This window comes from Balaenoptera acutorostrata, chromosome 10 (assembly GCF_949987535.1).
Source record: "Balaenoptera acutorostrata chromosome 10, mBalAcu1.1, whole genome shotgun sequence".
NCBI lineage: Eukaryota > Metazoa > Chordata > Mammalia > Artiodactyla > Balaenopteridae > Balaenoptera > Balaenoptera acutorostrata.
This window is the reverse complement of record NC_080073.1, coordinates 80,627,915-80,772,093: the sequence shown is the minus strand read 5'-3', so window position 1 is coordinate 80,772,093 and position 144,179 is coordinate 80,627,915. Positions and strand designations below refer to the sequence as shown.

General features: G+C 41.8%; 2 protein-coding genes and 1 pseudogene across 5 annotated transcripts; all 3 read right to left on the bottom strand.

The window, feature by feature from the left end:
- Positions 1-7,190: 7,190 nt before the first annotated feature.
- TFAP2B (transcription factor AP-2 beta) lies at positions 7,191-36,176 on the bottom strand. Of its 4 annotated transcripts, XM_007193863.2 has the most exons (9): positions 36,063-36,176; positions 31,221-31,679; positions 26,412-26,472; positions 18,686-18,905; positions 17,009-17,127; positions 14,733-14,874; positions 11,613-11,872; positions 10,485-10,547; positions 7,191-9,260 (listed from the first exon to the last, which is right to left on the bottom strand). In XM_007193863.2, exons 1-8 carry the CDS (start codon positions 36,141-36,143, stop codon positions 10,486-10,488), a joined length of 1,404 nt encoding a protein of 467 aa, XP_007193925.2. In that variant the 5' UTR covers positions 36,144-36,176; the 3' UTR covers positions 7,191-9,260; position 10,485. The 4 variants fall into 4 exon arrangements, with proteins under 4 accessions (XP_007193925.2, XP_007193927.2, XP_007193926.2 ...); XM_007193865.2 differs by lacking the exon at positions 36,063-36,176 and adding an exon at positions 32,906-33,194 and having other exon boundaries at positions 7,191-10,547; XM_007193864.2 differs by lacking the exon at positions 7,191-9,260 and having other exon boundaries at positions 10,472-11,872.
- Positions 36,177-63,509: 27,333 nt separating this feature from the next.
- LOC103000805 (60S ribosomal protein L10a-like) lies at positions 63,510-64,162 on the bottom strand (annotated as a pseudogene).
- Positions 64,163-75,271: 11,109 nt separating this feature from the next.
- On the bottom strand, positions 75,272-130,753 carry TFAP2D (transcription factor AP-2 delta). Its single transcript, XM_007193862.2, has 8 exons — positions 130,715-130,753; positions 129,250-129,747; positions 125,737-125,797; positions 115,628-115,793; positions 115,332-115,450; positions 99,282-99,423; positions 91,965-92,078; positions 75,272-75,491 (listed from the first exon to the last, which is right to left on the bottom strand). The coding sequence occupies exons 1-8, from the start codon at positions 130,751-130,753 to the stop codon at positions 75,272-75,274; spliced, it is 1,359 nt and encodes a 452-aa protein (XP_007193924.1).
- Positions 130,754-144,179: the final 13,426 nt, after the last annotated feature.

Below are 144,179 nucleotides of genomic sequence, written 5' to 3'. Positions count from 1 at the left end.
ATGACCTCCATTGCCTGTGTAAACAAAAAAAAAAAAAAGGTGCTTCTGGGGGAACATAAACTTTCCCTTCACGTCTATATATTTCATAGGCCCTTCTCTCATATTAATGAGATTTTAGATATTACCTATAGGATCTCTAAAACCCTTGCTATATGTATTTTTGTGGCCAGGTACTTATAAAGCCAAAGACTTGTCAAGGAACCAATTGGACAGAAAGGGAACTTAACGTGCATTTGATCAGCATCATGAATTATCTTATTAAACCAACCCAGGGTATGAATGACGGCAGGTCCAAAGGAGAATTAAAATCACCCACATCTTCCCCAAAGCTGAGAAGGGCCACAAAGGACCTAACTGATTATGAGGTTAGAAATTATGTTTTCAAGCTCCCATCTGGAGGCATGTTTGTTTCTTACCGTGTGAGTTTGCTCCTGAGTTCTTCAATGGTCTGTTCTGAAAGGGTGAGACTGACTGAAACAAATGCCTCTGTCTTCAGGACTTAAAAAAAAATCATTGAAAACAATGTAGGGATATAAATGTCTGTGCCCACAGCCAAGATAAAAAATGCAAAGTCTGGGCCACCTTGCCTTTAATTTTCTAACTGCTGTTTTGTAAGGCTGTGTCATGCTTCTCAGTTCAAACACGCTTTGGCTCTTTATTATTCATGGACCTTTTTCCCAGTCAGTGGTGTTGAATAATAAAACAGCCCAGGATCAAATGGGCCAATTCTCCACGCCTGACACCAACTGCTACTGTTCGCTGGGCTCTGCCAAGCGTTGCCTCTGATAATGAGTGGGATTTGGTTAAACAGTAAATTAATGAATAATGAAATATCCAGGTTGATCAGTTAGAGAGCACGCTTGCTTTGCCCTGGGCTAAACGCTTGGGGCAGAAATTACTCTCAAAAGGCACTTGCCTGGCTGCTGGTCTGGATAACTATTTTACAGCCTATTGCTTGACAGAATGCTGGGGAGGGGGGAACCAGTGGGGGAGAGGAAAGGAAGAAGGACAGAGTTATTAACAGCAAAAAAAAAAAAAGAGAGAGAGAGAGAGAGGAAGAATAACCTAGTTATCACCTTGTAGGTTTCTAAACTGCATGTGTGTGAGAACAAAGTCACAAATATGATCTGGAGAAGTCTGAGTTCTAAAATTCCCAACACATGTTTAACATCAAGGAGGAATGATGAATGAAAACAGTCTTCTGTGTGTGCCTGTGCACATATGAGATTAAACGTAGAACGACTGCACTGCAGACGCATGTTCCTGTGTACGCGTTCGAGTGAGGACATGCGGAGAAGCCATCCAGTGTCTAGTTGACAGGAAAACAATACCCTCATGTTAAGGCTTCATCCTCTGATTCTCAGACATACCCCCTTGTATGAGTTTTAGAATATTAAAAATAGGACTTTTCCAAAAACCTCCATTAGGAAAAATGTTTCACTGCAACTGAGATTCTATATCTGTGTGTGTATGTGCATGTGTGTGTAGTTTGTCACTTTTCAACTTTAACTTCACGCAAGAGTCTTAAATTGTTATGTAAGTTTATGAATGTATTAGTAATAGGTTTGCTCATTCAAGATCAGATACATGTTCTTTACAGGAAACAAGCTTTGAATCATCAAAAACCCACAGCAGAGTGCCACAGGGACGCCACATACTGAGAAAAACGTGTTATTTCACTCGATATTTGTTTTGGAAATGAATTTCTCTAATTGGTTATCTCTGGAATATCTTATTCTTTCAGAACTTGAGCCCCTTTCAAATGGCCTCAAGATGGGTGGACTTTGAAGTTTTACACAGTGGAAGCTGAAATACTTTTCAATAAATTAACATGTGGTGGGTGTTTGTGTTTTGTCAAGTTGTTTGGGTTTGGTTTGGTTTTAGTTTGTTCTTAGGTGCAAGAGAGAGAAGGGCTTTCACAAAAGTAGGGGGAAAGTGAGGATGTATTCAGGAACCTCATTAACTGTCCTCACAGCTGGAAGTAAACTCAGAACAGTGCCGGGGAGAGGTGGACATTATCTTCTTCTTCTGGTGCAGAGGTGACAAATGATAGGACTGTAAGAAAAAACTGCCCACAGCCTCATCGAGAAAAGAGCAATATGAATTACCTAGAGCTTCAGTGTACACGATTACCACACTCAACTCCTCAGGGCCTACAAAGCAGCAAGGCCTATGGCTGCTACTCCCCTAGTTTCATACTGCAGAGCAGTATCATAAACAAAGTTTTTACCTCTCCACACCAGCATCCAAACCCCTCCCCCAAGAAAAAATAAAATGCTCTAATTGTCTTTATTACTTTCAGGCACTAGTCACCAAACACAGATGTTCACTATTGAGAATTAAAGGAAGGGTAAAGGTCACAGGGACCCAGATCAGCTTGATCCTTCTTTGGACTATTTGACCCCATTGTCTAGAATGGCCCTTATCTTTGAAGAAGAAAAGAATATTTATATTGCACATAAAAGTGAATGAAATCATTCAGTGGGCCCATTTTGTTGGTAGGGCTCAGGCCTGTGCCGTACGCACCCCTTCCCTAACCCTAACCCTAACCCTAACCCTAACCCCTTCTTAAAAACAGCAAAAGGGAAAGTGCGTGAAACAACCCATAAAACGAGTCAACTGTGTTTCTGCCTCAAATCTTGGTAGTTTCCTATCTTTAGGAATCTCTGGCCAAAAGAATTCTCTTGAATGCAAGAGCCCTAAAACCTAAAAAACAAAAAACAAACAAACAACAAAAAAACCTTTCCTGGGTTCCTTAACACATGGGACTCCCCTGGAAAAGAAAATTCACACTGGCAAATGTTCTGTTGTGGATGTTTTTGTAGTCCTGCTATTAGGGAATTCCCATACTTTGTGTGTGCGTGTGTGTGTGTGTGTGTGTGAGAGAGAGAGAGAGAGAGAGAGAGAGAGAGAGAGAGAGAGAGAGAGACAGAGAGAGAGACAGAGAGAGAGACAGAGAGAGAGAGAGAAAGCCCTAACTACAACCCCCTAGAAAGGTCTCATACCTTGTTTCTGGTAGAATCATTTATCAATGAGGATAACATATACACAAAACTCAACCTGGTCCAAGATTGATACTTTGATCTCAAAGTTAGCACTAGCACCTTTTTTGGGGGGCGGGGGCGGCGGGGGTTGTTGGTTAATGGAGCACTAAGATTTGGTTTGGTTTGACACTTGTTTTCTCTGCATTGACTGCCATTTTCCCAGCCATTTTGTATAACCCCTCCCCGCCCCTTCCCAAACCTACAAGGGTGGACAGTTTCCCAGTAAAACCCACTGCTGTGTAGAAACTATCTAAAATCCTGTTTCCTTGGAAACTCGGATGATGGTTGCACTCACTTTGCCCACTTGAACAGCCACCGGCCCTTCCAGGTCATCAGGTGTTTCCAAGCGGCCCGGCCTCTACTTGCACATCCGGACGCCAGGTTCTAGCGTTCAGGACCTGATGGTTCACGCAGGGAGCGCTAGAACTCATTGGGTTCACTTGATCCGATCCTCCACCTCAGCCTACTTAGTGTTCGATTTGGGTCCGAGTTTCCCCAAAGACTTGCAAGCGTTCCTTCCACGCCTCTGTACCCCAGTGCTCATGTGCCAGCTTCTTTTCTCCAGTCACTTGATAAATGTCTGTACAAGAAGGAACATTTGACTGTTCCAGAGGTCAGATTCTGACCTCCCCAGCATATTCTACGCAAACACGCCCTGGATGGGCCCTCCTCCCAGTAAAACGCGTGGGTTAATGACATCTGACAGCCACATCCTTGAAACGTTTGCTAATACGTCCGCGAACAGGTACGTCCCGGATGTTAACTGGTGGTCCAGACACAGATGAATGCCAGGGCTGCCCTCCGAGCGGCCTGGGCAGGTCACGGTTTGCTAAGTCCATTGGCTATTATGCTGCTTTTTAAAAATTTTAAAGAGCATTTTTATGCTGAGGCCTCTCCCGGCAGCATGCGTGACCCCTTATTTGAGTCTGGACGCCTCTCGCCTGAGTCAGCTCCAGAAGGCTGCAGCCCGTCCGAGAAAACAGAAAAAGCGAAAAGCAGCAGAGTGGTTAGGAACAAATAGGTTCCGAACAAGTGAGCCAAAAATCGCCGCTTGACCTTGTTAGTTTGACACCAGCGGCAGCGTAGAACGTGTTGAACTTGTGTGACAAAAATGCTCCCTCAATCTCAGCATAAACAGTTTGAAAAAAAAAAGAAAAAGAAAAAGGTTGCCCACACGGCACCGGTTTGCAAACTTGACCTCAAAGGCGCGCAACGAGAGGCCGGACGCCCGGACCGCGCCCTGGGTAGTCGCTGGGCCCGGAGTTACGCCCCGGGGCGCCGCGGCGCGTGCGTGCGTGCGCGTGCGTAGGCGTCTGCGCGTGCGCGCTCGTTGACTCTCGGCCCAGCCACCCGGAGAGCGTGCCTAGTCGCGGGCAGGGGCGCTGCGTGCGTGCGCTCCGCGCGGGCAGGGGCGGCTCACGCGCGATACGTACGCACGCAGACTGGGCCCGGGGTGTGAATGGCTCAGCGCTGGTGCCCAGTCTCCGCGTTGCTGTCCGCGGCTGCGTCCTGGAAACGTGAGAAAAGGCGGTGGGAGTGCTCCAACCTGTGACCTGGGGTAGGGACCCGTGCCAAGAAAGTGGACCCGGGGAGACGTTTGACTGACCTCGCCCTCAGGAAGCGCTGGGATTATTTATGAGGCCTGATTTAAAAGTAGTGGCTGCCAGGGAAGTGAAAAAGGAGCTCACCCCAAGCTATGAGAGAAGATATAGTTGTAAGAATGCTGTTTATGACGGTATAAATCAATGTGGAGCTTGTGATGGGAAATAACGGAGAGCATGAGTTTGGGATAGACACAAGGAAACAAAGTCAAGAAGGAAAATTGAGTTTTCGCCCTCCGTGTTCTGCCCCCGCGCAGTTCCTCCTTTCCAAGGCGCCCACGATTCCTGCGGGGAAGCTGCGGAGGGGTGAGCCCACCCCGTGGCGGCTCGGGTCGGCTCGGGTCTTCCCCAAGTTGAAACGAAGCTTGTTAGAGGGCGAGGGAATACATGTAAATAAACAACTCAGAAGATTTATGGGAAGGAGTTCAACTTTATAGGACTGTATTTATAGAGCCATTGCTGGCTCACTTATAAATAGATTAATGGGAAGCTAAAATTAATGGACTTGTGAGCTGCACGTTTAATTTCTGAGGCTTCGACATGACAGACATCCGACTTCGAAGTCCACGCATGGAAGGCAGCCTGCGTCGGGAGTCATGAGCGCCCCCAAGAAGACACACGTCCCATCGGGCCAGTATATCTCTGGTGGCTCTAAGCTCTGGCTGCCCGGGGTCCCTGGGAAAGGACCCCATGGGACTGTTTTTGCAAATGAAGAGAAAGAATGTGGCCTCATAAAAAAAAATCGGCTCTTCTTCCTCCTAGCATTATTTTTAATCGGCCCATAAGCCGCTAATGCGGGCGGGCGAGCAGGCGGGCTTCTTGGCCACTGGAAGCCGCGCACCTGGGCTGGCTGCCTCCAGGTCACCTCCTCCAAGGTCACCCAGCGTCCCCGCGCTGGGCCTGTGGTCAGGGTCCACGGCCTAGCGGTTCCAGCTGCCGTTCTTTCCTTACTCCTTCTGCAGCCTGGTTAAGACAGTAACAAAAGGGCCGGCGAGAAGCTGTAACTAGCAGCCCAGGGCCATTTTGTTAGGCAAGGCTCTCTCTGGCTTCCTATCTTTCCTTCCCTCTCCTCAAGTTCTTTCCTCACATTCAGGCCCCTCAGGACCTTGAGTTTGGGGTAGTAAAGGTGACTGTCTCAGATCCTTGTCAAATAGTGGTGGAAAGAGGAGGTGGTGTGGAATTTACCTATGGAATAATAGATGGAAGGTCTGTTTCTCCAGAGCTGGTGTTAACCCTTCAGTAGGAAAACTTGCCATAGGATATGGAAATTTGTATAAATTTGTATACCTTTGTATAATCCTTTGTATAATCCTAGTGGTAACCAACCCCTCACTCTCCAAAAAGCAAATGAAAAGGAAACTCAATGTAAAACATTTGAGCCAGAGACAAAGGCATATACCTATTTTCTTTCTAGATAAATGGATTGCACGCCCTCTTAATCACACTTCCCTTGTTTTTTTTCTTCCTTCTACTTCCCTTCCCTTTTTGATTCACTCATTTATAATTCTAGCCATGATACCCCCCCCTTTTTTTAATTAATAGGGAAGCCAAGAAGTGGAAAATCTCACATAAAGCAGATTCCATTGTCCTTTCTGTCTTTCCCTATAGGGAAGTCCAACTGGGAATGAGTCACCTGAAAAACAGAAAATTGATATGGGAGGCATATTATTAATTAACTGAGTGCCAACTATATGCTAAGCACTCTCCTAAGCCAGGGTTATTGAGATTTAACTTTGCCAGTTATCCTTAAATGTATATACATGTTTCTGTTCCTGCTTTTTATAATTAAACTAGACAATGTTTGAAAGGACCTTAGGAGGCCCACATTTTACAGATAAAGACTTTGAGGTCCAAAGAGAAACAGTGACTCGTGCAAACTGTTTAACAGCTTGGACGGATTTACTTTCCTAGCCTCAGGGAAGACACCCAAGCCTTGGGATGAAATACAGATTGAGAAGATGTTTGATCACTGCAGCCCATTAGGGCTGGGCTGCAGCCCATTAACCCAAATGAGAAAAGCTCTGGCTTCCCTGGGCATCCTCTGAGCTTAAGGTAGGAAACCTCCTAAGACAGCCTCTTTCCTCCTCTGCTCAAGGGAGCTTTTCCTCATTCGTTTACGGAAGGCCTTGCACTGCTGGTGAGGTCAGGGTTGGGTTCAGTCCTGAAATGAGCCAGTTAACTCCCCCAGATCCCAAGGTATGGGGGTGCAGGAGCCCATACCTGGCCCTGTGGGCTTCTCTCCTGCACCATCTCCATCAAAGACATCATGGCAGAAGGCCATCCCACTAGCAACATGAAGGGAGCATCATCTTTGACTTGGACCCAGAGGCCCTTCGTTCCTGGGACACGGAGTCTTTTAATAACCTGGGAAGTAAGTAATTTGACAACCTCATTTTTTTAAAGGGCAATATAAACCAAGAGATGCAGTAAACATGAGCTTTTATTGCAAATCCAGTTAGAAATAGGAGAGAAGAATGTCAATTTGGAATTTTAAAAAATCAAAAACACCTTCTAGTGAAAACAAAAGTGTCCATTTTTCTAGGAAGCAAAATTTATTGTATTTATTGTAAGGAAAACACTGCCTGTGTTTCAATGATTGGGGGGGACAAAAAAATTCTTGGCAATAATTTTTTTCTGTCTGTAGAATTAAACAATATCTATACTCAAGAAACTGAAGATGAAAACACAACAAAAACACAACAATCTTTTTATTTATGTAAATCAGGTCAACACTGGACAATAAACCAATTTCTACCCATTACCATAACAGCTTGTCTATAAAGAACAGAAAAATTCAGATAGGATTCTACCTAGGGTCAAGCGGTTTGTTTTTTTTTTAACCACCCATTCACAGAGGTATAGATTCACAGATAAATAATCCCAAACTACCTGCTCGCCATATTTACACATTCCCATTAAATTAAGCATAAATAAATATATACAAACTTAACATGGATACCCTCCAGAGCTCTTCTCGTGAAGAGTCAATAGATTGATATTTCTCGATTGTGTGTCAAAAACAATGTTAGTGAATTAGAGACGAACTCAACAGAGGAGTCGATTTTGGCATTTCAAGAAGAATAGTGTTCATTCTACTTTTTAAAAGAAAACAAAACGAATTTTTTTTTTTAACCTGATCATTTAACATACATCGGCACAGGAGGGGAAACACTGTTTGGGCTCTTGAGGCAACATCAGATGGTTTAAGGTTATTTCCTTTCCACAGAATGTATTACGCATACAGGATATCAGATGTGAGGACAAACTCCCTATAAACACTCTAAGTAGGAACGAGTTGCCCTTTTAAGTAAGGCTTTGTACCGGAGGAACAGTGTGTAGATAAGTTTGGGGTATTTCAGGTTTTCCATTCGACCGAAGTTTTCATAGGATATAAAATAGTTGCTTGAGAGAAAGTGGTTTCCTTGGCCAAAGAAAATAAAACAGCCAGGTCTTTGAAAGGTTCTTCAGTTCTTTATGTAGGGGTGGAGAAAGCTAAGGATGTGGTGCCGGAGAGAAGGAAAAAAAAAAAAAAAAAAGCAAGCTAACTAGGGGAGAATCCTCGCCCAGAACAGCCCTTTTTTTCTCTCTCTTTTGCTTCCAGGAGAGCCACAATATGTGTAAGAGGAGGCAGGACTGGACACAGAATGGTCAGGAGACCTTTAGAACCTCCAAAGGAACTTGCAAAGTGGAAAGTGTGAGGGGCAACGCTGCCACGTCCTGACTCTTGCTTTCTACCTATAGCTCTTTTGGTTTGGGACCGGGCACTTAGGAGGGGGCACGCGGCTTGGATACAGTGTCTTAAGAGTGAGGGGGGTGGGGGTGGGGGAGAGCTGCAACTCACCTGTTTAGTTTGAAAACAAGACTCAAAGGGGCTTGCTTTAAACGTTTCCCTTGACTTAAAAGGCAAACTCTTGAGTTAATCCCACTGTTTATTGATTTATGGGCCCAAGGAAACCAAATCTTTTAATAACTCAATTATCAGATAAACGTAGCAGGCCTGGCTAATGAAAGCAAGGGGGCGGGGGTCGTACAGGAAAGGAGAAGTGAGGGAGGGAGAGGGGGCAGTGGGTTCTCTCCACGTTGCGTGGAGGCGGGGTGCGGGGGAGAGGTGCTAAGCGCTCTGCTCAGCCCGGGCGCCAAGAGAACGCACGGAGGAGGGCGAAGGGCGACGAAGGAGCCTGCGTAGCCCAGTAAGACAATTCCTACCCCATCACCCGCCTTTGGGAGCCTGAGGGTGGAGAGATTGCGTACCGGCAAAGGCGGGGGAAGCTTCCGATCCCCTGGACATTTAAAGGCCACTCGCCCTCGGGAAGCTGGCGCCCGGGGCGGCCGCTGGCAGCAAGGGGCTCGGGCAGCGCTGAGACCCCTCCCGCCTGCAGCCCGCGGGGCGCCGCCCCATTACCTACTGGAGCACCGGGCTTTCTCGGTCGCCTTAGCCCTTAGGGTGAGACCGAGAGCGGGAAGGGCCCGCGCGGCCCGCGGCCCCTCCAGCGGCTGATTCTATGTCCTCAACACGACTGGGCGCGAGTGGCCCCCACGCTCTCGGGACCTGCACAGTAAGAGCAAGGCGCGTCCATCGCGTCTCTCGCACGTCACACGCGTGGGGCGCGTTGCCCTGCAAGGAAAGGAGACGATGGTTTTCAGTGCGGTTTCTCCCGGCCTTTGGCAATCAGAATACGTCTAATGCAAGCGGCCAGGCCCTCGGACAAAGGCGCAGGCTTCTGAGCTGGGAAGAAATGGAGTGTCTACACGCTCCCTGAGGTCTAGTTCCCGGCCTTTGCACTCCTATCAACTCATCTATGGCTGAGCCCTGCACACCCAGAGGCCCCCAAAGAAACTGACGTGGATGGGCTGGGGTCTGACATCAGCCGTTGCTTGGGCCCTCCTGGTGGCCTGAAACCAGCTCCCTAACTACCCCCCCCCATAAAAATGTCAGTGCAAAACTCAGCAGGTTCCTAAATCCGACCCTCTAACCTCCCTCCTCCCCAGGCCAAGGCCCATGGGGCGGCAGACCTGAGAGTCCCCGTGGGTCCTAACTGTAAATCCTGCAGAACAAACCTCTGGATCTTTATCTTCAAGGGATGCTGCAAAGGTCCTAATGCCTACTTTGTTTAAAGAGATGCGTTCACGCACACTCTATTTAGAGACCTAGGTCATCCACTCCTTCGCCCTTGGGGATTTCCCACTGCTTTGGGGACGGTGAGAACAATGGGTTTCAGATCTTATTTCAAGATAATGCTCAGGTGAAGCCCAAGAAAGGAGCAGGGCTGCCAGAAGTGAGAGATATTAAATGTATGAAACTTTATCCACTGGGAATAGTCCCAGTGTATCCAGACAGTAACATTCAAAGCTGAAATACATCTCCTTTCACTTTGCATTATTTTACCATTATTGCCCAAAACAAGTGCACGTCTGGGAGGGGGAAAAAACGCCTCATTCATAAAGCATCTTGTAAGAAAGCAATTGTTGCTGAAACACGGGAGCTTGCACTACCCCCCTCCCCACGACCACTCGACCACTAGCAAAGCTGCTGCTTTCCCCACAATCACCAAAGAGCCCAAGGAAATGGAATCCGTTTTAAAGGCAAGGCAATAATGTTAAAATATTGGGCTCCAAGAACACTTACTCCTCTCCCCTAAAATTCATTTAGCAGCTCCCCACTTCCCCGGAATTCTGTGTTGAGGTATCTGTTAGCAACTAGACTCAAAGCTGCTTCAATCTCTTATTGGCCACTTTCTAAATTATTCCCTTTGAGCTTCTTTAAAGAAGTGCACCTGCAGAATTCTGACACACAGGCTTTGATTAAAAAGGGATCGGAATTTTTTTTTTTTCTCTGTACCTTATAGATTGTGTAGGAAGCCCAAGTCCTCTTTGAAGAAGCTCATAAACCATGCGGGCAAAGCTTTGGAAAACAGAAGAGAATGAAATGGTACATACCCCTCCGAAGGAATTACATACTAATCAACGTATTCATATTGTGTTTGGGTTTTACTATTGTTCTTAAAATTGGTAGATGACACAAATATGATAACAAATGCAAGATGCTCTGTAGGCAGATGCTGGCAAGGCTGGGAACTAGTAACGTTTCGGAAAAGAACTGATGAGTCTGAATCAACTTATTGGTCCGGATTTTCCTCGGCCGCGGGAGCCTCTCCTCGGCCAGCCGGCCCGAGAGCTGCAGCCACCGCCTGCGTCCCCGAGGGCCTCCCGCCCCGCCCGCCCTCGCCCTCCCTAATTAAGCAAAGGGCCCGGGAGTTGGGCCCCCTTGAGTTAAGGACACAGGGCGGGGCGGGGGCGGGGTCACCGAGGGGACCGCAACAGTGCACCAGAGGGCTAACCACACGCCTTTTCATCCCGGAAGATTCCCGTGACAGCCGGAGGGAGGGAGGGCAACGTAGAAAAAGGGTGGCTGGGAGAGGGGCGAGGTGAGGTGGAAGGGCGGGGACTGCCAGAGAGTTTCCTAAAAATATATTAAAAATTTAAAAAGTTCGTGCGTCTCAGTCAACCAGCTCTCAAAGCACTGACACCGACAAGGTTTCTCCGATTTTCTTCCAATAAGTTAGAGTTTTCTCACGTTTAGTCTTATGTTTATTTTCCAAAGGGAAAAAAAATCATGGTTTTCTTTTTATTATCAGTATTACTAAGCTCGAAAGAACCGAAGTGGAAAATCCGGACGGTTGTCTCCAAGTGTATCTTGAAATAGACACTGAGAACCGATACTGTTGCTCCGTGGTACGCCTCAAGTTTTTTTTGTTTTTGTTTTTTAAGTTATTTAGCTTTGTTTTTTTTAAAACTTTGATTGTATGTGTATTCTACCTAATATAATTCTTCCAAAGCCAATCCAATATTTTTAAAGCTAAAATTAAATTTTTTTCTGTTTTCCTTTTGTATTTAAAACATTTTTCCTTTTTTTTTTTTTTAATTTTTCATTTCCTGTGTTTCTCCTCCTTGTCGCCAGTTTTACTACCTGGGCCTTCCCCAGACGTGTGCCTGTTAGTGGTGGTGTTGTTCAAGAACATCTTGTCCATGCCTTTGAGCGCCTCGGTGAGATAGTTCTGCAGGGCCGTGAGCGCGGCGCAAATGGCCGGGGCGCCGAAGCCGTGCGTGATGAGGCTGAAGTGCGTGAGGCAGCTCTGGATCCCCGGCTCCAGGATGGGGCTGGGCCGGCTGTTTCCGATCGGCGTCCGGTCCTGAGCCAACAGATCCGTAAATTCTTTACAAAGTTGCCTGCAAAGGGGCGGGAGAGGAACAACAACAATAAGAAAGCAAAACAACAACAACAAAAAACACCCTCAGTGTCGTTGTCATTGACATTCTAAAGGAGACGCTCACAGGAGCCCAGAGGCGCCCGGTCACCGGAGAGCCGGAGAGCGAGGCTAATGTGGGCGATTCCGCTCTGTTTCCTTTCCCAGCGTTCTCCCTTCTAGAGCAGCTGGGACTGGAAGGAAAGCGGGGGTGGGGACTTTAGGCACCCCTTCCATCCCAAAGCCTGGCCTTTTTTCCACCACCACCCCCCCGCCCGTCTTTCCCCCTTCATTCCAGGACTGCATAAACCCCGCTTTGGGAAATGTGCTAGGCTTTAGCGTTTGATTTGCAATCTTCAGTAATTTTTAGCTCTTACCTGACAGTTCTTCTAAAAGCCCTTTCCCCCTCCTCTCCCCTGCCTCACCAACCTCTTGGTGATCAGACTCAAAAAGCCGGGAAAGAGTTAGGGCCCTGGGCCACAAGCCTGTCCCTGGCACAGAAGCAGATTGCTGGAGCCTTGCATGGCCCAGGGCAAGCAACTGTTTATTCCAGGAGAGAATGCTGATTCCATTCAAAGCAAAAAGCTGTTTACCTGCAGTATTTGAGAAGGGAAGTATTCCCACCACCACCCCCCCCTTTTTCCCTTTCTTTTAAAGTGTAGGCTACCGAAGATCTTTGTACAACAATATTGTTGTCCATATAAAAGGATTCCCACATTGTTTAAATAAAACCTAAAGGTAGATGGTTAAGACTCCAGGGAGGGTAGATTTCTATTGTTGAAGGTTTTTATTTCAAGGCACTGACAATTTAGAGGAATCTCCCAGCCTTAGAAATCCTGCGTGCCTAACTATGGACTAAACTTATTTGAGAAATGTTTAATATAGGAGGTGGACAAAAGGATTTTAGCCCTGAAGGTCCAATGGCTTGGTTCACCTTATGGTCAGAGGTATGGCATCCCAAAGGTCATAGCCTTTCACAGGCTGGCAGACTTCTCACCAGGGTGGTGAGAAAAGAAAAACTACAGAATGCCCATCACAGGCCTCCCTGGGATAGTCTGACACTTGGTGACACCTGGCCTGGCCCACAGGTGAATAGGGCAGATACCTGGAGGCCTATGTCAGTGACCCTGGGGTACCTTTTCCCAGGGGATTACTCCCAGGAGGAGAAATGGCCAAATTAGATGGAGAATACCTCCTCCCCAACCTGCAGCAGCCAGAAAAGGTGTTTGGCTTTAAGGCTGATGGGTAGAGGACACTACCAGGCATCCTCTCACTACTCGTTATGCTGTTCAAAATGCATACATACATTCTTCCAACCAGGAAGAAACGGGTAACAGTTCTGACCTAAATAGGGCAGTTCTTAAGTCAGAGATACCTCAGGATCATCTGTGGGGTTCAAATACACACATCCAGGCCTCCACCCTCACTGATTCCCACTCAGGGAGCCTGGGGCTAGGTCCACAAATAATTATCTTGAAAATGCTCCCAGCTGATTCTGATACTCCCCCCAGGTTAAGAAGTGCTGGCCTAAGAGAAGCCACAAGCACTCCTTAGGGAAACCACAGAGTTGTTTGTGGAATCCTGTCATCTAATTTATCCACTTTAGTTTTATTTTTTCCCCAAAGTACCTTTACTCTTTTATAAAGCACCAACAGTTCCCCTGCCACTAGCCACCAGGGTAAGGGGTAGGAGGGCAATTTACTGATAAAGATCTATTATATTGCTAGTTGGTACATCAGAGGAAAGCCTTCTAAAAAGACGGTGGGTGCCAGGTTTTGATCGTTGGAAGAGATGGTTAAAGGCTTTCCTGAAGTTTGTACTCATTACCAAAGTGCCAAAAAAGGAAATGCTGAACTGAGGAGAACAAATGCTTAGAGTCAAACATTTTAAATCTTCAAAGCCCAAACTAGGGTCTGTAAGCAATTAAAGTTCTGGGACATTAATATTTTTTGACCCTGCGGAAAGGGGCAATCAAATTCCAATCACGTCTCAAAAACATCTGGACAAATTTGAGCAAATGATTTTTCAGCCTTCCATATATTTCTTTAAATTACGCTGTCAACGGAACAAACCGCGTCCTCCAGCACTAAATAAATGAGCGCCGCTGTTTGGGCCGCGCCTGCTAGAGAAACGTGCGGGCGCACGCAGCACCGCCCACTTCAGGCCTGAGCAGGCCATAAAACACCAGCAATATGACATCGAAGCCAAAGACAGGAGTAAATCAAATAAATAGAAAACCCACTGTAAAAGTTCAAATGAGCTCTAGACCTAAATTTAGCCAGAGATTTACTATTTTCCCCTCTGGAGTTGTAGTAAATTTTACGTCTGCGGAAGATGCCAAACAGCAACGTTGGAAAGAGAGTAATTAGAGCTGCGGGTAGAGATGGGTGCACGTGGGTGACATATAGACACCCTGAGCGAGCACGCGTGGCTGTGTGGATAGGACAGGGAGATGTGGACCCCACGGAGAAATATGCATCCAGGGATGCAGGAGAGAACTGGAACAGGGACCCAACCGGAAAAGGTCTGCCTGCCATCCCCGGGGTTGGGGATGTGAATTGTAAAAAGCCTGGATTCGGATTAATAAAGCCATCCCTCTCAGAAACTAGGAAATAGAGAAAACACACAAATACGAAGCCCATAATCAACGCTGAGGGGTGGGGTGCGGAGGGGGGCGGAGCTGGGAGGGTTCCCTAGCCAGCGATCCACGGGCTTCCCACCACTGAGCTGCTTCCCTGCCCCACGGAGGAAGTCTGCGCTGCCGCTCCCACCGCCTCCTCCCAAGCGAGGCGGCTCCGCAGGTTGGGAGTCTGGGATGAGGACCACGAGTCCAGGACACTCACTTGGTGGCCAGCAGCATATTCTTCCGGGAGTGCAGGTCACTGGGGTCCGTGTGCTGCCGGTTCAAATACTCAGAAACAGCTTTGGCGGGAAACTCCGTTTCACAAATGTACCCAAAATCCCGAGCTAAGTGAACAGCCTCTCCTGAAAACACAACCGTAGAGGAAATAATCAGCACCCAGTCCCTGAGCATCCCAAGGGCAGGAGGCGTTCCCTGGTCAATTCTGTTATTATTTACAAAAGAGGCCAACTGTTAAGGGTTAATAGCAAAGATGAGACAGATGCCCAAACTAAACATGGTTCTCAGACCGTAATTAACGTTGATGGAACAAACTTTGTTCCTGCCGCTCTTTCCAGCCTCTCCCTGATCATCCTTCCAGCCAAGTCCTAGCTAGACATCCCCTGAATAGCTTCAGGTCCCCCACACCCCATGCTTTGTCTTAAGGGAAAGGTGGGCAGACATTCAGGAGCTACCTTACAATTGCACCTAGATAGACAGTGAGCTGGATAGTCAAGCCAGATTCCCCCTTTCTTTTTTAAAGCATCTGTTACACCTGCTTTAAATAAAATTTAAAAGTCTTCCTATCTTTTGTATCTTCCTATAATAACTAATATATACAAATATAGATCCCTGTGTGTCTATGTCCACATACATTAAAGAATATGTAAATCGTATATGGATCCGTTTCTAACCAGCAATGAAATATTTATTCTCCTTGTCAGTTTCCTGCCAGTTAGGTTTCAGGTTTCTCCTCTTCAGAGGTTCCTGCCATCATTCTCTTACTTAAGGACTTTCTACTGCACAAAGGTGACACAGCAGCTATAGAAAACCCGGACAGCTGAAAGATTCCTTAACTTATGTGGAAGCCCCTTTCGAATCAAGCATTATTGGCCTTTAAAGCACAGCCTTCGGGGTTCAAGGGAAGATCCCGACATGAAAAAGAGATATGTTGAATTATCCCATAGCTACATTATTTTTAAGGAGCATGACTTACTTTTAATCATCATTAGCATAGTAACCAAAGACTTCAGGTACACTGCTTACAACAAGTCATAACGCTGAAAACTGCCAAATGAATATTGGCATTTCAGTGCGTTTTCCAGTTTCCTTCCTTTTCCACCTAAATCCCTGTCTTGGGCTGAAATTACTTTGACTGCTTTTCCAAATGAAGATTGTGATATTAGCAATACCTTAAAGGGCAAAAAGTAAAACCCCCAGGCTAAGAGTCAACCACTAATAAGTGTGGTCTAGAAATTTAGTGACCGCTGTCCCTGGGGGTAAGTTTGGGCCAGGCAACTTTGCCTTAAAGATAGCAAAGTGCAATGCCTGTAAATGTGATGACTTTATGGTTGCTGCCTAAATATTCGAAGATCCCCTCCTCTAAAAACTAACTCCCCACAGGAGTGTCATAATATCACATCCATAAAAATAGAAGAAAAAAACAAGACCTACATGTTAGACTCTAGAGAAAATTCTACAACTTCCTCCATTAGGTCCATCTGGCTCTATTTCCTATCCCTTCCACATCCCACAGATTCAAATGCAGATCATCTTGCTCTAGACTGTGAAGAAGATCCTGTTTATTACATACCATAAGTATCATCCGCAATCCCAAAATGATGAGCAAATTAGAGTGTGCTTGTTATAAGTATGGGCCTTTAAATTCACAGCTGAAGATCATATACGACTCCCCTCCATGTTTCCTCACTCCCCACCCCATATTTTTCCTAGGTCAGTGGTCTTATAAAGCTATATTTCAATAATAGTAAGTCCCAGGTAATCAGCAGGAGATAGGGGCCCTGAGAGTGACACGAGTTTTAAAATAACCATTAGAGGTCATGAATGCAATAATAGTTTCATAAATCGACAATGTGTTTTCTACTACTGACGATTCAGAGGTAAAATCTGGGAAGGAGAAGGGGTATAGAATGCATTGCTTCTTACAGAGTTACTCTTGCAGGAGTTCATACAGTGGGTGTTTCAGGCACCATGTTCTGCACCTGGCGGCAGAGACGACCCCTGCACTGTCTTGGAGACTAGACCTGAGCACTCTCCAGAGCTCAGGGACCCTTGCATGGTCCCTTGGCCTCTGGACAATTGCCGCTCCCTCTAAGTAAAAGGACCTTTGAACTTCTCTCAAGCAATCGCTTGACATCCAACTCAAAAGGGCACAACAATTGCAATGATTTCCAGTTAATCATAAAACATGTAAAATGTCAGCCTTCAGCCGACAGTTAAGCTCCACCACTTTGTGAAATGGCCAAACGTCTTGCTTACCTTCCACCAGGGAGGTGAGTAACGTGACATTTGCTGCCTTGCGCCTGCCCGCGGGTAAATTCAAACCGATTTTTTCTAGCCTTTCTCGCAAAGATCTCCCCCCATTTTTCGATTTGGCTCTGAAATTGCAAGAATTAACATTCTGATTAACCTCAGAGTGTTCCTGAAACAAAGTTTAGACTTAGCAAGCTAAAGCCCAGTGGAGCTTGAAGAGGTTTTAACTTGAGGTTAGCACATATTTTTTTTCTTCCTTTTGGTTATTTGCTGATAGTTTGCTGAGGTTTGCTTAATTTCTGCAATACAGAGCATTAAAAAAAAATTGAGTCGTTTACTTTTTTTATCTGGTGAGGAAAAAAAAAAAAGATACCAGATGGGAATAATTAGGGTGTAGGTTGTGGGTCCAGAGAAGGTAAAAGTTGCACATTCACAAGCCCAGCTCTTTCTTTGTCATGGAGCCAGTGAGGTGAGCAGAAGCCGGGCAAGTACAACCTTGCCAAAAAAAGGGAAAGAACTCTGTGGTTCAGAAAGGAGAAGGCTTGGCCTGAAACAGATGGGCTTCGAGAGGAAGAGGTCAAGAGTTGCTATAATATGGAATTGGGTTAAAAGGGGAAGGAAGACTGAAACATGAAACTAATGACGATGGTAATCATAATAACACTAAAACTAGCATTAGAGGGAGTTTAGTTATGTGATAAGCACTTCATATTGATTATCTCAATCTCATAGTAAGTTTCATACACCCACCATCAATGCCCAGGGGTGACTGAAAGCAACTTCCACATTGTGGGGCTCAAAGGACTCAGTTGAAAACTGAACTACAAAGTAGACCAGAGCAAAAGGACTCAAAGTGAGAAAAGTCTGTGGGTCACACCCTTAGGGCTTCCCAACGATCCTCCTTTTATGTGCTAAGGTCTGAGCAAAACTACAAGAAAAAAAACAGTTACTCTGACCTCTCTTGCTGTACTGTTCACCCAGCCACTTTTAGGAAAGAAAGGGACTTTCAACCCCCAAGATAGGCTAACTTGAAAAATTCATCTCATGCAATGTCACCTTCATATCAGGGACACTAACCAAAGGGTTCAGGCGTTAGCAGGGACTTTTGGGGAGGCTTTGAATCTTAAGATAAAAGCCACCTCCTTCCCCAGTTTCCACAAGGAGTCTATAAGATTGTCTTTCTCCAATATCGGGGAGCATATGAATGGTCCCAAGGAATAACTGTCAATATTTCTAAAGTGGTGTCATTGTTATTAGTGGTGGTGGTACTGAAGAAAGGAAGCCACACAAGTCTAGAACAAAGCTTTTCAAACTGCGGGGCACAATGCAATAGTGGGACAGGACCAACTTAGTCGGCCGCCAAGTGCACTTGCAAACAAAGTAGAGATCAGAGTACATTGCAGGTACGAAAGGGGTTGCTCCATGAAACTCCTGTTTTAGGTAAGTTTAGGTCGTGGGTCCCATTCAAGGTAGAGAATGCCCCCGAAGGGTCCTGGGGATGGGGAGAGGGGCTCCAGGTGCCGGGCAGTGAAAGTGGAAGGTTCCCAGGCCCGCAAGATGAGCGGAAGGGCGAGGCGGCGCGTGCGGGGTCCCGCGGAGCACTTGGCGGCCGCTGCACGCACTTAGGGATCCGGTTGCTAGGCAACCGCGCAGTATAAAAAGTGGTTGATACGGGGGGGTTACCTTCTGAGGACGCCGCCGAGGAGAGACGCATTGAGGCATTCGGGGGGCGACAGCCGTCTCTGAACTTCCCCCACAGTTACTTTGTATTTTGAAGTTGAACTGAGCAGAGACAAACGGCCGGGGACCGAGCAAAACACCTCACCGGTGTTGACAGACATGCCTCCCAGGAAGCCATCCTTATTCATCATCAGAGAAGTCACAGATTTGGGAGGAACCGGAACTAGAGAGGGAGAAAAAAAAAATGCCATAAAGGTGACCGGGTTTCGATCCTGGTGACCGGCCGATAGAATGTGTCGCTGCGTGCGCAGGGGCGAGGCCACAGGGCAGGCGCCAAGCGGAAAGCTGCAGGAGGAAGTGTTTGTTCCCGTGGTTCTGCGGTGCGTTCAGAGCACTGTGTACAAACAAATGCAAAAGCCATCACTCCTCTGGAAACTTACCCCATGCGTGTGGACATGTGAGAGTCGCTTGCCACTGTCCCGCTCACTACACAAATCAAGAAAAACAAGCAACCCAGGAGTTTGGATTGTGCTGTGAAACCTGGCAAATTCGATTCCATCACGTGCTGGCTGTGTGACCTTAAACATCTCACTAAACTTCTCTGAATCTTAGTGTCCTCATCTGTCTCCTGATAATCACATTTGGTGCTGAAGCCTGAAGGTGATCATCCCTATCAATGATATAAAATAGTAATACCAATGGTCTTTATGGGAACCCTTCCCTCCTCTCCTATTGGACACAAATCTATGGTCATCACTGGCGAGGATCAGGAGGGTGGGCACCATCTGTCACCCTGCCCAAGAACAGCCAAGTAATAATACTATTAAACGGGGGAGTTGGGCCCAAAAGAGCTGCTCATTTCTCTACAGTGGATCCCATTCTTTCCAACATCCTAACAACAGATTCATTTAGAAAGGAACCCAAATGCTCCTCTCCAGTGAAAGCAATTCTGCGGTGACATGAATTTTGTTTACAAATTAATGTAAAGCACCGGCTGGTGATTGTTTGGAGCAGTTATGATTTACAACAGGTGCCCTGATCAATCAACCAATCACTCTAATTCATGTGAGCAGCGGTCTTGCCTTGCCCCAGTTGTTTCATTTCGGCAAGTAATTGATAACAAACCGCACTCAAGGTATGTTTTATGCGGAAGTTAATAAGAGCTGACAGCTGGTTGCCACTGCTACCCAGGCGCATTCAGTCTCTTCAGCCTGTATTTCTGTTTAATTGTGTTTCAGTGTCATCTGCACCTCAGGAAGAGGCTGCGCTTGATAGAACCAGAGGCTGGGAATGAGCTGGGAATGAGTAACAGTGAAAGGTCAGCCTCCCAGTTCCCTGGCAGTCTCGCTCCCTTGGACTTGTACACTGCTGATGCCCATTTTTCTTCTGCAGGCTCTAGAAGCCACTGGCCAGGCAACGTCCCCTCCTGGTTTGCCCTACACCTCAGCTACTTCCATTGGGATCTGAAGCCCCTCAAGCACTATTTGGTGATCACCAGTCCAGGGGATTTATGCAATGTTTCTGGCATGAAAAAGGATGCTACCATTCCCCCTCTTTAATAAAGACTCTGTCTCATTCTATAATTCTAGTAAGAGAAAGATATGCTCTTTCTACCATCTGGAGCCTAGAACCCCACACACAAAATAAGTTATATAACCTTCCTTGTCTAGAACAGACTAACCGCCCTGAGGGTTCTTGAAACAGCTTACTCTCTCTACCACAGATCCTAGCACTCAGACCTCCATGATTATTTAGAGACTCCTAAAAGCCAGGTAGGTCCCAGATCTTTGATTTACTATGAATTGCATTTGGTCCTTTTCAAACACCTGTAGAAAGGGCTTTCTGAGGAAAGTGGATGGGAAGACTGAAGCATTCCCTTTTTCTACTTCTTAGTAGACATTTTGGGATTTCTGGATCTGTCTACAGAGTCTGTCTCAGGGCAGATGAATGATGTTAGGTAACAGAGTGAATTTTCTGCCCTGTCACGGCGGTGGTGGGGAGTTACAGAGGGGGCTTTCTTCTTTCTGATTCTCCTCATCATAGTCTCATCAGCGAAGTGCTTCTCATTTGAGAGTGAACCAATGCAAATTTGAAGTGTATTAATTAAATTTGAGTAAAATATGGATTTAAGTGACTTACTTAAAAAAACAGTGATTGGGGTGGGAACACCCTGTCATTTAATTATCTTGCACAATATCCACATCTACTTTAATATGTCTTTTTTTCACTGCAGTCCTGATTTCTATATTTAAGATTCATATTCAAGCACTATAAGCAAATAATATATAATCATGGTAACCCTGGAAAAACTTTTCCCCAAAATATAGACGGCCCTTTGTAGTTTTAACATGGTATGAACTACAGAAATAAAATATATAAAAATTCTCATCTTTGCTATTCAGCAACATTTTAAAATTTAAATACTATTTAGAAAGAATATTTTAACGGCTTGCCCTACACCTTAGCACTAAGCTGAAAATAGTAAGTTCAGTTCCTGTTTCCCAGACTGGATCACTGAGTATCTCCTGAGAACTGGAATTTTACCCGCTTTTCACAGTCCCAGGCACCAAATCTCTTGAAAAGCTAGGTCTATAGAGACATTTTATAACCTGCCCTCTCATTTCACTATTGTTAATTGCCTGATTTACCAGACAAGAGCAATTTCCTTTGGGGAATGTATATCGCTCCCTCCCAAGGGCTGTACCTTTTTGCATATACATTATCACCTAAATATCACCCACCCAGTCAGCTCCCCTCAGCACTCTGCTGTCTAGGGGGAGGGAGAAGAGGAGGGTGGCCTCGTTTTTTCCCCTCAAAGACCAAGACTATTTGAGCAGAGGTGCTTCAGGTTATATTTCTATTTTCTAATTTAAGTATCAATCTTGTTTGCACCCTCTACTCTCCCATCTTCAGGTTCTAAACCTCTCTCCCACCCGGGCCTTCCTTTTGGTCCCCTAGACTAGACTCTACATATTTCTTGTCCCTACACTTTTCTAAGTCCGTCCTACTGTTAGCATCTACCTTCCCCACCACTCTCACACATGCCTTCCTCAGCTGATTAACCCCATATTTTATTCTCTTTGTCTTTTCCCTTCTGCTTTCCTCCAGCTTATCAATAAACCCAGGGAGCAACAGGGCCCGGTTGATTTGTTAGTAATTATGAGTGCACTCCTCCTGCCCACGGAACCCAGAGATGACTAAGATAGGTTTAAAGCGACAGCAGGAAATGGTAAGGAAATGGAGCATAGCAAAACTCAGCGTGAAGCTTTCAGTTCTTTACATGTTTACAATTTTCTGTGCATACATTAAAACTGGGAGGTTTTTTTTCCCCCCCCTCTTCAGTTCTCAGTTGGATAGCATGGTCAACTTCTGGACGTAACACCTCCCAAATTTGCTCCCCTCTCTTTAAACTTGCATTATATGGGAGGAGAAGAAAAAAAGCTTTAAAACCCGATCAATATTTCATTACAAGAACTGGAGTTTTATTTAAGAGAGAGGAAGGAAAACTGGAGAAAATCTTATTCATTAGTGGACTCTATAGAGCCAAAGGGTTAATAAGTTAGCTCTTCATCTTTACTCTTTAAACTTAAGTATGAAATCACAGCTTTGAGATCTTTGTGTTTGACTGGAGGCAGGTCCTCTGTGGGTCTGACCTGCTGGGGGGAGAGAAGGAAGAAATGAACCCATCTAACAGATGGAAGCATAAGTCCCTCTGTAATGTACCTAGACTTAAATATGGAAACTACACCAGGAAGCCACAAGAGGTAGAGCATTGCTTGAAGTAATTATTTCTCACCAGCAGATCACCGCTTTCCTCATACTTGCATTGTTTCTCATCTACCTGCAGGCTAAATGTTATTCCACATGTATATAAGAGCATGTGTATAAATGTGAGCACCGAAATCCTGGAAAGAAAAATAAAAGGATTCCCACAAAGAAAGCTGGAACATAAAAAAAATTACAAACGTCCAGTGTTGGCATCCTTTACGGGCAAAGCCTAAGAGGCTGGAAACTGAGTTAGGTCCCATCACTTACTCCGTGTGTGGGACCTTGAGAAAATCATTTGTCTTCTCTCTGTCTCAGTTTCCACACTGGGGGATGGGGATGGGAGTTGGAGAAGAGTGTCTAACCTTTCCAGCTTTGAAATTCTATGAACTCTGATTACTCCCTGGGTGGCTGGAAACATAGCTGAGAGTCTCTAGTTGAATAAATACCAATTGGGATCCAAGTCAGCTCTGGAAATGTGAACCTCTCCATTTGAGAGGAAACTCATACCCTTCTCAAAGGCTCCGACAGATTCTGGGTGCTTTTACCTCCTAGGTCAGAAGGAGGAATCCCAACAGAACCCCTTGTAATTGAAATTGGCAATTTCCGTATCTCCCCCCACCCAGAGAAAATCCACACCAATCAAAGTGTTTATGTGGGGAAGGGGCCAGAACTAACGGGCAAAAAGTGGGAGAGAACCGGAGGTTGAACTGAAACTAACCAAACAGGATATCCCTAAGACCAAGGAAAATGCCCCACAGTCACAACATTTGGACCTTGGACTCCAGCCACTCTGGCCTTTCCAAGAAATCCCAGCATCTTTTCTGCTATCTAAGGTGTCAAGCCGATTGCATGCTGGCCTCTAATTGCACCAAAAACTTTTTCTGAAAGCCTAGGTGAGCCTTCTTTAGGTTAGGCTGTAGGATGGTGGCAGTGATCATTTACGTGAGCTGGGCACCACCCTGCCCCCTCCCAGCCCAGATTCCTAATCTTAATGGAACTGAGAGTTAAGAATGATTTTTTAATGTCTCGTTGGATTTTTAGACTGTTAATGTACCGCATCCTTCTCATTATTACTTTATTGATTGCTCATTGACCAGCCCCCTTCAAATCGTATTAACCACCCTCTGCCGGTTTAGATTAGGAGAGTTTAAAAAGCACCTATCATTACTCCCCCCACTCCTGCCATGGAGTTGAGACTCGCTGGCTTAATGGGAGCTCTAATGGGGCAGCTAAGAGGAGAGGGGGCCCCGTCCCTGCCGATTGCATTAATAGCTCAAAGGGGGCCAATACAGAAAATTAGCCGTAAACGAGCTCTGGAGATCTTCAAATGAAAGAGCCATTTATCACGCTGGCTACCTTCACTCCACTCGTTTGCTCTCTCTACTGGGAACAACTCATTTCCTCTTAACTAAATTACTTCAGAAATGTCAGCTAAGCCCAGATAGCAAATATAACAAGAGAGCTCACCTACAATCTATGGGGTGATATCAACACGGGTGAAAATTGGACTGGTTAAATTTTAGGAGGGAGACCTTCCATAATTAGAGAGAGACACACACACACACAGAGACATATATCCTTTATGTCTAAGTCTTCCGCCTTCAATACATCACACAGAAGCAGAGACACGTAAACCTGGGCCAGTTGCTGCCTTTTTTATTAATAAGGTAGAATTTTTTAAATCTCTCTAAAAGCCCATTAGAAAACAAATAAAGCAACGTAGTCCCTTGCCAGTTGTTGAAATTTAGAATATTTAGTTCAGGAAATGTTCTCACCTCCTCTTTTATGAAATTAATCTCTGGGAGTCATCCCTCATGAAGGTGGTGGAGGGGCAAAGACGGGAGACCAGAGGGCAGGGAAGGAGCTAATGAACCCATAACCTTATTTTAAGTGGTTCACAGTGATCTAGAAAAGTAAATCAACCACTTATTCCTCTTTTGCCCATGGCTCTCTAAAGATAAAAATATATTAGGATATTTTCATCATGTAATAAAGCAAATACCCGAAATAGTAAATAATGGAATTGACCTCACACTTTATATTCATACCACACTCCCTAAATCAGTAAAATGACTGGGGTGCCACTTAGATGCTTTAAGCTGCACATTTTAAAAAAGATTCTGGGGGCCATAAAAAGTACTCCGCGTTTCCAGAACAGAACCAGTGACATTAGTCAACATTCTCCTCTTCTTATTCCTGGAGATACCCATATACATACATATTCACATTACACTGACAAACATATACAAGCCCTGAAACCAAAGCATCCCACATCTAAGAATATTTTCAGCTCCATTTTGTTAGGTAAGCTAAGTTCCACATATTTTTATTGGCCTGGCTATTAAGAACATTTCTGATTGGTCATCAGTTGGGCATGCCCTACAGCCAGCCCCAACGCTGTTTCCAGGATACAGAACCCTGAGCTAAGGGGTTCTAGCTCTCCATGAAAAGGGACGGAAACTAAAACAGAAAAGAAACCACGAAAGCCAATGAAGAAGCGCCTCTCCTCCTCCCCATACCCACCTCCCATCAACCAGCAATTAACCAGAAGAGAAGACCCAGGAGGAAATGGTGAAAGTGAGCTGTCAGCGCAGTTGCAAGTCAAAGCACGAGCCTGAGTGTCCCAGCAAACCCAAACCCTGGCATTAAAAACCGAAACGATACTATCTAAGGAAGAGCAGGAGAGATGTTTGGAGCAACACTTAAAATAGTTTTGCCCCCAACCCTACTAGTCTTCTTGGGGATATTACGTTCCAAGGCCAAATGGCATCATTTCAGGTACAGCTTCTGCCTCCCACCTCCCACCTCTCAAAGCAACTTTTTCTGCTTTTGTGAGAGAAGAAAATTGAAAACTCCTCACCCTGTTTGGAATCCTTCCTTCACAACCCTCCTATTCTACCGGTTTGACTCTGCATTACTTTCTGAAGCATCTTTTTCTCTTTTAATTGTTTTTGTGAATGTCATCTGGCTCAAATGAATCAGAAGTGACTGCAGCTAGGGATTGTTGACACCAAACAGAAGGACAGGCCTTCTCCAGCATCGATAAGAAAGGGTTACAGTAGTTAAAATTGTAGCTCCAAATACCAGTTCTTGTGATAATTAAAGATTGCACTGTTTACACATTCAAACTCCTAAATTTGTGGCATGTGAGTGACATTCGGGCCTTTCGGCAGCCATCCTAATCGCCAGGCATTCTCTCAGTGACTGTCAGAGAAGAGGGGGGAAAAATTAAGCAGCTGCAATACGCCCGAAATGAGTTATTGTAATTACATTTAATTAGTTTAATTAGTTAATTATTTTGCTTACAGCTGTACAAGAGACTGCAAACATTTGTTAATATCACATGCCCTTTAACAGTATGGGGTGATTCCACAGTCACACTAAATCATGAATGCATATGTAGGAAGACTGAGAAATGTGCAGAGCCCGGCTCAGCTTCTCAGGAAGAGCATATTTAGCAACACATTTAGCACAATTTAAAAAAAATCAGAAGAAACAACTCATAAAACACAGAGAACTGGGAACAAAATTACCACCCCAAAAATCAAATACAAAGGCCAAGAGAGAAGGAGCTACCCCAATGGCATAGGGTCTAGCTCAACAAACTCCAGTTATCAATGAAATAATTATAGCATATTTTTGAAAGCAGTGTTTCCCAGCCAGTTCCATACATGATGGTAGTTCAATTATTTACAATGTATCTAGAATTGCTAGCGAAGGTACCATGAGAAAAATGGCAATAGTTTCTATTCCTCTGTCTCTCTCATCCGGGTTTCTCCCTGCGGTCCCCCACCCCCATTCCTTCTTCCCAACAGGCATTTTCATCCAGATAGCCACTGTCCTATGATTGTGAACAAACATTTGTGTCTTATAAAATAATGAAATCCTTCAAAGTGAAAACATCATAAAGACATGAACGCAGAGGAAACTTTGCTTACTTTGCGGGGGGAAGAATCCATACCTTTTTTTATGACAGACTGGTCCAATAGATTCATGCCGCTGTTATTGGCATCTTCAACTGACTGTGAATATAAAAACATCACTATTCAAATCGACTGGATATTAAAGAATCACACTCATAAATCATGTCATTCCAAACTGGAGTTGCTGTTATTTCCATTTATATTAATTCACAAAGGGAGGTTTTATTATTATCATTATTACCTCCAAATAGACACAGAAATGAAATTCACCCAAATTATAAATCCTTCCAATGGAAGAAGAGGAAAAAGGAAACTGTGAGAGACATCTGGGATGCAGGATTGGTTTAGTTATTACATTAAACATAGATATTACATAGACACAAACTTTTATATTATCTGCTCTTATGAGTTGTGAAAATCTGGCAGCACTGAAAGATTTTCACCAATATTAGTCAGAGCAATTTCTGTTTTCTATGCTATCCCAGTGCATCTTAACCCCAGAGTCATTTTACAAATACATAATAGTTTACATTATAGGATTTTAATTAAAGTCTGAGCAATTTGGAATGGAATGCGAACAGCAACACATAGGAACACGTCTGCAGGCTGTCAGGACCGCACACCCACTGCAGCTCACACACATCCATCCCTGTGCTGGGTGAGCTTCCTGCTGCAGGACAATCGCTTGGGGGGACCTGCACAATTTGCTCCCCCTCCCAACCCTGCCACCTCTGCTACCCAGCAAGAAGCATACCTGTTAGGAAGGCAGTAACTACAGATGCACCAACACACACACACACACACACACACACACACACACACACAGAGGATCTCCCAGTCAGCACCTGGGTAATGGCAAAGAACATTCACCTTCCTTGCCATTTTCATCCCAGAGAAGGAAAGTTTCAACCCTAGATGTTGGCTGCATTTCAGAGGGGAAATAGCTGTTAGAATGATATTCTTACTGTCAGGATGCACCAGAACAGGGTTCTAGCCGTGCATCCCAGGGCATCCAAAGGCAGTGGATTCCCTCCCCCCTACTCCCCAGAGAAAATCAATGCTAGGCCTTTCTGCCATGTACAGCTGCTTTCCTTGATCCTTAGACACCTACGTTTGGACTAATCTGTCACCCACTCTACAGAGGAGTAAAAAGCAAAGGGCTTGTAAGGGGGGTTGTGTTTAGACAGCACCTCCCACCCACTCAAGCTGCATCCCCAGACAGGGCGTGTGTTCCTCACAAGGAAGAGACTGTCTACCCCAAACAAGCGGCACATTAGAAACGAGATGATCTAATCATGGAGGGGTCATGTTCATTTGTTTCTTTTCGTTTTTCATAGCCACTCTTCTGTTCTCAGAAAGATGGGGAAAATTGTTATTCTCCGTAAGGACCATTTTCCATGTCGCAACATGCCATCTCCAACTTAAGAAATAGTACAAAGCTTAAAGAAAAAAGAAAAATGCTTCATGTAACTTGTTCGGAGCTCCCAGGAGACCCCACCATGCACACGGGCGCGCACACACAAGATTCACGCCTTTTGTGCTCACGTGTCTACAGTGGCGACGTGTCCACGCAGAACAGAAATATTCGCCTGTGTCTGTGGGCGGGCAGACCCGCGATCTCACAGGCCCCGGACCGTGAGCGCCCACACCTCACCCTCACGTCGGTACGTAAATATGTATATACGCCTCATCAGCGACGTGGGGTAGTTGTGGTAGTTAATGAGAAGGCTCTTGTCTGATTTTCTATCTAATTACGGACGCCTGCTGGGTTTTTGTACAGGATATTCACGCAGCATGCTGGCGCTTAATCGTCACAGGGAGGGTCGTAAAGATTTAATTAGGACTGCATGCGGAAGCTCAGAAAAACGACTCAGACTCGTAATTACTCGACTTCTTTAGTTAAAAGTGATACCAGGGGTTGCTTTAAGACACTAGGGTGTGTTTGAGAGTGTGTGTGTGTGTGTGTGTAGGGGCTTTGACTTAACATCCTTATATGTTTACACTCTTAGGTGGTAAAGGTTAGAGAGCAAAGATCGGAAGAAGGAAAGAGGTGTTCACAGCAACTAAACAAGCTCCAAAATACTAGGTGTCACCTCACGCTCTCTTTCTTTCTGATGCTGTTTTTCTGAGTTTTAAACACTGCCCCCCCTCCCCGCGTGCACGCTCACACACACACACACACACACACACACAATGGGTAGAATGTAGCATACCCAGAACCCAAACAGCGATTTGCTGGTTTAATAGCCCCTGTGAGTAAATTGAAATAGAAATTGACAGGGTTTTATAGTTTCATTTAAAAAATTATTAGAAGCATTTGGTTAATTAGTTCTCCTCATTTGCTTCTCTCACGGTCGGGGCGGTGGCCCCGCGTGTGTGTCTGGGTCACACAACATCTCCCCCCAGCCCTAGGCCAGGTGAGGACCGCTGGGTGTGAGGGCCCCCGGCCTGGCAGCGCCCTGGGATCTGCCTGATCCGCGGCTGGATTGCGTAGGGGGATCCGGCACACACACCAGGCCCTTGAGATGGAACGAGTGACTGGGGTCCAGGCTGAGGCACCCCTGGTCCCTTTTACAGACAGGTGGGGCGCAGCCCACCCATCCCGTAGCTGCAGGAAACGCGAAACGCTGAAACCGCCGTCAGCTCCTGCAACTTTAGCGCGCGTCCCCCACCGAGTTCCAGATCCCTAAGTCAGAAGTGGGTCCTCCGGGACTGGACGGAGGAGGCAGAGCCTCTGGATTCGAGGGTCTGGTCCTAGGTCCATCTCTTCCCCTGTCTTTCTTTGTCACCTGCCCCGTGTCACGTCAACCACACCCCGGCCTCAGGACGCCTGTCATCGCGACGGAGACAGAGATCGCCCCAGCCTCTGTCGTTCCCCTCCTGGGACAGACGCGGAGTGTATCCCCCGCGACCCCTTGCAGTGAGGGTCGACCCGAGAAAGTCCCGCGGGCCTCCCCACCTCGCCAGGCGACATGCTGGGATGCATCCGGGGAGGAACGGGGAGAGGTGGGGTGGGCGGGGAGCAGCGAGGGCCCTGGGCCTGCGCCGTCTCTGCTCTGGGCTCGGTCCACCTTCCCGGGTCTGAGCTCCGGCCACAACTCGGACAAGGGTGCTCTCCCAAATGCACACCGACCTGGCCCTGTTTCTCTCTGGCCCCTTGCATTTGACCAAACACTCCAAACCTCTCACGATTCTCTCTTTCAAAAAACTAAAAACTAAAACCAGAGAAATCTGTTCCCTCTTTGGGCGCAGTCCCTGGGTTCGGTCGCCTAAACCACTAGGCCTGCCGAGCGTGGTGACACAGCCAGTGCAGCATCGCCAACAGCAGTGCTGATGAGTTGATCCACTTTCATTATCTAGCACTTTGAACCGTACCCAGAAAGGTTAATTTAAAAACTTTTCCCCCCAGACACATATTACCCCAACGCATTAAAAAAAAAAAAAGATTAAATATTTCCTTTCTCATATGATATTCTGAAATGAGCATTATCTTCAGACAAGGGACAGTTAAGGTCAACTAAATCAACAAAACTACCATTCTTATGACTATGGGTAAATCCAGCCACAACTCAGGTGATTCTGTCATTTTTGGAAATATTAAATAACTGAATTTCCATTAAAGCAGTAAACCATCATAGACTACACACAGACAGCATTTAATTCTGTCCCCACATTTTAACTGTTCAAAATACATTTTCTTCAGCAAGGTAAAGAGGAAGGACTCATGCACCCTTTCCCTTTCCCATATTGTTTTCCTTTCCTTCAGAGGTATGTCCATAATGATGCATGATATATACAACCATGCCAATGAGACCGAAGGATCCATTGAATACCTTTCAACCATATTTATCTTTTCTGGAGACTATTTAAATTAGGGAGGAAAAGGAGACCTGCTCAGAATCACCCAGAGAGTTTTTATAAACCATTTCTTTGATGTTTCTTTGTTTAGTTTAACCAAGTATTCTCCACCAAATCAGGCTCCATTGTGTAGGTTGCAGACGGGATAGTGAGTGGGTGGGGGAGTGTTTGGAGCCTTTTAAGAAACAAACATATGATGCCTTTTCAGCTGGGGTAGTGACACCAGGGAGAGGGTATTAGTGCAAAGGAGGACTGGAGAGGGATGTGGAGAACATTGCTCAACAGTCGTTTAATGGTCCAAAGGGGGAAAAGAATCTCCAAAATCATATGTGTCCTCATGAATTCCCAAACAGAATTATGACTTTCTGGGTCTCTCCCCACAAATCTTCCATTTCTCAGATGATGACCCTGGAACTCAATTATCTTGGAAAAGGGTTCAACAGCTTATGGGACATTCAAAGTAAGACCTGGCTTGGACAAAATAGCACATGTTTTTCTTCCAATGTGCGTTGTCATGCTTAACAAAATCTTTGCAAATCCAGCAAGAACCGCTATAGAGGTCCCTGCACCTCCATGCTGTAGCTTCGGGCAGTCAGGACTCCACCTGCCATGTCAGGGGGCCCAGGCCCACTACTGGGCATGCAGAGCGGGTGGGTTGGGGAGGGCACCCAGCTTGCTCGCACGAAGCGCAAGAGAACAGGAAGGAGTCGCATAGCTAAGGCAAGACAAAAACATCTAGCCTTGATTCTGATGATCCTAAACTAGCAAAACACATATATTTTTCACCTTCATTCTTTCATTTCTAGTGCTTCTAGCTTTCATCATCGGACCTCCAGAAATCGCCACTAGAGAGCCATACACGTATACACACAGTTACATACGTGTGGTGTACGTCCCCCAAAGGAGACACAGCTGTCCCTCCCCGCCTTTCCTCCCTCCCGGGGGGCATTTGTTATTCGTTTACTGTTTGTTTGTTTGTGTGCCATTACCTGGACGTCTTCCATCCCGGGGTGGCCGAGACCGTGCAGCGAGAGGCTGTCACCCATGCCCGCGTCCAGGCCGTGGTGCGCTGAGTGCAGGAGCACGTCCGGCCGGCGGACCGAGTGGTAGTCCCTCCGGGGGTCGAGGCCCGAGAGCTGGGGCAGGGCGGCCCGAGGCTGGGGCAGGAGAGAGCCGGCTTCTGAACCCACTTCTTGCCGCTGTCGTTGCCCCCAGGGGTGCTGCTGGGGCTGGTGCAGGGGGTTCAGGGAGTAGGGGTCGTTGACGTGGGAGTAGGGGTCCTGGCTCTGGTGGTAGGGGAGCGGCTGGTAGGGGGGCGGGAAGTAGGGCGGCTGGAAATCTGACGATGGCGTGTGGGACAGCGGCGGGGCGCTGGAGTAAGGTCCTTGGGACACCGAGCCCAGCTGGGAGAGCCGTGAGCTGTGACTCGGGACGCCATCGTGCCGGTCCTGGGAGCGGAGAGGAGAAAGAGAGAGAGAGAGAAGGGGAGGAAAAAATACAAGCGACAAATGGAGAAGCCCGCCTTCGGCATCTTCTTCTTCCCGGGATAGGGGACGCAAGAGTCTGAAACTGAGACTCCCAAGCTGACTCAGAGGGTACATGATTTCAGCAATTCCAAATGCGAGGCTTTGTGGGGGAAAGGGGGAGAATTACCCACTTAACCAACATCTAAGCCTTCTGTTGGGGTGCAAAGCCGGCAAAAGGGGTGAGGGTAAAGTAACTGTGTATGGGGGGGGGGGGGAGGAGATTCTCAATTCCCTAATGAAAAATACAGGAGTCTGACATGGGGTATTTGCTCTTCTGGGTGTTTTACACTATTTTTTCCTAACTCTTCCAGAGGTCCAAAGCATGACAAATAAAACTTCATACTATTGGTTGTGCTGCTCCTCCTGATAACCCAGTCGGCTGACCAAGAGCTCCCCACACGACTTGGTCATTCCAGGAGACCCAGCAATCTGCCTGATCTGAGTTTCCAGTCCCCCCTCCCTCCCCAAGAGGAATTAAATAATTTATGTAGTGTTTGATTGAAATGGATCTCATTCAAAATCATATCCTGAGTCCCTGTTAAAGTTGAACTGTGGTTCGCAGGAGTTTTTCTAAGGCTGCTTTTCTAAATATATCTATTGCTGTCCTACTCCAGGGAGTGAAGATGAAGGACCTGGGGTTGGGAGGGGGAAAAAAAAAAAACGAACAAAAAAAGGCCCAGACAACTTAGCACTGGTCCTAAGTGGAGTGCTAAACTCAGTGAAAGGGGAGGGGGGAGGTGTGTGTGTGTGTGTGTGTGTGCGCGCGCGCGCGCGTGTGTGTGTGTGTGCGCGTGTGTGTGTGTGTGTGTGTATGTGAGTTTCTCCCTCTCCTCTGTGGAAATGCCATGGTAAAGTCCCCATGGTTCTTTTTGGAGAAATAGTCACCTAAATTTCCAAACTGCAATGGCAAATAAAAAGTTTTCCTGTTCGGCCTCCCCCCCTCCCCAGTTGACTCATGGAGCTCAGACGAACACACAATGCAGAGAAGCAGCTGCAGCCTCGTCCAATTATGGTGCTAAATTACCAAGCCAAAGGCGCTCGAAGGAAGACAGAGACGAGAGAGTGAGACGCACACACAAGAGACAGAGACAGAGAGACAGTGAGAGGAGGGAGCATGCAATTCTGGTACAACGTGAATCCAAACTCACCATGGATGAATAGGTGTGGACTAACATCTGGAAAAAAAAGCCTGGTTACTGCTCAAAATCAAACAATGATTAAAAAAAAAAATCAAGGAGTCCAGCAGAGAAACGAGCTGGACACAGGAGCCGAGCTTGAGGTGTTTCCAGGACAAGCCATCAAAAAAAAAATTTTTTTTTACCCCCCCCCAAACGAGATTGGCGTCGCCTGTCACACACGCAGAGCTGTTCATCGGTCTCTTGCTGTTTTTTTGGCTTTTTTTCTTCTGCGGTTCTTCGGGGCTCCAGAAGCAGTCCTCTTCCGCCCGAAGCTGGGCTCAGACTGCTCGGGCGCCCCTTCCTCCCGCCGCTTGCCTACACCGCCTCATAATAATTGATATTCATGACTATTAATATTACACGAGTACTTTAAAGGGAGAATGGAGGACAAATGGAGCGTGAAGCAGCAGCGGGCGCAGAGCTCCCTACTATTGTAAATGACGTTCATTCAGTGGAGAATTACTAGATGTAATCAGACGAGGGGGCTGGCGAAGGCAGACAGGGGAAAAAGTTTAGCAGGAAAGAGGCAGAACTTCAATTAACTGAGCCGGGGACGCGCGTAAAGCAGCCCCTGCTCCCTTGGACCAGGCGGTGAGGGAGAGAGCATCGCTGGGGGCTTGTGCAGAACGTAGGTGTCCTGGTTCCTGGAGAGGGACTTTCCTAATGGGAAGAATGGATCGCCCTAGGTGCTTCGTGTGCAGATTAAAAAACAAAATAAAAAGGCGTTGCCTCCTCCTTTGGAGGGGAGAGCAAAGCAAACCGGTGGGCCCGGTTGTTTACAGTGATGTTTGCAGACTTTCACGCATACTGGAGATTATGCTTATTTATTAAAGGATAGAGGCGAGATGGGGGCTTTCCATCCCTCGTGCAGCCTTTCCCTCTTCAGTGCTCCTGCAGTCTGTGATTTTTTTTACTTCAATTAAAAATATATGCAATCAATCTTCAAGTACACTAAACTTATCCTTTCCAGGCAAAGCCAGGGGCAACAGAAAACCTTTTTGGATGTTTCAGGAACCCGTTCAACTGGCCTAACTGCCATTTCTGTTAAAGTTCAACCTTTCTCCCGACTTAAATAGGCTCCTTCCACCGGGCTGCGGGTTCTCCTATATTTTTTGAGCAGAAAAATTAGGCAGATAGGAATACCTGCAGTATTCTCTCTCTCTCTCTGTCTCTGTCTCTGTCTCTGTCTCTGTCTCTCTCTCGGTCTCTTCTCTCTCCCTCCCACTTTATTCTCCCCTCTTTCCCTCTTCCACTCCACCCCTCCCTCTTCCTCCCTCCCTCCCTCCCTGCTTTCTTCTCTCCCTCCCTCCTTTCCCATTTAGCCAGTCTACCTTCCAGACTCTTAGAATGAGTTTTATCCTGCTTACTTTTCGGAACCCAGTGAAGTCCCTCTCTGTATACCCTGAGCTACTTACACCGTGGCCCCTTCCCCGCCCGTACCAAGCCCACTTCGGGCGCTCACATTCTTTAGGACAGTTCTAGCTCCTTCGACTAGACCATTATCCCGCCTGTTAAAGAAGGAAGAGGAGGCCGAACAGAAACAAACCCCACCAGGCGGAGGCGCGGCTCTTGGTTACAGTCAATACACAACCACAAAGAGGAAAGGAAAGCCCCAATCATCATTCCGCAGAAAGACGAATCTCCTCTCTCCATCTCATCTCTCTCTCTCTCACACACACACACACACTCACACACACACGCACACGCACCCCAAAATCAGGATTCGGGGCTGGGCAGAGCTGGGAGGCTTCTGGCGCGGGCGCCGGGCACTGCTTGCGAAACTCAACCGGGCAGCGGCGGGGCGCGCGCGGGCTCCTCGGAGCCGCAGCCTGGGTCGCGGGGCTGGGCCGGCGGCGTCAGGAGGGGCCCATTCCTAGCGTCCGCAAGGCGGCTCCCCGCCCGGCTTTCAGGAGTCGTCCCGGAGCCGGCGGGATGGCGTGTCCCCCGCGGGGTGGGGATCCTCTTTGCGTCCCATCGCGACCGCTTCGTCCGACCGAGCGCTTCCCGCGCCGATCGCCCGAGACTTGGCTTCTCGTCCTCCCTCCCCTCTCCGACTTCCCCTCCTTCCGACCTCCAGCCACTGCCCGCTCGCCAGCTTCTACCTTCTCGGTCCCTTACTCCTCTGCCCCTTTCTCTTCGCCTTCCGCCAAGTTTTTCTTTCCCGCTTCCCTCCCTCGACGTCTCCTCGGAGTCTTCGCTTCCCCGCTTCCCCTCACGCCTAATTCGGGGACTCCCAGGCTGGTGAGCTCGGAGCGAAGTTCCGCGGTCCTGGGCCGCCGTCCCCTCTCCGCCCGGCAGCCCGGCCCGCGCGCAGCCCCGCCGCCCCGCCGCTCCGTCGGCGCCCGAGACCCGAGCGCACGGCCGGCGCGCCCCGCCCGTGGGGAGGCAGGCTCCCGCCCGGCTGCGCACAGCATCTCCACCCGAGTCTCCCTGGCCTCAGCGGTGAAGAACGGTGCGCACTCAACCCGGGCAGAAATTTTCGTTAAAAATGCCAAGACATGGGGTGGTTTGGACGCCCCGACTCTCAAAGAAGCAAAACACGAGAAAAAAAAGAAAATTAAAAAATTGTCTGCTATGGCTCCTTGGCTTGTGCTCTCTCTACATCCATCTATCCATCTGTCCGTCTATCCGTCGACCTCCCTCCTTCTATGTTTTCGTCCTCTACTGGGATCCGTTGGTTATCGATTTCAAAAATGTTATTGAAAATAAAAATTAAAAGCTCGAATCTGTTACGAAATAGGCTTGAAAACCTAATTCTCTCCCACACTCAAAACGAGGAGTGTCTCTGCCTTTATCAGTCTCTATTTTCTCTGCCCACATTCACTAGCACCACTGTTCCCCATCAGATCCTAAAGGGGGGGAGGGCGACGAAGAGAGAAAGAGAAATAAAATAACAACAAAAAAGAGAAATCTCCTAAGTTAAAGTAGTCAGATTTCCACCTTAAAGTCCTTTTTCAGAATAGCGAAGTTTCCCCAAGCCAGCTTTTCCAAAAGTTGGAGAAAGCTGAGAAAACCGACCGGAAATCTACGAGCAAATAGCTTAAAAATATAGATGAGTTGGGGGTGTCAAGAAGCTCAAATTCTCTATCTGCAAAGCTCTAAGATGTAACCGGGGGTGTCGGCTCACCTCATAGATATCTTCGTACTTGACATTCTCCACGAGCTTCCAGAGCATGATGGCAGCCTTGTCTCTAGGAGGTGAGTGCATTCATGTGAGGAGCAGATGTCTGGCTTCTCAGGACTCCGCTGTCTGTAATGATCCATCTATAATTGGAAATGGGGGATACACACCAAATCCGACGCTCCTCTCCCATCGCAACTTATATCTGTTGTCTCAAACAATAGGCTGGAGAAGTAAGCCTCAGCTGAGAGAAAAACATTATTACACACACAGGAGTTAGATGCAACCCACAGACATATATATTATAAAAATCATAAACACGTATTTATACCCAGACACCCACATTTAGTTATATAAGCACCCCTGGGTCACACAGAGCCTACAGACTCTAAACGTGCCTTTAAAGGAGAGTCGGTCAGTGTGATTAATATAAATATAGACATTTTAAAACCTCTATATTGAAAATGATGAATCATTGTAGCCACTGACTAAAGTCTTTACAGTTCATAAGGAGAAACCAGGGTGCCAACAGTCCCCCATTTTCTATGTAGATTTTTAAAGGGGGACCATTACTGAGATTTTTAAACACAAAAGCTCCTCTTCTTGTTTGTTCAGCAGGAGGGTTTTGAAAGCTGGATTTGGGGATTTTAAGGGTGATCTCTCTGTGTTGATGGCTACACAACTTTTTTTTTTTTTTTCACCGTACCTTAGTCACTGTAGAACAAAAAAGCTGGCTCACCACAGTGACCATTTCTCATATTTTCTGGTCATTCTGCCCAACAAATTTGAAACCTTAAATACTATATGAACCACCTCAGTCTGTACTGCCTATCGTTTAAGGGTTGTTTGTCTGTATTTTCAATGGATTCCATGTGCCGTTCTTTTCTTGGCTGAAGTCTCCATTTTATGAAGGTTTTTTTCTTTTCTTTCTTTTTTCAGATGTAGGGAACAACATACATGCACAATCACATAATGTTAATTTCAAGCCTTCTTTGCAGAGGCGTGGGACATTTTATATCTGCATCTGCTGTCTATAACTTTTAAGTGGTTTTAATCATGGAGAGTCAAGAAATGGTCACCTGAACCTCTGGAAGGTTTAAGCAGAATGTTTTTCAAGGAGGTATTGAAAAATACTTTAGGGTGTGGGGATTTTGTTTGTTTTGAATGTATTTTTTCTTGGTAAGGTGATTTGTATAGCTTTTATTCCCCCCCAAGAAAAGGAAAACATAAACATCAACAAGAACAAAGTTAACCTAACTTCGAAAATGGGCACCCTTTAAGGCACAGGGTTCCCGAATTTCATCACCAAGTGAATACTCACCTCACTGGCCCCTTTTCCCACCCCCACCCCTTTTATTCTACTTCCTTCCAGGGTGCAGAAGGATTCCCACAGCCAGAAGGGAAGTCCAGTGAAGGATCTCTGCCCCTGGGGCAGAAAATAAATGACAGGAGGGAATGAGGAGGGACCAGGGCAATTTGGGGTGGAAGTTATTAAACCTGATAAGAGTGAATCTGCAAAGGGCGATTGTCTGCAAATCTCAGGACTGCTGAGCGCTGCTGTGAGCTCCGAAGAGAGGGCTCCGGCCAACCACGGTGGATATCGATTCGATAAAAACCAGAGAGATGCTTCATATCGTGCAGAATGAAAAATTCTGCAGATTTTTAATTTAATTTTTTCAAAGATAAGTCAAATGAAAGGAACTCGAAGAAGGTGCTTCAGAGGGAACTTCAGAAATAAACCCTTTCTTCATTTCCTGTTTAATTTTTATGCTTTGCTTTTCCCTCCCTCCCTCCCCCTCCTTCCTTTTTCCTCCATCCTGTTTTCCTTCCTCCCTCCCTCCCTCCCTGACTCCCTCCCTTCCTTCCTTTTTCCTTCCTTTCTCCTTTCCTCTACGTTAAACATTAACAGCTTAAAGTATACAAAATCTGTACAGATTTTCCACTAGGAGCTTGAGCGAAGATTTCCTTCTTTGCCCCCAGAGCTAGTTTGGGCATGGGGAGGCATTCTTCCTAATTTTGTTGTGTGGTGGGATTTGAAACGGCTTTTACCCTCCCTTTCCAGAACTAAAATCAGTCCCAGATCAAGATTTTGCAAGATAAATATTATAGACTTGCAAATTCAGATTCTCTAGACAGAAATTTATTAATGGGAATAACTGTCTTTTCCTTTTCAAACCAATAACTCCTTTATCTTTTTTACCTAAAGATCATTCCAACCCAAATAAAAAGCACTTGGAAAAAATCTTAATTTTTTTTCTCTGAATGCTTTTAACACCTTTTAAATCTCTTTTTGGTATATCATTTCTTAGTCTATAATAAATAAACTCTAAAACTTGAAACTAAAAAAAAGTCTCAAAGGGATACTTTTATATTAAAAAACTACTTTAAAATATATATGTTTTTAGTGTAACTATTTATATAGCCATATATACATATATATAATTTCAAATTTTGCATATGTAATTTTATTTTATGGTAAAATAGATATTTTTAAAATTAGAAACGTCTGGAAATATTTGGTTAACATTTATGTAAACTCTTCAGAAAAACTGAAATCTGGTTTATTAAGAATGAAGCATAAATTTAAAAATATACACACATATAAAGAGATACCCAAAGAAATACATAAATACAATTAAAAGCTGAGTCAATTTTTCAACGTGGGCCTTATTCAAAAAATCCTAGAAATTGCAAGGGAAATTTTTCTTAGGGAACCGTCCATAAGTCATTGAACGGGCAACAGCGCCCTCTGTCGGGATTTTGTGTAAGCAAATCCTGCACGGCCGCTCGATTTTTTTTTTTTTTTCTCCAGCAATTTCTTCCGGTTCTTGAAAACCTTTTATTGCTTAAGAGTATTTTAAAAGCTCAATTTTTAATCATATCTACTAATTTTAGACATGATTGTTTGAGCATCTATAAAGTTCAAATGCCTCAAAAAATGTACAAATAAAATCTCATTCTCTACTAAGAAAAATTTCCTAACTTGAACCAGCTTCTCTCGCTCTTAACTTTGTTGCATTTAGCTTTAACCTTCCAATCAACGTGAGGTAAGGAAAGATTTCCGCAAGGACTCAATAAATGCAAAACAAAATAAAGGCAAAGGCAAAAAACCCTCTGGTTTTGAAGGGAAGATAAACGAGCAAAATATGTATTTTCATCATCATTTCATTTTCCATTTCGTCTTGCCCTATGCCCATTTTTTGGTTTTGTTTTTGTTTTCTCAGGGGTGGCACACGCTTGCCTAAGTAGAAGCGCACTGGAGACATCCCAGGTAGTTATATTCGTATTTTCCCCTCTCACTTATACTTATTTCCGTTTATAATAGCAGCGAGGCGAGTTAGCAATACCCCCCTTTTCTCAGCCTCGGATAGAGGGACTATTTTCCGATAAATGTAGGAGCCACTAATGGAGGTGAATGCACCTAGCGTGGAGCCCTCTGCTGGTGGTTTTCCGAGTAAGTGTCTAACTTTTTTTTTTTTTTTTTTCACCGAAAAATATCATTATATTAAATCGAGGTCAGCTGTTAGCACTCTCATGTCTCACTTCTTTCTTCTAAAAATCTAATTAAGAATTGTCTAAAGCTCTCAGACTTCCTTCCTTCCTCCCCCTATTCCTCACCTTGGCACCTGTGATTTAAGGCTTCATAAGCTCTCTCCCTCTGCGGCTGCCTGATGGACTGCCTTTTCTTTGACACAACACACGGTCCGCCTGGGTTTCCCTTTTCCATCTTCCCAAGACACACACATAATAAAATGGTAAACCAAGACTTAGGATTATTGGGACAAGTCAGGACCCCGACCCCTCTCATTATGGGCGGTCGTGTAAGCTATTTAACAGCCAGGGTACTGAGCTATACGATGGGAATGTATGTGAGAATTCGTTACAACAACACAGTATGAAAGGAATCTATTCCATACTGTCACTTTGTAAAACAATTTAATTTCCCCTCATCAACTCAAGACACCAAGCTGGGTGTCAAGAAAGTGAAGGCTTCCATCAGCTAGGGACGTGCATAATTTCCTGCTTAGAAAGTGCCGGTGGGAACCCCAGCCTAGATCTCCCGACTATGTACAGACGCAGCAGTTTGCCCACAGCGCTGTGATGCTGTCTTTCTTTCTTCTTTCCTTCCTCCCTCTCTCCCTCCCTTCCTTATTTCCTTCCTGCTTCCCTTCCCTCCTTCCTTCCTTCCTTCCGAAATGAAGGAGACAGTATTTTTGGACAATTACTTTTTTCCAGAGTTATTTTTGTCCTGGATTCATAAACAGGCAAAGGAAGAGAGACGAGGGAGCACTGACTTGTGACATACCAAGATACTACCTCCACCTCTTACTTCTCAAGAAGCATGATCGTCCACCAAGTCGATTAATAAGACATGACAGGCGCACGTTTCATTGTGGTAGTCTAACTCTAGTTTTCTACCATGTTTCTATCTGGAAGCTTTCTCATGATCATATTTTGGGGGAATCTTGATTATGTATTTTTAACATCAGTTTGGAAAAATTACTGTTGAATGTGTGAAACTACAGTTCGAACCCCTGCCCTTAGATTTATAGGGCTTTGCTACCACATAGGTGTCAGCGACCTGGGTATGAGAGAACAAAATAGGAGGGACTAATGTTTGCATAAGGGGGTTTTTAAAAAATTAAACGGGGGTAGAAAGATCTCCAGAACGACTCTTCGTGATTTCACAGATTGAGGCAAACATTGAAAAGGAAATAGCATTTCTTACTTTAACCACGATATTTAATCAAGGGCACAATTGTGAATTTTTAAAGTGGTGTTTAAATTGAAATCCCTTGTGAGAATGAAAAGCAGTGTGACTATGGAAACTTCTACTTGGTCTTGGACTTTGAGGAGGAGCAATAATTTTATTGCATATTTTAGATGTTCTGAAGTCCTCAGGCTTTTCTGTTTACTTGTGGGGCTGTGAAGTTGCCAAAGGGACAGATTTCAAATTTCTTTCTCCTGGAGATAAAGAGGTTAAGGAATGGAAGATGTGGGCGGGGCCGGGGGTGTGTGGTAATGGGCTTGGAGTAAATGGTGCAAACAGTCAGAGAACAATGGTTTCCAATACCAATGGATACTTCACACGCACAATGTGAGAGGTGCTCATCTTCCCTGGCGTGACCAAGGCAGGAGGACAGGTATTTCCATCATTGTGGATATTTTCCATATTATTGATTTAAGAAGGGGCAATCTCAAAGGGTGAGAACACTAAACAATTTGGTTTCAAAATGCAACCAATAGACCAATACACATCTGAGAGGAAAAATTTGCAAATAAAGGCATGGAAAGATGTAGAGCAGAAATCTAACCTTTAAAGCATGAATAAACACATAATGATGCATAACATCAGAGCTGAAATGTCTCTTAAGCACAAGGAACATTTAGGAGAAATTAGCATTACATTGGAACTACTTCCTAAAACTCACATTCATGCATTTTGAGAAAAATAGAGAATGATATGTATTCTATGACTCTCTTTATTTCTTTAACATAAGAAGATTCTTTCACTTACCAGCTATGTTATCTTGGGCAAGTCCTTTGACCTTTCCATGTCTCAGTTTTCTCATCTATAAAATGAGGTGAATTTACTGGATGATATCTAAGTTTTTTGTTTTTCTTAGGAACAGAATTAATGAGATTTAAAAGCAGCAAATAGTAATGAATGAAAAGTTTAAAATGAAAGTATTTCTTTCTGAACATGTTGCAGCAAAATCTCAGCTCTCTGGGACCCTCTAAGGTAGAGTTTAAGAGAACTGACCCTGATCTTTTGATAAATACTAGTCACACGCACCCACACACACATTTTTAGGAATATCATCTTAGAAGAAAACAAAGAAAGGATAAGAATACAGCTTGAGCAGCTCATGCAGCCCAATATCAAAAAATCAAACAACCCAATCCAAAAATAGGCGGAAGACCTAAATAGACATTTCTCCAAAGAAGATATACAGATTGCCAACAAACACATGAGAGAATGCTCAACATCACTAATCATTAGAGAAATGCAAATCAAAACCACAATGAGGTATCACCTCACACAGGTCAGAATGGCCATCATCAAAAAATCTACAAACAATAAATGCTGGAGAGGGTGTAGAGAAAAGGGAACTCTCTTGCACTGTTGGTGGGAATGTAAATTGATACAGCCACTATGGAGAACAGTATGGAGGTTCCTTAAAAAACTAAAAATAGAACTACCATATGACCCAGCAATCCCACTACTGGGCATATACCCTGAGAAAACCATAATACAAAAAGAGACATGTACTACAATGTTCGTTACAGCACTATTTACAATACCCAGGACATGGAAGCAACCCAAGTGTCCATCGACAGATGAATGGATAAAGAAGATGTGGCACATATATACAATGGAATATAACTCAGCCATAAAAAGAAACGAAATTGAGTTATTTGTGGTGAGGTGGATGGACATTACTTCATACAGAGTGAAGTAAGTCAGAAAGAGAAAAACAAATACCGTATGCTAACACACATAAATGGAATCTAAAAAAAAAAAATGGTTCTGATGAACCTAGGGGCAGGACAGGAATAAAGACGCAGACGTAATGAATGGACTTGAGGCCATGGGGTGTGGGGGAAGGGTAAGCTGGGAGGAAGTGAGAGAGTGGCGTGGACATATATACACTACCAAATGTAAAATAGCTAGCTAGTGGGAAGCAGCTGCATAGCACAGGGAGATCATCTCAGTGCTTTGTGACCACCTCGAGGGGTGGGATAGGGAGGGTGGGAGGGAGGCTCAAGAGGGAGGGGATATGGGGATATATGTATATGTACAGCTGATTCACTTTGTTATACAGCAGAAACTAACACAACGTTGTAAAGCAATTATACTCCAATAAGGATGTAAAAGAAAAAAGAATACAGCTTGAGGGAAGAGGCTATCATTTTAATAGTTAGTACCTAACTAACGCTTTGAAAGAGATGAAGCATCAAGTCTAGATGAGTGACATCTTAATATAGTCAAGAGTTTGAAGTTTTGATCTTGAAATTATGATCAGTAACCTTTGATAACACATGCAAAAGGGAAGCAATATCTAATAGCTGAGGCTGGAAAAAAACTTCATTTTTCAGAAAGAGGGAAGAAGAGGGGTTCTAGAAGTTACAGGTGGGGAATTACGCTATTGTTTCCTCAGAAAAATGATAGTTTAGGTTGTCAAAGTGGTTAGTCATGCACTCTGGGAAGTAAAGAGGGGATATCCCGAGACACCAGAGTGGCTTCAGGAAGAAGAGATCATTCCATGTATCCTCATGTCCTTTGCTATAGATTTACTAGACTGAGTATCAGGCCCATAATGTATCTGGAGCTCACGGAGACATTTCAAAACTTTCTCATTGGCTCCCCAGTCTGAGCTGAGTGATGCCATGGTATGTGGAGATGGCCTGCCTTCTGACTCAGGACATGGGCTTTGGAGTGGGACAGACATGTGTGATTGCAGATCCACCCCTTACTCTCTTGGATATTAAAAAATTACTTAACCTCCCTGACCCATAATTTTCCTGTATGAGACACTTTAGGGACTTCCCTTGCCGTCCAGTGGTTAAGACTCAGCGCTTCCACTGCGAGTGGTGTGGGTTCAATCCCTGGTCTGGGAACTAAGATCCTGCATGCCACACAGTCAAAAAATTAAAATTAAAAAAAAAAAAAAGAAAGAAACACTTGAAATATATTTCCATGTAAGAGACACATTCATTGTATGAAACATGTGCATAGCAATAATCATTGCATGGGCGTGTTCATGATGATTAAATGAGATAATACATAAGAAATGCTTATGACCTCCAGCATAAGGAAATCACTCAGTATGTTGTAGTTACTGTTACAACCACAGATTTGCAGATATTTGAATAAGTCTCTCCCAAAGAGGTTGATTGATTAATGGAAACCAATTTGAGGCAATTGTTTCAATAGTTTGCTATGGGGCTGGTTCTTAGTCTTATTCTTTCTAATATTAAAGAAAAATGGTGACTCAGAAGAAGAATTAGAATACGTGTTCATTATTTTTCAGGTGCTAAACATTGGGGAGAAGAGTTAGTTCCTTGGATTACAGGATGAGGATTCAAAAATATTTTAACAGGCTAATACTCTGGAACAAATCCCCAAAGCTATAATTTAACAAAGATAAAAGTAGCAAAAACATTAAGTGTGAAGGGGAGGATCAGAGACTGATAGAGGAGGACATGAACTTATGTACAGTTTGGGAATTCCCTGGCGGTCCAGTGGTTAGGACTCTGTGCTTTCACTGCCGAGGGCACGAGTTCAGTTTCTGGTGGTGGAACTAAGATCCTGCAAACCGCGCAGAGCAGCAAAAAAGAAAATCTGAACAGTTTTCCCCGGCAGAAGGTCCTTGTGGTTTCTGGAACACAATGATCACATCAGCATCATACCCAACAACTTACTGAGACTGACAAACCCAGAGAGTGAGTGAAATCCCAGGTTACATTAGTAAATTTCAGGGATGACCTGCTGAAGACCTCATTGATAAATACAAATATCCCTAAAAGAAAGCAACCAGATTAAAGAAAATCCTGGACACCATGTCAAGGGAGAAGGAGTTGAGGAGACTGGGATAGTCATCCTAGAATAGAGAAAACTTAAGGATGTGAACCCTGTATTCTAACATTTGGGGCTGGTTTTGGGGAAGAAAGTATAGACTGGGGGAGAAGTTGGCATTTGTCGATTGAATTTTACATTGCCAGTATATAGCAAAGTGGCTGGCCCAGATGTGCTCAAAGCATTTTAGGTGAAATAACGCTCTTTTCCTGTAAAGATACAGGATAAAGATCAGTACAGAGATGTTACCAGGAGGCTGATTAAACTCAATGTGAGAAAAATTTTTTTCTAAAAATTTAAAGTGTGGGAAAGGCAGCTTTGGTTGTGAACTGACCATCCCTGCAAAGTACAAGCAGAGCCTGGGCGACCTCTGTCAGGGGTGGTGTCACACAGCCTGTATAGAGCTGGACGGGAGGTCTTTAATGAGGCCAAGGTATTGGGATTCTACTCCATGAGCTTAGCTTGACATTCTGTTGCAAGTTTAGCAGGTTACTAATTGTAAAGGACAGGCATTGAGAGAAATATGTGGAAGATCCCATTATTTCTGCATCTGTATAAGTATTATCTGACTGGGGAATGATACACCTCTACTGAGCCCATGTTTCCATGTACTGCCCATGTTATCTGATTTCTATTAGTAGAAATAATATCACAGTAATTATACTGAATAGCCTTATTGGTCTGTCAGTCTCTGATTGTTTTGCTTCTGTCATTATTGCTTCTTTTCTATATTTAATTGGATTTCTGTAGGTAGCTTTATAGAATTAAAAAAGGAAATTTATTTATTTAGGTTATGGATGAAGGGCACTTAGGCTTTCATTTGTCATCATTTTTGAGGGATGTTTGCTTGATCCGGAAAAGTAATAAACCCTTTGCAGAGGATTTATCCAATGATCTCTCTCCAAAACAGTTTGGAGCCAGTTTCAAAACTCTTTAAGCTATTAGAGCTTTGTTGCTTTGAACAATGAACAGTAACGTTTATTTCTGGATTCTTTTGTGTAATCAAATCTTTTTGCTCCCCATACTACAGTAATACTGTGTCAATTTAACTCACAGAAAGGTATACATAAATGATTTTAAACAATGGCAACAACAACAAAATCTTTAGACAATTTAATGAGCACACAATAATAGAAAAGTCATTCTTTCTAACTCTTTCCTTAATTGCTTTCACTATTGTTTCTAAAGAAATTATGAAGTGTGTTCTTTTCCTGTTGTATTGTAAAATATTTTTTTTTTTTTTTACTTGATTTTATTTATTTATTTATTTATTTTTGGCTGTGTTGGGTCTTCGGTTCGTGCGAGGGCTTTCTCCAGTTGCGGCAAGCGGGGGCCACTCTTCATCGCGGTGCGGGGACCGCTCTTCATCGCGGTGCGCGGGCCTTTCTCTATCGCGGCCCCTCCCGTCGCGGGGCACAGGCTCCAGACGCGCAGGCTCAGCAATTGTGGCTCACGGGCCCAGCTGCTCCGTGGCATGTGGGATCTTCCCAGACCAGGGCTCGAACCCGTGTCCCCTGCATTAGCAGGCAGATTCTCAACCACTGCGCCACCAGGGAAGCCCATAAAATATTTTTATTAACTCCACCATCACAACCTAAACAAAGAGTGAAAAAATATTTTAAGACCCAACTAAGCATGGACAGTCAGTTTTTAATCATCTCTCTCTCTCTCACCAGTTTCCTTCAGAATTTTGGTCAATATATGAAATATGGAGTATTCGGCATGAAAACTTTCTGAAAGCTTCCAGGGAATTGAAATGGAAATTTGCATTAGGTCATATAGCAACTTCTGAAGCTGATGCTTTTATGGGGCCCATTCTTTCAATAAATATTTACCAAGGGCCTATTTTTTTTTTTTTTTGCAGCACATTATGCAGATATAAAGGCAAATCAGAGAAGGAAATTGCTTGGAAAGATTTTACTGTCTTATCAAAGGAAGTGAAATATTATAGGATGACAAGAGTTTGTGATTTTGACTATGAAACTACATTAAATGGTATTTTATATTCAAATGTAAAGCCTTAAGTAACTTATCACTTTCAAATGCCCTAGTTCAGACAAATTTTACTTTTTTGCCTAGGAGTTTTGTTTTATTTCAAATAGAAATCATGATTAGTGATTAGTAAATGAAATGCACGTGTATGTGTATGTGTAGGGGGAGGGTCTATTTGTTCTTTATCAGGCTCTACGATCCCAGAGTTTTCATTTCTCAATAGGAGAAACTGTTCCCTATTCTGCCACTGGTGACTGTGTCCCATAAAGTCTCACCCTGAGCATCCCCAGATCTTGATTTACACACTCACTAGTGGAAGCCTACCTTCAGGGCCACATCTCTTATCACCCTTGGCCCAAGGAAAGAAAACAGCATTGGACTGTGGACCAAAGAGGAGGCTACTCTTGGCCTTGACACCAGTGTACTTACTATCTGGTCTTTTGGCCTCCCTGGGTCTCAGAATCCAAGATTAGGATTCTGTGACTCAGTGTGCCTGCCTGTTGAATGACAGATCATGGAGAAAGCTGGCTCCGGCAGTAACGCAGCAACTAGTCAGTTATTGGAGTTGCTAAAAAGGATCTGTTCCAGGACTTAACAGCTTTACCAGCTTTTCTGATTTTCACAAATCTTGAATGTAAGCCTGACCTTAGATTATTCTTAACTTGGTTTCTTGGGACAATGGCTCTTTGTTTTAATCAGTGGGCTTGATGTTATTTTTGCAAATACTTTTCATTTCAGTTCTAGTATGGCGACAGTACTAGAAAATGAGGAATACAACTTTAAAGCATGTTATAATGTTGGCTGCAAAGTGACCTATTACCCAAGTGATTCCAACAACAACAAAAATGACTTTGGCTACAAAGAGAGGCCTTCCAAATCACGTTCAACCTGAAGGGAAGCAGCATATCAGCTCAAGCCTTTGGAAATCAGGGTGTTTCAAAAATTTTCTCCAAACATTATTTAGTGAGTTTAATTATTGTTTCCAGCTAACAGTTTTTTCTTCAATAGAAGAAGGGAGCAATTACTTTTGGAATGATTATTATATTAATATATTTTCTAGTACCACCGACTTACATTTGAGAATAAATGCAGTTGTTCCTGTGAAACGGTCACATTACAGACACTTTGATGGAATTAGCAATTTTTTGATGTAACTCGGCAGAAAGACTGAAAGGATGACCATCATTAACTTTGCTCTTTATTCTACATTTATTTTCTTAGGCTAATTAGATTGTACCTGTTTTGACAACTAACAATAATAATGCTTTAATTTTTTTTTTTTTTGAAGTTAAAACTTTACTGATTTTTTTCCAGCTTTATCGACATACAATGGACATATGACAATGTATAATTTTAAGGCAAACAATGTGAATTCGATACACATATATGTATATTGTGGAACGTTTACCACAATAAGGTTAGTCACATCCTTCATTTAATGTAATTATCATTTTGTTGTTGTTATGGTGGGAACATTAAAGCTCTACTCATAGCAACTTTCAAGTCTATAATATAATATAATATAATATAATATAATAATATAATACAACCATAATGCAACTATAATTTCACAACACCATACATTAGATCACTGGAACTTATTCAACTTTTAACTGAAAGGGTTTTTTTTGCATCAACATATATATATATATATATATATATATATGTATATATATATATATATGTATATATATATATATGTATATATACAGTATACATATATACTGTAGTATATACTATATACGGTATATATATATAGGGATAATGCTTTAATTTCTATTGTGAGCTCTTATATTCTTAAAATCTCTTCACTATGACTGAGGTATAGCTTCCTCATTTCCAGTAACATAATGTTATTAAGTAATAGCTGCTGCCTATTGAGACCTCCCCATGTTCCATGCCCTAAGCTAAGGACATTAAATAGTTTAGCTCACTTAATTTAATCTTCACAAGGTCTATGAAAAAGGTATTTCAGATAAGGAAACCAAGGCCCAAAGAGATTAAACAACTTTGCCAAATTGTCACAGAACGAATAAATGTTGCAGAAAAAGGATCTGAGCCCAACCTTGACTTCAAAGCTGTCCCCTTAGCCTTATAGCCATTCTATGGGTGCTCATCAAGGCCCAGAGTCAGCTTCTCTCTGACCTCCTAGTGCCAGTGGTTTGGACAATGGAAAAGCTAAATCAGATGCAGTAGAGACAGAAAAAAGAAACAGAGAAGAATAAAAGGAAGAGAAAAAAAGAAATCAAATGGAGGAAAGAGAACAAAGATGAATAGGGAAAGAAAGTTAGAAAATGGACAGAAAGGGAGGTAAACAGATACAGCCAGTGGTGGGCTGTTGACTTTCTGTCTAGGAAGTGGTCCTCAACGTGGAGATCATCTTAATCCCCCAAAGACATTTGGAAATGTCTGGAAACATTTTTTAATTGTCACGATTTGGCATGTAGGGGGTGATACTGGCATCCAGTGAGTAGAGACCAGGAATGCTGCTAAACATTAAACAATGCATAGGACAGCTTCCACAGCAAAGAATCATCAAAAGGTCAAAAGTGCTGAGGTTGAGAAACAGTAGTCTAGGGTTTGCTGGTCCAACCATTAAGATGGGACATTTTGGAATAACTTCGTAATTTTCTAAGAGATTTTAAATCATAATCCTCAAACAAGTCTAGGGCACATAAAAGAAAGAAGCCTTAGTACTGTCAATCTCTCTTTTTTTTTTTCCTACAGGATTTGAAAGAAAAATATTCTATAGTGTAGTTTTAGAGTGATACAGTTTATATTTTTAATATAAATTGAAAATATGTATTATTCCATATAAATTTCAATTCAACTAAATCCAGCCAGCTCTAAGGAAACAGCCCTGGGTTCAACAATTAGTTCTAACTGTTCTGTGTGAGGACTTTGGGAGGCCAGTATTAGAACTGAGAGGAACATAAAGAATCATTATGCCAGGCCCTTCATTTTACAGGGGAGCAAGTTAGGGCTCAGAAAGATGAAATGCCTTGCCTGAGATCTCAAGTGGCTGGGTTGCGACAAAACTCCAGTTCTTCCACCTTCTAATTCTCAGTTTTTCACCTTCACCTAATTTGCTTCTGTAGTTCATTACTAACCCTCACATGGAAATGACTTTTTAAGCATCTTTCTCTTTAATTCCGCGGGTCTACCGGTTAAAAGCATCTAAAGACACAAGCACGTCCCCTAACACACACTTTAGCATTGGCACACTCTCTTAAAAGTTTTGTGATGATGGCTACAGTATTTGCTCTTTCTTCTGTGGAGAGAAATATAAGAATAATGAAGTACTGCAGTTGATAGAACCAGATTACAGTTTTGCCATGACTGTAGTTCATGAACTTTTATAACTCACAGTAACTGATGAAAATACTACTTGAATGTTTCTCTTCATTTAATGCAGTTTTCAAATGTGTCTGACTTCCGTATCAGTGTAACTTAACCACAGAAGAATGAGCTCAACAATTAAAATCAAATACATGAATGAACTGTGCATTAATATGTAAACATTTGTGAGATGCCTATTACTTGTTGTCAGCACTTAGGTGATGATAAGGATGGCTAACACTTATTAGGTGCTCCTCTGTGTCAGGCAAAGCTCTAAGTGTATAGGTGTTATCCCATGTACTGCACTAGCCACTGGGTGATCTGGAAATGAGAAGAAATAGAAGTAGGATTCCTTTGTCCTTTGGGAATATGTATTTAATTAGAGAAGCAATGCATACGAGACTGAAACCCACTTATATATGTAAATGCCTGACCCAGGGAAATGGGTAGGAGGGAAAGCTAGTACCAGTCAGAACATGATTGTATTCATAAAGAATTTCTAGGAGAATGTAGATGTGCAGCTAAAACTTAAGGGAAGCCAAAAACAAAACAAAACAAAACAAACACAAACAAACAAACATGAACAAAAAACAACTTAAGGGAAGCAGAGGAGAAGGAAAAACACAGAGAGGCGCAGGAGGAATGGGTGCCAGGCATTGTGAAAATATAAAGACACCCCCTCCCAATGGCAACTGAGAAATCCTATGAATGATACTGGAACGTGCCCTTGATTGATCTTTTTCCATGGTTATATCTGAAGGTGGAGTTCTAAAGCTAATGAAATGATTTAAGATGGATCTAATTCAACTCGACACTCCTGAACTTGGGACCTGAAGCCTTTGTGTGTAAGCCAGAGGCAGTCAGAGCTGGGAGGGGCTCCAGCAGGGGGACTGAGCTCTTCTTGGATGCAGAAATGGATGTCCATGCCTCCAAAGTGCATTCAGTAGTTTGTTTCTTCATCCAGCTAACAATCTCACTCAGTGGGAGGAAAAAAGAAGAAAAAAATTATCTATTTTCTCGGTTGACCGGAAATGTGCATAGGATGGTGGATAATTGGCTTACTGATGTAGTCAAATATTTTTGTTCAGTGGTGTAACTCATTCAAACCTTATATATATGAGTTGATTTTTAAAAAGCAGCAATAATACCACCTTTGGTTTAATAACACTACTTAATTACTTTAAAATAACTTTAGAGACATTGGAACAAAATCCTAAAGCCTAGGTGTGAAATTTCATTACGTGGTTTATTAAAAATATGTTTAAAAAGAATGGTTTTGGTTAAAAAATATAGTCTACTAATTTACTATAATATTTTTGGGGAGAGCTACCTCCAGCTGAACTAATGCAAGAGAGGCCTGGTTATCTTTTTTGTTATGTAAGGAAATCAGGAGGAATGGCAAGGTTCAGGGACACTCCTGGGTCCATGCAGTGACTTGTATCATTAGGGAGTAGACTGTTCTGTTTGGAAAGCAAATCTGGCTCTACTTTTACTTACTGATTTATGTTTGATTTTACCTCTTTGATTTTTTTCCCAGTAGTTCTCACGTGCCTATTCCCGGGATCATTACTTTTGAAATCTTTAAAAGAAAGTTGTTATAAGCCTTTGACATTCCCTATCCACAAGATCTCAAGTTAGGAATAAATTATATTAAAAATCATATTTAGTCCAGTGGTTAAGACTCCACGCTTCCAATGCAGAGAGCACAGGTTTGATTCCTGATTGGGGAAATCAGATCCCACATGCCACGTGGCATGGCCAAAAAAAAAAAAAAATCATATTTAAAAAGTTTTGTATAAAGGGGATTTGTCATTAAAATCAGACATTTCAGATTAATCCCTGATACAAAATGAAATAAATAAAATGAATGAAATGTGGTGAAGGAAGATAAATAGCAAATGCTGATAAAGAAAATATTTCTTTTCATTAGCATGTAGCTTGGGTTTCATGAGGAATGAAACTTCATATGGCTCTGAAGATTTGAACTTTGGCAGTTTGCTATTAGACAATGGGAAAAATATAGCTTTCAATTTCTATGCAAATAATAACAATATTATACTTTGAGCATTCATGGGAAAAGAGAAAGAAAATTTATTTTAACAAATATTTAAAAAATATTTTGGGCCTTTTAATCCAAGTGAAAAAGTCTATACCAGCTTCAAGGAATCAGATAAAAAAATAACACAATAAGCAATCTTTTTTTTTTTTTTTCAAATTCTGGAACATTGGATAGGAACTAAATTTTCACTTCAACTCTCCAGATTATGGGTGTACATATTTACATACAGAGAAATAGTGAGAACATAATTGGTTAGATACAAAGGGTAGAGGAAACGATGGGAGCCTTGAAACCCAGATGTGATTACAAGCGAAAAAAATATACTTGGAGTTGTCTTTGTAGCACTCACCCGTTTCTTGCTCTCTAGGTCATGAAGTAAATAAGGTGGTAGAACTCAGTCCTTGTGATCTAATGACACATGGTTTATCCTGCAATTATGACAGTTAGACAAGGGTAGAACGCAAGTAGAGACATTTTGCTTGAATGTTTTGGGCATATTACTAGACATAAAAGAACAAAATTAGATTCATGTTATGAATTTTGGGTAGGAATAGCACAGAAATTATGTGTTCTCATTGCATCCTATCAGGAGGCAAATGATGTCAGCCTGTGCCATGGTTGGTGCTATTAACGCTGATTGCTTGGCTCCAATGGTGTCTGCCACTTGTCTCTACTGTAAAATTACTCCTTTTCCCTTATGAGGAGGGAACACGGGGCACATGCAATTTGAGAGATATATGACAAAATAATTGCTCATATAATAAAAGAAAGATGGAGAAACTGTTCCATATTAAAGGAGATTAAAGAGATAGGACAACCAAATGCAGTGCATAATTTGATATTTTTTTTCTTTAAAAGACCTTATTGGTATAATTAGCAAAATCTAAATAAGGTTGTAGATTATAAATAGTATCCTATCAATACTAAGTTCCTGACTTTGAAAGTTGTGTTGTGGCTATATAAGAGAATACCTTCGCCTATTATATATAAAACAGATAACCTAATAAGAACTTACTGTATAGCACAGGGAACTCTACTCAATACTCTGTAATGACCTATATGGGAATAGAATCTAAAAAAGAGTGGATATACATATATGTATAACTGATTCGCTTTGCTGTACAGCAGAAACTAACACAACATTGTAAATCAACAATACTCCAATAAAAATTAATTTAAAAAAAAAAGAGAGAATACCTTTACACTTAGGAAACACACACTGAAGTACTCCAGGATGAAGCAGCATTATGTCTGCAGTTTGTTCTCAAATGGATATATAAAAAGCAAATGAGGTAGAATGTTAATATTTGTTCTTCTTTAGGTTTATAGCGGGAGGCTGAGTCAAGACTTTTGCTTCACCTTTGGATCTTCCCAAATAGTTGCAGGTGGAGGGCCTAGAGGTATAGTGATGACAGTTTTCTTCTGGTGCACAAGGGGTACATATATTTCTCCTCTTCTTCCAAGACTTCAGAAGTTCACTAGGTCTGGAAGAGGAAGGCTTCTGATCCCTGGGAGAGGCGGACAATGTCAGGACACGCCTATTTTTGAGGGAAACTTACAGCAGCCTCAGTATCTAGCATAGACCCTCCTAAGACAGCACTGTTGGCATCTCCCCTTCATGCTTGAGACTTCCACGCTATTGCATCAAACTCTCTGTCTGGACTTTAAGGCCTCCAAAATGTTTCTCCATGCCCTTCATAGGGCTTATTGTTTCGCTCAGTCCTTATCAAGCAATTTTCATAATTGTACATCATTACATAATTGTACATTTCATAACTGTTACATCATTCCAATCCCCATTAGTGACTTTTGTTACTCTCTTCCCAATTTCAATATTATTTAGGAACCAGTCCAAGTTTTACCTTCTCCTTGAATCATCCCCCAGTAGTTAGTGCTCCTTGATTTCTCCAACTGCAGTTAAAGCCAGCAGCACGCAGTTTAGTGATTAATCATAATATATCTCATGGCATAGCCATCTCCTTGCACAAGATTAACACTTCCTTGAGGGTAGACAATACAGCTTATCCCTTAGTGTATCCCGTAAATGCCTCCTCTATTCTTTTCTGTACGTGGCTTTCTGTATCCTTGCTGTTTTAAATTTTAAAACACTCAAATGAGGTGGATAAAATGTATCTTAAAAAACAGTTATTTAATAGGAAGGAAAGCCATAAGGCTAAGAGAAGTGAAATGATCAATGGAGAATAAATTGGACAGTAAAGATTCGAACTCAAATCTTGTTTCCTAGATCTTCCATTAGGTAACACAAGTTAGAATGTAAGCTCCATGAGGGCAGGGACATCAGTTTGTTTTATTTCTTGATATATCCCCAGTGCCTAGAAGAGTGTCTGGAACACAGTAGGTCCTCAGTAAACATTTACTGATTAACTGATGGGAGCTTTTGAGCCTATATAATAATTTGCTCTTTATTTAAAAAGACCATATGGACAAATAAGTGTTGGTGAGGATGTTGAGGAAAGGGAACACTTCTGCACTACTGGTGGGAATGCAAATTGGGGCAGCCACTATGGAAAACAGTTTCCTCCAAAAATTAAAAATAGAACTATCATATGATCCAGCAATTCCACTTCTGAGTATTTACATGAAGAAAATAAAAATACTGATTTGAAAACACATATGCACCCCCATGTTATTTATAGCATTATTTACAATAGCCAAGCTATGGAAGAAACCTAAGTGCTCATCAACAGATGAATGAATAAAGAAGATGTAGTATGTATATATGTATACACAATTGAATATTATTCAGCCTTAAAAAAGAATGAAATCTTGCCATATGTGACAACATGGATGGACCTAGAGGGTGTTATGAAAAAAGTCAGATGAGAAAGAAAAATACTGTATGATTTCATTTTAATGTGGAATCTAAAATAAATAAATTAATAAACAAAACAGAAACAGACTATAGATGCATAGAGAAAACAGGTGGTTGCCAGAGAGCAGCAGATGGAGGGGGGAGGGTGAAATAGGTGAAGGGGATTAAGAGGCACAAACTTCCAGTTATAAAATAAGTCATGGGGTTATAATGTACAAGATAGGAAATATAGTCAATAATATTGTAATAATTTTAAATTATGGTAACTAGACTTATGGTGGTAACCATCTCATAATGTATATAAATGTCAAATCACTATGTTGTACACCTGAAAGTAATATAACATTTGTACTTCAAAAAAAAAAAAAAAAAAAAAGACCATGGAGGGCTTCCCTGGTGGCGCAGTGGTTGAGAGTCTGCCTGCTAATGCAGGGGACACGGGTTCGAGCCCTGGTCTGGGAGGATCCCACATGCCGCGGAGCGGCTGGGCCCGTGAGCCACAATTGCTGAGCCTGCGCGTCTGGAGCCTGTGCCCCGCGACGGGAGGGGCCGCGATAGAGAAAGGCCCGCGCACCGCGATGAAGAGCGGTCCCCGCACCGCGATGAAGAGTGGCCCCCGCTTGCCGCAACTGGAGAAAGCCCTCGCACGAACCGAAGACCCAACACAGCCAAAAATAAATAAAAAAAAAAAAAAAAAAAAAGACCATGGACATATAAGCTATTTTCCCATATATTCAAGAAGGTGTCAGAAGAAGTTCAGTCTATTTAATGGCAGGAAGCAAATAAAAATACAAGGTATGTTTAAAACAAAGAAAAATATGCATAAATATATATGAAGCACCTATTTCTCTCACGTTCTTAATTAGCTGATAAAATGAGACTTCAAAAACCAGGTTAGTAAAATTGCTATTTTTTGTGTTTACAAAACAAAGCATATTTTTAAGACACTAAAAGATCATTTATAAAAAAGGAAACTGATAATATATTTTGAGAAGTGAAGAATTCTTAAATGTGACTTTACTGCCATATAAATTTGTATTATATTTACAGGAGTAGTTATTTAGAGTATTTCTTAAGAAATAAAGATACCACATGCAGTTGGAATGTACTGATTAGTACCATGGAAACTAACATGAAGTTAAGTGGAAATCCCCTCAAATTTTCCAACTTAGAGTCATAAAAGCCTGTTTCACCAGAGGGTTTATGAATGAACCATATAATTTCGTGGCTCACAAGTAAGGTGTGGTCATGGCACCGTCCCATCTGTTACTTATGCAGGTTGCAGCTGCAGACACATGAGGAAAGATTTGAAGGATAACATTTTGATCCTTTGGAGGAACCACTTCTGCCGGTTAAGGCAACCAAGGAGTGTAAACATTCTGTACAGGGGAGGACATTATGGAATGATTAATGGAGTAATCTGGGCTGAAGACATGCCTGCTGAAAGGAAACAAAACACATCTTTCCTCAAGCCATTAAACCTGCAGGGAGGACACCTCATTGCCCAAGAGACTCTGTGAGTCAAGAATGACAACCTAGTACATCTCTACTGTGGTCCCCGGATCTCACGTTGCTTCTAAATAATGACTCATGAGAATGGATTGATTTTCACTTGTTCTGTGCATTTGGGACATGTAGATTCTTATAATAAATATCAAGTTCAAATAGGGTGAGCTGGTCCAGGTCTCGGTAAGTCATGGGATTACTCCGTTAGTTAAGATGTGAGTGCTGGAAGTAGGAAAACCTCACCTTCATAGCCGCTCTGGTTGCGAACACCATCTCAGTTAGGTCAGAGAAAGGGAAACCGTCTTACGGCTGGGTCTGACCAACCTGGTCACGAATAGATAAGGGGGAAAGAGCTGGGGAAGCAATAGCACATGTAAAAAGAAGGGTATTTCTTTCTCTCTTCCGATTCTCTACAGGGGCTCCAGTTTCTCCTAGCTGGTCACATGCTCTTGGGTCTGCACCCTCCAAATGGAGGGTCTAGGAAAGGTCATTTTTTGCTTTTCTTCTAACCCTGAATTCTGCAGAAAGACTCTGCAGTGGCTTTATTGCGTGATTTACTGCTGTTGGAAACTGGATAAATGTCAGGTAGTCCATAAGGACCAAGCCATTATGGGACAAAAATACCAGCAACAATTTTTTTCAGCACCTACTAGGTATGAGGATCTGTGCTTCACACTCTATACATTTTCCCTCATCCTGCCCCAAATCCAGCAAGCTGGGTCTCTTTACTCTCATTTTATAAATGAGGATAATATAATTCAGGGAAGAGACTGCATGACTTACTAACTCTGGGGCTTAAGTACGTGAAAGTTACTTAACACTTCCTGTGCCTTAGTTTCTTCATTGGTAAAATTGACACCTCTCTCCCGGGGCTCTTAAACACGGTGCATACTACACAAGTGTTTGCTCTAACAGTTATTCAATGTTTTGTTAGAGCCGAGATCAAATTCCAAGTTTATTTGAGTCTAAAACCCATGCCTGTTCCTGATGATGGGATAACATCCTTGAGCCAGTGTTCCAGCCCAAACACGACCCCGGTGACTCATGGATGGAGGCGTCATTCAGAAGGGAGTGTCAGCAGTAACTGTCAAGGGAGGATACAGCATGTTCCCAAACTAAGACCTATCAAATTTTTAAGCCATTATATTTCACATAACCCTTCTGGAAACTTTGAGTTAAATCTATGCTTCCGATAATACTATGACATTAAATATAGCATCCATATTTTAAGAAAATTTACACATAAGCACACACAGTTTATTTGTCACTCTCAGTGGGCTCAGAATGTTGGAGTAAAAACTTTAAAGGTGGGTGATCTAAGGCATAAAGCAATGCAGCTATTTATTAAATGTTGTATTAAGTGCTCTCATGGACTTCACATAAGTAAATGGAGATTTGACAACAATTTTCCTGTGTCTAACCTAGATCTTTCCCCTGTCCTGAGCATCTTCAGCTTATCAGTTATCTGTACATTGGTTAGGAGCACCTCCTTCCACATTCCCTACTTGTCAAGTGCTTACCATTTAAAAAGTGTTATCCTAGTTTTATTTTGCAGGTTCATAGAAGTTTGACTTAGATCGGAAAATAGATATAATATAGTGGCAGAATATACTCAGTCTTGTCTCTGAATAATAGTCTGTCTATCTATACACCTATCAATTATCTATTATCTCTATCTATCTATCTATCTATCTATCATCTATCTATTATCCATGATCTATCATTCATCTAGTATCTATATATCTATCTATCTACATCTAGCTATCCATCGATCTATTCATCTATCGTCTGTCTATCTATATCTATATCCATCATCTACATTAGATGATATATTAGCTGCCTGGTGATAACTAGTAGTTGAAGGGATTATGGAGAGAGCAGCCATTTCCTCTCCAGTTGATGGGTGATAACTCCATCTTCCAGCAGAGGGCAGTAGAATACGCTCTCTTGCTTATCAAGGCCTTGGGAGCTATTGCTGATATTTGGAAAGGAAGTATACGTCTGAAGATAGAGTAATGTGAAAATTCTGGGTGCAAAAATTTAGAGGAACAGTAAGGGTTACATTAATTCCTGTTATGAGAATGAAAAATTATTTTTTATTGTAACTTTTTTCTTCTTCAGGGAATTGGTAATTGGTGCATGACTCAAAAACATTCATCATGACATAACCCTGTACTTTTCCTGTATCTTTGTGAATTATCTTCTATATTTGAATAATATTTCATCCATTTTGTATTTCCTTGTGAAATGAGTTATAAGGAAAATAAATATAACCCCTATGGTTACTAGTTTATTTAGTAAGGTAAATCTGTGCCTTATAGTTCCTAAAAGATTTAGTAGTCAGATAAACCTGTGCCCTATAATTACTTGTTTGTTTACTAGTTATTCAAAAAACATTTAAAAATAACTTAAAAAAAGTTTTGGGGGCAGAAATCCTCTTCCAGAGCCCCGCCTCTATAGATGATTTTATCCTAAACCTTGTGTATATATGCCACTCCTGTAAGTGTGTGAAGATATGCAGGAAGTCCCCTCAGTTTTTTGATCTCACTGCCTGTTTGATCATATTTTCATTCCCTGTCACCTGCATGTACACATCTCCACCATCCACAAATATCACCACCGCCCTCATCCCTTCTTCCACTGCGGTGATCACTGTCGGTGCCAAGTTTCGATTAGGAAGACAAAGTGCAAGGAGTTAAGAAAATGGAACTGTTCCCCCAGATCACAGCTCCTTGAGGTCTCCTGGTGCTGGAGACACTCAGCTGCTTCTTAGCCATGATGAAGGTCAAACTAGAATTTGGGGAAACAATGTGGAGGAAAGGAGAATGGGCCACCATAGAAGAGATGGGAAGATTTGCTGAGCAAAGTCACAAAGTAACACAGTTCTTAGTAGCTGTTCTCGATAAGATTTAAAGTCTGTATCACCTCAAATACTGTATTCATTCTTATTTTTAGGACTAAGAGACTGAATTGTATTACACTTATGGTTCATTCCAACTCCAAATTCTTTAATTAGCTGCTCTTACCTGAGAGTTTGTCTGAGTTGTTTGATGCAACATTTTCAACAAATTTTCCTGCTGTCCTAGGCAGTGTAGGAATAAGACAGATGAAGACCCTGCTCTCTCGTGGACTTTACAGCTCATTAGAGCTCACAAGTGAATAGATAAATCTAATCAAGAATTATAGTGTTGCCCCTGCATTTAGCCTTTGTTTATTTACTTAACATGCATGGATGACCTACTCTGTGTCAGGTACCCCACTCCCATGGAGACATGAAACAAATTACTAAACAAATAAATAAGATACTTTCAAAGAGTGAGTGGTAAGTGCTATGAAAAAAGTAATCAGAGTAATACAATATGGAGTGGATGGGAGAAGCGTATGCTCTGATCGCATTGAACCTTGATTTGGGTGGTAGTTTTGGTGGTGGTGAGGGACATCAGAGAATGCTTCCCAAGGGATATAATATGTAAATGAAGACCCAAAGGATTCACAGGTGTGAGAGGTAAAGGGGAAGGTGGTGGATGGAGAGTGTCTCAGCATGTGCAGGATCTAGATGGTATGACTTGCTCTTTCAGATTGTTGAAAATGTTCAGGATCTTCCCAGGATCTCTGAGTGAGTGTGGTGGGTGGTGGAATTGGAGAGGTTGACAGAGCAAAAGAATTGAAGGGTCCCTATGCCTAGTCAAGGTATTCGGACTTTGCCACAGAGTAGTGGAAAACTAATATTCACTTCAATAGAATTGCTTAAAGTTTTAAGATATATTTTCTGGATGCACTTTGGTATTGGGTGCCATTTTCTACTTTGTGAATTCTTACTTTGGGGATGGCAGAAACAGTTTTTTGTAAGGACCCTGTATCAAATGTGTATTTTCCAAAGATTACTTTTCATTTCATTTATTCATCAATATTTGAGTGAACACTTACATCAGTGAAAAAAACATTAAATTTTCCCACACATGGAAGTTCATTTGAAGGAATAAATTAGAAGAAACTTTCCCAGAGAATGGTTTTGTCAAGTACTTTGTAGAGTCTGAGATTTTACCGTACTTGCAACCCAACAAGTTAGCTTGGCTTGATTTCATATAAGCTGGCAGAAGACACGAGACTTCTGGGTCAGAGACAAAGGACTTTATTACTCATGGTAATAGCAGGAACTAGAATGTAAGCATTTGTACCAGTTCCTACAGGTCAATGTGAAGAGGGTCCATTGATACCTGTACATGCAGTGAGTTGTGTTACAAGAGAGGAAACCTGAGCTTACGGAACACATCATTTATAAAGGGCAGTAAACAGAAGCATGATTATCCCCTGCCCCAGAGGGAGACACTGTTTTATCTCCCACGAATGTTTACAATACAAACAACCTCGAAGAGCTAGTTCAGACCAGATTAGTCAGTGCAAAAGAGAGAAACACAGGAGACTCATGGAGAACAGTCTTCCAACAGATTTGTCTTTGTTTTAGTCAACTTAAAACCTGGGCCACAATATTGTTACATGGCCAAAATAAGGCTGAAGTTCCTCTGCTCCTTTTATTAGAAACAGTATATCTAGACCTATCCTTAGTGGGTCTGTACAGGTGAGCTTTTGTGACTAGCTGGCCTCCGTACATTAGATCTGCAGAGTTTAGTCCTGCCTACAGACATGTTTTGAGGGGCTGGGAGGTTTTGGGTTTTATATACTCCCTTTTATGATTGCTGGAAGTTTGATACACATTTTAGCAAACTTCAAGGCAGCATTTTCTGTTTATGTGGCATTTATGTGTTTATATAAAAAGATAAGAACAAGGTAGGATAAAATATACCCAGAAGTAAATTTCTCCTCAAAAATTAGTTAGTAAAATTGTCAGAGAGAATAGACTGGTGGTTGCCAAGGGGGTGGGGAGTAGGAGAGGGATGTATTCAGAGTTTGGGGTTAGCAGATGCAAACTGGTATATATAGAACTGGTATATACTAGAACAAGGTCCTAGTGTATAGCACAGGGAACTGTATTCAATATCCTGTGATAAACCATAATGGAAAAGAATATGAAAAAAAATGTATATATGTATAACTGAATCACTTTGCTGTACAGCAGTAATTAACACAACACTGTAAATCAACTATACTTCAGTTTTTAAAAATTGTCAAGGTGGTAGCCATTAAGGAATTGCCACAGAGAATTTTCTGGCCAAACTTTTAATAAGATATTTAAATTGGGCATCCTTTTTGATGGCTACTTTACTCTGCCAGTGCCTCTAAGTGGTTTTTAATCATATAAATAATATTTTAATTATTACTTTTAATTCTAGAACTCTAGTTAATTTGAAATTTAATGTTACAATATTTTCATACAACATATATTTCATTTCTTATGTGATAATTATTATGAATTTTAAAAATGAGAAATGATACACTTGTCAAACATACAAACAGCCATTTGGGGGGGTTGCATGGATAAAAGTACTTTAAAATACCAAAGAAGACAGGACCAATGGCTTAATTAGGTAGGCGTAGGATTTTTTTTTTTGGAAAAAACCTCACACTTGAAAGATTCATTTTGTTTAAAACCATTGATCAATCCAAAGCAACATTCAACTTCACATACTGATTTTACCCCAAGTCTCTGTCCTCTTTTTTTTAAATAAACAATTGTATGCTAAATCTAGATGACTCTTACCTATTTAAATAGGAGTGGTTTTTTCCCATTTTATCTCTAAAGAAGGTAAGGTGGGCATTTTTATACTAATGTCATCAATATTTATATTCCTTGATATTACAGGAACATTCATAGTTTTAAAAATTAACACAGCATGAATTGGAGTTCTTTAGGCTAGTCTCAGTATTTTTTGCTTATTTTGTGCATCAGTTTTGGGAACAATCTCATTCATGTGACAATGTTAAACTTTACGGGAGCCCTGTGTTCTTGGGAAACAGCAATGGTTAAGAAATCCTCCCACTCTTCTATGTTCAGGGAAATGCCTTACTGCCAAGAAACATTCTTCCCCATATGACTTAGATAAGAGCCAGATGTCTCCTCGCTGACCTTTGGCAATGCCAGACACACACCCTCCACATTCTCATTCCTTGTCTCATAAATGATGGGTTGAACAGTTTGTACCCACTGACTAATCTGAACAAAATACCTGACTTGATCAAACTAGAGTGAAGCTGGTCTCCTTCCCCCAAGCCTTTGAACTCTGAGTTACTCTCATTCTGAGCCAGTGTACAAGCCTTCCTTAACCACTCTTCTGAGAATCAGCTGACCCAAAGGAAAGACATTCCTGGATTAACTGTCCTGCCACTCCACTTATTTCCCCACACCAGATTCCTTCTAGCCTTGTTTACTCCCCATCCTGTATTAAAGAAAAATCCTTTTCTGCTGGACCGTTGAGATCCAGCAGATCTTCCAGTTGGGGGGTTCTCCCTACTGCAAGAGGCCCCCTTCCCTTCCTGACCCTTTTGAATGACCCCTTTGAATGAAGCTTCTCCTTAACTAAGCCCAGATTAGTTTTTTTTTTGTTTTTTTTTTATAAATTTATTTATTTTATTTATTTATTTTTGGCTGTGCTGGGTCTTCATAGCTGCGTGGTCTTTCTCTAGTTGCGGCATGCGGGGGCTACTCTTCGTTGCAGTGCGCGGTCTTCTTATTGCAGTGGATTCTCTTGTTGCAGAGCATGTGCTCTAGGCACATGAGCTTCAGTAGTTGTGGCACGTGGGCTCAGTAGTTGTGGCTCACGGGCTCCAGAGCACAGGCTCAGTAGTTGTGGCGCATGGGCTTAGTTGCTCCGCGGCATGTGGGATCTTCCCGGACCAGGGCTTGAACCCTTATCCCCTGCATTGGCAAACGGATTCTTAACCACTGCGCCACCCGGGAAGCCCCCAGATTCGTTTTTATTTAACACATGTTTAGTCTCCAATACTGTTCTTTTCACCTCTCTGCAAGGAAATTGTCAACCTTGTTTACATGGAAAATTAAGTTCAGTTCACAGACATGTTCAAAACACTTGACTGTAGATGGTGATGGATGTTAACTAGGTTTATTGTGGTGCTCATTTCACAATACATACGAATATCCAATCATTATACTGTACACCTGAAACCAAGATAATGTTCTTTGGTTTTTGTTTTTAATGGTGGGAGTATGGTTTATTAAGCTGTGCCTTAGTACAGGCACTGGGGCTTGCCCATGGTCCTCTTAATGTACAAAGCCCGGACATTCTGCCAGTTTTCCTTGAGCAATGACACCAGGAAGTTGACAGCTAAGTGGATGTTGAACACAAGCTCATCATGTGTCATCTTCAGGTGGTCAACAGCCACTGCCAGACACAGCACCTTCTTCACATGGAACTTGATTATGGACTTCACTTCATCAACTTTGGCCACCATGTTCTCATTGTGGACCAGCAAGGAAGGGAACTTGCCAGCCTTATTCAGGACTGGGCCCAGGATCCATGGGATCTGCTTGATCAGAGACTCTGAAGACAAAAAGGCATCATCCTTCTTGGCCAGCTTCTTGACCAGTTGCTTATCCTTGTTGAGTTTCTTCAGTGCCTCAATGTCCATATGCGGAATATGCACAGCCTTGGTCATGTCACTACGTTGCTGGTCCCCCAGAACACATACGGAGAACTTGGGGCGGGAGTGGATTTAAGCCGGACGGTGCCTGAGAGGCATTTGACCTTCTGAGGGTCATAGTTCTTCAGGCAGATCTGAAGCTACACCGTCTCCAAAAACTTCCAGCGCTCGAGCTGGTTTCCCTGCAGCACTTCCCGCACCACCTCGTAGACGGTGTCGCCGGAGACTTTGCTGCTCATTGTGCCTCGCGCTGCGATAACCAGAAAAGAGCAATATAATGCTATTTGTCAATTATATCTCAATTAAAAACAAAACAGAAACACACTTGACTATACTTTACAAAAATGCTTGGAATACATATAAAATGTCAAGTTCACTTCCTAAGGAAGCCATATACTAAAGATAAAACATGACGTGGCAAATACCCAAATATCAATTGACTGCCAGATCCACTATCAGCAAGCTCCTTCCAGGGAATTCGAAACCTCGACGTCAAAGAAAGTGGCTCTGATATGATCTTTATTTGGGTGTCTTCACTGAGGGCTTCAGCATCCCTGGTTTTTGAAAATGAAGATTATCATGTTCACACCTGTTTCTGAGGGTTAGGGGGCTGGGCAGATACTAGCGCCTCCCCCCTGGGATCTTGCCAACACTCCTTTTCCACCTGATCCTACGGACATGCACCTGCTTTTCTATCAATAATAAGATTTTAAAACACTTATTTCCAGGCTCCCAAAATCACTCACCTGTTTCCAACGGGAAAGGAGCCCTAAAAAGAAAGGAGATAAGAGTTCTAAAGGGCAGATAGTAAGAGGCTTTGAGGACTGAAAACTCCAATTGGTTTCATCACTTTCTGGATTAAAAACCCTCACTGGCTCTCTATTGCACTTAATAATGAAACACAGGATCTTCAGTTGGACTGCAGGTCTGGAACATTCCTGCAGTCTCATCCCCACTCCCCCCCCGGCTCACCTGCTCCTAATTCACCCCATGGCAGCCACACTGACCTCTGACAGCTCCTACAGATGCCAAGCTCTGTTCCTCCTTGGGGACTCAGCACACGCAGTTCCTCCACCAGGAATGCTATCCCCTCCTGCTTTGGACTGGGTAAATACCATCATCCTTCAGGTCATATTCTTTTCCATTCCTGGGGTTTGCCTTATCTCTTCTTGTCTAAATTAAATCTTTGTCATTTTGTCTTCATAATCACACCTTACACAATTTGTCTATTTGTTAATTCATTTCAAAGGTGCCGAGGCTGAGAAACTCTAATCTGCTGAAAGAATGTCATTCGTAGTTCTTTTTCCAAGGATTCTTTTGAAAAACGTTTTTCCTCCCTTAATCTAAGTTTCAGAAATAGTTGTATTTCTGCTGACCAATTGCTTTGGCTTAGTCTTAGGCACAAATACAGTGAATTGAATAAATGCTCAATTTCCATTTTGCTATTAGAGAAAGCTCAGAGTTAAATTTGTTACTTACCTGTAGTATTGTAAATACTCATAACTCTATTTTGTTTTAGCCTTATTTCTGGCTCTATTTTATACCTTTATCATTAATTTGCCTTTGTATTTCTTGCTGTTCCTAAAATGTAGTATGTTATTATTTGTCTAAGTTTCTAAAAGCTGTATTAGATCTTATTTTTGAAGAATCTAGGGGTATACATGTATTAATGCATAAAATAAAATATGGTATTTCTAGTCAAGGACTTACTAAAAAATAAGTACATAATAAGAATTGCTGTATAGCCAGGAAATGAGCATTAATCTCTCAGGTCTAGGACTAGAAATTAATATGAATCTTAAAGGAACAAGATGAATGAAAACAAAAAGTTGAATAAGATTTAAAGTTCTAGGGCTGAACTTATTCAGAATCTTCTATTAAATGTTTAGCATAGTGACCTGCATATACTAAGTTCTCAATAAATATTTGTTGAATGAATAAATAGATGAATAAATTTGATTAGTTTCCATTCTGATAATGACTGTGAGAGGATTTTATAAGAAAAATTTCTGGGTTCAAGAAAGTCTTTGTTATTCAGTATGATCTGTTGCTGATAATTAGAATTTTAGCTTGACCAATTTGTAAAGAAATGTGGAATTCCCAAAGTTACTGTTATTTGTTCTAGGAGTTATATGTCCATGTAACAATTAAATACATGCCTTCATACTGGGTAGCCAGGCATTAGAGGGAAAGCTTATATGCAGTATGCTCTGAGCATAATACTGTTCTAAGGCAGTCACAGGCAATCTTCTCCAAAACCCTTTCAATAAAACCATTATAACAGTCTTCTGTCTCAAAGCCTTTATAATAGCTTTATATCCTCTAGGATAAAAGACTATAATTTTCAGTGGAATTCTGTCATTCATTAAGAAAACAGAACTTATCTTCCACTGTAAAATGGAAGTTAACTAATTAGAGAAAACATTTAGGAAGCCAGAAAGGACATGCAGCTTCTCCATACCCTCTCCATTACCCCAGAAAAAAGAAAACATCTTAACTGCTAGTAAATAGGCTTTAAATAGATAATTAGGATAATGAGGAACAATAAGCATTTATACCCATTTCAGTGCTGTTTGAGGATATGATACTTTGTACCAAGAATGCTTTGCTGTCCATGAGACAATAAGTTGTCAGTTTTATTTTGCATTGCTCTTTTATTCAAAATCTTGGTTTTAGCAACATGCTTACAGGGTTTATACATTGGAGACTGAATATGACAATGACTTTCTGTGTTAATGCAGGAGATATTTTGCACCTATCACTTTTCTTTCTGGCACTGTGAATCTGAAAACACTTCTGGGGCTCCCAGTAATTTACGATTGTCTCTTTTCTTAGAAAGAACCTTACATATTTTCTCTATAGACCTTGGACAAGTCCTTGAATTTGCCTCATTTGCCCATCATTCGTGTCTTACCAGTCATATGCCGGGTAGGCGCTGGGCTAGTTGCTGAGAGTACAATAATAGGCAAGATACATGGATTCCCGCTTCAAAACCTAATGATGTTTAACACTAACAATCCCAATATTTGCAATAATATTAACAGCTAACATCATTTGGGCCCTTACTATGTCTCAGGCTCAGTTATTGAAATTTTCATTTAATCCTTATAACAACCTAATGATGTGAACGCTATAATTATCCTCATTTTACAGTTATGGAAACTGGGGATTATCTGTCTGATAGGAAAGATAATTGAGCAAATTATTATTAAAAAGTCTTTAATAAGTGACATGATAGGGATAAATGATGGTATGAGGGCACAAAGGAGAGAAAAGCAGCTTGGTTTAGGGAATCAGGAAAGGTCTCTGTGGTAGGACCAGTTCTAAAGATGAACTCCCATGATTTCCCACCCTAATCCCCGGGGACTCTGAATATAATGTGATATCACATTCATAAGCATATTAACTCGGGTGATCAAGGAATTTTGCAGAAGTAATTAATGCCACTAATCAGTTGATGCTGAGTTAATCAAAAGGAAGATCACCTGGGTGGGCATAATCTAATCATGTGAGCCCTTTGAAAGCAGTTTTCTCCAGCTGGTAGCAGAAGGAAAAGTCAGAGAGATACTTGTGATTTGATGTGCTGTCACTGGCTTTGAACATGGAGGGAGGCATGCGATAAAGACCTGAGAGCAGACCCTGGGAGCTCTGAGTGACCCCTGGATGACAGCCAGCAAAGAGATGGGGACCTTAGTATACTACAACCACAAGAAAATGAATTTGGCCAACCATCTGAATGAGCTTGGAAGTGAATTCTTCCCAGCCTGGCTGCTTTCTTGAATTCAGCCTTCTGAGAGTCTAAGCGGAGAATCCAGTTAAGCCTGGCTGGCTTGTGATCTATAGAAATGTGCGCAAATAAATGGATGCTGTTTTAAGCCACTAAGTTTGTGGCAAAATGTTATGTAGCAATAGAAAACTCATAAAAGTTGCATCAAATTAGTGAATTCAAAGTTGATATCCCAAAGACAAACAAGAGCTGGCTTGTGAAGGAGGTTAGGTAGAACATAATGTTTCAAGCTAAGAGGACTAATAAGCTAAATCTTAGATCATGGAGAGTTTCAGGAATTTTAAAAAGGCTTATGTGGCTGGACCATGGAGTGTGTGTGTGGCTGGGGGGAGGAGGGAATGTGACGGGGGAAACAGAGATACTAGATAAAGCTGGAAGAGGCTGGAGAAGAGTGCAAACGCTAGGTCAGAAGGATGTTGTAAATCTTCTAGAAGAGTTTGACTTTATTGTAAGGGCAACAGTAATCCATGAAGTGTTTTATTTGCGATATGCAAATCAGATTTGCTTTTCAGAATGATTCTCTGCGGTGTGGAGAATGGAATAAAAAAGAGCAAGTCCAGAGGCCGGAAAACCAGTGGAGATATGGATTTGGAATTCATCAGTACTGTGTTAGGGTAGGCTAATAAATAGACCCTCCTGCCCTCCACGCCCACCTCCAATTTCAGTGGTTTAATGTAGTAGAAGTTTAGCTTGGCGTAATGTGCACTTCTCTTCCATATGGTCATTCAGGGATCTGGGTACTTTCCATCTTGTGTCTCTGGCATCTCTAAGACAGTGGTTCTTAGCTAGGAGTGATTTTCTCCCCCTGGAGACATTAAACAATGTCTGGAGACAATTTTGATTGTCACAATTAGGAGAGATATTACTGGCATCTAGTACATAGAGGCCAAGGATCTGTTAAACATCCTACAACACACAGGACAGCCCCTCACAATGAAGGCCCAGTAGAGCCAAGGTTGAGAATTCTTGCCCCAGGGCCTCATTGTCATCTCATGCAGCAGGAAGAAGAGGACATAACATGAAGGAAAGTAAGTGCAGGGCTGCTTTTTATTGGTAAAATCTGGACGTGGCAAATATCACTTCTATTCCTCCAATGGAGAGAACTTAATCATATAGCTACAAACAGCAAGAAATGCTGAGAAATTTAATCTAGGTTAGAGGTTAGCAAACTACAGGAATGCATGCACCAAACCATCCCAATGCCTATTTTTGTAAATAAAGATTTATTGGAACAGTCATGGCCATTTGCTTACATATTGTCTATGGCTACTTTCATGCTACAATGGCAGAGTAGTTGCAGCAGAGATTATATGGCCTGTGTAGCCTAGAATATTTACTATCTGGCCCTTTACAGAGAAAGTTTGCCAACCCTCGGAATAGGTAAACACCCAGGACAAATGTCCAATGGACTTTCATCAGATGGCTATTGGTCTTTGCCATAAGAAAAGACATGATAGTTGAAATTATACAAGAAGATATTGCCCAGGGAGAATGGTTGTGGTAGGAAGATAAATGATACTAATATTTACGCATACCGTTAGCTTTTATTGACTACAACAACATCATGATTGAACTTGGAAGGAAGACTAAACACAAACTTAAATATCATCTTAGTGCTCTTTCTCCAAATAGCTCTTGACATGAAAGAAATAATTAGGGCAATACAATGTTAAAGAAAAATAGCTTTGAAAACTTACATTAGACTTTAACTGGGAATAACTCACTCACATGTCCATATTCCATGTTTATTTATTTTTATTGTTTTCTGCCTTTTATGGGGGGTTATTGCAAATTTTCTTAAGTGCCTTGGTCCTTTTGAATCCTCTGCGATGCACATGGGAAGTAGCTGAAATACAGTTTTTAAAAGTAGTAGGTATGAATGCCTTTGTGTCAATTTGGATATATGAGAAATGTCCCTTTATTTTATATATATTTGAGCCTTCATTTTAAACGTGGCAGAAATTTTATCTCAGTCCATTCAGGGTCCTCTTGGTTTGCATCTGTGTCCCAGAACTGGATGGAGAGGGTTTATGTACCACCAAACTGTGTGGGGGACCACGTGGCCTGGATTGCCATCTGTGGATGCTGGCAGCTGCAGAGGTGCCCACCTTTCTGTATTGCCTTTCTGAAACTATCTTTCTCATAACCCTTTGCCAGCAAGCTTCTAATTAGGTTCTGACAATGGGAGATACTGGTCGGAATTCGAAGGAAGAGGAGACAGAAAGATGCTCCACGTATTTCCGATTCCTGTCTCCATCCCTCCAGCAGAATAGGAAGGTTATGGCTCTAGCCTCCAGCTTCTTTGCAATCCCAGCATTAGCCAAACTCTACCCCCTCAGAGGTACCATCGGCATTAATCTCAGACATTCAAGCAACAACTATGGGGAGGGGGATGCCCTCCTCCAAGCTCCCAGATTCAGGTAACCTCACCTCTTTCCTTTTGTTCTCTCATCTATAGGGTGGTCACTACTTTTTCAAATTACTAGTGTTTGGGTGATTCAGTGTCTCATTTTCTGCTCTTTCAACTTTCTAACACCTGTTTCACCTGTTATCTTTATTAAATCCTCTCTCTTTGAAATCCCTAAAAAGGTTTTTGTTCTCCTGACTGGACTCCAAGTGGTACATCTGAATATCCCCTCTGGTCTTTGATTGACATGTGTGTCATGTTCCTCCTGTGTGTACGTGGGTCCAACCTGCATTGCTTGCCCGCTACCTGGGTTGCTTCTGGGTGTGCCTGAAATATCCATTTTTTTGCTGCATCTCTGTGGGTTGCAGGAATAGCTGCTTCTTTGTTTTCTGCTCCCACACACATCATCCTGGTCTCTCCAGGCCATGTTGAGAGAATCTCCTTCGGAGAAACCCTGTGAGGTTGTCTGAGAACCATCTGCCTAGACACACCCCACATAGACAGCACCTCTGCTTCTGCATGATGCTGGGTGGTCTTCCTCCCTGGACCTTCCTCTGGGGTGAAGACATGGTTCCCTCTATCACCAAATGCACCCCCAGGATGTGGCCCCTTCTCAGAGAGATGCAACGATAGCTACCCTTTCTTCAATTCTTCTTTAATCCTCTCCTTCTTTCACCAAACTGAGAATTATTTTATGGGCTCCAATGTGTCTGTGCCTGTGTCTCCGTGTGTGTGTGTGTGTGTGTCTGTGTGTGTCTGTGGGGAGGAAGGAAAAAGGTCCGGACTGATATACTTTTAAACCTCAAGTCCTCCTTAAGGCCCAGGATTTTGAAACTGAAAACTTGTATAAAAGTTCAATTCCTTTGTTGCCTGCATTCCCTCGGGTCACGTTCCTTCCCTGAGGCAGTATGGACAAAATGTTAGGTACCCTCGAAAATGGAGCGGAGGTATAGGAATAACCAGAAATACAAATGGCATTGGTTAGTTTGCAAAATCGCATCCTGCCCCAAATATTTTTAATTCACCCAGAACTGTAAAGTCTCCTCTTCCTGGTTTCCACCTTTCCCTTCTCTTCCACCTTTACAACCCCTCCTTTGATTTCTCCCCCTCCCCTCTCCTCCCCTCAGTTCCCAGGACCTGGGTCTGGTTTGTGTTGGGATAACTTGTGCACATTTACATCAGGGCACTTACCATATTATAATGGCTGGGATCTTCATAGGAGACTGCGAGAAACTCATAAGAAAAATGCTTTATTCCTCGCTTTATCTTCAGTCTCTAAGACAGAGCCTGACATATAGGAAGGATTCAATAAACTGAGGAGAAACTGATATCTAGATAAAAAATATGGTTTGTCCCAACTCTAAGTATTAATGACAATAGTTAACACTCACATGGCACTAACCACGCCCTTATTCTGCTCTTAGCAATTTATATATATTAACTCTTTGATTCTGACAGTAGTTCTGTGAGTAGGTATCTATTATTATCCTTATTTTACAGATGGGGAAATGGAGACCCAGAGAGGTTCAGCAATTTGCCCAAGTTCACACAGAAGCAAACGAAAGATCCATGATTTGAACCCAGGTTATTTGGCTTTGGAGTCTACGCTCTTAGTCACTATGCCAGGCCACCTCTCATATGTTGACTTGGCCTTTGTAGGGAGATGGCATATTCATTGTGTAAAGGATGCTGATACATTTTAAAAATTGCACTGGTCAAAAATGCCTCCAAAGAAGCCCAAAAGGAAGAAAATATAGGGTAATGAAATTATATTGTTTTACTCATTTTAACAAGGATAATTCATTGACACATTTATTTTAAAAGCACCAGGTGACAAAAGGTCAAATTCTTATCACTGTCACACTAGGGTCAGGATGCTCATAAGCTAGAGGGTCATGTTCTGTCTTGGACAGTGAAAAAAACACACCCTCAAAGAAGGGAAAGGAAAAAGGAACTGCAAAGCCAGAAAGGATTACCCATTTTTAAAGCATCGGAAAAGAAGGGTGCAGGAGAATAGACTAGGCATCTTCCCAGTAATCTGATCTTTCCAGAGAAGAAAATATAGAATAATTCAGAGTTTTCCTTTATTTTTCGAGAACCACCAAACTTAGGTCAAATGATAACTCTAGTGAAATAGCCATAGAAGTGGCATTTAAATTGGTTATTGAAACAGCCTTAAAACGAACATTTCTTTTCATAGGAGTTTGACTCAATTTTTCGTAAGTTTAAGTATATTAATTTTGAGTAAGTATGAGAGGTTTGGACAAATTGTCTTGGCCAGTGATAGTTAACCTGGAAAGCTTTTTCATTGCTTTATTATTGACTGTAACACTGAAAATCAGATTTTGGTGACCTACCTTCCTTAACTATAAACTATGATACTGATAACAATTATAACTTTACTTTTGTTGAAATTCTGATACTCACCTAGCTGTTTTTATTGTTTTATATTAAATGCATCTAGTTGCAACTAATGTGATAGAGTGGAAATATTTCCCTATTCATTAAAATGTGTTATCCATAAATTACCATGGAAGAAGCCAGCCAGATTGAAGCAATGGGTATCAATGCAATGGGTATCAAAGAAAAAAAAAAATCAAAAGTAAAAAGTCCTTTGGCCCATTTTGGACAAAGAACACACACACATTCATTTACTCATTTATTTAAAAAGTGTTGAGTACCTTATATACAAGGCAAAAGTAGGTATGTTAACAATGTCTATTAAATATGATAATAAATAATTACTCTAAACATGACCAGTCCATTAATTCACTTATGTCCTAATGGCTGGTTAAGTTAAATGATGGGTGCTGTCCATTTAAGGCTCTGAAGACACCCAAAATCCTGGTAAATAATATGCACTGTAGTTATACTTCTGTTTCCAAGGCTAATAAATAAGAACACCCCATTGAGGTGTTAAGAACCCCAACTAGTCACAACTATGGGTTGAGAAGTAAGCTGGTACTATAAGCCAGATCTAATTTTTTCTCTGATTATGGGTGAACATTTGACATAGTATATAACTACATTAAGTACTTAGCAGATATGCATATGAAAATGCCATATTAAATACGTATGTATTGTTAATAATAAAAGGAATAAAAGTCAATGTGGAAATTTCATTAAGGAAATATTAGTAGCCCACATTATGTGTATATAGCTTTCCTACTACTTATTAAACTGAAATATTCATCATTTTTGTTTCACGTGTATATTTTACAGTATGAGAATTTTCATGTAAATGGAAACAATTTATTTTGTGATGAAATTTGGAACTGCAGCAGAATCTCAGCTTTATTCTATTTTATTTCAAAAAAATTTAAAGCCATGAATAATGGTAAAATTTAAAAAATGGAACTAGATAAACTCATGAAGTCACAATTCATTACTTTTACATTTTCTTTATTTTAAATTCTTCTACTGTGTAACTATAAAACCCCTTTATTATAGAATTCCTTACTAGTGTCTTTTGTTAACTGAATTTAGTCTAGAAAATTTAGATATTCATTGATTATGTTCCTCTTTTCTGTATAAGATTGAAGATAAAAGTCGAATGATTTTAAGAATTATTGTTAGGTAAAAACATTTTTTGTGATCTCTTGATGAAAACTCTTAAGCAATTTTCTCTCAATTAAAAAAAAATAATATTCCCCACGGGGTTATAATGTGGCAGAGACATTCTGAAAGTAATTGATATATGTTAACGAGAGGAGAATATTTTCATGCTAAACAATGTCAGGAGTCCACATATTTTTTAAATGATTTTTTTCATAGACGATGACCTACATCTTTATTTGCTTAGAACTTTGAAAACTGTTAACAGTAGAAAGGTTAGTACTATGTGGTACCAATCAGGTTTCTTGACACACTCAGGTTTTAATGGTCTGAACTTTCATTCAATTAGCCCTTGGCCTTGGCAGCCAGGAACCTCTTGTTTTCAGTATTTTAACTACAGGACAATAAAGCTTAAGAACAAACTATGAAAAAAGGAAGCATCTTAAGAGCAAAAGCCTTCTCTGATCATTCTGTTTTTGTTTTCTTTATTGAACACAGACCTGAATGCTTCTGTGCCTCTAAAGGTTTAAAACACAGCTATCGGGCAGGTAGCAGAATCACAAAAGTAGAAAAAGAATAACGGCTGTCATTTTAACCATACAATCATTGGCCGCTGACACTTTGAGAGGCCTCCACTAGTTCCCTGGGCTCCTCTTCTGTCTCTGAGGGGCAGGGCTTCCTGGAAAGATCGCTGTTCCTATTCCCTTGCTTTTCCAGGCAAGACAATACCACAGCTTTCCGTCAGGACCCCAAGTGGCAAAGCTACCCTTTTCTATATCCAGCCTGCCCTGACCCACTATATGCAGTCTGTTTCCTTGAACTGTTAGGTTGGGGAAGTGAGGAGAATGGATAGGAGAGGTCATCTCTTTTCTCTTCAATATTCTGCTGAGTCTCTTCTTTAAAAAATGGACCTAGGGTGGGGTGGGAATAGTCACACAAAGAGGGGACAGAGTTTTCTGGAATTTTTAAATACCACCAAGGCACTGGTAGTTAAGTGGGCTAGCGGTGACCAAAATTTTTAAATTGCTGTCAATTCACAGGACAAAGATTCATGACTGCCCTTTTCAGTTCCCAAAGCATTTATTGATGGATTGATTTTCAGATTGGTCTATTTAATGGAAAGAGGCACTGTTTTGTTATAGGGGATTAAGTCAAGAAAGACTGGCGCTGTATGCGCTGGTGGTGGAGTCCAGTTTGGTCATGCTTTCTGATCCCTAACTACAGAGTTGGGTAAGAAAGTGCATCAGTTAGATGTGAAAAAGCATGTGCTGCCTCTCCAAAGTCCAGAAGTGCTTAAAGACTGTCATGTATATAATTCGGAACAATAAAGTACGTGCACAAAAGGAGTTTATCATAACATAAAATTAAAAAGTGACAATTTCATCACACAGTTACACTGCTTTTCCTTTTTTTTTTGTCTTTTTTTTTTTTTGGTTTTGTCCTTTTTTGTTTCATTTTTCATTTCCATTTTTGTTTTTTATGGAGGGTTGGGGGAGGGCAGAGATTTGGTCCACTGAAGATTAATCACCCTCAATGATATATGTATTAGAAAAAATATCAGCAGCAAGACTCTCTGGAAATAGATTCTGTTTGATGTAGCTAGTCTGTCTTTTCTGTTTTGCCCTCTTTCACAGCAGCCTCTGAAGTTTTCCGCAGGGGGGCTTTCTCCGAGGTGCCATGTCCTTGGCCAGAATCCGCCGCTCCGCCATTTTTGTGAGTAGTGTGCTTTTCCAAGTAGTTCAGCATTTCACTGAGGACTGTTTGGAAAGTGCTTAGGGCTGCGCATATTGCTGGGGTCCCAAAGCCATGAGTGATCAAACTGGAAATGAGAAGCGGTAGGAAAAAGAGATGAGCAATTTGCACTATGATATGGGGCAACAGATCCCCCCATTTAATCCAGAACATTCCATTAAACAGGCATTTATTGTGATCCTAAACGGTGCCAAGCATTGTGGAAGGTAGACGCAAGTCAATGTATTGCTCTGAACCATAAGAAATTCAGGGACTATCTGGAAGAAAACGTCACTGATAGACTTGATAGGCACTAATTATTAGCAGGTCGGAGTGTTTCACACACAACTTGACTCTGAGTCTCATCTCGTTAAGAAAGCCAGAAAATACGACTTTCTATTGTGGGAATCATCTCGTTTTTAAGAATGGCACATATGCTTATATAAGCGTATATCACACAAGAAGAGATCAAAATTGGCTGAGTGTGCCTGATGTTTAGCTGCTCCTCTAATTTCATTCTTCTCTTCTTCAAGGTTATGGAGTTTTATCTGGGCACAAGGCCATCCCGCTGGAGACAACATTCCCAAGCTTCCCTTGCCGCTAAGTTTAGACACGGAACTAATCCTTCCACTATAGACCACAAGAGGAAGTGATGTTTGCAATTCCCACCTGCTTAAAAGGAAAGGGTGTGCCTTCTATTTCCTCTCAAAATAGCTATGGAGCTGTACAGCTGAGGACAAAACAAGATGGCAGGAACTTACTCACCTCCAGTCTCCTAAATCAGAGAAAAATAAAATGCTATCTAATGGAAGCCACTCTTTTTGGGGGGTTTCAGCAGCTAACTAATTCATTAATAATCATAACTAGTGAGCCAGCATAGGGAGGGTTGTAGCAATCCCAGCATCGGTAGCCCTTCCAAACACAACAAATATCATCTCCAGCTGAACAAATACATAAGGGTAGATTCCCTCTTCCTGTGACCAAAACCCACCCAGATGGTTCATTTGCGTCCATTGTTTCTGAAGTGACACTGCCAGGTTCTCCCCATAACTCATATCTTGTAAAATATAGAAAAACATGACTGACATATATCATGCATATATTATTATATCTATCTATAAATAACATGGCATATATATTGTATGTTCAATATATGAAGCCATTAATTGCTTACAAGCCCTAGGTTGTTACAGTTACTGTGATATTAGCAGTTTTTTAAATTAATTAATTAATTAATTTTTATTTATTTATTTTGGCTGCGTTGAGTCTTTGTTGTTGTGTGCGGGCTTTCTCTAGCTGTGGCGAGCGGGGGCTACTCTTTGTTGCGGTGCATGGGCTTCTCATTGTGGTGGCTTCTCTTGTTGCGGATCATGGGCTCTAGGCAAGCAGGCTTCAGTAGTTGTGGCACTTGGGTTCTAGGGCAAGTGGGCTCAGTAGTTGTGGCGCACAGGCTTAGTTGTTCCGCGGCATGTGGGATCTTCCCGGACCAGGGCTCGAACCCATGTCCCCTGCCTTGGCAGGTGGATTCTTAACCACTACACTACCAGGGAAGTCCCATTAGCAGTTTTAAAACCAGATAGTACCATCCTTCACAATCTGCTAACTAGCTAGTTATCCTTCTTAGGGTATGTAATCTTTAGGGGCAAAAATTACAAGATCTTAAAATACTGCAGATGAGGGATTTAGGATCTCAGGCAGCCTACTGATATGCCTCAGTGGTGATAATAATAAGATTAGCACATGGAGTTGTTGCTCTGTTAATACACACATAAGACTCAGGATGATGCCAGACTTTTAGGAAGTGCTCCAATAAATGGTAGCTATTGTTGGCTGTGGGATGTTCATGGTGAGAGTAAATTTTTCTGCATGTCCTTTATATTTTATAGGTTGCCACCATCTTTCATCTAGACATTTTACAAAGCCTGCCCTATGCCTAAGTCATAATTAACATATGTTAAAAAGGGCTTCCCTGGTGGTGCAGTGGTTGAGAATCTGCCTGCCAATGCAGGCGACACGGGTGCGAGCCCTGGTCTGGGAAGATCCCACATGCCGCGGAGCAACTAGGCCCGTGAGCCACAACTACTGAGCCTGCGCGTCTGGAGCCTGTGCCCCCCAACAAGAGAGGCCGCGATAGTGAGAGGCCCGTGCACCGCGATGAAGAGTGGCCCCCGCTTGCCACAACTAGAGAAAGCCCTCACACAGAAACGAAGACCCAACACAGCCATAAATAAATTAATTAATTAATTTTAAAAGAAATTGAAAAAAGATTATTAAAAAAAATATATGTTAAAAAGAAAAAAAGATTTCAGTCTCCAATTATTTAGAAAACAAGACTGGTCAATGTTTTGCCAACTATGTATACCAAAGTTTGTAATATAAGGCATCATCATAGTTCAAGCATATGCATATGTTGCATTGCTGAGCAAGAAACTTGACTTCAGCTCTATTTCTACAATGATATAAGTAGAGGGGAATCCAAATGTTTTAGGACTTAATCAGGGAGGAAGGACATAAATGGAATTAACTGAAGTGGTAGAAGAACTAATCATGGCAGCACCCGCAAAAAAGAACCAAATGAAGCCATCTATTAGTGTCTAGAGGCTTGGGTCTGGGCACAAACTGCCTCTTTTCTCTTGTTTTATTGCCTCTTTTCTCTTGTTTTATTCCTGTTCAGGGCTCCTTGTACCATTAGATAATTTTTTTTTCCTCTTTATTGCCATGTTCTCTCAGTTGTGACTCCCCTTTTCATCTAGGCTGAATATACAGAATTTAGTTCCACTTGGGTAAATATTAAGGTTAATAGCCAATATTTGAGTCCTGACCATATGCCAGGCCCTGGCATATGCTTTATTCTAAAATAAAGTTCTAAATACTTTATTCTGTACCCCCTCACATAATCCTGGCAACAACTCTAAGAAGTATTATTATTTCCATTTTACAGGTGAAGAAACTGATACCCAGAAAAGTTAAATAATCTGCCTGAGAAATTCCATATTGCCTCTGTGCTTATTTATGTTCCTCTCAGTCTGTGGGTGTGTTTTACACCTTCACTGTGAGAAATCACATTCTGTTGGCAGTTTTAGCTCAGCTTCTCTAACTTAACTTTGTTCTATGGGCAGACTTGTAGACCTGGAAGATCATTCTTACTCACTTTCCTGTCTAAGACCAGGGTTCTAAAAGGCCAGATACAAAGTAGATGGGTCTGTATAAATGTTTTACTTTTCCATGCTGAGAAGAGTGGTTGTCATAATGAAAAATTCTCGGGCTGGCATCCCTTCTTGACTGATGGCCTCCCTTACTTCTAAAATATGTACCTGGTCTTTAGTAAACTGCACTGTCACCTTTGCCCTGGATTGAGACCTCCTTGCACAGAGTCTTCACACTGCCTTCAACCTTGGGCACTGTGTGATTTGTGGGAAGTTATGTGGCCTTGCAAGACGACAACAGTCTGATGAAAACATCTGCAAGTTTCTTTCTAGCACTAAGCTTCAATTCACTGGTATAATGCTTATGGCGCACTTCTTAAAACCAAGGACATGACAGAAGGTTATAGATGTTGAAAAACCACTTATCTCAACAGATAAGTCTAAAACTGTGAAATAGTCAACATAAGAACAGTAAGGGCTCGAAGTGTTATCATTCAGCATAAAAAACATTATGTAAAATGTTGTTAATGTCCTTGATCTCACATTACCTGCACATCAAAATTATGCATGTAACACTACATAGGATGATGTTAAATGCAAGGTATAGCCTCTGTTCTAGCAGTTTTCAGTAAGGTTTATGAATCTAAATAATTACTCTAATATTATATGAGAACAACACAGAACAAAGTGTGAAATCACAGAATGATTAAAAGAATTTCTGGGAACGTCATGTTTTTCTTTTAGCCCCAGCCATTCCAGAAAAATAAGTATATATCTCATTCACAGTGACATACAAAAAGGAGAAAAGGGATAATGTAGAGTCTACAGAAAAATACGAGAAAAACAGAAAGAAGAGCCTGATTTTCAGTCCTAGACAGAAAATAAACTAAGGTCATCTATCTGTAAGGTAACACACTATAGTCAAATTTCTAAAATCTTTGATAAGGTCATTTTTTTGCCCTTAGAAAATATTATTTTTTAGCCACAGATTTAATCTTTAAGTTATATTTGGCATTTGCATCTATTTTCATCAGATTAATATCAGAGAGCATTTCACAAGTAAATATTACCTGGGCTAAATAGCAGCCATGATGGTTTGAAGTAGGTTGTCAAAATATAGAAGTCCTTCTAAATTTAAATTCATCTGAAAGTTTGTCCTCAAGTAGACAAGTTAGAGAGACAATCAGCATTGTTCTAGGTGTATCATCTTCATGCCACGATTAAAACATTTTGCTGAACAGTGGTAGACAATACAAATGTTGTATCAGATTTCTTAGTGTATTTGCATTTTCCAGCTCTCCTTCCTTCACGCTTTATAATCATATGTTCTATTATTTTATTTTTGAAAGGCTTATCTCTTCTCTATCCTCAAACCTATGATGGTCATTCCTGCTTGTGTACCTTTGTTTGTCCTCCCTCTTTTTTTTTTCAGCCAATCTAAAAACCACTCAACCTTCAAAGTTCCTTGGATGATATTGGAGAAAAAGGAATTAGTTTCCTGTCCCCTTGATTAAGATATTGAAAAAGATGTGCCCCTGCCAAAGGATAGAAACTTGCCAAAGTGATGAGAAAACTTAAATAGAATTCTGAGGAGAAAGGAGTGACATTCCCCACCAAAAATGTAAAACTAGAGCCCAGAGAAGACAATGGAAAGAAAATAAGTGAGGGCAAGATCTCATCATCAAAGTGGGAGCCATATGCAGCCATATCACTTAGAGCATAAGTGATCATTGAAGTATCCTAGATTTTAATATAAGTGGCAAATAAGATGTTATATGTATGGCCAACAATCTGTGGCTTGAGTTCTTACCATAAACTGGTAATCAAAAGTTAGTCTTGGACTTCCCTGGTGGTGCAATGGTTAAGAATCCTCCTGCCAATGCGGGTGGCACGGGTTTGATCCCTGGTCCGGGAAGATCCCACATGCCACGGAGCAACTAAGCCCATGTACCACAACTACTGAGCCCGCGCGCCCTAGAGCCCAAGTGCCACAACTACTGAGCCTGCGTGCTACAACTACTGAAGCCTGCGTGCGACAACTACTGAAGCCCGCGTGCCTGGAGCCCATGATCCACAACAAGAGAAGCCACCGCAGTGAGAAGCCAGCACACTGCATCAAAGAGCAGCCTCCACTCGCCGCAACTAGAGAAAAGCCCACGTGCAGCAATGAAGACCCAACACAGGCAAAAATAAGATATAAATAAATGAAATTAAATTTTTTTAAAAAGTTAGAGTCTAATTAACACTTAATCTTTCTTCAAATAGGACTATGTAAATTAACTTCTTTAGAAAAATGGCAAAGAATAATTGGAGTCTAGTGCTAGGTGAAAAGTTCCTAGACTTGATACCAAAAGCATTATCCATAAGTGGAAACTTGAAAATTGGGCCTCATTGCTCTGTGAATGACCTTGTTAATAAGACAATGTATAGTTTGGGAGATAATATTTGCAAACCACATATCCAACAAAGGACTAGGGTTTAGACTGTATAAAAACTCTGAAAACTCAATATTAAAAATATACAGTTGGAAAATGAGCACATGCTGTGGTTAAACAATAGATGCCTGCATCTGAGTACAATGAAATTCATAACTATTATTTTATCACCTTATTTGAAACATTTAGGTTTATATTGATTCAAGGTTCTTGGTTTATCATATCTTCACTGTCAAAAATCAACAATAAATAGTACCACTTTTGTCTTCTTTAGATACACACACATACATACTTGTATTGGTTCGGACATGGTCTGTAACAGTTGCCATAATTTGATGATTCTGTGTGCCTGGATTGTTTCATGGGCTGCTAGTCAAGGTTTTCTTCAAACCTGACTTCCTATCAAAAACATTCTTCTGTGTTCCTAGAGAGGTGAAGTAGTACTTAGTCTCCTGGAAGTAACTACATTCCTTTCTTCCTTCTATATCCCTTCCTTCCCAAATAGTAACAACTATGGCCTTACGTTTCTCTTAGATTTCACTATTTTTCCAAATCTCCACTCCGCTACCATACATTCTACTTAAAAAAATATACAAGTATACTGGGGATTTTTTTGTTTTTTGTTTTTTTACTGTGCTTCACTTTATTGTACTTTCCAGATATTTCACTTTTTACAAATTGAAGGTTTGTGGCAATCCTGTGTCAAGCAGTTATATTGGTGCCATTTTTCCAAGAGCATTTGCTCACTTTTTGTCTTTGTGTCATGTTTTGGTAATCTTGCAATACTTCAAACTTTTTCATTATTATTATATTTGTAAAGGTAATGTGATATGTGATCAGTGATCTTTGATGGTACTATCATAATTGTTTTCACATTTTTAACAATAAAGTATTTTTTAATTAAAAAAAAAAAAAAAAAGTTAGAGTCTAATCTTAAGAAAAGAAAAATATGAAGGGTTGTTACAAAATAAAGCCAAACCACCAGCCAACAGCAACAACTAAAACAAGCAGGACTGAGGTAGAGCACTACTGCTGTCAACCTACACTCTACCTGACGTTGTCTGCTGCCAGCATCTGGGCGTTTATCACTTCCAGGAGGCAGCAGCCTTGAGGAAGAAGAGGTGGGACTCCCGTGTATGGAATAATTGAGTTAGCAAAGACTAAAGTTTCCTCAGTTTCATTCAGGAGACTCTGTTGCCCAGGCCTATAGGATTTAGTTTGAAGTTCTGTTCCAAGAATGAGGAAGAGGAACAAAGCAGAGACAGGCCTGGGGGAGAGAGTGCTACGTTAGCAAGTGAAAGATTAAATGGTAATTAAGAAACTTCGCTTTCTTTTCGAAGAGTTTAATCTTTAAAACTGGCAATGGTATTAATGGAACTGCAACTTTTTTTTCAAGTATAGGAAACTCCTATTTCAGGATAAAGAAAACATAGGCATGTGTTTCTGAGACACTTGAGTGGTTAGGTAACCTTTGAAAAATCATGGAAAATGGGGAGGAAGTAGTGAAATGGAACAGAGTAACGTGCCTTAATAATTAAAGCAGGAGAAAAGAGACAGATTTTAGAAATTCTAGGTTATTAAATTACATTTAATTAGTCCTTAACGAATTTCTTAAAATGGGATATATTAAAAAATCAGGTATACAGACTTTAAATTTACATATGATAATATTAGCCCTTTTAGGTATACAGTTCATTGAATTTTGACAAACCCATACAGTTGTGTAATGACCACCATTACCCAAAACATTTTCTCGTGATCCCTTTCGGTCAATGCACTTTCCCCACCCCCAGATCTTGGGAATCAGTGTTCTAATTTCTATCTCTATAGTTTTTACTTTTCCCCCCGAATGTCGTATAAATTGAATCATGAAGTCTATAGACTTTTATGACTGTCTGTTTTCACTTTGCCTAATAATTTTGAGATTCATCCATGTTTTGGTGTTTATCAATAGATTATTTCTTTTTATTGCTGGTAGGTATTCCATTGAATGGGATTATTGCAATTTGTTCATGTAATGGGTTATTACTAATTTAAGGGCTAATATTTAAGAAATAGAAGTGATTGCTGAAGTGCTGCATGGCTTCAGAAATAATTGAGTTAACAAGGGCTAAAGGTGCCTCAGTTTCCAGTGGAGTGCTGCAAGACTTTCCCACTAATCCCACTCTGCTCCACATCTTAATTGACAATGTGATTGACAGTGTCATGGATTTGTAATTTAATGGCTAGTGTTAAAACAGAGAGAAAAATTCCTGCACTGGTTAGCAGAACCAAAGTGCTGAAATACCTTCATGTGGTAAAAAGCTTAGTTGGTGGGCTAAATCAGTGATGGGAAATTTAGGAAAGATTAAGGAAAACATATCTGTTTGCAGTATATTGAGAGAGGGAGAGAGTTGACTCAAGCAATTCTTAGGGAAAAGGCACACCAAATCAGTAAGTCTAAACCATAAAGGGAGGATCAAAATGTGAGCTTCGGATCATAGCTAGTCAGGCTTAGAACTCCATTTACCTTGAACTATTCTCTTTCTGTCTAAGCAGATTCCAGCTCATTGATTTAATTTTCCTATTACTAATTTCACCCTGAGGAGCAGGAAGGTTCTGACAGACACCTGCTGAGAAAATCCAGACTGTTGAAGTTTACCCAGCTGATGTTCTAGAAAATGTAACTTATATTTAACAGTCATCTTCTTAATTTTATTCATGGTTTTAAAAACTCCTATTTTGCTAGACTTCCTAATTAACAGTCTTTAGAGCATCTTTCTTCCACATAAACCATCTCTTCAAATTGGCTGTTTGCTGGATCCAGAGGTGAAGCTCTACTTTTGACTTTCCCCCTAAGTGTTAAAGTGTGTTCACATCTCAGCAACTGGAGAGATACCACAGGGTAGAACCACCCTTTCTAGGGAGACGGTGTTTGTTTGAGTGTGCGTGCACATGTACATGCTGTTGACTTACACTGTTTTTATTAACCTGAATATGTCCTATAGATATAGATTTTAACTTTTTAAAGGAAAATATATTGCAACAGTTCAAAATGTATTCTCTATCAGTGGGATTAAAAATGAAGAAATTGAGACAGAAATGAAAGAGGAAATAGAGGATGGTAGAAAAGAGATTGCTATTTGAAAAAGAATAAATTATAATCCTTTCTCCTTTTTCCCTGTGTAATTTTGCTAATAAGGTGTTATTAACAACCCATCTTTAACTCCAACAGTATTTATACTTACAAACTATTTGATGTTAATGATGAGGAGTTATCAGGAGACTTCCATGTAATAGAAATTTCACAAACTCCCTGTGATCTCCTCTGGCTAAATGATTTTTTTTTGCTTGTGGACAAGGCCTTACGTATTTATCTTTAGACTCTCCAAAGCTTCAGTGCTTACTTGGAATATAGGTTAATATAGGATTCTGAATGAACATATACCAGAGGAACAAGAGCTGCTTAACTTTCCTTAATCTAAGTAAATATGGTTTACATTTCACCAGCTTTGTTGTCCGCTGGAGACATGGTACAAAGCTGTTTCCATATTGCTCTAATTGTCCTTCAGAAATGTTTTATCATTACTTTAATTGATTTGTCTAAACGAATTTAAATTAAACCACTAAGGCAATTTTCTAAAACATAGCCTAAAGCAAATTCCTATGGAATCTTCCCCTGAATTCTTCCTATCTTGGCAAGAGTTGGGCCTGGCACATGAAAAGATGCTCAACATTGCTAATTATTAGAGCAATTCAAATCAAAACAACAATGAGACATCACCTCCCACCTGTCAGAATGGCTATCATCAAAAAGTCTGCAAATAATAAATGCTGGTGGTGATGTGGAGAAAAGGAAACCCTTATACACTATTGATGGGAATGTAAATTGGTGGAAAACCCTATGGAGGTTTCTCAGAAAACTAAAAATAGAGCTATCAATACGATCCAGCAATTCCACTCCTGGGTATATACCCAGAAAAAAAACGAAAGCACTAATGCAAAAAGATACATGTACTCCAATGTTCATAGCATCATTATTTATAGTTGCCAACATATGGAAGCAACCCAACTGGCCATCAACAGATAAATGGACAAAGAAGATGTGGTATGTATTAGCCACACGCACAAAATTAAAGCCTGCCATTTGCAGCAATGTGGATGAACCTAGAGAATATCAAGCTTAGTGAGATAAGTCAGACAGAGAAAGACAAATACTGTATGAAATCACTTATATGTGGAATCTAAAAAATAATACAAACGAATGACTATAGCAAAACAGAAACAGACTCACAGATATATAAAACAAACTAGTGGTTACCAGAGGGTACAGAGAAGGGGGGAGGGGCAAGTTAGGGTTATAGGATTAAGAGATAAAACTACTTTGTATAAAATAGATAAGCAACAAGGATATACTGTATAGCACAGGGAATTACAGTCATTATCTTATAATAACATTTAATAAAGCATAACCTGTAAAAATACTGAATCACTGTGCTGTACACCTGAAACTAATACAATATTGTGTCAACTATACTTGAATTTAAAAAAAAAGAGTTGGGTCTGGGCTCAAACACATCCTTTCCACCTACTAAGGGAACACTGATTTAACAGGATTAAAAGGAAAATAAAAGTCTCATTCCTATTTGCCACTGAGGACTGCCTCACTCAGTTGTGTCTGACAACCAAGGACGGATTCTTCTAGCTTTCTTTTGGGATACAAAAAGCTGGAAGTAGTAGATACTATTATGCTACAAGCTAGAAGACTGAGAATCAAGAGAAAATACTCTACCATCATCATTTAGATAATTAGAGCAAAAGCTGATTTTTTTTGGTCAAATTTCAACTATCTGGAAAAGTTTTTGGTGTGTGTAAAGGTTGAAATAGTTTGGGCTATTGTTCCTATTATTTTGTTATGTTGCATTATTCCAATGGGTGTTTCGTCTCATGTATCTTTGATTTTCCGAATAGCGTAGAGATGCCACTGTCATCAACCTCAGTTCTGCTTTCCGGCCTCCGGGAGGCATGCAGGCAGCAAGATTTAAAGGGAAGACAAGCCTCCTTTTCCTTCTCTCCTGGATTATTCAGAGACTGCAGGTTTAGGTCCAACTGTAGCCTGAGGCTCAGTCTGTACTCCTCACTACTCTTTTAGGTGGCAGATGGAAAAATGCCTTCTTCCACTCATGAGAACAGCCACGAGGGCAGGAGGCTGGGAGACAGACCCTGGAGAACACGAGCAAAGGATTGTGGGGCTTCTCTGCAAAACCTTAGTTCTTTTCAGAACCATGAGGGGAAGATGCTTCATCTCTCTGGAGTGGCACAACTCCTGAATATAGGTCATGGGAAGAGACCTCAGCCTGAGGATAGCAGCTGGGGCTTATGCACCCAGAACTTGATGGCATCTATCCTTTGTAGCCAAACTGGTTGAGGAAGCAGAGAAAAAGGAAACTGACTGATTGTGCTTATTTTCTACATAAATTATATTATCCCCTAGCCCCCAGGGCTTTTTTTTTTTTTTTTTCTTGGCTGTGTTTTGGGTCTTCGTTTCTCAGTAGCTGTGGCTCATGGGCCTAGTTGCTCCGCGGCATGTGGGATCTTCCCAGACCAGGGCTCGAACCCGTGTCCCCTGCATTGGCAGGCAGACTCTCAACCACTGCGCCACCAGGGAAGCCCCCCCAAGGGCTTTTAAAATGGAGTTTAACTGAAGTGCATAATTAAGGTATATGGTTCTCTGGTAGTGAGAAGCAACCCACTTGTTAGCAAGGCATTGTCAGCACCACAAATGTTCTATGGTTTCTTTAGCTGGTGGTTCTCAACCCTAGATACATGCAAGAATCACCCAGGGAGTTTATTTAAAAAAATGCCAACGTGCGGGTCCCACCCCAGAGATCCTGATTTAATTGGTTTGGGATGGGTCCAAAACATCAGTATTTTAGAAACAGCACTGAACAGTTTAAATGTAGCTAGGGAGTTAGGCGTGTTCCCTTAGAGCCAAGAAATGACACCTAAATACCGGGTTGGCTCTCCTCCCTGGGTAAAAGAGGAAGATGAACTTTTCCAGCATTTCCCCCAAGAACTTCTGCAGAACCTTAGTTCCATGGAATGTTAATAAGTATTCTGAGAAAAAAAACAGTTTCTGTGACCAAGTTTTGGAGACAGGAAGCTAAGCATTCCTTCCATTCAAAAACAGTTTTGGGAGCTTATGATATGCCAATTGCACTGGCGTACCTCTAGAGGAGTATGGTAGTCAGGGTTTCTTGAGCCAAAAAAACACTTGACCATGACACACTTTCAGCTCATGGGACTATGAAACTCACTTTGGAGAAGTGCATTTATGACTGTCCTGAACCTCTGCCAGGTTGGGAGACGTGATTGCCTATCCACCCCTCTAAGGCCACATTTCTCCTGTTTTTCTCAGCCACTTACTCTAAGGTCCCAAAGGGATTGAGTCCCTGTGATTCCATTTTACTTCACTCCATCTCATTAGCAAAGGAAGCTAAGGGTATAATCATTGCACACACATTAGGAGAGACCAACGTCAATCACATCCAAGTCAATTTTTTGAACGTAAAGACATTTTTTTGGATATCTCCACCCTATTTTTTACATATGGAAATAGAGCTTTTCATGATAAATTAACCATGTCCTTATATTTCTCCCTATCAGACAATTCATATTTTCTTTGTAGAATAGGGGAAGGAAAATGCTAAGCTGAGGACTCGTGCTCTCTTAGATGAATTTTAGTCAACTGTTGACTTTTGGGGAAATATTTTTATTGAAGTAACCTTGGTTTATACCATTATGTAAGTTTCATGTGCACATTGTATTTCTACTTCTGTATACACTACAGTGTGCTCGCCACCAAATATATAGTTTCCGTCAACTGTTGACTTTTTTAAAATGAACAAGTTGCTAAAACATAAGGAGAGGAAATGAGATCACATGGAAACACAGCATAAGTGATTGATTGAGCAGTAAATGGAGAATGGAATAAAGAAGCTTAGAAGGAGCCTTCAAGATCATCCAGCTTAACTGTTGTCAACTTACAGATGAACCTGCAGAGGCCAGACTGGTAAATGTCTGCTCTAAATCCACACTTCCAGCTGGAAACCGAGAGGAGACTGAGCTAGATGCCCTGACATCCATTCTGAGTATTTCCCACGATTTCGTGCTGTCTCTCCCCCAACCCACAGATCAACAAAGATAGAAATTATTTAAATACAAATTTACCAAATTATTCACATGTAATTTTTAGGGGACAATGCTTGCAAATTTTTATTAGAAACAGTTGCCTCTGGTTTCTCTTGTTTGAATTACTAGTCTCCTATGTGCTGAACCTAAAAATCCATTAAAATGTCATCAAATGACCTGCAATAGATGTTTTTATGTTCATATCTCCTGCAGCATTTCGTTTGGGGCCACGCTCTTTGTGAAGTACAATAAATACTGGCAACTGATTTACACTTTAATTTCCTGCTTAACGTTAAATAAAGGTAAGTAATTTAATGTAGATTCATGCAAGAAGGGCATCATGGTTCCACTTATCTGCTAAGGAAGTGAAAACTGTTGCCTGTTTTATTTTATAGTCTACATTTTTTTCTATTGAAAGTTTTACTTCAAGGGAAAGAGGTTTTTTTCTCTTATGTAAATACAGGCTGTCCTTTTTTATTTAAGTAGTGAATAAGACCACTTACAGGTTTGTTTTTCTTTGCAGTTGAGAATGTAAGTGCACTTTTGGAGTCTAGGTTAAAGTTTTAAAGTTTAATTTCAGCCTTACATAAAGGAGCTTAAGTTTGGAAAACATAGGATTTTTTTTCCTTCACAGTTCAGGCCTATTATTTCCAACATTCTTAAATAAAATGGTCTTCGAAGTCCCCTTGAACTGGCAGAACGTCCTGAAGGAGTCAATAATTCTCTAAGCCTAGTCATGTAATTTATTTTCTGATGTTTTCTTTTGGGATTAGAGATTTAACTGAAATTTCTTTATTTCTCTTCTGACACTAAAAATGCTTTCACAAGATTAATAAAATCATCCACTCCTGATTACCTTCCCCACCATTTTCCCATCCCAAGAAAATGAAAAAATAAAAACAAAAACCAAAAACTATACACATCTTAGGCTCCTTGGAGAAGACGTGCTCACATTTAAGTAGAGACACACATCCTATCTTCAGTGTGTTGCCAAGCACATAGCACTCAGAAGATTCTAGTTGAGTTGACTGGAATGCATGTCATATGTAGAACACAAAGAGAAGGGGGACAAACCGCCCAGGATGAGAAAATTCAGAGAGACATGAGCGCTGCCTCTAGAAACTGGGAGGGAAACAGGATTAAACTGACTCTACAGGGACCCCAAGGAGGGGGACGTTAGGGAGACAGATCTTGCCTCAACGGAGGGAAGGCATTTCTAATAGAGTTGTCAGAGATAGAAGGGATGCCGAGGCACGAAAAGAGCAGCCTATCATTGGAAGTTGTCGAGCCTGGGATGGGTGACAACTTGACAGGGATGTTGGAGGGAAGATCCAAATGTTGGAGGAGAGTGGGAAACTTATGGGGCCTTCCAACACTGAGAATCAATGATGAAAATTTAATCACCAGCAAACACAGACCTCTGGGACAGCCTATGCATTTCTTATTTCCAAAGTGTTATGGGAGTTGTAGGAGGGTCTATTTCTAAGAAGATGTGATGTCAGTATACTTTGTGACTCAAATAGAAGAATTTAAGCACATTGAACATTTCACTTCCCCAGCCCATGGTCCAATTAAAACACCAAGGCCCTGGGAATGAACCAGAGGAGACTATATCCAAGACATAACAGAGTTAGTATCGTATTCTACATTTAGTAACATATATATTTTGGACACATACTATGTGCTAAGTACTGTGGATAGACAGAGGAAATCCTACAAGGACCTACTGTATAACACAGGAAACTATACTCAATATTTTGCAATAACCTATAAGGGAAAAGAATCTGAAAAAAAAAAAAGATACATATGTATGTAAAACTGAATCACTGTGCTGTACACCTGAAACTGACACGGTATCGTAAATCAACTATACTTCAATAAAAAAATATTTACAGTAAAAAAAAAAAAAGGAGGAAATCCTTTCCCAATTATCCCAGGTAATTACCTGCACTCTACTTAACACTCTTAAAAACTCTCTGTGTTATATTTTAAGTCTTTGTATGTAACTGTCTTCCACTTCGGAAGTACTTAAAGATGGGACAATCCTTTAGCCATCTTTGCACCACCTGCCATTAGCACAGTAAAACACAAGAAACAGTAAAATATCAGGCTCCCAAGGTGGGTGTTGAGACAGAAAACATCCTCAATTTTCCAACAGGTTGTTTTCTCTGAACTGAGCATTAAAAATAGTCTAGCTTCCTCCCCTTATTTATGTTATTCAACGTGCTTTTGCTTGACTTTAGATTCAAGGATATTATGAGAACATAAGACACAAAGAAGGGCAAAGTTATTAAGATTTCTTGAGATCTCAAAGAAGGGAATTCCTAACATTTCAGGAAATTAGGGCTCTGGTTTCATCTGAGCTAAGTCTGTTCTGTCCATGAAGCCCCATGCCACCTTGGTCTAATTGCCATCACCATTCTGGGGAACTGTGTCTGTGGGGACTTCCGCAGATTTCAATCAATCGTCTTCCCCTTTCCAGTAGACGCCGTGGTGTCTGCTCTGTTCTCTAAAGCAATATACACTTTGGATGGTACTCAGTAAATTATAAATAATGGATAAACCTGCCTCCTGTCATTTTCATAGAAACAAGCAGCTTTCCAGGCTGTGAGTCAATCACGAGAAGGGTCACTACTCTTCCCCCAGTTTCCCAGAGCACCCTGATATGTCAGCTACCACAGAAAACTGGAAGTAGTTGTCTGGGCTTTACAAGGCCAGATCATTCCCTAGCTCTACCTAGACATATTCAATCTGCTGAAAGTAAGCCACGGTTCTCCAGGTACCAAATCAGCCACCCTGGAAGATGGAATTCAAGTGGTTTGAACTGGGAAGGAGATTCTGACGAAATAAAATAGTAGCACAAGTTGATGCTACTAACTAGAGTCGTCTCTATGCTTATCCAGTCACACTCTCTCCTTACTTCTTTCCCAGCCAGCACTCAGCAAAAACAATGGAAAATCAGACTCTGCTAATGGACTGTTTTCAACGTCAGATGTGATATGTTTCCTTCTAACACATTTTTCTCTTGAGCTGATGCTTCTATCAAATTAAAGTTACCACCGTCAGTAGGAAATTATGAAAGACACACCTTCCATGCTAACACATTGTTACCCAGATTATTAGCAGGATAATAGATGTAGAATCTCTTTAATTCGTTAGAGTATAAGACAGAACTTTACATAATTCTCAATGTCACTTTAAAAATGAATTAGAAATGGTTTTCTTCCAAGGGAAAAGAAGCTAATAGTCTAGGAATATCCTAGGACTGTGGTTCTTAAAGCTGTCTAATTATCAGAATCAACTTCAGATTTTGTAAATTATACAGATGCCAGAGTCCAATCCTAGACTTGGACTGTTGAATCAGATCTTTAAAAGTGTACTTCAGGCCTCAAGATTTTTTTTTTTTGGCAACGCCATGCAGCTTGCAGGATCTTAGTTCCCCAACCAGGGATCGAACCTGTGCCCTCGGCAGTGAAAGCACAGAATCCTAGCCACTGGACAGCCAGGGAATTCCCTTGTGTCTTCTTTTTTTGGCTTTTTTTTGGCCTCAAGACTTTTAAAAAGCTCTAAGGGAAATTCCACTATGAAGCCAGGTTTATACATTTTCTGATCCAAAGTGCTTCATGCTTTAGTTATTTTTACAATTTAATCTTAGGTGCTTGGAATTTCAAAAAATTCAGGCAGTCACCATATAAATATATGTTTTATCTCTAAATGGAACTGTGATAGGACTACAAACATGTCTGGGTTAATAAAGACGGTTTTAACAATTTAAAAGAGAGTCTGAACAAACTGAAAAACCAGTCTTACCTGAAATGTGTTAAGTGTCTCTGGATGTCAAGGTCTAGAATTGGAGTGGGTCTGGAGGATCCCAGCGGTGATCTATCTTGGCTCAAGAGGTCTTGAAATTCTTTACAAATTTGTCTAAAATAAAAGATTCAAAATTAAAGTTGAACTCTTGAAACGGGGCTTTACTTTCATCCCATGATATTTTTCCAAAGGCTTGTTTTCTCTTTTAAAAGAGGACTAGATAAATATCATAAAGCAACCTCTGAAGTTCCATCTACAACATACAGATGAGGTTACAATGAGTTACAATAGCAACTATGCTCTCAAGTTGGTCATGCTCTCAAGATGATCATGAGGGCTTCCCTGGTGGCGCAGTGGTTGAGAATCTGCCTGCCAATGCAGGGGACACGGGTTCGAGCCCTGGTCTGGGAAGATCCCACATGCCGCAGAGCAACTGGGCCCGTGAGCCACAATTACTGAGCCTGCGCATCTGGAGCCTGTGCTCCGCAACAAGAGAGACCGCGATAGTGAGAGGCCTGCGCACCGCGATGAAGAGTGGTCCCCACTTGCCACAACTGGAGAGAGCCCTCGCACAGAAACGAAGACCCAACACAGCCATAAATAAATAAAAAATAAATAAATAAATAAAAATTAAAAAAAAAAAAAAAAAAAGATGATCATGAAACCTTTCAAGTGAGTAACAGTCCATAACATTGACAAAACCAATGTTCATTTTTAAGGTTAATATTCACAGATTAACCTCAGTATAAGGCAAAAATCTATACAACAGGATCACAATTAATAATTCCTTTTAAAAAAATTAAAATGTGATTCTGGGGGTGGGGTATCATGTCTGTAAACAAGTTTAAATCAAGCTATAGGCTTATTTCAGAGCCATGATTCAAGTAGACTTTGGGAAATCCCTTTCCCCAATATTTCATTATAATTCAGACTCTTGTGGACTTAAATTTGTATTTTTTTTTAAATTTATTTATTTATTTATTTATGGCTGTGTTGGGTCTTCGTTTCTGTGCGAGGGCTTTCTCTAGTTGCGGCAAGTGAGGGCCACTCTTCATCGCGGTGCGCGGGCCTCTCACTATCGCGGCCTCTCTTGTTGTGGAGCACAGGCTCCAGACGCGCAGGCTCAGTAATTGTGGCTCACGGGCCCAGCTGCTCCGCGGCATGTGGGATCTTCCCAGACCAGGGCTCGAACCCGTGTCCCCTGCATTGGCAGGCAGATTCTCAACCACTGCGCCACCAGGGAAGCCCTGTATTTTTAATATTTGAAGTAGACAATCACCCAAATTTAGTCTACTAGCCTCATTTTGTCTCACAAAAATGATTACATTATGCTCCATGTAAGATAGTTTCTTGCAAAAAAGTATCAGCAAGGGCATTTTTCTGCTGCTTTTCTTAATTTAAATAATTATGATTTCTGATCATTGGTTTCAGTTTTAATTACCATATTACCATGATTGTTGGATAACAGTAAAGCCCTTGTGATACATAGTCCAAAAGATATAATTCTGAAGAAGGAAACATATGAAGGAACTGTGTGTGTGTGTGTGTGTGTTTTTTAACAACAAAACACTAGATTAATGCAGAAGCTGAAGAGTGAAGTAAAAGACTGCCGAGGAATTGCTCGAAAGAATCCATCAACTAAGTGAAACCACTCCATATTCAAGGCATAATATGATAGTGATTAGGCTTTTTGTCTGGATTTACAATGGGCAGTCACAAAATGTAATAATGTAGCCCTGACTATAATTACCTATGGAGCCAAAATCAAGGACAGAAGGGTCAAATTATTCCAAGTGAAAGTCACTCCACGGGCCCAGCCACTAAGTCCTCTCCAAAGCATTTGTGTCATTAAGCAAAAAACTACTACAAAGTGACAAAATGTCTTGAAGCCCAAATAATGTACCATTGAGTTAAAATCAGAGGAGCCTTGTTTATTATAAGGTACCCCATATTTATTGAATTCTTCTGGAGATCATTTGAGACTTCTTTCTTTTTTTTTTTTTACAAGCAATTAGTCTCAGTTTTTTTTTTTGTTTTGTTTTTTTTGTTTTTTTTGTTTTTTTTTAAATTTTATTTATTTATTTATTTATTTATTTATTTATTTATTTTTGGCTGTGCTGGGTCTTCGGTTCGTGCGAGGGCTTTCTCTAGTTGCGGCAAGTGGGGGCCACTGTTCATCGCGGTGCGGGGACCGCTCTTCATCGCGGTGCGCGGGCCTTTCACTATCGCGGCCCCTCCCGTTGCGGGGCACAGGCTCCAGACGCGCAGGCTCAGCAGCTGTGGCTCACGGGCCCAGCTGCTCCGTGGCATGTGGGATCTTCCCAGACCAGGGCTCGAACCCGTGTCCCCTGCATTAGCAGGCAGATTCTCAACCACTGCGCCACCAGGGAAGCCCTAGTCTCAGTTTTAATGCCAGTGTTCAAATATTGTCATTTCACAGAATTTGCCTTACTCGTTTTGAACACAGGTGAAAGTAAAAGAGGGTCATAGGGAAAGGAAAAGCCAAACAACAAACAAATAAACAGATAAGTCTTTACCTGCTCTAAATCAAACAGGATCCTCCATACCCCCCCTGCTAATGTTTGGTTGAGTCCCAGATGTAGCGTCTAAATGCATGTTTTAACAGTGCATGTGTGTACTTCCACTGAGAATATTTGATCTGAACTTCTCACTTTTTCTGTTCTGAGTTAGACTCAGTTGGCTGACTTTCAGGTGTATTGCCTATTTCTAATTAACGAGTAGCAACTTATTAAATGTTGATGTTATTTGTTGGCATCAAATGATGACATTTGGTGGGGCATCATTATCTGTTGTGCTTTATGTTATTTAATAGAGTTAGATATATTGTTATCTTTGTTTTTAGAAAATATCTTACTAAATTTTAAAATACAGGCTCTTGCTATCATTTTTCAGACTAGCAATGTGAATTACTATGTGGTAGGGCATCAGTATGATGCATTATTACAAAGGAATATTGGAGTTGCTTAAAGAATGGTCTCTTAATTTTCTATCAGATTAAAATGTATTAAAAATTTAAATGGAGGTTAAAACATTGCTTTAGTTCGTGTGTTATATGGGAATTTCTCGGATAATTGAATAAACTAATTTATAAGTTGGCAAATCAACTTCTTTACTGTTTAAACAACAGAGCAAGTTACAATAAACTTAAAGTTGAGGAAGAAATGAGGAAAAGGCAAGTGTGGAAAAATTTAACTTATGCTAAGCAATTCAACTACTCCACACATGAAGCTGTATCAGGAGAAGTTTCAGAATTTTCAGCCTTGATATTTGATTCTTCTGCTTAACTCACTGACTTCGGACAGCCTCCAGACTTAAAAACAGATGACAATTTTGTAGATTTCCTTTAGGCAATTATCATCATCACATTATGACAGTTACAGAGTTATTATTTTTATGCTTAGTTTCATTCTTATTTAAATTTTTATTTATGAAGCTACAGTAAGAAATACTCTTATTTCTCCAAACAGAATGTCACATTATGAATTATGTAACACAAGATGATCTTCGATGAATCATAAATTCTAACTTTATCACTTATGTCATTGTCCTTAAGGATATAATTTTTTAGCTGATGTCTGAATTTAAAGTTCTGTTTCTCCTTTTGACTATTAATGTTATGGTAAAAATTAAAACTCACTAACTATTCCGCTTTACCCTAATGCAGATCAAGTGTTAATCATATTTAGTTCTAAATTCAATGAAGAGGTTTAAATGTGTTTTTCATAAATCAAATAAATGTTTTGTCCAGTACATTTTTAGATTTCAAAAACTGTCTAACTCAGTTTCTGTTCCTCCCCTTAAATAATTATCTAATTGCACGAAAATATTTGGTTAATCAACAAAGCACTGGGAATAAAGAGGAATTAGGAGGGTAGCGGCACTTAATCAATGAGCCTTTCTTACAATTGTATACTTGGCAATATAATTAAATACAACAGAATCTGTTATTCATAGAGGTAAAAAAGAAATATGTAAGCCATTGTGCAGATGCGGATCAGCAATTGGATCTCTCATCTAAAGAATTTTGAGGGCTTCCCTGGTGGTGCAGTGGTTGAGAATCCGCCTGCCAATGCAGGGGACACGGGTTCGAGCCCTGGTCTGGGAGGATCCCACATGCCGCGGAGCAACTAGGCCCGTGAGCCACAACTACTGAGCCTGCGCGTCTGGAGCCTGTGCTCCGCAACAAGAGAGGCCGCAATAGTGAGAGGCCCGCGCACCGCAATGAAGAGTGGCCCCCGCTTGCTGCAACTAGAGAAAGCCCTCACACAGAAACGAAGACCCAACACAGCCATAAATAAATAATAAATAAATTTAAAAAAAAAAAAAAAAAAAAGAATTTTGAATTTTGTATATATTTTTTGATACAATTGTCACAGTCTTGTGAACAAAGGTGAACTAATCAGAATGTAACGAATATCCATGTAGATTACTTAATTTCAACACTGAGCATTTTAATCGAAAATAGCCAATGCTTTACCATTGGAAAATTTAGAAACTACTCAGAACACATGTTGGATCCATTAATATGTTGCAGAAAGGCATTTATTCCCACACACCCCTTAATTTATCTACTTATATTGATGACTACTTGTATTGAGTATGTTTGCTATGACTGCATAGTCTCTGATTCTTCAATTCTTGTTTCACATGATCTAATAAGAAGATGGAATGGATATAAATAACCACAAAAACAAAACATTTAGTCTGTCTCCTAATTTCTAGATGTTTATAGCCTATTTACTCTTACATAAAATAAGGTAATTGGAATTAGTGAATTCAATTCTTGCTTGACATTTAATGGTCTGCAAATGTCCAGCTATGGGCAGGGGGATCAAAGAGAATTACATGTTCTTGAAATATTTTATGAAATCAAAGTTCAAAATATCACCTAAAATAATATACATTACTTAGATCCCATGTAAAAGGGAAATACTACTCCTTAGTTGAATCCACTACTATAAAATAGATGTCTCCATATAACTTTGACAAATATGAAAGTACTTCTCTTACTTCTCCCAAGTTCTTCTAACATTTACTTCTGTGAAAACAAAATCTCAACATCAGTTTGAATGCACTGACTCCCAAACCCTTAAACAGAGTGATGGGAATTCCCAAGAAAATGGGAACTTATGTTTGGAAATTTAATGGTGGCCTTGCTGTGGGTGGTGGGAGTGAACAGTTCGAAGACCTGGAGGAAGGAAGACAAGAAGGATTTCTCTGGATCAGGGGGTGAAAGTCTTAGAAAATGCATGATAAAACCACAACCGAGTAATTTTGAGGTAGAAAACCTGAAGGTGTTTTCTCTTGGATAATTCGTATTTGGGGATAATAGTATCATTCGGAGGTATCACATGGGTATGCATGTAGGGAAGTTTGTAAAATCCTACCAGCTAGAATGATATGCTTTGGGAACACCTAGGAGATACTACCTAACTTCTAGCACTGTATATTTCTCCTGATCTGTAACAACTTGCTATAGTCTCCTGAGATTACATTAAGGATACAAACTAACGAACTACATGTACTTTCAGTTCCTTCTGGAAAAACTGAAATAAGCGGATGAAGACCCCTCTGGGTCAAAAACTGTTTGGAAGAGGGAAAAAGTAGCAGCAAAGTAGAAGTGAAGACCGCCTCCCCGCCCCCCCCCCCCAGGGAGATAAACTGCACAAAAAATCTAGGTTTAGGTCTTTCCACTAGCAAGTGTTCAGCAGCTTCCCTAGCACAAAGCTCCTCTCAAAATATTAAATCCAAGTGTTATATCCCTTATAATGTTCTTTCTCTAACTCTTGGTCTTACTTCAATCTTTCTGCTATTCCTTTCCCCTTTATCTCCTTGTTTTGTCTTTTCTCTTCTTTTGCCACCACCTTTCATTTCCCTTCTCTTTGGGGCAAGATGAGAGAATTATCTAGTACTCTCAGAAGAGCAATGAATAAATATATCTGAACCCCAAATAGTGACAGTCACAAGCAGCACAAACCCCAAATAAGGGACTTTACATTTCTTGGGCAAGCCTGTTGGGTGGTAGGTATCCCATACAAAACCTTAAATTTGTAAGAAGATCTATGTTACTTTAGATGTAGTAGAAGGAGAAATATTTATTTTTGGTTTTGTGCATTCTGAGACATTTACATTTTAGCCAACATATCGTAAAGTCATTTAAAAATATCAGTTTCTAAGAAGCAATGTTTCTAACACTATCTACCACATACTTTCTCTTTAAAAGTTTTCCCCAAATAAGAAACTAACTTATAAATGATAATTTAACCACCTGGGACTATTAGTTCTAAAATCTGAATATAGAGTTAGGAAATTAAATAAGATTATTCATGGTTTATCTGTAGCAATAACTTGTTTTAGTAAAGAGAAGAGAGCAAGAATTAGCTACCACTTGAAAGATTTTCATCTAATTTTTATTTTTTTTTGTCCATGCAGTGCAGCATGCAGGATCTTAGTTCCCCGACCAGGGATCGAACCCGCAACCCCTGCAGTGGAAGCATGGGGTCCCAACATGCACTGGACCGCCAAGGAAGTCCTCTTCTAAAAATTTGAACGTGATTTGAGTAGTACTTAAGGTTCTGCTGGGTTTTCACACAGTAAATGGTAGTTCTTTCATTAATTATCAAAGAACTTTCAAGTTTGAGGGAGTTTGAAGTTATCTTATGAAAGCTTCCCCTTTTCCACATCATTTCCCTCATTATTTTAATTCACATTTTAATTGAACTTTTTACAATTTTCAGAAGCTTTCTCACACATTCTATCTTTTCTTTTCGACACTATCACTACAGGGGCTGGGGCAGTACAGGGATTATTTGCTTAATTATATACAAGAAAAAATGGGGGCACTGAAGCCAATCCTTGATCCCAGAGGTCTCTCTGTTACCTCTCATGCATCTGGGTCGTCAATTTTTCACAGTCTCTGAGCACTTACAGTGTTTTAAGATCTTTCTCCTCATTTATTAAGGCACAGTGAGTGGCTTAGACCGAATTGCATAGCAACCAACCAGCATATTTGCCTGGAATCTACATCTCCTAAACATGTTAGGCATTCCTACTATTCTGAAGAGGTTTTCTAAGAACTTTTGTCAGTGTCAGTGGTAGCTCCATCACTATACAGTTTTCAAATCTTGCTATGGGTGCAATGTTGGGGAAATCCTTGTTTAATACATCTAGCTGCTGGTGTGTGAGACCCCCCTTAGAGACCAGGTGCTTTCTAGACTGTTTCCCTCATTCAAAGAAAATGAAAAAAAAAAAAAAAAACAGGATGAACGCACACAGAGTCTTCCCCATTCTGCTTACTTGGTCGCTAGGATCATCTTTTTTCTTGCTGTCTGTTCTTTCTGTTCCATATGTTGTCTGGCAAGATGTTCTCCTACTGCTTTGGCTGGAAACTCTGTTTCACAAGTGTAGCCAAAATCTCGAGCCAAGTGTAACGCCTCCCCTGTTGGCAGACAATAAAAGTCAGTTTCTCACTAATTTCGTTGGCAGACAATAAAAGTCAATTTCTCACTAATGTCCAAATTCAACAAGAGGAACACCTTCTCTTTCCTCAAGCCTCATTCCTGGTTGTGGTCATGTGGATCATTTTTCCTATTCATTCTAAATAATCCAAGGGAAAGGAGCTTTGGGGGTGGGGGTGGGGTTAAGAAACATGGAGAAACAGAAGCTACTTACCCAGCAGGGGTATGTGGGAAATTGAGGGGGAAAATCAGAAGCACAGTCTAGGAGTTTTGATTCCCCTGGAGGCTCTGACCATTAGACCAGCTGGACGTCTGAGGTCTTACACATGAATGCCTTGGGGGAAAAGCTCTAGGGGCATGTCATTTTGTTGCTGCCCAACCTACAACCTATTCTCAATGTATCCGAAATATTCAGATATCTTTTCCACGAGACCTATCAAAACACTGGCAAAAGGTCCACATAATTTTTCAAAGAAGTTGGAACACTTTGGAAAGGGAAATAATTGAATTATATCAATTTCATAACATTATGTTGCTAAAGAGATTATACTGCCTAATTATAGTACTAGCGTTATCAGGCTTTATGGTGAGCCTCAGTACCTTTTAGTACTATGTATAGTACTTCTTCAGTACCTTATAAAAACTACAGTGCTTCTTAAGTACAGTATGATGATAAATAACTTTTGTTCTTTCACAAAATCTGAAAGAAATGGGGTAAAAATGACTTATTGGCAAGGTAAGATTTGGCCATGGACTCCAGTTTGGAAAACAACCATATTTTTAAAGCTCAATCAAGCCAATACTTACTTGACCATTAAAACTTTAAAAAAGCAAGCTCTCACTACATATATATTGAGCACCTACTTCATTCAAGGCAAAGTGCTAGGGAGGAGTAAAGGCGGATATAAAAGGGCACCAAAGATTGTCCCTGTTTCTGGGAAGATGCAATCATATCAATGATAGTAGTCACAACAACAAATCCAGAAACACCTTAGTAGCACTTTATAAGTTATATTGCATCTACATAAGCATTATCTATAGTCTGCACATGTTCATTGACATTATATTGATATTATATATAATACAAGCTATTGTATTACAAGTATCAAATAAATGTTAGAGATAAAATGTTTGACACAAGTTCGAAAGAGGAGAAGGTGGTACTCATGGAGAGGTGATCCAACAGCTACATAGTCAATCAAATTTTGCCATGAAGAAATTAAAAAATAGTCAAGTTTGATGACCAAACCTCATGACACTTGTCTGGTGACTAGCAAAAGTAATGGATTTGATCCTGCTTTATATTCATAGAATAACAAAGTAGTCGATGAATTAATATTAGTAAGAAGTAAAAATGATTAATATTACTATAGAAAAGGAGGAAAAGTTTATAGATATACACAATAGGCTAGTTAATATCAATGAAACATTCCTTAGTAAAGATACTATTTTTTCTCTAAAAAAAAAAGAAATAGTAATCTTTCAGATTGGGAAACTCATATTTATAAAAATGACCAAAAAATTACCAACAATGGAAAACAGGAAAACATTTTAGAACAGTATAGAGCTGAAAAAATATAATCCTAAGAGTGTTTTTCCCTTAAATTTTTCTTGGATATATGTTTTTCCCCTAGGATTTTTAGTTGTAAAAAATATAAATAATGACGTTCAATATTTGTTTGTGAGTTTTTCTTTTTCCCTAAAAGCTTCTATCTCATAATGTTTCCCTTATACGCATTAAGGAGAAGAAGGAACAAGACTAAGGGCTCTTTAATGATGGTTTATTTATGTGATTTATGCCCACAGAGCTAATAGGAATTGGTGGGGTTCTCACCCTTGTTTGTTTGACAGGAAGGCACATTTAGGCTATGGAAATCTCCACTGTGACTATGCAGATATTAGTTAATACCCTGATTTGAAGTTTCAGTGTGTACAAATATTAATCACACATTAAAATTAGACTCGAGGGCTTCCCTGGTGGTGCAGTGGTTGAGAAAATGCCTGCCAATTCAGGGGACACGGGTTTGAGCCCTGATCTGGGAAGATCCCACATGCCGCGGAGCAACTAGGCCCGTGAGCCACAACTACTGAGCCTGCACGTCTGGAGCCTGTGCTCCGCAACAAGAGAGGCCGCGATAGTGAGAGGCCCGCGCACCGCGATGAAGAGTGGCCCCCACTTGCCGCAACTAGAGAAAGCCCTCGCACAGAAACGAAGACCCAACACAGCCAAAAATAAATAAATAAATAAATAAAAATTGTATTAAAAAAAAACAATAGCCAACACATCCTATGGCCCAAAATCGTAAAACAAAACAAAAAAAGAAACCCAGAATTTAAAAATAAATAAATAAATAAAATAAAATAAAATTAGACTCGAGCTTATACAAGTGTGTTTAATTTTTATTTATGTTACCATGAGACACGAACATTGTAATTCATCCTTTTCATGCATTCCCTGAGTCTTTAACAACTTTTTTTCATTCACAAAATGTGAGAAGCCCTGTTCTAAGCCTTGGAAGAGTCCAATTTAATATAAAAATATGACAATGTGGTAAACGTATTAGATCAGATAATGTTTTGTGAACTATCCAATCATGATTTTCCCCTCAGTCTGTTTCAAAGCAGCAGCAGGTCTTTAGTTAAGATTTTTATATTCCTGTGGTAGAAAACATCGTTTTTCCTCCATTTTAAACAGAAAGATGACAAAACTGGATGAAAAGGGTCTCTATATTGACTAGTCTAGGTAGTGTTAATTATTGGGGAGGTCACATTTTTGGATAAACTGCAATGTACAAGCAATATTTTTAAAGCACTTATTACCAGCAGTTTATCACCCTAACCAAATAGGAAAGAAAATGTGTGCTTATTTGGCAGAAGAAAAGGCACGAAGATTTTTTTAAAAGAAACACTGTAATGTCATATAGGATGGTTACTTATGCTAAGAAAATGACAGAAGGGAGATAATTCAATAAATTTCAAATTTGAGGTAAAAAGTCTTAAAGCTTGACCCATCAAAGAATGGCTACATGGAGGTATTTGTAGTGAGGTGGATGGAGTTAGAGAGTCATACAGAGTGAAGTAAGTCAGAAAGAGAAAAACAAATACAGTATGCTAACACATATATATGGAATCTAAGGAAAAAAAAAAAAAAAGGTCATGAAGAACCTAGTGGCAAGATGGGAATAAAGACACAGACCTACTAGAGAATGGACTTGAGGATATGGGGAGGGGGAGGGGTAAGATGTGACAGGGTGAGAGAGTGGCATGGACACATATACACTACCAAACGTAAAATAGATAGCTAGTGGGAAGCAACCGCATAGCACAGGGAGATCAGCTCGGTGCTTTGTGACCACCTAGAGGGGTGGGATAGGGAGGGTGAGAGGGAGGGAGACGCAAGAGGGAAGAGATATGGGAACATATGTATATGTATAACTGATTCACTTTGTTATAAAGCAGAAATGAACACACCATTGTAAAGCAATTATACTCCAATAAAGATGTTAAAAAAAAAAAAAGAATGGCTACAGCACCTGACCAGAAGATAAACTCATGTGACCTTAGGACTCAGAAGAATTTTGCACCTAACCCAATAGCACTGTTCATAATGTCATCCTTGTACAGCAAATCGAGTTATGTAAACTGATATATCTTCATATTGCAATATTGACACAGAAATATTTAAATAAAAACTTAAGAGATTATTTTACATATATACAGTATATACAAGTCTGTATATACAATATATACAAGTCTCTATATATAGAGACTATTTTATATATATATATATTTAAGAGACTATTTTATATATATATATATATACATATACACACATATGCATATATGTGTGTATATATATATATTTTTTTCCCCTCTACTGTTTGTGCAATAGTAGGAGAAGTGAAACAGTGCAAACAGGAGGATGGCAGCATGCCTCTTAAATTTTGTGTTAAAACCTGATTCTTGAGGATCTGGCCCATTTTATGCAAACCTCTCACCGCGTGGTAGTTTTAAAAACAGTTTGAATGGAACAGCTGCTATTTACATTTACACTGACAGCCAGATCCTTCCTTCCCTTAGCTCTGTTTACTGCTTTCTCCTGCTTGCGACGTAACATTGTTACTGGATGTATAGCGATGCTACATCAAAAGAAGTGGCAAGTGAAGACACTCTGATATGTAGTTAAAATGTGTAGACCATGCCACAAAAGCTTTGTGTGTGAGGACCCAAGAATGAATTAATTAATGGATCCATGAATTAAAAGACACATGATATTCAGGAACAATGACAAATCTACAGTTCAATCCTGTACCACAGATATCTTAGAGTCAACAGGTATAAGAAAAATAGAAATTTTTGGAGCAGAAAAGCATGTGAATAAGACTCTAGGGGATTTGACTGATTTGTGAAAATAAAGAACTACGAGCTTCTCTGTCTCTGTGGGGGGACGGAGTACCCACGTGAACAAGTAGGTGCAATAACCTGGGGCGACAGAGTGATCCCTGAAGGGCTAGATCCCATATAGCAAACATGGCGGCTGTTGTCTCATTTCTGTGCACGATAATGTGGGATGCCCTGTGGTGGCTGTTTTCCAGAGAGTATTTAAGCTCTTCCTTTATTTCAATGCACTGTGCCACTTGACAAACCAGTACCGCCCCACCCCTGCTTTTTCACACCACTGAAGCAACACAGTAACTTTGGCAAATACGTCCATTGTATTTCATGTCATTCCAAAAATTACTGTTTTAGAAGTAGGATACATGGGGGATAGTTTGAGAGCTTGGACAGAATATTCTAAGTGCAAGGCTTTAGGCTCTCTATGCCAAGTGGTGACACCCCCCCTTCCAAAAAAGGGGAAACCACTAAGCAGTTTTCAATAGTAACAGCAGCAGTTAATGACTCATGTTGAGAACCTCTCTCAAAAAACCAACACAAGCAAAGTTACAGAATACGGGAAGAGCATAAAAAGAGAATTTGCTCTTTTTCAGGGCATTCATTTTTCACACTCAAAAGCAAAAGTAAAAAACTAAGGGTAAGTATTAGGGAACACTTTTATGGCAATTACTGTTGAAGCCCAGAAATGGAAAGTTAATGGAAAAATGTTTTCTGAGGAAAGTGGATTGATCATTTTACTGAGATTCTGGGTTCCCACATTATTTTACCTGAAGCAGGTCTAAATGCATTTTTAAAATAGAAATAAACACACCTAATTTCAACATTTTATCCGGTCACTAAGGATTTTTTCTCCTTTTAGAATTGTATTTTAGAAGAAAATGTACTTTAGACAACTGTAAATCAATATCTAAAACTAATTTGTACTAAAGGATACTTCTACATTGTTATTCACTAGACAATTCTCACCAACTGTCACTAAATTCATTGCCTTAGAAAGAATTTAGGTTTAACTTCTTATTGTTATACCCAATATTATTAAATGAAAGCAACAATTCATATGAGTTAAATTCCAGTCATATACCTGTGATTTCAATTTTAATTACATGTATGGAAAATAGCACATTCAAATCTATCTCTGGGATTATTCTGAGAAGCACCTATTAGATAGCAAATTTGAGAATATTTTCAAATCTGGATAAGATATTAAAAAAGTTATAAAAAAATATCAAGCTTCAGTAAACCCTAGAGCTGAAGGACAGGTTTAATGTATCTGTTACAGGCTTCCAGAACGATTCTAAAAGGAGTGCACTCTGTAACACTATATATCATATAATCTACACTATAGGTAAGTGCCTTATAATGTGGTAGTTTCCCTATTTAACGAGGATTTTGTTTAAATACCAACACTTTGTTCTTCAAAGTGGTAGTTTTGTTCCCCATTCCATACTCTGTGCTTAGTACAGCACCCGATTCATAATAGGTACTTAGTAAACATCTGTTAAATGGAAAAGCTTTCAAATATTTTATTGGTTAATTATAACAATAATCTTGCAAGGCACCCCTTCCAAAGAATATAAGTGAAAAACTAGAGCAAAAGAGAATTGCTAGAAAGAACGAAATATATAAAAAACCCATTGAGTATATCATTGTATCAGTGGAGCCATTTAATAAAATAGATTATGCTTGAAGACAGTGTTTTTCAATCCTTGCTATTCCCATAACCTGGGAGTTTGTTTAATATGTGTGTATACACGCATGTGTGCATACACACACACACACACTCACACACACACACACACACACACCAGGGTTTCACCCCCCGTCATTCAATATCTGGAGCCAGGGCATCTGCATTTTTTGAAAGCTCCTGACCTCATCTCAAGCCAGGGTTGCCCTAAGGTGAAGGGAAAGCATTATGTGGGGTTGAAATATACACTTTCCTCCAAAACAAGGATTCTGTGGCTTATATCAATAAAAAAGAAAAACAGTTACTATGGAGTTAATATTAAACTGTAAAGACCTCTGTGTATCTGGGTTCTTGCATATTGAGTTCTGCCTTATTTGGCTGATATAATACACACTCTAGAAACAAAAATGGCTATGTGGTGGGGTAAAGGAGAGACATTGTTAGGGGAACAAAGACATCAGTCAATTAAAAAAGTATATTTGGGGCTTCCCTGGTGGCGCAGTGGTTGAGAGTCTGCCTGCCAATGCAGGGGACACAGGTTCGAGCCCTGGTCTGGGAAGATCCCACATGCCGCGGAGCAACTAGGCCCGTGGGCCACAACTACTGAGCCTGCGCGTCTGGAGCCTGTGCTCCGCAACAAGAGAGGCCGCAATAATGAGAGGCCCACGCACTGCGATGAAGAGTGGCCCCCGCTCTCCGCAACTGGAGAAAGCCCTCGCACAGAAACGAAGACCCAACACAGCCATAAATTAATTAATTAATTAATTAATTTTAAAAAAAAAAGTATATTTGTTTCAGGAGATTTAGTGTAAGATGAAACTTGCTTTTCATAACAGTAGGGGAAAATGGATTATCAATAAAAGGTGTTGGGACAACTGGCTGGCCATCTGGGAAAAAAAACAAGTAAAATTAGATCTATATCATACATCCAACAACAACAAAAAGTCCAGATGGATCAAAGATTTAAACATAAAATATAGATCCACAAAGTAATTAGAAGGTAACATGGGAGAAATATTTTATAATCTTGGGATAAAAAAGGACTTTCAAAATATTACAATAAAAATGACAGCCCATGGAATAAAATATATGAGAAATATGATTATATCAATATAAAAAAGTTCTGCATGACATAGATCTGAACAAATAAGCAACCAAACAAAAAACACATAATAGCAAACAGACAAACCAGAGCCAGGGGTGGAGAGGCTTTGCAACTCATATCAGAGGCACACAGCCCATTTTCCTTATATACAATGAGCACTTACAAATGAATGAGAAAAATGTAAAAAATTACCCTATTGGTACAAAGTAAGTGAACAGACAAAGAAGCTCATAAAATTCTCCTAAGAATATACTCAACCTCCTTCATAATAGAGGTAGTCTATTTTCTTTTTTCCACTCAAATTAGCAGAGATCAAAAAATTGATAGCACCCTGCTTGGGCTAGAGTATAGGGAAGTACTAGCATATCAATGTTTCTTACCCCCATCACTGATAGAATTATAAATTTACAACCACTATAAAGAGCAATCTTCTAATAATCTTTTAAAATTACAAATGCAAATATCTTTTGACCCTGCAACACATTCTTAGGAATTTATTGAATAGATATACTTGCATATCTGAAGAATTATTTATGTAAGTGTGAGGTTGCTCATTGTAGCACTATTAGGAATAGCCAAAGATTAAAAACACCTATATGATATTTAGTAGGTCACTGGTTAAATAAATTATGATGCACTCAAACAACGGAATACTGTGCATGTTTAAAAGAATGAACAACTTGTAAAAACTGAAAATAAAGAGAACACTAAGATAATGTGTGAAAAAATGTGTAGAACAGTGTGTATAGAATGCTATAATTTTAAAAATAAAAACCAAAACTATGCATACACATATATATCCTTGGAAGGAAATAGAGAAACCAGTAACATTTGTTTCTTCCAGGAGGGGATCTAAATGGGGAATAGAGTGAAAAGGAGACATTTCACTATATACCTTTTGTAACTTCTGAATTTTTACCATCTAACGAATTACCTACTTAAAATTATATTAATTAAAAAGCAAAACTACTCTCTGACTCAGTTCTTAGAAACATTTCATCTAAACTCAAATATTTGTTGTAAATTAAAACCTAAGCAATTCCAAAACTTTCATTATTATTCAGTAGGAGTTAGAGATCATTAGGAATAATTACAGTCTACAATTTTATTAGAATACCTACGAATTTTGACAAATGTAAACAATAGAAAAAAGCAGAAACTGAGTTTTGAAAAGCACATTAGTTGGCATGAACTTTGAAAGAGAGAATAGTAGAAAAAAGAAAAAACCTAGGAAAGTAATGCAGAGACGTGCTTCTAAGGAAGCTTCGTGATTTGCAAGAGTGAGTAGTATGCTGGACCAAAGGGGCAAAGGCAGGACTGAGCCAAACAGGCTTGGATACATTTGTTTTTTTGTGCCAGAACAGGAGTAGGAATCGAAGCACACCACAAGCACACAGTCAGACACAAGGGCATATGTGTAACAGCCTATTTCCTCTACCCCCTACATGTAAACACCTTTCTCCCTGAAAATGAATGAAACCATAAGATGTAGGTCAGGGGAGTACTATTAGGAAGGAAGCAAATGATTTAAGAAGATTCCTCTGAGATGATGTCTATTTATCCATAATATTGTAGGATACTGAGATCAATTATTGAAAATTCTGATAGATATTAGTTCTCAGATATTAGACAACAATATCAAGTTGTTACCTAATGATCAATTATCAAAGCAGGGTCTCTCGATAGAAACTATTCCATGACTTAGAATAAGAAATTTACAGATAATACCTATAAGTCTGAAAAAAAAAAAGCCATTTTCCAAGAAAGACCTTAAAATGACTGCCTAACATAGACTGCACTAGCATTTACTTATTGAGTCCAATTCCACTGGCAGCTCTGAAATGCAAAGCTGTGCCCGAGAAGACACTGTCAATGGTAGAGTGTTTGTGTGCAAAAGGGGACACCAGGGTCCCCTAGTGATTAGGCTCTTCCAGGTCATCGTGTGACTAAAGTGAGCACCAGTTAGAACTATTATAACAATATAACAAGGGGTCAATGTATGACCCTTTTAATATCACATACAGCTTTAGAAGAAAGCTGGAAACCTTTATCCCAGAGGAGGGACTGAGGTGGAAATGTGATGTCTGGAATGGCTGGTGAAGGAGTTATGTTGGGATGATGGAGTGAAGTTATGTGTGAAGACAAGGGGAATAGCACCTTTGTCCTAAATTCCATGAGAAGAGCAAATAATGCTGAGTGTGCCCTGTGCGTGTATTATCACTGATACTTGGCAAAAGGATTTTGGTGTTTGAATCCTACAAGCCTCAAGTAGTGAACAATACCTCTTCCTAAATTAAAAAGCCATGGACTAATCATACGAAGAAAACTTGCTCCCTAATATCTCGTTTATAGGAAAGCGTTCATTGTCAAGTTGATCGTTCTTTTCCCTGGTTTCCTGGAAATGCTATCATATAGGCTCAGGATTAAAGACAAAGGGGAAATAGCACCAAGTGATTGCATTCCTGTCTCCTACCTTAGGTTGATTTGGCTGAAGTGGAAGGAAAAGGTTTTGTAGGATAGTCTCCTAACTAACTAACTAGATTGGCACCCTTTTGAAAGTACAAGAGACACTATTGATAATTATTCCAGAAAAACAGAAAGAACCAAGATTTAATGTCATCCTAACTTTGGGGGATTAAGTGGCAGCAGATGGTGCGTCAGGATGTTAAAAACAGCTTGTACTATTGGATGCAAAAAAGCCCAACAAGCTTGCCCAGGATTCCTAGCAGCACGGATGTCCAATCCATGGTGAAAAACAGGCTCAGGAATTGATAACTTCTTTCTATTCCTTAGTTATATTGTTATAACGGTTGTAACTCTAACTATAAATATATAGTTAAATTCAGAAGTAGTTCAGCAATGCAACTGTTCAGAATCCACGCCACTAACATAAATCTGAGTGGAAAACACATGGTGATGTTGCAAACCAGAAGACCTGGGTTCTCCTCCTTGCTGCTCCCATGATCCTGTGCAAAATGGTTAATCTCACTGTACCTTAGTTTTCTCATTTGAGAATAAAGATAACTAAAATTTATTGACACCAACTTTTTGCCGGGCACCCTGTGAACTGCTTTATAAACATTCTGATTTCACTCCGACAACAACCTTATGAGGAGGGTACTATTATTAACACCCCTTTATAGGTAAGGACACTGATAATCAGAGAGGTTGTGAGTCTTTCCCTATAGCACACAGCTAGTAAGTGGTAGAAGTGGGTTCAAACAAGGTTATATGGCTCCAGAAGCACACTCTTTAACCATGTGTGCTATGTCCCACTGCCTTAGACTACTCAATCTTCCATTTCCCTCCAGGGTTAAAGTTTTATGATCCTGAGTAAATTCTGCTATTAAGTAACACTATTGTTTAGGGAGAAAGAGACAAGAGAACAGGTACTAATTTTTATTAAGTGCCTCTTTGCCCCATGGTGTCAAGTGTTCAATGTAGCAAATGTATTTAATTCTACAAAAGACACACAAGGCAGATGTGGCAGAAATGGGAGCTGGACCGTCCAAGATTTGTCCTTTCTTTTATACTATAGAGTTGTTGCTGAGAAGATTCTGCCCAGCTAGACACTACATTTTCTGGTATATCTCATGCCTCTGGAATTAGGCATAGCCATGGGACTAGTTGTCATGGAATGTAGACAGTAGCAATGTGGGCCAATTCCTGGCCAAGTGGGTTGGAAGCTGTGTCCTTTCACCATCGCGTCTTTCTTTATTGTGAGCTGAATGCATAGGGCTCCCAGGACCTAGAGGAGGGCATGGCTAGAGGCGGAAGCACTCTGGTCCCTGAATAAGGCTAAGAGGAAGGAAGGGCCCGGGGGAGGAACACCCACGTCATCTGTGAAGAGTGAGAAATAAGCTTCTATTGTGTTAAGCCACTGAAAATTTGGAAATTAACTGTTATAACAGCTAGCATTACCCTAAACATCACAGATAGTGTGATCCTTATCTGTAAATTAGGAAAATGAAGCTCAGTCAGGTTAAGCAACCTGCCCAAAGTCAGCCAAATGTCAAAAGTGTTATTACTGGGGGCAGAGGTGGAGGTACTAGGCCAAGGGATGAGGTGAGATGTGCAGGACAGGGGCTGGGAGATTACTTTAAAAAGAAAGGAAAGAAAGAAGGAAGGAAGGAAGGAAAGAAGGAAGGAAGGAGGGAAAACTAAAGAAGGAGGCAAAAGGGACAAAAGGTTTAGATTTGAAAAGAGTGAATAGATATCACACACAATATTTGTAAATGGTCCCCTTTCTTTTGCTGATGCATATTTATACCCTTCACTGCCCCATACTGTTTTTTAAATATATATATAAACAGAATTTGATATCTGGTCATGACAAACTGAAAGCCAAGGCATTTATGTTTAAGGACTTAACTATGCTTTTGGAACTCCTGGTGTTGCCTGAGAATGCTATATGAGCTTTTGCAAATTGAGCAGAACTGTCCCAGGAAAGCACCCCACTCAAGTGAACAAAACTTCCCTCCAGCAACACTCTGTAACTTTGGCCATCTTGGAAAACCTCAAGCGAGGTGGGAGTGATAGACAGGAATGACTCCTCATTCCTGCCATAATTGACTCCTTATACTTGTTTTTAACAACCACCAACGCTGCAAAGATTGTTCTGGAATAAAGTATAGAGGAAGCAGCTAATTGGTGATTCATAAATAATAAATATATACCAAGAGTATTAGAACTAGAACAATAATATTGGCCAAACTCTTTGAATGTTTTCCAGATATAGAATTTCTCCCACTCTGGAAGAGTCTGGGATTATCCCAAGATCTCAGGAAGATCAACGAATCGGGTTAGGCAATTCTAATCTACTGAATTTTCCAGAAAATGACAACTCTCTAATGTTATAGATAGCCGAGTGGACAAAGGAGAAGTCATAGCAATGTGATTAACAAGGGAAAATAAAAAGAACTCCAGGCTTATGATAAAGTGGGTACAAGAAGTTGTACCAACCATTAGTTATATATTTAAACCCCATTAAATGAAGACATATGGGTCAAAAAGGAATATGATCTAGTATTACATTCAGTGGACTCTGAATTCAAATACTCATATCTCATTGTAGGTCAAATATATCTGTGCTATGTGGACCAAAAAAAAAATCCCCACTCTAAGTATGTGCCTTACTAAAATGTTCACTTTTCAAACAACTTTATCTGGTGAAAAAAGTTAGTCAGTCTTGAGTTCTTCATCCCACTGGTTATTAGGCGCAACGCTATTTGTAACAGAAATGTTGTGAATAATTTAAATATTATAAATTTGCATGAAATAGCCCTCTCATAAATTCTTAAAATAGTCCCTAAAATAATGACTCTAATATGTTGATTTGACAACGATGCTAGAATGGCACTATTAGTAGAGTGACTCCATTTAAAAGAAATACAGGAGGAAATGATTATAAAATAATTAAAAACAAAATGATTGAAAACCCAAGGCAAACGTGGAAACCTAGGAATATCATGATGAAACCACTGTTAGGTTAGTGACAAGGGTAGTTTTTGAAAACCATACCTTCATTTGCTAATTTCAATCCCTGTTGTAAGGTACCTTACTGTTCACTGATTGAATCTTGACAAAGGGTAAATCATGTCTGCATGGAGAGTCTAGCAGGGTCCCCATACACTACTCTTTCTTTGGGATTTTTATCAAAATAGCATCAACGGCAAGGCTGTATTCAAAGCAGCCCCAGAAAGGGGCAGAGACAAGTACTAAAAAGTCGCAGAAGGTTGACCTTAAGGAGCTGTATTTCTAAGTGTGGTCAATGAGGAATAAAGCCAATCAGAAGTATCTTGTGCTCAAGTGCTGTACCAAAATGGGGAAGGACTGAACCATTGCTGGACTGAACCCCAGCAATGTCTTGGGCCATCAGGAAGATAAAAACTTTCTAAGTGATGAAAAAAATTAGTATTCTTTCCTACAGAACCTTAGGTTTATAAGAAAGCTGATGGACCATTTTTGACAATTAGAAATCTCATTTTAGAATTTCTGGAAAAAACTAATCTAAAATATCACTGGCTCCTGCAAAAATGTTTGATTGAGGGGCAAAAATATTACCAAAGACATGGTCAATTCAAGGTCTACGAATACTAACCAGTAACCATGGTAAAGTTTTAATTTACCAGCTAAAATGGTATAAGCAAGACAAACTTGAAATAACTGAATCAAATCCATGTTAGCACAAAAAGGACTAAGGTCGCAAAATATTAGGTTCTCCTCTTGTCCTAAGACCACTTGTAGTTTTTTAAACCGTGGGTCATGACCCATGACTCAACAGTGAGTCTTGAAATAAATTTAGTGGGCTTACATTCAGCATTTAAAAGTAGTGGATTTACAATCAGCATTTTAAAAGAATACAAAAATATGGAATAGAATAAAAATACCATAGAACATAGTACATAGTAGTGAAACTTAAGACGCATGCATGTGTGTGTGAGAGAGAGAGAGAATGCACACATTTGAGGGTCATAATATAACATGTGGGGAGTTGAGGAATGCAAAAGGTCCCTTTGCTCCTAAATCTCATTTCCTCAGTTCCATCAGAATGCCTGGAATTCGACCAGAAAATATTTATTTCTCTACACCATGAATATTTGGGGGATTTCAAAAGCATCCAGTTAAAGTGAGATGTATCTGAGAAGGATAAAATCTTAAGTTCCATCAGCCAAGGCTGAAGTGACACCTCTGTGAGCAGAGGTGAACACAAGCCTAGCACTTTTGTGATAGGAGAGTTTTGCTGGAAGAGTAGATGGCAAGACCACGAGATTGTCCTGGGATTTCACGTTTTAACCTGTATCCTTTCTCTTAGCATCCGTCAATGATTCCCACACAAGGTGCTCTGGTGTTTTGGGCTAACATAAAAATCAAGAAGAAGAATTTTGAATATACCCTTTTAGGGTTCTTCAGGTTTTACTGGACGGACATTCACAGACACCTTGGATAAAGGTCTCTCTTAGGGCCTTTACTTTTCACACCAGTTACATGAAACGTATCTCAAGGAACATTTAAGTCAATGATCGTTAAACCTCATTATACATCAGGGGGTGTTTTTATAAATGTAGATACCTGCGCTATACCCCCGGAGATTGCATTTCAAGTGGTTTGGGAATGGGGCCCAGGCCCATGATTTTACTGTGGAATTGGGTTTGAGAAACAATCATGTTCTACAATTCATATGATTCTTGAATCCACTCTTATATTTTGAACATATCTTGTTCTTTTGTTACATAGCTATAATTTTCATGATGTTTTCACTTAAATTAAGCAGGAATCTGTCTCTCTTTAGAATCAATCCATTAGTCATTTTTTTCTACTTTGCTCTTCTTTTAGTATGCCCAACCCCCATGGATGGATTATGGGTCAACTCCCTTTACCATATACCAGCTCTTAGTATTAGCACACACAGGCAAACAGCACAAGACATATAACATAGTAACAGTTAACACTTATTAAGTGTTCATGACCAATAATATTATTGTGGTTGTTATCATTATTACAATTAGGGAGTAAAGCAAAGTTACCTGTTAATAACAAAATCAGGGACTTCCCTGGTGGCCCAGTGGGTAAGACTCTGCGCTCCCAATGCAGAGGGCCCGAGTTTGATCCCTGGTCAGGGAACTAGGTCCCACATACATGCCGCAACTAAAGATCCCATGTGTCACAACTAAGACCTGGTGCAGCCTAAATAAATAAATTAATTAAAAAAAAATACCAAAATCACCAAAGCAATTTTGCCAAGACGAAGGTCAAGAACACACTACTTCACAGAGTTGTTCAGTAAATAGTGTGTGTTGATAATCTGGAAAAAGGCAAGCTGTTTGTTTGTATGTTTCACTTACCTTTTACTTCCTACAGTGTCTTACGGTCAAGTGAGAAACCAATGCAAGAAAAGTGTCATAGGTGTGTTCAGGTAAGGCTTGGCAAAAAGGCTTCTTCGTTCATATTTAAAACAATAGCATTCTAGGTTATGGAAGTACTCTCCTTTGAATTCAAAAGCTCCTCCACAAAGTTTCAAAGGTCTCCAATAATACCTCTTCTTAGAAGATTGAGTGAGAATATGTAAAGTTTACTTCTTACAGAAGAAACACAAGGGAAAAGGTAAATTGGGAAAAAAAAACAAACTTCTGGGAGTATGCTTCCACGTCTGCGTCTACCCCACTGGCTAACCTTAACCTTTCTGTGAGTCAGCTTACCCACACATAAAGCCGTGGAACTTCACTGTACTTTCAGAGATGTCTATCGGATTAATACCATGTGCTCTCAGGCTTGGTGCCATGCCTTGACTCCTGTGAACTCTCCATAAAGGATTATTATTTATCCTGTAGGTCATGTTGCACTGAATAACAATGAGTTAAACCAGATTTATCTGAACGCTAAAATAAACAATAATAAAAATGACATTTGCAGAGTTTTGTTGTTGCTGCTATGTGGGGAATACTTGTCTAAGTACCTAAATCTTCTATTGTTATCTTCTTTCCTATTACTGCCAAGATGAGTAAATCAGATAATAGTTTATGAATCAATACCTAAGCCTTATATGAAGTCTAATTTAATCATCATTATCGTGATTAGTTGGGAAATTCACCTGTAACTATCTTAACAGTACAGACAAAAATGAAACAGCATAATCAAACAAACCTGAATTTCAAAGAATTGCTAACCTTCCATCATTACCTTGTGGAGCTAAAAAGTCATACCTTCAACTAAGGAAGTCAGGAGGGTGACGTTGGCTGCTTTCCGTCTTCCAGCTGGCAAGTTCAGGCCAAGCCTATCCAGTTTCTCCCTCAGGCAGCGACCCCCATTCTTGGATTTTGCTCTGTCCGAAAACAAACAAAAGCTAGGTTTTGAAAGTTGACATTCGGAGTAAAATGATGAGAAGACTTGACCACATGGGGTATTCAACATGGGACAGGAAACGTAAGGGCTGAGGGTTGAGGAGCGTGGTACCAGTACAGTTAGAAGACCACAGTGCCAGAAAACACCTTTTTCTTACCTTCTCAAAATGCCTCCCAAGAGTGAAGCGTTGAGGCATTCAGGTGGTGAGAGGCGTCTCTTCACCTCAGCAATGGTCACCTTGTATTTGGAAGTAGAACTGAGAAGGGACAAACGACCGGGGACAGAGCAAAACAAGTCTGTGGGGTTGACCACACAGGTGCCACCTTTGGAGGGAAAAGCATATTATATATTAGTGACTGTGTGAGCAGACAACAACATCAAACACATGAGATAAAGCTACTGTCACAGCACTATGTAGGATTTGGAAACAGACGGCACAATTTTCCTGTACGTATATCACCTGGATCATCTCAGAAAGCTGCTCTGAAGATGTCCTTTCAAATAACACTCAAGGTTTGTCTTTCAAATATCACACAGAAAATATTTGTGAGAGTATAAAAATTAAAATATTTTAGCCAAAATTAGCATCCTATGGAGTGTTGGCTGGCCCACCAAAGTTAATTTTGACATCATCCACATCAAGAAACACTTCAGGGCTTCCCTGGTGGCGCAGTGGTTGGGAGCCCGCCTGCCAATGCAGGGGACACGGGTTCGAGCCCTTGTCTGGGAGGATCCCACATGCCGCGAAGCGAGTGAGCCCGTGCGCCACAACTGCTGAGCCCGCGCGCCTGGAGCCCGTGCTCCACAGCAGGAGAGGCCGCCGCAGTGAGAGGCCCGCGCAACGCAATGAGGAGTGGCCCCCGCTCGCCCAACTAGAGAAGGCCTGTGCTCAGCAACGAAGACCCAACATAACCAAAAATAAGAAAATAAATAAATTTTAAGAAACACTTCAATTAGGTAAATACCTCAAACTCTACCAGTTAACCCACAAAGGGTAGGTATTATATGTCCATGGCTCTGTGTGTGTGTGTTTTTGTATGTGCACGCATATACACAATGGATAGATTTTTTTTTTAATCCATGACTTACTATATAGACAAAAGTTTTGAAGCTCTTTTCTAAAACGTTTGAGAAGTGCCATCTCTCTCCCCTCGTCCATCTAACAACTATAGGCACCAGAGTCATTCAATCCCCAGGTACCACTAAAAATCATGTGCCCATTGCCAGAAACTCCCAACCCATGTGAGTGGATAATTGGTTAAATTTCTCTACATATGTCAGCCGTCAGGATCAGCACACACAATCAAACACAGCACCAGACTTAGAACATAGTAACAGTAACACATTAAATGTTAATGGCCAATAATATTATTGTATTTGTTATCATCATTATTACTAGTAGAGAACAAAGCAAAGTTAACTGCTCTTAGCAAAATCACTAAAGCAATTTCGCCCTGCTGGGGCTCCTGGAGCAGAAGCCTTCTGTTTCCAAGGTCCAGAAAGCCCCCTGGAGCTTCTCTTTACTCCAGGAATAACAGAGAACATCCCCTAACCTCAGGCAGCTGAAGTAGACTTGAGGACCCAAAGCGATCATCAGTGGGGAGAGCTTCCTACTGCCGGATCCTCCCTTAACGCAAAAATCCTGAGCCAGTGTCCACGCTGCTAATACAGTGGCTGTACAGCCTCAGGATCCAAGGCTCCTCCTTGTGCACTGAACAGTCTGAGGGCAGAGCTTTGGAGGTTCAGTGGCAAGTTCAAATTCAAAGGTTGCTTTTCTGAGCATACATTGTATTTCTTCAGTTATGGGTAATCTTAAGACCCATCTCCAGAAAACGGTCAAGTTCTATGAGGGAAATGAGAAAAAGGTAGGTGGAGGAAGAAAAATGGGCAGGAGAGTGTTGTCCAATATTTTTACTCAAAGGGTAGTTCTCAACTGGCAGCATTGGCATCTCCTTGGCAGCTTGTTAGAAATGCAGAACCTCAGGCCCAACCGCAGACCTTCTGAGTCAGAATCTGCATTTGAACGAGTCCCTCGGGTGATTCATGTGCTCATTACATTTTGAGAAGCACTGGTCTAGGACTCACCACCTGCCTTCCCTTCCTTGACTAAGCAGCTCAGATGGAATGTTATGTCGATCAGGTCTGTGGCATTCAGATTCAGGTGTGTTTTCTAGGCACGAGGGCTAAGGAATCTGGGAGGATGTTTAAAAGGGCAAAGGGGCCCTGGATCTGGGTGCAGAGAACAGGCTAACTTTGCCCCACTCTTAAATTGTTTCTACCCCTGTGCTTTCTGGAATTCCTCCTGCTGTCCTACAGTTATCCTAGATTCCCCTGAAAGTGCTAGGACCCAGGTCTTTCTCCCTAAGCGTTCTGAGGCTGGAGATCACCCCGAATGCCCCCTACCCCAAAACACAGGACAGGATCCAAGCAGCCAGCTCTCTATAGACTGGAAGACGAGTCCTGTACACTTGGCTGAACTCCCAATGCGAGTGTCTGGAAACTTGCCCTCAGTTTGAAGCCCGAAAGGTCATAGTCTCAATGATCGAATTGAAATCTTCTTCTTGGCAGTTAAACTTGTGGCCAACATAGTGAAAAAACATACAAATGCCTGCCTCAGGAGCTGGAAAAACAAATTCAACTGTGCTTCCCCACCTCACATTCTCAGAGAGAATTTTAAAACAAATAATAATAAAAATAATAATAATTTCTGCAGATTTCTGGTCTAGAAACTACCACTATACTTTCACTGATACTCTCACTTTCTACCTCTAGATGCAAAATGTATTTTAAAAGTAAACTCAAGTGACCTGTCAAAAGTTGAGATGAACAGGAAAGTAAGCCAGATATCAGTGAATCTGGGTTTTATTGTCATGTTGTAAGAATCATGACCCTGTTAGCTTTAGGACTTAGGCAATAGTGAGGTCATCTGAAGCAAAAATATTAAGAAAATAAGGGAGTTGCCTGGTGGTCCAGTGGTTAGGACTCTGAGCATCCACTGCTGGGGGCCCGGCTTCAACTCCTGGTCAGGGAACTAAGTTCCCACAAGCCACACGCACGGGCCAAAAAAAAAAAAAAAAAAAAGAAAGGAAATAAATAATAATGTTTTTACTCAAAATTCACACATTTTCTCCTGAAAATGGGCTTTCAACCACGGTCACTATGAATCATCAGCAAATTTATATTCTTACATAAATCTTCCTCTCTTGCATGCTAGCCAGTACACAATGGAGAACACAAGAATCTCACCCAACCGGTCTCAAGTTTATTATGAGTGTATGTGTTGTCTTCCAGGAAAGGAAAGGGCACAATTTTAGAACTTTCCTATCTTTGTTAATCTGCGGTAGGTTAAAAATCAAATTTAGGGAGTTGCAGAAGATTATAATTTTTGTAAAAGAAGAAGTTATATTAGGCTTTCTCCAACTGGAAAACTGCCCGCTTTGGGCAAAGTGAACCCCCTGTGCTGAAAGCCAGCTGCTCTCAGGGAAGTCACTGAGTCTGCCAGCTAGCCAAGGGCTCTCTGGGCCCTGGGTCTTCTCTCCTGCATCCACGTTAGCCTTCTGGCTTATGCTCAAATAAGCATTTATTAGGTAAGCCACACAGGCTGCATATTAAGAATATGCTTTATGCACACACAAATTGCCTGGAGGATTTATTTTGTATTCAGGATTAGCCGTCAACTCTAGAGTCTTTTATTTTTTATGATGTCACAGCATCTTTAAAGGGAATTTCTGTTACTTTGATACTTGGCATTGCTGCAGCCTTGGGGAACTCTCTCGTCCTGGTTAAAGATTTGGCAACTTGTAGAGTTTACAGCAGCATGTGGGGAACCTGATATCTTTCTTCCCAGTGGTTTATTTTTTATGGAGAAAGAAAAGAGTAATAGGTCAACGTAACCAGAGTTTTGCATTTGGAATGAAGGTGGGACATCTCTAAGGGGCTCCAGACTACAGATGGCAATGATGAGATTTCAAAGAAGGAAAGTCAATGAAAGGGTCAACTACGTCAAGCCATTTAGAGTGTTCTTCCCCAGTGTCACTAGCTGAAGTTCCTCTTGGTGCCTGTGTTGCACGTCAGCTCTTATTGAAATCGTGCAATATTCATTCTAGACCCAGCACTCCAGTTAGGGGTGTCTCTGATGCCGTAGCTAGGGTCCTCATGCCGAACTTCTCTAGAGTACATCCCTTTTCCATTCGTAGTGCACAGACGCAATACTTCCATGGGATTTACTATTTTAAAAATCGACATTTGGAGATAGAGTTTCCTACTTCCAGTGATGCTGCAAACTCAGATGGGTAGCTATAGTAACAGCATAAGAAATCATCTACTCAAGGTCACTTGTTAGGACGTGGCTATCATAAAAGGGATAACTTTGCCACAATTACAGTGAAAAGTCAACCAAAGCCTGTGTGGGGAACAAAACCAGCACAAAATACAGAGATGCAGATCCTCCAGCGGCCAGACTTTGTCAGATCCCGTGAGGCCAAAAAAGCACGGGGATGGGGCTGCACCCTCCTTGGCGTGCTGGGAACGATGTGGGGAGTGGGGGGAAAGAGGTAAAAGGTTGGCCAACTAGTGACCCATGCGACCTTAGACGAGTAATTCTGGGCCTCAGTCTGCCCATCTCAAAAATGGGGATGCTCACACCTGCTCCATTTATTTCCCTTATTTATTGTGAGGAGGTACAACAGAAAACGGACGCACGCGTGCTCGGTAACCCGAGCTAAGGCCACTCAACCCTACCATTGTGTCGAGCAACTGCCGCGGCGCTGGGTGCAAGCTGCGGAGCGCGACGAGACCCGCCCACTTTTTGCGCAGCTACGGAATCGGAAAGCCAGGCGCCTATACCTGAGTCCGCTTTTCCTCTTCTCCTTCCAGGCAATTAGGGCAGAGGAAAGAGTCCGGGCCCTCTCCCAGGAACTGCGGCTCCCCTGGAACCCCTAAAGCTGCCTCTAAGCTACTCTTCCCCTCTGGGTGCCTTCCCGCCTCGGAGCAGAGCTGAGGACGGCTAGAGGCCCCGCGCGCTCCGCAGGTGCGATCAATACTTCCTGGCGGGCTTCCGGGCGCGGGCCCGTGCGCGCAGCCTCTCCAAAGCCGCAGCGCCGCCCCACTCGCCGCCGCCTCGGTGTTGACATAATTAGACCAAATCTGGAGAGCAAAATAAATGTTCTGTTCGCCTTACAGCCAAACAGATGTTTACAATTCAAATGAAAGAAATACAAATGGCAGGGATTTTTTTTTTCTCCCCTTCTTCATCTCCAGTGATCGCTTGTTTTTTTCTGACACATTAAAAAATGTGTAAGTGATTACAGGGGTTTCCTGTCCCTGTTTGTTCTGCGGCTGCATTTCTGTGAGGTGCGCGTTTAAATGGGGTGGGGTAGGAGCATTCTCGGCTGCTTTCTCTCTAGCCTCTCGCCCTTCTCAGTCCCAATTACCACTCCCCCGCCTCGCCCCACGTAATCCCCTCCCTCCACGCAAAGCAGATGTTAATTGTAATCAAACAGTAAAGGGATAAGAGGCCTAACTGCAATCAAATAGGCCTCGGATGCCGTATCCGCAGCTAGTTGCACTGTTTGGGGGAAGGATATGTCGTTACAGGTATTACTGGGTTACCAAGTCTGAATGCGCTTATCCAGGTCGAGATTCCACGCAGAACAAAAGAAAGGGAGGTCTGCACGGAGAGACCTACTGGTTTAAGGTAGTGGTGGGTGTGTAACGTGTGTGCAGAGAGTGCTTTGGCTTTTGGTGATGTTCAAAGCAATAAAGAAATTAGACAGCAGTAAGCTATGGAAAAGTAGCTCCCCCTCCCCCTAAAGTAGATTTCCAACAAACCATGCCTCTAGATCCTTTGGTACATGCATTTTATACTTCATATAAAGGAGACTGAATTCTGCATCTGCAGCATCAGATTGGGGACTAAGACGGCAGGCGAAGCCCCAGGTGTATTTCTGACAATATTTTCACAGTGGATGAGCCACAGAGATGAGTTTTGGTGATTTGAGTAAAGAGAGATTCCAGGGGCTCTGACAAAAGAAGAGCAACAGGGCTTCTCACCCCTCCCCCCCCCCTTTAATCTTACTCCTTCCAGGAGCTGCTGAAAGAGTCAGAGTCTCTCTCTAACTCCAGTTCCAAAGCCCAGGGCCCTCGCGAAACCCGAAAAAACAAAGGAAATCTCATCCTTCTCAAGCTGCCTGTGGGCAGCCGTGAAGGCTGCAGACGGGAAGAGTGGTCGGGTCCATCCACCCAGTTAATGGCAGACTGGGCGACTGATGGTAAGCCCCCTTTCACGGAAGCATTCTTTTTTTTTTTTTTGAAATTAAATCAGATCTGACAGTGTTTGCACCGCAGCGTAAATGCCTCCGCTGGCGTGCCAGTCACCTCTAAGCGATCTGACGCACTCCAGCTCTCTTAAAACGTGCAGAGTTCAGATCATATTAATTCCCCCAAAATGTTTTGATTCAAAGTAGTTTGTATTTTGTGTAGCCACGGGCAATCCAGTAAGCGCTCCTGCCTGCCCGTGGCCGGGTCCGCTCCCTCTCCGCGTGGCCCAGAGGCTATGGCGGTATTTAAGCTTCTGAAATTAGCCTGGGGCTGCAAGGCAGAGTGATCACAAAGCGAAACAAGGGCGCTTCCCCTCTTCACTTTTTTCTTTTTTCTTTTTTTTTTTTGAGTTTGCCATCCCGATTTCACAAAAAAAGACCAGGGCCAAAGTGTCACTTTCCACCCAAATATGAAAAAGCTGGGTCTTCTCATCTCATCTCCAGCCTCTTCTGAAAGCCATGGGCCAATTGAACCCCTACTCCTGCATTTCCAACCTGGATCCTCTCATTATTAGTTTCATCATCATCATCGTCGTCATCAACATTGTTCTCCTACTGTTAAATTCTCAGAGCGAGAAATGAAAGGGACGAGCATCTGACAAAGGGGAAGGGGCCATAAGGGAGCCTCAGAAGATTCAAGGGGGAAAGAAGAGTGGGTTTTCCTTTCTTTTTCTTCTTCTTCTCCTTCTTTTTTTTTTTTTTTTAATGATTAAAAACACAGACGACTCCTGTAAATAGAAGCCTCATTTCTTCAAGAGATGCCTTTTGAAACCCAGTATCTGAATATTCAACGAAGGCAAAGCTCCACTCTGTACGTACAACATTAATATGATCTCTGCAGAATTTGCTACTCAGAAATATTAACATATCAAAGCCAGTGCCGGAGGCGAGAGAAGCTATCGATACGCGAGCACAGGGTAAAGTAAAGATTATTGGTTCTGATGGTTGGAGTGGCGGAGCTGCGGGCAAAATCGCGCACACCATTAACCGAGAGTGAGCGCTCGGGGAGCTGCACCTCCGACGCGGTGGCAAATATTTTATCTAGGTGGTAATTACCTCACCGCTGCCCCTCTTCCGCGTTCTTTGGCTATAGGGCTTCATTATAGGCAAAAACAGTGTAACTGCCACTTACCAGAGTGAGTCAGGGAAATTGTATTTTGTTCTTTGCAAACAGAAGTGGCCAAATTTAAAGAACTGAGACACACATCTCCCCCCGACAAGCACACATACCACACTGCAAACAGGACAGCCTCTCCCTGGTGAATTCGTGTAGGGCATTTAGGGCACTGTCTTTTTTTCTAAAAGAGGATCCAGGGGTCTTGAGAAGTGAAATCTTTTTTTTTCCTCCCACAGTAAATTCTGGAAATCATTAGAAATGTAAGTTCATCCGAGAGCTCAGCAGGAGAGGAAAAATGGCAAAAAGTTTTGCTTTTCAAGAAATCATGTTTCATATGGTGAGTCACCTGTAAAGCATGGATTAGAAGAGAAACAGACTTTTCCATCTGAGCTATTGCACAATATGGCGACATAGCAGAGCGCCTGAGTTAAAGCCCTCCCGATTTTTGATGAACAAAGGTGACTCGAGCTATTGATGTTAGAATCCTGTGTGCTACCAGTGACAATAGAGAGAAGGGACTTCCTTAGCGTTTCTTCAAAAACGGGGAGTCCTGAGATGAAGGAGCTGGGCAGGCGGCAGGACAAACATCACCTTTTAATGCAAGACTTCCTTGCTATCCATTTGCAAATTGCCATGAACATTGATCCTTTCAGAGTAAACGGGCACACAGAGACACACACCCTGGTCTCCGAGGCTCAACTAAATTAATTGGCCTTTCTCTAAGACACGTGGAGATGGAAAAAACTCAGCAGCTAAATTCTGAATTCCTTTGCATGGAGGGGGAAGGATTAGGCTTTAGTCAAACAATACAGACGTAAACCCCAAGTTACCTCCCCCTCTCTCCTTGGAGCCACGCTGTTCTTCTAAAAGATCAATGTTTGGTTTAAAATAAATTCGGCTCCTATTTTTAGGTGAATGACACCGAATTCTACAAGAGCAATCAAACGTCACCTAAGGAAGACCATTTCCGTGGCCTTGAGAGGATAGGAACGCAGTTCCCGTCGTGTAGTGACTGGAGAGCGTTGGCTTTTCTTGGGCGGGTGGTGAGGGCTATCCCCTAAATCTCTTTCCGAAAATTCAACTGATTGCACAGCCGCCTCCCTTCCAGCTCTCCGTCTCTGCCTCAAATAATTCTCACCCCCTGCCAGCTATTGTACGATCGGAGGTAATTGCCAAGCCTTTGAGAAGGTGATGTTGGAGCAAGTGCGGAACTGAACGCAGAAACGCAGTAGCGCGAGCCGGGCTCTGGGAGTAGGCGGCTCTGGGCTCTAATTAGCGGCGCTGTCCTTCAGCACCACGGACATCTCCGTGCGCCCTGAGTGCTTGGCCTCACCTTTAGTGTGACCACCCCAACGCACCCGGATCAGCACATCACCTGGTCCCTCTTTCATTGTGTATTTTAATCCCTCTCTCCAATAATATGTATATTTTATTTCAATTTTCACTAGTCTGGGCCTATTTCATGTCATTTCAAAATGGCTGAGTATTGGCCTGGCTGACAAGCTTAATATGGCTCATTTAAAAAAATATCTGTGGAACAACACTAGCAGTTTAAAAAAATAATAATTTTCAAATCGCCATAGGGTGAAACAACAGATTTAAATAGCCATTTCCCATTTAATGGAAGTTCCAAATATCCACTCTGACAATAGTCAGTTTCCCAAAGGAAAAAACACTCTGCTTTCTTCCCACCTCAATTTAAATGGAGTTTCACATTGGACACTGGGTTGTAAAACCTGCAGTTTAAACATGAAATAATCCATTGCTTCCTATAGATGCCTTTCTTTCTTTGGAAAAGCACTGGAGTCTTTTAACAAGCTTTGAAAGGTATGGAGAGGGACAGAAGGACATTTATTTGGTGCCATCAGAAGTGACTCAGTTTTTAGTGCTTCGGTTACTAGAGACAACTGCGGCCCTGGAGCTGGAATTAGTCCTAGTGAATAGGCCACATCTTATTAATTCGTATGAAGTTGGGATAACAGCTGGTCCGCCTTGCCTTGTGTGCTCCTCGGGTTACTCAGCTTGCTAGGAAAATAAGCTTCAGAGGCTCTGGGTACAGTGAAGTGGGGAAGCCAGCAAAATTGGCACTGCCTTGAGGCCCTTAAAATGTCATAGTTCAAAACCTTTTGTCAAAATGGAATATTTGCGATGCAGCCCCCCATCAGTGTCTGAGCCAAAATCAACAGCTCTCCACTCTTGCCTTCCCCCCACCTTCCAATTCCATGGGTAACTCTGGATTCAGATGTTTCCCTCAACAGATGGGAACAAGAAAGCTTTATCCGGTACAGTTAACACCACCTCCTCCCCTCACCCTCCCTTAAAGAAAGAAATGTTCTGGACACTTAGAAAAATGAGGGCAGCTACAGTATTGGTGTTTCATTAGCCTTCCCTGAAGCCCAATGAATTTAACCTTTCAAAGCCTCAAGCTAACACCATTACCTCAAACACCCAGGCTGTGGCTGGCACATTTAGGGCTAAAAGAGACCAGAAATTCTGCTCGAGGATGTGGTGATGGGGAAAGGGAGTGTGAGAAGGATTTTTTCCCTTTTTTTTTTTTTTTTTTTTGCCTCTAACTTTGGTTCTGTCACTGCTCCATTGAGGAAGAGTAAATCTCTTCTATCACGGTCTTTTGGACACAGGCTGGTTCAAGCCTCAGTGGAGGAAGGGAAGCTTTTTAATGTGGTATGCCTGTGTGGGACAAGAGTAATTGACCAAGAGTCATTGTTTTCTTTATCATCAGATGGGGCTCTGATGTTTAAAAGCATCACTGGACTTTCAAGACAAAGTAACAGATGAGAGAAGAATGTTTAGTTTTAATATGTTGTTACTTACCTCTTCTTATCACTCCACCTTGGCCATTGAGAACGAGCCCACACTGGGCTTCCACAGAGCCCTTGATAAAAGAAAAAGAAAGAAAATCACTCATATAGATACTAATAGATACATTAGTTAAGTCTTTCAACCTGTCCCACCCCGTACCCCATCTCCCCATAACCCCATAGTAGACATTTAAATGCAACCATTGAGCTGAAGCAAGTTTGGTAGCACACACAATTTTAAGGGGGAAAAGTGCCAGAAAAACCACAATCTAAAAGTTGTATAAATTTTAAGGTATGCATTTTACAGCACCACACAATATTACACTTCAAAGCACAGGAGTGCCTTTTATCTTGGCATAAGAGAATGAGAAACCCTTTGAGTCCCCATCAAGGCACATAGCATATATATAGACAGTTTCCACGGCACTTTCTGCGCGGAGCAAATTACACCAGAAGTGTCAAGTCTGGCACTGTGGGTTTCTTGGGACTTCATAGGAGCTACTTCAAGTGCAGGATGCAAGATATCTTAGGAGGGTTCTGTTTTACCCCAGATGTAGCAGCATCCTATCATGCTACCCAAAGCGTGTCTTATGGAGGAAACACCTTCAGGGTCACTCACTGTAGATCTTCAGCCTCCTGATGGATTGAGGGATCATTTGAGCTGGGAAGGAGGAAAAGGTCTGCTGATTTTTGATTAAGAAAAAGAAAAATTTCTCTCTCTCTGTCTTCTTTCTTTTTTCTGAGTCGAAATGTGTTAAAGGCTCATTTTCCTTTACAAACAAACGAGGTATTGGACTTGAAAGAGGCCTTGAAGGGTGTTAACCTACCCAACAGCCCGTGAAGAGTTAAGTAAATGCGGAGAGAGTCGGTGCATAATAAAAACCCACTTTACAAAACAACCTTTACAGCCCTGGCTCCCTTTCGCTTCCCCATTTTCACCATATTGAGGCAGGCCTGTAAGACCCCCCTTTTCAACCTACTCACGAGTTCTTTCTTATTTTAACTGTTCTGCCTTAAAGTGATTATCAAATCAATATGAAAAAAAAAAAGTTGGAGACTGAGCATAAATTAAAGCGGTGATGGGAAAAGGTGTGACAGTTTCCTTTGTTGGCCATAGCAAATCTTTTTAGGGGACTCAAAGATGGAACTGAAGCCACAAGACTGTTTGCATCTGTTAGGCAGACTTAGACCGCCCTCCAAACCATTGGACTTTCACTTAAAATTCTGTGCAGGGAAAAGTATATTTACATTTGTTGCATTTGAAATGAGGCATATGCTGATGAATGTTTTAAAAAGGAAGAAATAAAAGGAGAGAGACGGGTTTCTCCCACACACCCCTCCCCATTTCTCTTTTTAAAAGTAGCTATGACTCTTTTTCTTTTTCTTTTTCATTCTGACAACTAAGTCCAGGAGGAGTGGATGAAAATAACTTGCCAGACTTACAACTTGCTTCTATATCTATATCAAAAATGTATATACACACTTCTGTAGACAGAGATACATAAATATATCATATACCATTCTTCTCTATTTCTTCTAGTGTCTTGGAGTGTTTCTCTCATGATGAATTTTCCCTCAGTATGAGCAAAAAATGGCAAAAAGGAGGTTAAGAATGTTAAAAGACATAGGACGAAAGTAAAGTTTTCAAAATATCTGAAATGGAAAAGGTAGAGGCCGGAAGTTCTCCAAGGAAGTGAATCACTTTCCCTCCCGGTCTCTGGCGCACCGTTAAGATGTTTATTTTCTTAGAGGAAATGAATCTTTGTCTCTTCACTTAACAAACTTTTCCCCCTCATAAGTAAAACATGTTGTTTGGTCGGATGACATTGCATAAATGACCAGTTGAATGGCACTAAGTCGAAAATTGGATAAACTACGGTGTTCTTTTGCACGGGATTTGCTCTTTGTCTCGTGCTTGCAAATGTTCTAATCCCCTCTTTTGAAAAATGCCCGGCTTTGTGCCTAGCACAGAAAAAAAATTTGTACAGATACAAAAAAATCAGCGGCAGACGTGGCTATTAAAAGGAATAAATAGGTTTTAGTTGAGCTAAGCATTGAATGGCAGATTTTTTTCCTCTTGAGACATAAGGAGATCCTTGTGAAAAATGTAAAAATGCCCTGAGCGTATAAAATCATTTTGTGAATGTAAATGTAGAAAGTCAAGGTTTATGGAGCCAAATCTTTTTTCTCGTACACCGATTTTGTGGCTTGGGCTCTTTGTTGGGACTGTAAGAGCTTTCACTTTAATTTTAAAATAATCCCTTGCTCAGAGGTAAGTGAGGGGGAAAGATTTTCTGTGCGCAACGGGGGATCTCTTATGTCTCCAACTTGTGCTCTTCCAGTATCTCTCCTTTCATTTTGGGGACCTTGGAGAAAGTGGCCAGCTTCGTGTGGACTCGCAGGCAGAGCTGTACTTTCAGCCAAAAGAATCCACAAATTCGTGTCTTCTGGGTTCTGTTTGGGACATGTGTGGACTTATTTGTTTGAAATGTGGCTGTGACAGTATGTCTGCATAATCATATATTCTATTGTTGGCAAACAATGTGCAAAAATACATTAGGAGAGAAAGTGGGAGAGATCATTTGATTGAGTCATGGCCTTCACCATATCTGAATCCCTTCCTTCCTTCCTTCTTTCCTTCCTTCCTTCCTTCCTCTCTTTCTCCCTTTATTACTTTCTCCCTCCCTACCTTTTCTCCTTTCTTCCTCCCTTCCTATTCATTTTCTCTCCCCCCCTCTCTTCCCTTGTTTCCTTTCCTTCTTTTTAAGGAGTTGCATCTTTTGTAAAAATTAATGGCCTGGAGAGTAAAAACAAAGTTGTGAATCGTTCAGCCAGGTGATGGGATTGGGTGCTCCTCAGGCAGCGGGAATCAGGCTCAAGCCCACACCCCGGCCAAGTGCGTTGTGCAGAGCCTTTCTTTGGGGTAAATCGCTTACATTTGCGATTCTTCACTCTCCGCAACAATCTAGGATATTTGGTGAAATTTTCGCTGGCGCTCAGGGTCCCCCAAATGTTCTGAGAACAAACCAGCCCCCCCAATTCATAGTAAGCGCCCCACAAGCTCAGTCTGGGACAAATGCCTGGAACACGCGGGTAGACGCAGCAAAGCGCCGAGACTGAGGGTGCGATGGGTCATCAACTTATCGGGTCTTAGTCTGAGTCCAGTTGGCTCAACCCCAGCCTACGTGATCTCCCCCACCCCGTGCCTCCGGGACAGAAACGTGGATTCACAAAAGACCTCAGTGCAGACCGCCGGGAAAGTGGGGGGAGGGGGGGCGCAGCTAGCTGGACTCCCGAGCGTCCAGGTGAAATGCCTTCTCCAATGAGAGGGACAGAGTGGCACGCGCCTCCTTTAATTGTTTTGATAACTTTCCCTAAGTGGTGTGTGTGTGCGCGTGTGTGAGTGTGTGTGTGTGAGAGAGAGAGAGGTGGTGGCGCGGGGAGACGGCTTACAGTCGGATTATTAACGGCGCGGGAGGGGGAGGGAGAGGAGGGGAGGGCGCAGATCCGCCGCATGCTTATTTACCTGCAAGTCGTCGGCTCCCGCGGCGGCCAGCCCCAGGCTGGGCCCGGGCAGGAGTCTTTGATCTGGGTGCATTCCATACTGAGAGCCATGGCTCATGAGAGACAGGTCGTGGCGGCGGTAGGCATCGAGGCAGCCCAGCTCCCGCCTCTGTTCATCCAGGCAGGACGACTTGAGCGCCCGCGCATTGTGCAGGTTAATAAAGTCGGTGGGCTCCCCGTGGTGGATCTGCTGGTAGTACTGCTGCGAGTGGTGGAGCGAGTTCAGAGAGTAGGCGTCGGGAGTGACGGCCGGGTGGCTGTGCTGAAACTCGTAATGGAAGGACTGGTGGTGGAGCGGGGTGTACTGGTGGTTAGTGGAGAAGTAGGGGGACGCAAACTCGGTGCCGGTGGTGGAGTAAGTTAGAGGGGAGGAGGAGGAATAGGCGACAGTGGAATTGGCTACGGACTCCAGACAGCCAAGCTGCATCAAACGGTAGCTGTTTGATCCGTCGTGACGTATCTGGAAGGAAGAGGGGGAAAAGGGAGAGCAGAAAAACTTGAGGTTTGTCATTTTGCAACCGAGGCGCGGCTCTCTCGGAGCCGGGAGCTTTCTCTGACTCTCGGAGGGGCGCGGGCGCGCAGGGCTCGTGCCGAGCCGCAGCCGGGCTTCGCGCCTTCGCCAGGGAGCCTGGGCAAGCAGGCGGACTGGGGGTGGGCGGCCTCGTCCTCACAGTCGAGAGCTCGGAAAAAACATCCCCCACCCTATATAGGTGCGGGTGACACACACACACGCGCGCGCACACACACACACACACACACACGCACACAGCCCCTGCCCAACTTGCGCAGGGAGCCGGGCCCCGGGAGCCAGGTTTGCCACTGACTCCAGGGCGGCGGGGAGCAGACCGAGGGCGTCCAGACGCGCAGCGCCTCGCCACTCCAACCCGCTGCCAACGACGAGATGCCGCGGCTGTCCACGCTGGGATGTTCTGCCAGAGCTGCCCAAAATCTTTATCTACATATTTTTAAAAAATCCAGTCTGTGCAAATCGCCCAACTTGCTCATTTTCTTAACCATTTGGGGCAGGGAATCCGACCCCCCCTTTCTGCTTTAGTCTCCTAGAATAAGCCCATTCCAAAAGGGGTGCGTGTTCCCCACCCCATCAATCTCTTTGCCTTTCCGAGTATCTTTTTTCCCATCTCTATCTCTTTCTCCTCACCCCTCCTCCCTTTCTTTATTATTAGGATTATGTTTTTCCCCCTCATTATGCCAAATGTTTCTTAACGTGGCAGAGAGTTGCCCTTCCTGGCGACAGATGTCATAACGAACTTTCTCCCTTTTCCTTCCTTAACTTCCCCCCGAAAGCCAGATTATAATTAAACGTAACGGTCCGATATAAATTAGAGACAGGGGAAGCTGCCACCGCCGCCGCCACGCCGCCGCCGCCACACACACGCGCGCTCAAAAAAAAAAAAAAGTAATAATACCTCGGCATCGTGGACTAGTCCCGGAAAGGTAGTTGACATGTTGGGTTTCTCCGAAAGCTTACGATGCAATTTCCCCCTCCAAAAAAAGAATCGGGAAAAAAAAATCCAAACTTCTTGTATTTTCCAATTTTTTTTTAAAGGAAAAAAAATGTTCTATAGATAGAGATCTAAATTGTAATGGCTTTGCCCGGATCAGATAGCTCCTTGCCTCGTATCCACTTAAAAACCTGTAGGAACAAAATTTTCCCTCTGCACAAAAGCAGCTCCCTGGAACAGATTTTGTACTTGCTGAGTATTTCTTTGGCTGATGTCGTAGGTCCCTTGGTAATATAGAAGTTTTGAAAATTAAGCATCAGCACTGAGAACTGGGAGGACAATGGGCAGAAGAGATTTATCCCAGGAGACAAGGAATAAATATTGTATCTTCGCCTAATAAGGAACTGGAGGTTCTTTCAACATTTTTATCCATTTTTTCCAACCTTTATCATGCTTTTCTATACCGACTGAGGTGGGGACTCGTCTCTGCAGAGAGCATTTGCACACATTTTATTGTGAAGATAAAGATCTAGCCCCGATGTGTGTATATTAGAGATAGAAATATATATTAATGAAAGCTTCCTTTTACACAAGTAAGTGTTCATGCCTATTGGTTCCACTCTCTGGATGCTGAAAGCTGCTTTTTCCAACGAGCACCCAAATCAGTTTCACCCAGACTTGGGGTATCTGCCTTTTGCCCAAGTGGGAACAATACTCCTCTTTCCATATTTCCATGAATTTGGGTTCTTTTCCCTTTTTTGAAAGGCAACACCTGGCAGTAGCTTACACTTTCAGCAGCTTTAAAACAAATAGCCATGATGGACAGTCCCAAGTTTCCATCATGAAGAAATAGTGTAACTGGCACTATATTTAAGAAAAATATAAGAGAATAAAGACTTGTGACAAGATTCTACATTTAGGTGAAATGTTGTCTTCCACTCCTCAACCCAACCCATTTTCCCCCTCTTTTTGTGTTTTCCTACTTCCTTTTCGAAAAGACTGCTGAATGGGGGGCGGTGGGGGGGGTGTTGTATGGACCATTTAGCAGGGGTGCCAGGTATTTGAATACCATTACCCCCCCCAAACCCTTAAATGTTTGAAAGTAATATTTTACAAAGAGAGGGCATGGAGGAGGCAGTGCACACTTATCTCTGTCTCCTCGGTGGATTTCTCGACTTCCAAACAGTATTTGAGCTTTATACTTCATTCAAAATTCATCTTCCCGCATCAAGTGGTCTAGCGCCTAGAGCGGGCAGCAGTGGCTACAGGCCCGCAATACTGAGGCTCTGCTGAGTCCGCTCACCAACCCTGCGTATCTCCTAAGAACCGGCTGGCCCCAGACTCATCTCAGAGATAGAAGGGGTAATTTCGTCTTAATTGCCATTTCATTTGGTTAGCATTTAAGTGTTTAAGCTGAGAAGGTGTCTTAATAATAAGCCGCAGGCAAACAGGCAGGCATGTGGCTTTTTTTTTCTTCTTCTTCTGTTTTTTTAGGTCGGGGTTTGGGAGGGTTTATTAGGATCTGCTCATGCAGGCTAACTGGGGCTGTCACTCAGCGCTCTTTGCTTTATATAAATGGACAAAGGCACACGACAAGAATTGAAATGCACTGTCTGAAATGGAGATCCGTGATGCTTCAGTCCTGCGCAAAGATCAGCTGCCAACACTTGCTCCCCTTTTCAGGGTGTGCAAGTGCCCCCCCTCCCAACTTCTTGAAATTCCATATTTTGGTCTAATGAAGTCAGCCCAACGAAGATGAAAAGGAAGAATGACCAACTTGATCTTTAAGTAGGAGGGGTAAGGTAAAGGCCATTGCCACTGAGAGGCTGACTCCCAGAATGCTTGCAGTGGAATCTTTTGTTTGGCAGGACTGAGAGAGGCCTCTATATTCTACCCACAGACAAAATACGCGTCCGTGGCAGCCGGGGCCTGCCCCCAAGACCTTACCCCAGGAACGCCCGCCCCTGCGGAGGTACAAACCTCCCCCCAGAAGAATGTGCAGGGCCCGCAGGTTATCTGGGGGATGATGGCCAGACGCGCTTTTCCTGGTGGCTCTTGTTGGTTTCCCAGTAAATCCCAGCTCAAATGGGAAAGGACGGCCCCTTCTCAGACAAGCCGCAAACCCCTCCCCCAACTCCCCTACTGTCAGATACATCTTCATTGAAGGCAAAGGGACCTTCTTTCCCCGGCTTAGGTCCAGGCAGCAGACGCAAAACCCTCTCCCTCGGGAACGACCAGGAGGCTCAGGACGTCTTGGCCGCCTGCTCTGACTGCTGTCCCAGCGCGTTCGGCCTCTGCGTTTGTCCCTGTCGGGGCGAAGGTCCACACGCAGCCCCCGCACTTCCGGTACTCCCGGTAATGAGCTCTGGCCTGGAGCTGAGTACATCCACAGAATGACCTCCATTTGTCCCGGCCGTCTGAATCCTTCTGGACATCACCGAAGAACTGGCAGACGTACCTCTCCCTTCCATTCCCTAACCCCACCCGGTTTTCCCGAGTGACTTCTAGGTACCAAGACAAAAGGCGTCCAGGCTTCATTTACTGTGCTTCTTGACCGCCCCCCCCACCCCCCGTGGTATTAGAGGAAACTAAAGATCACGCTGGATGAGAAAAAAACTTGTATTTAAAGGAGATGAAACGGGGAGGGTGAAGAGCATCTCCTTTAGCTTAGGCGTCTACTTTGCCAGGGCCTATGGCTTCTTTGGAAAGCTCTCCTCCCATCCCAGTGCCCCAGCTTCCCACACCAGCGTCTAAACTGTAGGGAAACCCCATTTGGCCAACTGCTCCCTCTCCCCTCATCCCAACTTAAAAAAAAAAAAAAGGAAAAGAAAAAAAGCTGTTTGTCCGTGAAAGAGAAGTTGGGGAAATCATCAGCGCCATATGCACATACTGGTCAGCAGCTCCCTTCCATCTGCTCTGGGGTTGCTCGGCGCGCCCCTTTTCTAAAGAAACTCATTGAGGCAGGTGTGCGCTGTGCTTGGTGTCTGTGTGTGTGTGATGAGTGCACGCGCGGGATTTGCTTCTGTCAGACAGTCCCCCCCCCCACCATCTTCCCGTCCCATCCAATTAATAGTCTTGAGCAATTAATAAGTGCCATCCTGCTTGACCCAAAGGCTGGGCTTTTCAGCAAAGCTAATTCCCCTTTCTCTGCTTTGGCCCTTTCCGGGAGAGCGAGTGGCCACACATTCTCCAGCGGGCGGCGTAATTGAATTAACTGGCCACGGTGAGTTGGCGACACGGTGACAATCGCCTGGGGCTCCCTCCCTGGGGAAACCGGTAGTGAGCATCCCAGCCTGAGCCCGAGGCCGGGGCCCGCTCCCGTGCACTCCAGATAGCTCATAAAAGCACAGAGCAACCCTGCCAGCCCAGCACCCTCGAAGCTGGAGAGGGTCTCTCTTAGCACCCAGCGCTTCTGCTCTGCCTTCTGAGTCCATGCTCCACTCCAGGAGGGCTTGTTCCACCGCAGTCACTTTAGGAATCAGCAGAGAAATCTTTATGTCTAACGCGTTTGTTTTGGTTAGGATCCAGAGCTGGAGAAGAGAGTTTCTGAATGGTTTCCTACAGTTCAGACTCTGGTGTAGAGAGCTCAGGTCCCTTCCTGGGCTTCTAGGCTGGTACCATACTGGTCACCCCAGTTTTCATCCAATCCCAAGCACCTCCATGGAAAGGATCTGCCACTCAGTGCGTGTTTGAGTTTTGCGGACAAGTAGCAACAAGCAAGTGCCTATCCCTAGTTTCATTAAACATGTGTTTCTCCTCCTCCTCCTTCTTCTTATTCCTACTTGGGATTTCTTTTGCTCCTCCAAATGGATTTTATATGGACTTTGTTCTCCTGTTGCTTGAACAGACTTTTTCTACGAAATTGCTTGCATAATTCTAAGTGAAGTAGAGTAGCTAAGGACTGTAATTATTTGGGCATTTTCAACCAAAAATACTTCCTTGGATATACACATACATCAACCAGAGTATCTTCTTTCCTCCCTCTGTTTTTCCTCATTTCTTTTCTTCCTTCCTCTTTAGAGGAAGGTAGAGATGAGATTGAATCCATTAAACTTATGCCTTAAGAGAGCATGTGTGTACATTGTCTAAGAATGAAATTTAGTGTGTTCTGCTCCAGTGGGGCACACAGTTCCAGAACCCAGACATGAGCTGGCACAATAGGAGACAATTTTCATGATCACGAAGACCCTGGCTTCGGAAGGGTACTTGTACAGGAGGACAGTGGAACGCTGAAAAATCCACTATGTTCTTTCCACAAAGTGACCAAGAGGTGTAGATCTGTTCATCAGTACTTCTCTTAACTCTTCCAAGCCTCCAAGCCCCTTTCACTCCTTATTCTGGATGCACATTATATTCTGGTTCTATCTGCCCTCACTTCTTTGTGAATCTCCTGCCTTCTGAGCACTTCCACCCTGGATAGTCTTCTCAGACAAACTCAGCCTGGGGTTTCCAAGAGAGCCAACCACACAGGGAGCCCTCGGGGCCCTCTCTCAAGGAGCCCCAGTTTCACAGTGACTCAAGCTTTTAATGACTTGGCAACATCTTCTTATTCAAGGACCTACTCTCCTTGGTGTGATTCTCCTAGCATCTACCAGTAGTAACCGTGGGAGGGTGGCTGGGTGGTGTCAATCCTTCAGGTGGTGGAAAGGGAAACATGTTGGGTCCACCAGGCAGTATCCTAATCCCTGGTTCATTCAGTTTTCCTGATTAGCCAAGGTGGACAGAGAAGAGTGTTCCAAATCAGGCAAATTCTGGGCAGGAGGCAGAAATCGAAAACTTGACCCAGTTACAGGACCAGGATATTAAGGGAGAAAAGTCATGGCAACGTGGGTATGTAGGTGCTGGGGGTCAGACTCCGCCTCCCCCCCCCCCAGCCCAAAATGAATAACTTGCCTTTCTTACTTCAGTTAGCCTCAGCTGGTGTCAACTCTGGGTGTCTTCCTAAAGGTCCCTCCCCTTTCCTTTCCAGTTAGGATTTGCTAGCTCTTCTTCCTCTTGGTATTCCCCACCGCATCCCCATCCTTCCTTCAACAGCAGAAGGGTCGCTTTTTGAAAAACGTTACCTTAATTGCAAACGAGAAATGGCAGACCATTCTCAAAAAGAGCTGTGGGATATTTAGGGGAAATTAACATTTCTGATAGACTCCCCAGTCATTTCAGTTTAAGGGTTGTCATTGATTTTTTTAAACTCCGTTTTCTTTTTCTTTCTTTCTTGTTTTTTTTTTTTTTTCCCCTTGGTAAAACCTCCTCCGGCAGGACCCTACCGCCCCGCCCTCTGGGCTGATTGTCAAAAGCCTAATGCGGATCTGTATTCCGCCTTAGCCTTGCAGCCCACAGGCAACATGGATTCCGTAATCGTACAGAGAAAATGCATTTGCAAGCAATTAAAAAGCCTCGCGAACGTATTAGTCGAAAATTAAACAGAAGAACTCTCTCGTCTGAAGTCTTCCCTTTGATAACAGTGAAACTTGGAGCGGAGGCCCTCATCCGAGAGGGCGGATTCCTCGCCCTTCTGCAGCAGCTGCCTAGTTGGACCGGGGCGCCCACCCTCTCCCCGCAGCGCAGCCGGGGCGCCCGCAGCGCCTGCCTTGTCGTCCCCGCGTGGTCTGGGGGCGCTCACCCCCAGGCAGCGGGGCGAGCCCGGGAGGGCGCGGCGCCTGGAGGCCTCTGGGCTGGCTGTGCTCTTTGTGACAGGAAGCTAAGGCCTAGCGCTCCCAAGGGAAACTTGCCTCTTTTAGCCAAGAGATGCATGAGTTCGGAAAGGACCGCGCTGCGTGCTCTACCCTCCCTCGGTGGTTTAACCTTGCAGCGCGCTTAGGGGTTTGGGGAAGTCGTCCGGCCGCCGTTTCAGTAAATGGAGCCTTCGTTTACGAAGCACTTTTACAAGTGTTGACTCCTCTGATGCCGAGAACACTCCCTCTCGCCACTACTTTCTTTTTATAGAGCAAAGAATAACAGTAAAGTGACAGCAACAGCTAACACTGAGCACTTAAACGTGTCAGCTCCGTTCGGAGCTCTTTACGAGCATGGTGTCATTGTATCCTTACAGCATCCCTATGAGTTAAGTATTCCGGGGTAAGCAGAGTGTGTATTAGTGTCAGTATGAGGTAGGTATGAGTGCAAATGGGGACCCTGAAGCCCTGGACCCTCCCTCGCCCAGCAGGTAGGCAAGGGTTGAAAGTGAGGGTCCAAGAGGTTTCAGTGATAGCCTAGGTCACAGGAGCTTTTAACTCAGTGATTTTGGGCATCAAATCCAGATTTTTTTTCCCCCTACTACATCTTCTGGCTTCTACTGCATCTAAACTTTTCCAGGTTTTAATTTCCTCCTTTTATCCCACATCTCCATTCCTTTCTAGATGCCTAACAGAACATACCCACATTGTACCCACATTGAGGCCCGGCCCAGGTTTCTTTTGCAGCAAGGGAGGGTCATCTTGACGCCTCTGGCCGCAAATCCAGGCTCCCTGATCTGACCCCTCCGTTTCCTGGTGACAGACTGTGTGCGGGGCTTCCAGAGTCTGCCCGCCCTACCCAGGCAGGTGGGGTTCTGGCTCTACCCCCGGTAGGCAGCGCCATAGGCCGGCCGGCTCCGCATGCATGCCCTGAGGCTTGGGCGGCGCGCACCCGGAGCCAGGCCACAGGGGCGGCCGGCGGTACCCGCCAGGCTCCTCTCATACGCGCTTCCCAGTCCCGCGGCGGCTGTGGCTCTGTGGATCCACTGCTGGCCTCCGGGACCCCCTCGTAACCGAGATGGCTAATTGTGCGGCAATAGGACTGTTGGATTTGGAACCACAGAACCTGAGCTTCAATCCCGGATTCTACCTGGGCAAGTTACTTAATTTTCTCCCTTGTAAAATGGAAAAAAAAAAAAAAAGTTACTAGCACTTAGCTCCTCTGGCTATTGTGAGGCTTAAGTGGAAAAATTGCCTATCTATTATCTATCTATCTATCTATCTATCTATCTATCTATCTATCTATCATCTCTTTGATTAGCCTGGACTGAGGGGAGCATTTAATAAATGTTGGGTATTATTATTTGGGAGGAGGGGGATTGTTAAGAAGGCCCCAGAAGAGAGCCTTTATTAGTAGGACATCCTTGCTTCCCTAGGGTCCGTTTTTGCAGGCCTTGGACAGATGGCACCAAAGAAAACCCGGCTGGGAGGGACTTCAGAGGTCACAGGATCCTACCCTTTGCTGACATATGATGTATAAAGTCACACAACTAAGCAAGCGACAAGGCCAGAGCCAGAGCTAGAACTCAGACGCTTGCATCCACTCAGTCCAAAGCCTCTCATTCAGGATCCAAGGAATGGACCACTCGCTACCTGTCCCCGCCCACCCCCTTCTTTTATGGCTAATTTGTATTTCCTCCTGACTTAATTAACATTTTGGTCTTTAAATTTTTTTGAATTTTATTTCTTCTCTTTCTTCTCACTTTCTCTCTCCCCCCCTCTTCATCCTCCCCTTCCTCCTCCTCTCCCCCCACTTTTGCCCCAGGGTCCCCATATGCCTTCCTGGGATTCTGCTGTTTTAGCTCCCTCCCTTCTAATCTTCAAAGGCTTCTGTCTCACCTTTGGCCCAATATCTTGGGCATCTTCTCAGTGACATGGTTGGGGGAGGGGGAGTGTGTGTGCTTTTCCATCTGCAAAACTTTGAGTCCTGGTCACCCTAGCACATATCACATCACTTACCTTCTAACCAACCCCTGTGGGTCCTCCTTGTTGCTGACCCCAAGCCCCTGCCTCTGCTTCTCCCTCCTAGTAGCCTTGGGGAGCTTTGAGGCTACCAGGCAACCAAGGTCTCCTTTTTTTTTTTTAAACTAAAGGAGCTTTGTCTTCCTCTTCTGTCAATTACCCCAGCAGCCTCTCAGAGGTCCCATTTATTTTTCCATTGACCTTTTCTTCCTTATGTACTGGAACAATGCCTTATTATTTTATTTATCTTAATCTCTGGTGCAATCGCCCTTTTATTCTTCAACTTGGCTGTGCTAGTGTTTGCCTTTACACTTTCTCGACTTCATTATGTAATCTTGCCGAATCTCCACGCTCTGTGCATGCTGTTTAAACCTCATGTCTGTCTTTTACTTACCCTTGAATAGTTTTGTTTTGAAACTCCTGGTCCACCCATATTTACCGTATTCCTTTTTTTCCAACTAACTCTCTGCTGCCTGGAATGCCCAGGGATATTATCCAGAAATTTGTACCAGTTCTGCTTTATTGCACATCTTACCCAACAAGACGTTCCGTTAAAAAAACTTTTTTTTTCTACTTTGGCCCTGCCATTTTTGGTGGCCTGTGGTAATGCCCCTTCCTCCAAAGTCATTTCTGGTTATAGGGTTCATGTGGTCCTTAGACAATTACTAAGATAAATTTCTCTCTTTTGATTTCCCTTTGAGCAAGTAGAGGTTGATGAAGAATGCATAGATCATGCCACTGATTAGCTCTGTGACTTCAGAAAAGTTACTTAACCATTTAGCTCTCTCTCACAACCAGGTTATATTAAATGCGGGTACATGTATACGAAACAACTTTGTAACTGATAGTGTGCTTTAAAATGATTGGTTATGATTTATTTCTGCAAATAACCTTCTTGCTGGTAGGTCAAGTTGCCTCATTAGGTTTGTATCAACCCTAATCGTGATGAGGAGTACTGTTCCTCTTCCATGACCCATCCTTTCCAACACTAAATTCTGGTTTGTCTGTCTTCACAGAAATGTCTACATTGCTACTAATTTCCATGTCAGAAGACTGTGTTCTAGAAGTCTAGAATCAGAAGGGGACACTTCTCCATTCTGGAGTCACAGAAAGCCTTGAGGGAACCTATAGACACACTTTAAATCTTCTCCGTCTCTTAATGTTTTCTGCAAAGGATGGAGATTGCCATCCCAGAAACAGCCTATCGCCATTCCTGCCCTTTGGTAATCCTCTCTCCATCAATTTCCTTTCCTTCTCTCAACCACTCACTCCTTTTCTCTCTCTCTCTCTGTCTTCAGGTAGAGAGTCTTAACTGAAGGAAGAAATTAGCGCAGAAAAGAAGACAACCCACTTGGAGCTTTCTCCCCTGAGGGGTATCCTGCTAACCTGGCTGGGAGTAGATCATGTCACGGAATGTCCATTTTAAGAAGTTCAGTGAAGTGGGACAGTATGGGTTAATGTTTTGTGATCTTCAGATGTGAAAATGACACCTCTCAAGCCTTCCCTTTTGGAGGAATTAGAGATTAAACCTAGCATTGAGATTTCTCTCTGGTACAAGACCCTGGAAGCACGTATAGACTGTGATGTATTAAATATGTACCATATATTAGAAATATCTGTAATGAAGGCAGACATTCTGATAAATAATACAGTGTAAGGTTCTTTGTATGACTGAACACTATCTACTTCTCATATATTTATGTGCCAGCAGTTAAAGAGAACAGGTTTCTTTCCCTAGTTAAACACGTTGAAACAGCATTAGTCTTTTAGGAGTGTGTTCCAATTTGAATGCTAAGATTTAGATGGTGACAAAACTAAGCACATGTAGTTTCTCTGCTTTGGTACATTCAGTTTTGACTTAGAGGAAGAAGCTCTTCCATTCATTATCTGGACCCTGGTGGTAGAGGAGGTGTAGTAATGCAGAATGTTAGAGAGACATCATTTTCATGGACTTTTCATTGACGAGGTCAAGTGTATCTCAGATACAGCTGGCAGCAAAATTCAAAATTCTTGAGATGAAGAAATTGTATACCTTGACCATATGCTTGTTTACCATTGTTGTATAGATTATGGTGACCAAAATAACCCAAGCTTTAAAGAAGTCTAGGATTTCAAATTATTCATGCTAACACTTTTTTCTCCCTTTACAAAATTAGCAAACCAAAGATAACTCCAAAATCTGTGTTTTTTTCCAGAGAACATGGACCCTAACTCATACTTCCACAGATAAATAAGACTACTGGCTTAGTAGGAAATAAGTGTAGAAAGGTAATCTTATCTCTTCCCAAGATGGTATATCTAACATGAGACAGAGGCTGTGTTATGACTCTTACTTGGTTGGAAAGAATGTCAGTAGGGTGACTTGAAATGACAGAGTTAGGGTTTTATGACACCATAAAATCGATTTTTAAGAAGTGATTCATTGACTGGGCATTAAGAAATGCTAAAAAGCAGAAAGATGTTTCACCCATTTTATTTAACTGCTCATGCAACTCCACACCAATGCAGAAAATTGGGCCATCTTCACACCTGATTACAGAACTCTTTACCATGAAGTCAGTACATTACATTATAGGGGAAAAAAACATAATGAAAAAGAAAGACCAAAGAAAATCCAGAGCTCCTTTACTAGCAGTGAAATTTGCAAAATCTTTTTGATTCTACTGGGAAATATCTCCAGTCATTGTGACTCCAGCAAATAGACACAATCAATTTCAGATTGTCTGAAATAATTGTGCTGTCTTATGCAGTAATAACTAGCCACATGTGGCTATTGTGCACTGCTATGGACTGAATTGTGTCCCCAAAATTCATATACTGAAGACTTAACCCCCGACGTGACTATATTTGAAGATGGCACCTTTAAGGAGGTAATTCAGGTTGGGACTTCCCTGGTGGTCCAGTGGTTAAGACTCCAAGTTTCTGCTGCAGGGGGCCTGGGGTTCAATCCTTGGTCAGGGAACTAGATCCCACATGCCGCAACTAAGACCCAGCACAGCCAAGTAAATAAATAAATATTTTTAAAAAAAGGTTAAATGAGGTCATAAGAATGGAACCCTAATCCAATATGACTCATGTCCTTATAAGAAAAGGGAGAGACACCAGAAATGTGTACCTGCAAAGAAAAGGCCATGTAAGGACATGATAAGAACTCAGCCATCTGTATGCTAAGGAGAGAGGCTCCTGGAGAAACCAAACTTGCTGACACCTTGACCTTGGACTTCCAGCCTCCAGAACTGTAAGAAAATTAATTTCTGTTCTTTAAGCCACTCAGTCACTGACATTTTGTTATGGCAGACTTGACAGACTAACACAGGCACTCTGAGAAAAAACAAAACAAAACAAAAAAACAAAATGACCCCCCACCCCCGCCCAATGTCCAAGAGTTGGACTAGTATTATCATTTAGGCCCTGGTGTTGCTACAGGCTGGCCTGACACTCACAGTCAGAGCTTGGTGTTTGGTTGAACACAAACCATCTCACAGAACATCAACATCAGACAGGGCCACTCTGTGACCATGATGGATCAAGATGGAAACAAAACTACTCTATAAACATGTCCAAACACAGAACACAAAAGTACTCGACATACACCTCTCTTGGTTAATATTGGTGACTGCTGCTTCTTCACCAATACAGCTTTATCTTCAGTTTTTCCTCTCTATAAAAAGTTTATTGATATACCCAATCATAAAGTTCTCCCTCTTTCTGAGAGCACTTATTCTAGTGTGAACCTCTGCTCCCTTGGACCATCCCTGAAATCACCCAACCAAGACCCAAATCCTATAAGTTCTTTCTAACACACTTTATTGGGTGTTCCGTGATTCCTCGTGATGTGTGTCCTCCCTTACTACAACATGTTATAAACCCAGTTTCTTCAACTACAGACATGTGTTTGGTGGTTTTTGACTAGAAGGCACTGGCAATTTGAAATGAAGCTAGTCCAAATTGAGATGTGCTGTAAGTGTAAAATACACACCTGATTTTCAAATACTTAGTATGAAAAAGATAATGTAAAATATCTCAATTTTTGTACTAATTATAAAGATAATATTTTGGATATATTGATAAATATATTATTAACAGTAATTTTACTTGTTTCTTTTTCTTTTTAAAATGTAGCTACTAAATATTTAAAATTACTTATGTGGCTTGCATTTTATTTCTTTTGAAGAGCGTTGGTTTATAATGTCCCAAGAAATGTCAATCATTGACAATTCTGACCATGGGCAGCTTACTGTTTTTTTTTTTTTTCTTTTAAAGGAGCTTATTAGTCAAATTACAGCATGCTTCAATGTGGTAACAAACAACTCCAAAATCTCTGTGGTTTAACACAACAAAAGTTTATTTCTCTCAAGCACACAATCCATTGTGTGTTTGGAGACCTCACCAGGGCTGCTATCCTCCATTTCCATAGCCTCAGGGATCTAGTGAGATCTTTATCTCTGCATTATCACAAGGTGAAGGTTGGGGAGGGCTCTGCAGGTTCTGGCACAAGTACATTATCCTTTGTTCCAGAAATACCTTGGCCAGATCTAGTCACATGGCTCTGGTTAACTATAGGGCAGGGAGAGTGTAATCTTCCCATTTGCCCAGAAGAAGCGGAGAATTGAAAATGAGAAACAATAGTAATTAATATCTGCTGTAAGGGGAGAAATGTAAATAGAAATACAAGTTCCAGGTCTTAGTTTAACACAAACTTGTGACATATTTGATATATACTTAAAATATTTTATTTAGGAGACCTAGACTCAGAGGACATCAGCAATGATGTTGAGCACACAGTCAGAAAAATCCTTAAATTTTCCAGCTCACATTTCTGTGATAACATTTTAATGTTTCAAGGTCCTTAAATGAACACAACGTGTGGTTACCAATAGCTCACAGTTCCTTACATCTTTTTTCTTATACCTAGATGAGCCTTATATATATATTTTTTCTAGATGAACCTTAAAGCAAAGTTCAAACTTTGCTTGAAAGCAGTATATAATTGAATTAAATTAAAAAGGAGAAGCTTTTCAAGATCATTGATATTTTTAATTTCATGGATTAGGCTCTGTGTCTGTATCTATCTATATTTATATCTACTCTATTTCCCTGTCTCTCTCTCATATACTTACAGATATATACACACACACTCATATATATATACACATATATTCACACACACACTCCACTCGCATGTATTACTTTATTCAACAAGTTTTCATAACATTAAAAACAAATGTGATCCTGGAGATTTCATTAGTTAGAATCTTCCCATCTGCAGGAGGGATTCCTAAAATGCAGGCGAACTTGCCTTTCTTATCTTCAAAGGTCTCCTCCCAGCATTAGAAAAGTTGTTTGTAGTAAACCCAGGGGAGGGAGGAGGGTCTAACAAGCTTCCTCCTCCCCTTTTGTGGCTGAACTGAGCAGGCTTCTAGTATGACTAATTTTACCAATATAGATCAGTAGGTTAATTTCTAGAGGAAGCAAGCCTATGGCTGTGTGGAACATGGGCGGGGGGAGTCAGCACTCGATCTCACTCTCCCGCCCCTTCCTCCTCTTCTCTCTCCTGGGTCTGCCACTGCCCTCCTACACTGCTAGCCCCCAGCACACAGCCTAAGAGAAAGGAGCTGTCCGTTCAGTACCAGGGCCACGTGCAACCTGCCCGCCAAAACACAAAGAACTGAAATATTAATTAAAAAAAGCCAATCTGCTCAATCCTCCGCCCGCAGGCAGGCTCTAACGGAAAA

What these genes read in the sequence shown, in the direction of transcription:
- TFAP2B (XM_007193863.2), bottom strand. Translation starts at nt 36,143, where the DNA reads ATGCACTCACCTCCTAGAGACAAGGCTGCCATCATGCTCTGGAAGCTC. An exon ending in CTCGGCGGCGTCCTCAGAAG is followed by an intron (nt 17,128 to 18,685) that starts GTAACCCCCCCG and finishes TTGCAATTTCAG; the next exon opens with AGCCAAATCGAAAAATGGGG. An exon ending in ACTCACCTCCCTGGTGGAAG is followed by an intron (nt 14,875 to 17,008) that starts GTAAGCAAGACG and finishes TTGTGTTTTCAG; the next exon opens with GAGAGGCTGTTCACTTAGCT.
- TFAP2D (XM_007193862.2), bottom strand. Translation starts at nt 130,753, where the DNA reads ATGTCAACTACCTTTCCGGGACTAGTCCACGATGCCGAG. An exon ending in CCTGACTTCCTTAGTTGAAG is followed by an intron (nt 99,424 to 115,331) that starts GTATGACTTTTT and finishes GTCTGCCAACAG; the next exon opens with GGGAGGCGTTACACTTGGCT. An exon ending in AAGATGATCCTAGCGACCAA is followed by an intron (nt 92,079 to 99,281) that starts GTAAGCAGAATG and finishes CTTTTATTTTAG; the next exon opens with ACAAATTTGTAAAGAATTTC.